Below are 144,179 nucleotides of genomic sequence, written 5' to 3'. Positions count from 1 at the left end.
TCAGTGGGCTGTAAAGTGTTAGGGACTATATTGAGCTAACTTTTTCAAAGCACTTAAGCAAAGTGTTAAGTGCACTCAAAAATATGTGGTAGATACAAATATGATTCCCTCATCAGGATTCAGAGAGGCTTTTAGATTAGCTACAGTATACCTAATGTCCCTGGAGCCATATATTGCACAAATATGCCACTGACAGCACCCCACTTGAGAGCAGAGTTGTATGCTTCAAGATATAGACTGTAAGCTTTCATGAGTAGAGTCCTCCATCCTCTTGGTTCCCATCCAGTACTATACTCCAGTGCACTCCCAGTCATGGTCAGCTAATCTGATCTTTTCTGTCTGGCCTTCCTAGAGAATTGGGTCAGTGAGTGCTACTGGTAATAACTTTCACTCTTTTAACTGTTATTATCTTAGTTGCTTTTATATATGCATCGCAGCGTGCATGTGCGAACTAGCCCATTGCAATCAATACTGCGATCGCAGTGGCTAAGCAGACCTTTGCATAGTGATTGACAGGAAGTGACATTTGTGGTTGGTAACAGGGGGTGGTTGGCCAAACGCAGGCGTGCCAGTGTACTTGAACGCCATTGCAGGGGCGTGCATAACTTATCCACTGCGATGCCCTATAGAGCCTGAGACCCTGATAGCGTGCATGGAAGTTAGCAATTTCTGAGTAAAGTCAGGGCTTGCGCAAGTGTGTGTAAGGCTGCGATGGTACTCGATTGTACCAATGTTTTCACAGTCTTGCAAAACATTACTAATGTGTATAAGGTAAGGTGGGCATCCTTATGTAGTGCAGCGCCTGCATTGTGATCGCAATGAATTAGCATACTATCACAGTTGAACTGCGTGCTTAATCGCTATTGCATTTGTAGTTGCGTTCCATAGTGAATCAAGCCCATTGTCCATGTATAAGTATAGTTTGCTTTCAATATTACCCATAAGGACCCCATGAATATCCAGGGAGGTTCTGAGAGTAGTGGCTAGAGGCACTGGCATCACAAGGAGGATGCGGGTGACACCCGGGTGTCACCAGCCGAGGAGTGACACCAAAGTGCTGTCTCCCCCTCAGTGACAGGAGCCAGGTGCTGAACAATATGCAGTACTCAGCTTCTAGCACAGTGAGGGAGCCGGCACTTCACACAGGCTGGTCCCCGGGGGCAGCCTGCACCTCCGGCACCCCCGGTGTGACAAAAAACAGGGGTTCAGGCCGCAATGTCATGCTCCCCACCTGTGAGGCCATGCCCCTTATTGCCAGCTTGTGACACAGCAGCGCGCAGTACAAGCTCCCTACCGCTGCCCGCACCAGGTGCAAAGAGAGGTGGGGATGCCACTGGCTAGATGATCAATTACAAGTGCAAAAATGAGAGGTGACAGGTTCCATTTGTAATTTGTATAGGATCAGAGAGACAGCCATTCACCATGATTGTTGCAGAGGGGTATGATTAGAAAGCAGAGATACTGGTGAGAAAGCATCCTGACAGACAGTAGTGGACTAGAGTTTGAGACATAATTTGACAGGAAATCCTGTCAAACACCTTCTCAGCGTCCAGTAAGAGGCTTACAAGAGGGGTCTTACTAGCATTCAAGGTATGGATATGATCAATGGAAGGGCAGAACCAAATTGAGCCAAATAGCAAGAATCTTGACATACAGTTTAAAATCATTATTGAGTAAGGAAATAGGAACATAGCTAGCACAGCTGTAAGCATCTTCCCTTCCTTATTAATAGTAGCTATTCTGGCTACCAATGATTATTTGAACCATGGGCTTCCCTGCCGGATGGAACTGAACAGAGGGCCTGATTCAGAGCCGGATGCTCTGACCAGAGCGCTCGCTCTGAATCAGGGCCCTCCTACCTAAAAATGGAGCGGCCTCCTGGTCGCTCGCATAGCTGTGGGTGACCACACACAGCTTATGCGAGTGGCCAAAAAAATGGTCGCGATGGTCAAGACCATCGCGACCATCGGGCTTGCGACGAGACCCTGCGGTAGGGTCTCGCTGCTGCAAGCCCAGGAGTGCTTTTGGCTCTACCAGAGCCAAAAGCACTCCCACTGACATCACTAGTGATGTCAGTGGGGCCGGCCCCAGACGGTAGGCATTCCCATGGGAACGCCTCCGTCTGGGCAGCAACGCCCCGGCACGCCCACCAAAGGGGGCGTGCTGTCACTCACCATCGACAGCATGCCCCCTTTGGTGCGAGACCCATAGCGACAGCTTGGCTGTCGCTATGTGGATCTCGCACATGCGCACGACGGAGCTCCCTCCATTGTGCACATGCGGATTAGGGCACCATTGACCCGCTTGCGAGCGCTCAGCGAGCGGGTCTGCATTAGGCCCAGAGTGCAAAGATGTGGCATCAATATGGTGGAAAGACACTTGTAGTATGTAACTGAGAAGGCGTCAGGTTCTGGAGCTTTGCCAGCCTTTAAGTGCTTTACCATCAGTTCAATTTTATCTGAGGTTAGGTCAGCACTAAGATGGTCAGCCGCTTGTACTAATAGTTTGGGCAATTAAGCCTCATGGAGAAATGTATGAATCATGTGTTCATTCTGTTGACAAGCAGGGATGCCCTAAGGTTGTGGAACAAATTTTCTGTGGATTGTATGTCAGGACACCAGAGAAGTCTCTAATGGCATTCAGTTTGCATGCCAACGTCCTACTAAGAAGCCTGAAGAAAGCAGCCTGTCAGCCTAATGCCCCTTTTCATAATACTTCTGGTTAAGCCACTTTAGTTTGTTAGCCTATTGATGGAACTCTATAATGTTAAGTTCTTAAATTATTGGTGGATGGCAGGATAGAGAGGGAGACTTATGTTGTAGTACAAGCTGGTGGAGGCTATTCAATCTCATATACAGTAACCTGAAATGCGAGTGCAATAACATGCCAATAATAATAGCCTTATGGGTGTCTCACAGGGTCATTGGGGAGATATTACTGGTATTGATCATTTCTAAATATTCATAGAGTGAGACATGAGGTGGGTGGTAGTGGTGTTATCATGTAGCTGGGACTTATTGAGTTGCAAAGTAGCTTTAGGAAGAGGAAGAGCAAACAAGGAGAGATTGGTGATGACAGGGACATGGTCAGATCATAATAGAAAACGGATTTTGGAGTCAAGTTTTAATGTAAGATCATAGTTGAGCAGGGTCTGGTCTATTCTGAAATAAGAATTGTGGAAAGGGTAAAAAGAAAGAATAGTCCCTAGATAGGGAGTCAGAGGCTCTCCAGAGATGGTGTAGCTAAGAAATTATGCAGGGCCTTAGAATTCAGGGAGTCCTACCTGTTGTGTGGAATACCTGAAGGGGTAGATCTATCCATGATAGAGGAAGCATTGAAGTTTCCATCAACAATCAATTTACACTATCGAACTTGTGAAAGAGAGAGCCCAGGTTCCAAAAAAATGTTGATTTGATTTTGTAGCATGGACATTTACAATAAAAGATTATTGAGTTTACCAATAAGAATTAAGAATATGCTTTTCTTATCCTTACGGATCTTTGACAGCTCAAATGTCAGGAGAATAATATTTTAACCAACATTTTTTCTATTTATGGTCTCAAGCATGAAAGGTAAGGGGAAACAACCTGGACCTAAGAAATATTAAATCACTCTGTAGAGCAGAAAGAGAGGTGAAAAGTCTATAGTATTTTTGAGCAGAAAGCCCCTTGACATTGTACATTAGTAGTTGCAGGGCCATAGGGAATTCAGTGTGAATATATCAGTATGGAGTCTGCAGAGTTAAGAAAGGTTAACCCAAAGATCACCCCAAATCTCCAGAAACATAATTGGGAAAAACTTGACAAGTAACAAGTCTTTTGTTAAACCCATCCACCCTCATTCCTCAGACCATGGTACTGCACACCAGGATCCACTGAGGTAGCAACTGAACCCCATAGGCCCTGTCACATCCTAGAAGAGCTGTAACTGGAAATTATTGGCGACTGGGGTATCCACATCTGAACATCATTAAAATCCTTGAGAAATGAAACCCAAATAGACAGATCTCATTTAATCTTGGATGACAAACAAATTAAGTGGTGAGGCTTAGACACCCCAGCCACTGACTTTTTCACTTCCAGCAAAAAATCCTGCCCATGGGTATCACCCTACAGTAAAAATTTAACAGTCCTAAAAAAAATTTAACAGTCCTAAAAGTGAGGCAATTGCACACTTTGCAATTGCCTCACGAAGCTTAGTGAGTTTCCCGTGAGAAAGATGGCAAGACTCAGCACAGGTATCGATTTTGATACTTAGAAGTGACAAACAAGGTCGCGGGCCCTCAGTTTTGTTATGTGCAATGGATCTCTGAAATGAGAAATACAGTGCCCTAATAGAAAACAAAATAATGGCACAGCTGTCTGAATTGGCAGGACTCAAACATAGGAAGTCATCAAGATAGTGAGCATGACCACCACAAGACTCAATGCACCAATGAAAATAGGTTCCCAAACTTTCAAAAAAGGCACAAGACACTGAACATCCCATAGCCAAGCACTTGTCTATGTAATATCCATTTTACAGGGGTATTCAATATGGGAGCGATAAGTCCGTTTCTGCGAGGTTAACGCAGAAATGACGTCATTTTCGGCGATGTGTCTTTTTCACCATATTCAATTTCGAGTTTACGTTAAAAAAAAATGTGTAAACTTTTCGGCGCTATGGCTTTTCGGTGGCCGATACGTCTCCTATTGAAATTAATTGCTTAACGCTCTTTCCGTATTCAATTTGAAAAATGCGTAAAAGTATCGCAGTTTTGAAGTGACTTATCGATGGTTTTTTTACGTCAATCGGAGGGTGGTGAAAAAATTGAAAAAAATGTTTGGGGTGATTTTCACCTGTGGTATTTAGGTGGTAGAGGGATTTCAGTAATGGGTGTATTTTTTTTTTACAAAATGAGTTTTTGGGACTCTTAAATCTGCGTTTTTAATATTACCTCACCACACTTCCTGGTTTTACCTCAGGAGTATTTCCTGTCACTGACAGGAAGTCAATCACTCCTGGGTAGGGACATTCAGGGAGAAGCAGTATCTGTGCAGTCAGCTGTATCAACTTTGTGTTTTCCAACACTTCTAAGGTATTTTACTTACGAAAAGTAAATTTTTTTACACCAACTACAAAGATGGAGCAGTATACTGACACCATCTGGATGTTCATGGTCCGTGCATCAGTGGGGTCTCGTCTGGCCATGGACGAAGGTGGTGATCAGGAGGCAGCTCCATCGGCTGAGTTGGTCCGTGAGTCAATTCCACGACCACATCAGTTTCGCACTAGATGTGAGCTGGACGGTCTCCCCGAGGTAGAAGTGATAAGGATTTATCGCTTATCTAGCTTGTTAATCTTTGCACTGTACGATCAAATGGAGCCGGACCTGCAACCACGGAAGCGCTCAAACAAGGCAGTCAGTGGCATGTTAAAGCTACTGGCTGCCTTGCATTTTTTTGCGTCAGGCACTTTCCAGCCGACCCTGTCCCAAGTCACCGGTTTTTCCCAACCAACATATTCGCGTATTTTAACGCAGGTCCTCAAGGCATTCCTCAAATTGACGACCCAGTACATTAAATTTCCTGATCATGATAGTGAATGGAGCGAGACCAAATTTGTTTTTTTTCCAATTGCTCAGTTCCCCAACATTCTGGGCGCGATAGACTGCACCCATGTGGCTGTCCACGCAGACATTCGGAGGAATGTTTTCGAAACCGAAAACATTTCCATTCCCTCAATGTCCAAATGGTATGCGATGCCAAATTAAGAATAACCGATCTTTTGGTGGGCTTTCCTGGGTCGGCCCACGACTCCTTCGTCTTAAGCCAGTCGACATTAGCTCGGGACTTTGAGAGCGGCAAATTCCAGAACGGCTGGCTGTTGGGTGAGTAGCATTTTTTTTTTAATTTATGAAAAAAGTGTTAAATATTGTCTGGGAATTATTTAAAAACTTACATTATTGATTTGAATTTGGATCCAAATAATTGATGTTGGTTAAAGATTTATATTTATTTTGTGATATTTTTCAAATCATGTTTTGCCATTAATTACTCTTTATTGTATTTTTTTTTTTGTCTTTTAGGTGATGCGGGTTACCCCAATAAAAGCTGGTTGTTGACCCCATTATCCAATCCCCAAAGTGATGCTGAGAAAAGGTATCAGGCAGCACACATAGCATCGAGGGGTGTAATAGAAAGGACCTTCGGTGTACTTAAAAGCCGCTTTCGGTGCTTAGACCGTAGTGGTGGTGTGTTGCTTTATTCACCGGAAAAGGTTTGCAGCATTGTTAATGCATGTTGCATATTACATAATATTTGTGTTGCAAACCGTTTTCCGGTGCATATTGATCCTGAGGTTTGCCAGGATGCTGACCTTTCCTCAGCACCGCTGGAAGGTATGGACAACGGAGTCTTTTCGCGCCAAGGCCTCATCGAGGATTATTTTAATTGTAAGTATGAATTTATTTTTAAATTAAGTCTATTTTCCAAAATGGGTTAATTTCAAAAACTAATATTGTTGTTTAAATTTTGTTTTGCTTGCTGTTTAGCTTGATGGTCCTTTGGGATATTTTTGTTTTGATTTGTTGCAGCTCTTTTTTTTGTTCATGTGGAAGGGTTGTTTTTTTTCCGCCAGTTGTGGAAGTTCTGTTTTTTTAAGGTACGTTTTGATGTTGAAAAACTAACAAAATATGAAATGTCATGTACAATGTGTCGTATTTTAAAATTTAACAAATGTTTTCTTTTTTCTAGTTCTGTTCCTTTATCAAGTTATTATTTTGGGATGGTTGGTTGATGTCTTTGTGCGTTTGGAGAAAGTATCCAGAGGCCTCTACAGTCCCCCAAGCAACCTTATCCACTCGGCTTCCATGACTACTTGTGAATGCCTCCAAAATGTGGGTGTTTATGCTGCACGTTTGTTTCCATGGCTCGTTGCTAAGAAGAACAAAGACGCTGCACTTTGAACATGGTGAGTTGCAGTGGTTTTTTTTCAATTTTTTTTTTACTTGGTGCAAATGTAAATTTGTTGGCTAATAAAGTTTTCTTGCCTTTTTATTTTGCAGGTTTTTTTCCCTGCTACTCCTATGTTCATCTATTTCAGTTAATCGTGCTGTCATTCGAGGACCTACCCATGGAGAGTGCATGGCACCTGAGTCCACCAATGCCCTGGCTGGCTTGAGTGCGTTTGGAGAAAGTATCCTGAGGCCTCTGCAGTCCCCCAAGCTAACCTTATCCACTCGGCTTCCGTGACATCCTCTTGTCTGACCATCCCAAATGAAGGACTTCAGCCTGCACGGTTGTTTACAAGGCTCGGTGCTAAGTAGAACAAAGACGCATCACTTTCAACATGGTGAGTTGCAGTGTTTTTCATTTGGTATATTTTTTCATTTTGTGCAAATTTATTTATTTTATTTTTTCTGTTAAATGTATCAGCCTTTGTTATGTTGCGTTTTGCTTTTCCCTGCTACTCCTATGTTCATCTATTTCAGTTAATCGTGCTGTCGTTCGAGGACCTACCCATGGAGAGTGCATGGCACCTGAGTCCAACAATGCCCTGGCTGCCTTGAGTGCGTTTGGAGAAAGTATCCTGAGGCCTCTGCAGTCCCCCAAGCTAACCTTATCCACTCGGCTTCTGTGACATCCTCTTGTCTGACCATCCCAAATGAAGGACTTCAACCTGCACGGTTGTTTCCAAGGCTCGGTGCTAAGTAGAACAAAGACGCAGCACTTTCAACATGGTGAGTTGCAGTGTTTTTCATTTGGTATATTTTTTCAGTTTGCGCAAATGTATATATATATATTTTCTGTTAAATGTATCAGGCTTTGTTATGTTGCTTTTGTTTTTCCCTGCTACTCCTATGTTCATCTATTTCAGTTAATTGTGCTGTTGTTCGAGGACCTACCCATGGAGAGTGCATGGCACCTGAGTCCAACAATGCCCTGGCTGCCTTGAGTGCGTTCGGAGAAAGTATCCTGAGGCCTCTGCAGTCCCCCAAGCTAACCTTATCCACTCGGCTTCCATGACATCCTCTTGTCTGACCATCCCAAATGAAGGACTTCAGCCTGCACGGTTGTTTCCAAGGCTCGGTGCTAAGTAGAACAAAGATGCAGCAGTCTTATGCAGGTATGCTATAGTGTCAAATAGGTTAGATGGCTGATGTTGTAAAGCAATTTGTGATATATTTAATCGTAATTTTGTTTAATCTTTGTCCTTTATTTTTTACCTATACATATGTGTTTCTGAATACACCACCTCCTTTGAAAACCCAACCTTTGAAAGTCACACTCAGGACTTTTGAAGAATCTCATGGCAGGCAGTGGTGCGTTTGGTGAAAGTTTGTTTAAGCCTATGCAGTTGGAAAATCCACTTTACTAACTCTGGTACCGTAAGTATTTCTTGCTACACCAATCAAATAAGAGCTTGCACCCTGCTTCTATGTTTCCAGGCTCGACGCTAATCGGACGTAAGTCGCTGCAGACTAATGTTAGGAAGCTGAAGTCAAATAGAGGCATGGAGCTGTTGGTTTTTAGTAAATGTCCAATTTTAAACTCTTATTTGATGTATGTTTTTTTTTGTTTCTTATGGTGGAGTTTTGCCTGATGTCCTATGGGATTTTTTTCCTATTTGCTTGCTGTTTTCCTGGCCATTGCCCTTTGGACAAAGAAAGTAATTGGATTACTTGAATTATAAATTTGCCTTTTCAATTATTGCCAGTAAGTATCCTCATTCTTGTGTAGTACCATAAAAATATCTATGCCACATCGTTTCTATGATGAATTCTCCTCTCAGTATGTAAATGAGGACCTTCAATATTTGTTTGCTCTTTTTGTTTTTGGGTTAAATTGAAGGTATTGTCAATTAATCTTATTTTGGTAATTTACACTATTATTACAGTGTTAATAATTTTTTGGTTTTAATTTTTTTTTTTTTAACTCAGAATGGAACAAATACCTTGTGAACATATTGACCATCAATTTACTACTTTCAAGAACAAATCCATGTCATGTGTCATCCTCAAGGAAGAGACACTGCCTGGTTGTGACCTTTGGAAAATAGGATTTCTTAGATGCAACTATAGGTATTTTTGTAACTTTTTTTTTGCAAATCTTATGTGTTTACATGTTATGAAATGTTAAACTAATTTTTTTTTAAAACACAAATATAATAATTTTTATGTGAAGTATATAGTCGTGACCGTTGGTAGTAGTGACGATTTTATTTTCCAAATATTAATAGATTCTCAAGGCACAACATGTACGGCTGATATTAGCAGCAAACATGGAAAATTGTGTCTCTACATTTTACTAAATGAGTAAGTAGTATGTACATATGATCTAAGTAATGACCATTTTGGCCACTGTAGTTTGCAGCTTATGAACGTAATTTTACCCACTGTAGACATTGGATATTTCCATTTTTATCACAGCAACGTAGGTTTATCCAGAAATTTGTGTTCTAAGGTATTTTTCCATCTTAAGTTCCTGCCCGTCTACATGTACAGAAAGCTGTAATTTTTGACATCCAACACAGTATGTCAGGTTGTATTTTATAATAAAGTTTAGCAGCATAAAGAGGTTATTAATTTAAATGTGGGGGGTTTTTTTGGAACATTTTTAAACCTACGCAGTAAATGGCATCGATATTGTATTTTTATCAACATAAACAATGTGGTCTATGTTTTCATCTACTTAAGATATGTAAAATAATTGATTTTGCTTACAAATTATATTGTTTACTACATTTATAGTAATTTCAATATACATAGGTGACATTGAATTAATGCTTTTAAAATTGTTTCCCATTCACCATGCCAACAATGTTGAATTTAAAAAAAAATTTTGTTTTTGTTTTTTCCTAGACCACCTTAAACAACTGTATTAGAAGAATTGGATAAAGACACAACTGTACTGGTGTTATTTTAAAAAGTATTAAAAACTTTTTCTCTTCAAAAAAATGAACATTTTTTTTTAAATTTACTTACGAAACTACAAGTTGAGCTTAATTTCCACTGTGCGTAACTTTGTGAAAATAAACCTTCAAGATTGTTTTGGAAAAATTTGTTTGTCTTTTATTATATGAAAAAACATCTGTAGGGTTGATATTTATCAGTTATTGTATGTATCTATTACTTAAATGTCGAATAACTGCTATAATGGAATTTTTTAGCAGTTATCTACGTGTTTTTCACCATTATGTTTAGCAGTGGAATACACCAACAATGTTTAAAGGCAGCAGTAGCGGGTGCCACTTCAATGAACACAAACATGAACACACCGTGAGTCTAGACTAGACTCACGGTGTGTCCATGTGGTTTTTCATTAACCATTTGAGTCAGTGGTCAAAGTGGGAATTCTGAAGTGGGGGTATGGAGGTAGTCTGCATGTGCGCCGGGAAGGTATACGCCAAAAATGCGCTTGGCTGTTTTGTGGAGGGTGGCTACTCAAAATGGGGGTGTCAGCATCCTTCTCTTACCCTTTGCACCCATAGGAAATAAAACGACCACAAATAAAACACAAACGGGGTGAATTCAATTGTTCAGGGTGGCGTCTATGCTAATGGTTGTCCGATGGAGCAATTCAATTGCTGCTCTGTCAGGCTCCCATTAGCTCTCGAAGACACATTTGTCAACGCAGTAGCCTGACGTAGCGCGAAGGAAAGTTTGAGGTTTTTTTGGCACAATGGTAGTTTGGGTGTTGAAACAATTACTTTAAAGAAGTTTAGTCGTGCATATTTTGCTTCTGTGTGCTTCAAAAATAATGGGTCACAAAAATTTAGAATTGCTCTCTTGGTCGCCTGGTACTTTACACACTCAGAAGAAGTGAATTTCCCCCTACAGACTTTCCCTAAAATAAATGTACACATTTGCACTGATAGGAAAATATACAAATACATAGGCCACCACTGATGGATAGGAAAATGTAGTGGGGTAGACAGGTAATAAGGCACACAGGAGTCATGGGATACACAGGGGTGGTGAGGGACTCAGAGGAGGCCTGGGACATGGGTGGCAGGGTACACAAGGGATGGTAGGGTACACTCTACACAAGTGTGGATTGTGGTATTAGCCAGCAGTTAATTTGGTACAGACCTATGGAGGAGACTGTCTGACTTTGATTGAGGCCTGTAATGGTGTGGAGTGGAGAGGTATCCATCCAGAAGATTGTGCAGGACTTGCAGGGCAGCAGGGAGCAGTGCAGGGGACAGTGGGTGGCAGCAAATACTATACTTAGAGGCTGCTGCATCAGGAATAACTCCAGGGCTCATCCATCCGCACCAACAGTCTAAACGGCGGACCTGTATTGACCAGCTCTCCTGTCAGCAGCGGTGGAAAGGCAACACAGGCGGCACTCTGGAGGGATTTGCAGTGTGGTTCAGTGAGGCACACCCGTCCGGCAGGGGAAGATGTGCAAACAGGTGGACCACGGAACACTGCAGGATACACACACACAAAGGCCAGCAGCAGTATGCTACAGGCCCCGCAACATGGTAAGAGTTTTTGAATAACGGCAAAGGTAGCCGTATCCAGACTGTGCCGCAGCGGCCACTAACATATGCTGTCAGGGTGGCGGGGGACGGCTGGCACTGCAGGGCTCCGGAGCATGCCTGAGTGAAACTGAGTCTGTCACTCTGCACTCAAGGCACGCCTCGGCACTCAGCTATGCAATACTGACATGTAAAAAAAAAAAAACTAGTGCTGGAAGTGGCGGTATGTTAATCCGTTGCATACCGGCACACTTCAGGCACTGATTTGAGTGCCACCCGCTCTTGCTGCTTGTCTGTTTATTGTATAATGGGAAGGCAGCTCCAATTACTGATATATAGGTGTTAGTGGCATGTATTTACAGTAATATATATATAAATATATATATATATATATACACACAGACACTACCTAACAGCTCTGTAAGAAAAGTAATATTTGAGGTCTATTAGGAAACGATAGATTTTTTTAAGGTAAAAAAATTTGGCAAAAAACCTTAGCGTATTTGCTTTTAACATGTGATTTATATAAATATATATATATATATATATATATATATATAGATATATACACACACACATACACAGATATATATGTATATTTTTATCTAGCTCTATCTATCACAGGTTAATAGCAAGTATGCTCAGGATATTGTTAACATTATTTTTAACTCAAAATGTACACTTTACCAAAATTATTCTAAAAAATTTTGGGTTTATTACAAAACTGTTAGTGGGTGTGTGTATATATGAATATGTATATATATATATATATATATAAATATCTATCTATCTATATATATAGCAAATGAACGAGGCGGCACTAGAGGACTTTATCCATGTTTAATCGTGTACGATTACGATTAAACATGGATAAAGTCCTCTAGTGCCGCCTCGTTCATTTGCTATTAGTTGTTTACTAAGGAGGGCACAGAGGCAAGCTGTTGAAGGGAATGAGGAGTGCTGAGCCGATGCCAATATATATATATATATATATATATATATATAAAAATACTCACACTTTAAAAGCAAGTACGGTCAGGTTTTTTTCAAATTTATTTTCTATCAAATCTTTTATCCTAATAGGCCTTAAAGAAGATTACGTTTCTTACAAAGCTGTGTGTGAGTGTGTGTGTGTATATTATACACACACACACACACATTAGCACCATGTACACTCTGGTTATTACCAAATTACACGTAATTTAATATAGTTACTGGACTGAAAAACCAACATTTAATAATGATTTCATTTTGCAATGGGATCAGGGCATCTAGTACCACCCTTGTTCACATTGCCAAATGTGAACATACAGGCTGCATGTACTATCCGGCACATTCAGGGATACCAGCTCCGAAAGGAGCCCGTCCCTGCGATGTGTCCAGAGTACATGCGGGACTGCAGCGCATGCGCAGTCCTGCGGGCTGCACATGAGCGGCCCCCAAATGCCGACAAAAGGATCTAGGAGATCCCTCCGCCGGCTGAAATGCGGTAGGTACCCATAGACTACAGCAGCTAATGCTATCTTGAGATGGCGTTATATGCTGGGGACAATATCGGGAATGCTTTGCATTCCCAATATTGATAAATTTTCCAGCATCGCATCCCACATAGAAACCTATGGAGGATGCGGCTGCGGGCAGCAAAGGAGGGATCACAGTAGGTTTTGGAGATACCTGCTGCAGTCCCTCATTCATACATGCGGAGGGATACTTAAAATTTGAAGCACACACTGCAAAACAGGTGCTTTCAGGGACATTACATTAAAGAAACGTTAATAAGTGGCCCCCTATGTCTTGTCTACCACAAGTAAAGGACCTTAATACAACACTGTAGTTTGTGGATGATTTTGCATACATCCCTTTAACGTTTCTAAACACTTTCTTGAAGATGTTTTCTTTCTTGGGGGTCTGTTTTTTTTCTGAACAGCTAGTAATCTCTAAAAAAAAAAAAAGAAAACACACATATTAGATCAGAAGATTAACTTTTAAAACATCATTTTACAAATAAACATCTGGATGAAAGACTGACATATAATGAATATGTACATTAATACTCACCAATGTATAAATATTCTAAATGGGTGTTTTTTTGAAGTTCTCCCCAAATAACGTACTTGAAAGACGGTTCACATAATATGGCTCCCGGGGAAAAAAAGACACAATAAAGAGAAAAAACTTAAATGATTTGTTTACAAAAATACACAAACAATTTTAACATACAATCATAAGATAAAAAAATAAATTTAAAAAAATAAAAAAAGTGGGCTCAGAAAGCAAGTTTATGACCATTTTGAAAATAAGTCAATATTTTGGGAGCTGTCATCATTTACCCACTTCACATACAATCCCATGTATGTATTCGAAATGCCCAAAACTCCCATTACTTAACCTGTTTTGAGGGGGGGTATGGAAGGAAATTATATGTTAATTAAAATAACACATTCAATAAAAAAAAGAGTGATACAACCTGATATTTTTTAGGAAATTAATATCTTCATGAGGGTCCTTCATCCTCCTGTTCTGCTCTTCTGACAATAGCTCCTGGTGGGTCGGGTGTTGTTGGATGACGTGGTCTTGATCGCCGTGCCGGTGCTACCCGTTGGTAGAAATATGCTGGTGGATGAAACTGCTGGGCCTCCTGACCATGCCATGGCTGTTGCGTTGAATGGGCATAGGCACGAGGAGATCATGAAACGTTGTTGTCCTGTGTGTTCCAAGGTACATCATCATGTTCTGTGTGATTTGTTGAAGAGATGTGGCGATGAGGCTGTTGCTCGTGGCGATGACTCTCTGTGATGTGACTTGGCATTCTGCGTTTTCAGCAATCCTATTGAGTGCGGTGGTCATGACAGACAGCTGATGTTCAATTCCGTAAAATTGCTCCAGGCTTTCTAGATGTTCTTGTCTTCACTGTCTTTGATCCTCTTGATATGCTTCCAAAAGTCTTTGAATGCTTGCATCCAACTGTTCCAGTCTTCGGTCCACGACGTCCCTGAAGCAGTTCTGGCGATCTTCCATGTCTTAAGCCAGTTCCACAATCTTGTCCACTTGTGCGGGTGGAAGGGTCTGTTGAACCTCAGCCACTACTTGAAATTGTTTAACTAGGAATAAAAAATAAAATAGAATAATTGATAGAAAAATGCACAAAATATACATTACAACAACAATAAAAATACAACAAAAAAATTATCACCTGTTTTTATTAAAAAAAACAATATGCAAACGGTCACTGTAAGTGAAGGTGGATCAATTTTATATGCCTATGGCCATGAGCCCTTATACGGTAACATGTCAGTTACATCCCAGAACATTAGCGCCCTGCTTGTCCATAGTCACGTTTATCACTATCAAAATGTTTTTGCAAAAAAAAAAACCTTGTGGTAGGGAAATGTCGCCCGCAACCCCCAGTGAACTTCCCGTTGTAATAGAGCTGGGACTTCACTACTGACATCTCTGGTGATGTCAGTAGGGACACCCAAAAAACAGGACTTTCTTATGAAAAGTCTAAATTACACCAGCCACCCCCCTAGATGACCTAAAAGCAGGTGGTGAACACTGAAAGGCAAACCTGCCCCCCATCTTGCAGTTAGTCCCACTGAAAGTTTTAAAACCATTAGCTAAACTGCTTCCACACATAATCAGAAGGCTAGACATGCTCAGTGACCATCTTTGGAACCGCTTGAGAGTGCTATGCGGTTGCAAGCGGCTGACAATAAGGTCCATCCTGTGCAATTTTTTAAGGCAAATTTCACATAAAAAATAAAATTAAAAGATAAATTATTGACCCTGACATAGGTATATTGTGTGCTTGTTTTGTAACCCCACAAAAACGATAGCCTTGAATTTTTAAGACCCATATTGAAAAAATAAAAACAAAAATAAAAAACTCTTTTACATTTCAAGATATGTTTGGAACTTACCAACTGTTGTAGGTCTCAAAGGCATAATTTGTTCAACATCCACATCCTCTTCATCCTGTGATTCCAGTAGATCCGGTCTGAAGTATGGTCCAATATTTGATGCTAGTCCTCCACTTGTTGATGGTCCAACGTTTTCTATAGAAAAGAGTTTGCACTTACATTTTTTTTAAAGACAATTATTTAGAAGATTGATTAAAAAATAAAAATATGCATAATGATTTTTAAAAAAAACATGTCCTAAAAATATAAAGAAAACCAAATAGTTATAAAATTAACAAAACTTTACAAGAACCTAACGGTTCCAAGGAGTCTTGCACACCTATGCCCAAATCTTCTTGTTGTTGTTCACGATCTTCCGGGGTATCTTCCAATCCAGGTCCTCTTGTATTTTCTTCAAAAGTCGACTCTTCTAATTTTAAGTAGGGTTACAATTAAACATAACTAGGGGTTGTAATGGTATATAATAAAATACAGATAAACATTCAACACAAATCAGTATTAAAAATATGATTTATGATTAACTTTGCAGGATCCTCCAGGGAGACTTTAAACCTTGAGCAGATCACACATTTTATTTATTAATTATACATTTGCTCATGCATACAAAAAATAAAGACTAAAAAAATAAAAAATTAATTTCTAAAGCTAAACAAACTACTCACTATTAGTAAGCAATCAACTTTTTTTGTAATAATGTTAAAATGTTACCCTCAATCCTTGTGACACTTTGGGGTCTTTGCTCCACCGATTGTGTGATGCTGACGTCTGTTCTTTCTTCTTCTGGTCCTCTGATCCTGGCGGTCTTGTCTGCTGAGGTGTGAGGAATCTTCTTTGGTGTTTTTTGAGCTGTAGCTTAGTGTAAAAATTTACATTATAACCCAAAACATTTTCATTTGCGAAGAAAACATAAAAAAACCCATTAAACATTATTTATTTCAACTGTGGTCCCTCTGGGCACATCTGGAGCAATCATACTTGTCCTCCGAACTGTGGTTCCTGCTCCTGTGTCTTCTGTTCTATCTTCAGCGTTCTCTTGTCTTCTTTGAGGTCTTGTTTCTATTTTTGTTGGAGTATAAATAATCTTCAAAATACTATAAATGTATACTGTAATTCATTAAAAATATTAACAGGAAAATTACCGTCCACACGAGGAGTAGCGCAGTCACGGCTATCTATTAAGCCTCCAACTCCAGAAACCATTATCGGATTCATCTGTTTCCGGATCTCTTCCTCCCATGGCAGCCAATGCATGGTGAGTTCTGGTCCACCGCCCGTTCCTCTCTGGTGCTGTCTCTCCTTCTTCATCTTCTCCTTTGTTTGACATTTGCAGTCTCCATATCTATAAAATTAAAAAAAAATTGTTGTAAAACATTTTTGACCAAAAAATGTAACCTCAAAAAAAATTCCCATGCATCATCCAAAAATTAATACTGTTAAAAAAAACATTTTACAATGTTAACAAATTTATTAGACATAATTCATTAGAATCAGAGAAAGACCAGGGTTGTGTGTACATCACATTTTTTCAAATGCTACAATCGGAGAATAAATTCCAAATATAAAAAAACATTTAAGTTTACTTCTTCTTGCACACGGCTCCATCACATGTACGGCCAGATGTTGCTGTTACCCTGGAGGAAATCTCATCCCAGATTGCCTTCTTCGCCCTTCCAGTGGTTTGCGGGGCTCGGTCGCCGAAGATCTTTGCGTAGTTACGGTGCACGCCTTCAACAAGGGTGTTATTTTCCGCCTCACTGATCGGACTTTTCTTCTTTTCACGTTTTTTTCTCCAGTCTTCCTTATCTCTTCTGTCTGGCGCTAAAAATAAAAATATAAGATTTAAATTGTGGTGATGTACATGTTCTCTTAAGAAAATTACACAAGTAATTTTTTGTTAATAAAAAAAACGTGCATTTAGTTTGTGACACCAGAAAAATTACGTTATCTGAAAACTGAGATGTCAGAAAGTATCCTTACAAAGTAACATTTCCCTACTTTTAATAAAGTAGTTTGCAATTAAACAAACAAACAAACAAACAAACAAAGAAACTGTCACTTGCACCAGCCAAACAGCCGGCGCACTACACTCTTTGGGGCCGCTAATTACCTAATGGGACATGCACACTCCATGCACTATTGTAAGTGGCCATTGGGGAGATGTTGGCACATACTAATAGATGGTATGTGAATTTCCACATACCACTAGCCAGTTGTGCTCGGGAAAGGGGCTACTCTTTTTTGGGGAGTCTCCTATTCCCCCAAGATCACCGGCTTGCTGTGACCAACTTGGGGTGTCATGCTTTGAACCTAGACCCCTGCTGATTGGGTCTCCAGGCCTGTATCAGTACACGGCGGTACGTTTGGGTCGGGTGCTAGTCTTTAATATAGGGGGAACCCAAGCTCTTCTTTGCCCCCTATATTTAAAAGCAGCACTAGTCCCAGCAGCCTTGTGGTGCTTTTGTAAAAAATGGTTGAACACTACACATTGTTTTGGACATTTTTTAAGAAACCACCACCGTGTGCCAAGCCTGGGTTTTTTTCTATTTTTGGTTGGGGGGGGATTTTTTTTAAATTAGAAATTATTTTTCTACTAAAATTTATAAAAACAAAAATACCCCCCACAAAAAAAGGAACCCCCTAAAGATGTGTAGACATGCGGGGATTACTATGTGTACCCCCATTTTTAAATACTGAAGGAAGTGGGAGTCTCTAAAATCCGCGCCAGGTGACTATTTGTGGGTTAGAAAGAAAGCGCAGCACAAGAGCATTTAGTAGATTTTATTGGGGAAACTAACTGTGCCCATCAGGTTTGGGTTTTGTGAAAATGGGGGTCAGCAATTTTTCAAATCACTAAATTTAGTTGATAAAAAAACCATGTCAAAAACTGATGGCGTAAACCCCGGAAAAAAAAAAATTGCCTCAAATTTCGGAACCCCCCCAGAGTCATGTATGCAGTTTACTTTGTCCCCCCACTTTTCAATTATAAACCCCCTTTTTCATAACCTTTTTTTGGCCGGCCCTTACATTTTTAACATTATTTATGAACACAGATTACCATTGGGGGACTGTCTGAAGGCTGCACAAGGGGGTCCATAAATGTTGCACCCAAAATCTTCCATTTATAAACGCCAAGCATTCATAGGTATGTACTTTAGGGCCTATTACATTGCATTGGCTTAACGCCTAGGCTGAAAGTCTTTCAATTTGAATACAGTGGGAAACTAAATCAGGCAATAAGAACATCATTGCCAGGGAAGTAGGCCAAATCCAAACTTAACGCTTCAAATTGAATAGGGACCTTAGCCTGCAAATGCAAGTCGGGGATTTAAATAGCCGCAGAAGGTGTTTGTTTCCCAACATTGAAGATGTGTTGCAGAAGAGCTTTTAGGTTTTAATTTACCTTTTTGTACGTGCTCCCATCAAATTTGGGGTACATGAAAAAGGGTACTAACATATTTTTTTGTACCTAAAGTATGTTTATAAACATTGTGCCAGTGTATTTTTTGTCCCTGACATTGATGAAGTGTTGCAGAAGACCACTTTGTATTTTTTTTCCCTTTTTGTAACTGCTCCCATCAAATTTTGGGGTACATGAAAATGGGTACTAGCATATTTTTATGTCCCTAAAGTACTTTATTAATAATTTTGCATCTATGGCCCTCATTCAGAGCCGTACGCTCTGAGCAGAGTGCACGCTCTGAATGAGGGCCGCCCTCCATAAAAATGGAGCGTCCTCCTGGACGCTCGTATAGCTGTGGGTCACCACCCACAGCCTATACGAGCATGCAGTTTGATGGCCGCAATGGTCGTGACCATCGCGACCATCGAAACTGCGAGCCGGAGCCTGCGGTTGAGGTTTTCAACCGCAAGCCCCGGAGTGATTTTGGCTCTATCAGAGCCAAAATCACTCCCACTGACATCACTAGTGATGTCAGTCGGCCGGCTTCTGACGGGAGGCGTTCCCGTGGGCGCTCCCGTTTTTGTAGGTTTCATATTGAATACGGGGATAAGCGGTGGCGCAGCAGGTTTTTTTTAATCCTAGGTCAAAGCTCCAATATGAAACGTAAACTTCAAAGCAAAGTTTACGTTTCAGATTGATTACCGTAGGGTTATTCATTATGAAAAGGAAACTTCGCTATTGAAGTTTACGTTTCATAATGAATAACCCTACGGTATTCAATCTCAAACGTAAACTTTGCTATTGAAGTTTACGTTTCATGTTGGAGCTTTGACCTAGGATAACAAAAACCGCTGCGCCACCGCTTATCCCCGTATTCAATATGAAACCTACAAAAACAGGAGCCTGCGAAGTTGATTTTGCATTACAGTATGATATTTTAATTTAAAACATTGTACCATCAACCCTAAAGCTATAGAAACATGGGGGATCTCTATGGATTTCCCCGTTTTTTAGCCTGCAAATGAAATTCGGGAATTGAAAAAGCTGTGGCAGGTGTTTTGATTCCCAACATTGAAAAATTGATACAAAACAGCATTTAGGTTATATATTTTTTTGGTTTGGAGTGCTCCCATCACATTTGGGGTACCAGAAAATGGTTACTAGCATATTTTTATGTCTCAAAGGTACTTTTTTTAAAAATCCTGCAACTGTACACCTGCCGCTATTAATCTATTCTAGAATACACCTGCCGCACATTTGTTGAATAGCCCTGAACCAATTTTCCAATTTTGAAATAGTTTTTTCCTTGTTATTTTTTTTTAACTCGAAGGGGAAAACAATTTTTGGAGTGTCCTTATTTTGCAATATTTGATTTTTATTTGACACAGTTCTGTTTAAAATTTTATTTCCCAGGGGTGCAGGCTATTTGTTTTTAACGCCTGCACCCCTAAACGGCACTTTTTTTCACAAAATAGTCAGTGAAAAGTTATCCCCGTTTGTTTACAAAGACTTTTTGAACCTGTGAAAAGTGAAATAGAAAACAGTGTAAAAGTCAAATCTGCGATAATGACGCCATAGGTGCAATATTACCGGAAAAAAAGGAGTTATGGTTCCATATTGAATTAACCATTGAGCAAAAACTAAATTTTTGCTTTAACGCACCAATGACGTCATTTTTCCTGGTTTTAGTTTTATATTGTATTCAAATTAAACGACTTTTTGCAGATTCATTAAAAGTCTATCAAAAAAAAGGAGAAAACTTCTCACCACTGAATATTTGGGGAAAATAGTGCCGAATTGGGGATTAGGGGTGCAGGCTAAAAAAAATTGCCTGCACCCCTGGGATTGACATTGTAAAAAGAATTGTGTCCAAAAAAAAAATATCACCATTGAGGTAAAACAAAAAAAACTGTTTAAAAATAGGGCAATAGGTTCAGGGCTATTCTGCAAGTATACAGCAGGTGTATTGTAGAATAGGTTATTTGTGCAAGGTGCATAGGCCCTGATTCAGACCCACTCACAAGCGGCTGTCCGCTCGCAAGTGGGTCGATGGTCTGCACTGAGCATGCGCACGACGGAGGGAGCTCCGTCGTGCGCATGCGCCAGACGCGACGAGCGAAGGAAAGTCGATGTTGATTGACAGCACGCCCCCTTTGGTGGGCGTGCCGGGGGCGTGCCTCCCTGATGGGGGCGTTCCCACGGGAACGCCTCCCGTCAGAAGCCGGCCGACTGACATCACTAGTGATGTCAGTGGGAGTGATTTTGGCTCTGATAGAGCCAAAATCACTCCGGGGCTTGCGGTTGAAAACCTCAACCGCAGGCTCCGGCTCGCAGTTTCGATGGTCGCGATGGTCACGACCATTGCGGCCATCAAACTGCATGCTCGTATAGGCTGTGGGTGGTGACCCACAGCTATACGAGCGTCCAGGAGGACGCTCCATTTTTATGGAGGGCGGCCCTCATTCAGAGCGTGCACTCTGCTCAGAGCGTACGGCTCTGAATGAGGGCCATAGATGCAAAATTATTAATAAAGTACTTTAGGGACATAAAAATATGCTAGTACCCATTTTCATGTACCCCAAAATTTGATGGGAGCAGTTACAAAAAGGGAAAAAAAATACAAAGTGGTCTTCTGCAACACTTCATCAATGTCAGGGACAAAAAATAACCTGCTGTGGTTAATTAAATCCCCACCTTTCAATTGCAGGCTAAAACGGGGGTAACCATAGTGATCCCCCATGTTGTTACAACTTTAGGGGGGACCTACCATTTTGACAAGGAAAAAATTTTAATTTATCAAACAAATCCCAAAACGCACCTTCCCCTTTCCCTAGATTTGAAATCTGAATACTGGGATACAGCGGGTGCGCGCCCGATACTTTATCCCAGAAAAAAACCCAAAATGGAACATAAACTTCGACACCCAAGTTTACATTTCATATTGAATACCCATGTGTGAAAAAACAAAAATTACCTCCGAAGGCTGATCTCCACGGTCCTGTGATGTCGTTGTCCCCACCATACCACTCTCCCTCTGTCTTGACCCATCTTCCTGTGAAGCCTGCCACTCGTCACCGGTGTCCAGAGTCTGTTCAGAGGATGAGGACGAGAGGGGTACTCGGCCTCTCCTCCCTTGACATTTCTTCTTTTCGGTACCTGAAATGCCAAACAATTATTAATTTATTTTTAGTGGTCAAGGATATTATATGCAAATATAACGCATAAAATTTTTTTTTTAAAAACTATAAGGGTGTACACCGAAATTTGTCAAATAATAAGTCAGTGAGCTATGGACACAAATGTTAGAATTTAAAAAATAGAGGCTAAAAATAAAAATACACCCCTCCAATTTTTTCAGTGGTATCAAATGTTATCATGTACAGTTAAGTTAGGCAAATTTTTTTTTGTGGTTGTAAATGCCATTCATGTACTTACTGCGGTTTGTTACCGTCAGGGCTGTAGCTAGGGTAGTGCGGCCGATGCCATGGGACAGGGCACCACAGGTAAGGGGGTGCTGTTTGTGCCTGTCAAATTTCTGATTATTATCATTCTCTGTTATAGCTTCCACTTGTTTAATCTTCTGCATCTCCTGGCCTCCCATATCTCTTCCTTGACCCTTCCCCATGAGGCCATTTTCCTTTGTACTTTGTGCATTATGGCCCTTTAAAAATTAAAAAAACCCTAGCTACAGCCCTGACGGTAACAAACCGCAGTAAGTACATGAATGGCAGGCCACATTTACAACCACAAAAAAAAAAATTTAGCCTAACTAAACTATACAGTATAACATTAATACCATTTAAAAAAAAAAACATAATTTACAAAGCATTATAAACATTTTAAATAATGAAAGTGTACATATGTTTGGAGGGAAAAGGCCATTATAGATGTACATCACTGCATGAGTGCATGGGCCAGGTGACAGTTTGGTATTGCAGTGCATGTGCTTACAGGGGACAAGGCACTATAGGCTTAATAATATGGCTTGAGTACATGGATCAAAGTTGATGTAAGTGTACATGTGCTTAAAAGTGAATAGGGCACTGCTGTTAAATATAAAATATTACAGTTAATGGGTCTGGATGGACTTACAGGCAACATGTTAGTATTTATTAACGTTTATTATAACAGTGCCAGGGTCAGGGTGCTGTTAGTGTGCATGGCTTTACAATACAAAACACTTATGGCCCTCCAGCTACTGTAAAACTACACATCACAGCATGCCCTGCAAACATTTTTAACATAACACCATGCTAACATTATTTCAGGACATTCCGGGATCAGGAGTCCTACAAAAACTGGAGGGCCATAGATTAAAGATCCCTGCCATCTAGCGCGTGGGGGGGAAGGGGGGGGTGCTGGCTGGAGGGGGGGGGAGGAGAGGGGGCGATTGTCTAAAAGTGAAAACATTTTTACAAAAGGGGCAAGGTGTGGCTAAGGAAAGCAGTATAGGGTATAGGGACAGATTGCACTTAAAACAAACAGAAATAGGACAGATCTCTTCCTCCACGGGCTGGCTCCTCTACTCCCAGTCGCTGTCTTCTCTCCTCTGGGTCCTGGATTGCTGGTCACTGCGGCTGCTGTCTCTCTTGCCAACTTTGTTCACCAACAGGTGCCCTTGTCAGCAAGCCAAATTGATCAAGGACACTGCACTCTCCACACTGCAGGCTGATCAAAATGGTGGCTGACCAACAGCCAATCAGAGCCTTATATAGTCCCTGGGGAAAAGGGCACCAGGCCAGCCCCCAGTTACCCACCCCCTTGCAATTCCCGCCTGACGTACAAGTCCCCGTCGAAAAGTCTCCACCTCCCGATTCGCGGCATTGGCTACTTTCCGCATTTTTGGGCATTTCGAGTTTTTCAAATTGAATATGGGGATAAGCGTCGGCGCGCGTGTTACTTTATCACAATTTAAAACTCTGATGTGCGGCGTTAACTTCACCCGTCAAAATGGTGAAGTTTACATTTTTATATTGAATACCCCTGTTAGAGTTAAAACCCATGAACCAATAAGAATAAGTATGCAAGGAAAGCAAACAAAAAGCTGACTCAACATCAAGCTTGGCCCATATGCACACACAATGTTAAAAGCATTATCAAAAGATTGATATAAAGTAACACTGAACAAAACTCATCATTAAACATCATTAACAGAGGACCCTGCCGTGTAAGTTAGATGCTGAATGAGTCTAAATTTGCCAGGAGTCTTTTTGTGAACAATGCAAACTGGGTAAAGGATCTATCCTTCCAAAGATAATTTCGCAAAAAGTCCAAAGACTATTCTGCAAAAGGTCCAACCACATGCCCCAACTTTACCACCCACAAAACTCTCTCAGGCATGATCCATAGAAGCTCCCTCACTGAGGACAACTGCATCCACAATGGCCAAATGAAAACCAAACTAAAAACTGGAAAATAAAACAGAGCATCCAATCTGTTTGGGTACTAGTCAAACCATTTAGTCTAGAACCCAAACAAACCTGGAAGGTACTTTACTTAGCACTTGCTGACTTGGCCAATTGTTGTTTACCAGCAAACCGGAAACAGTTAGAGACAGGGTGGGCTCCACCACAGTGCAAACAGAGGTGTTGAAAATGACACTGCTGACCATGCGAACACAACCCATATTAAAGGTAGGGATGTGCAGGCTCGGATAGGTTCGAGTTTGCACGTGGTGTTCGGATTTTTCCCTCCAAAAAAACGGAACTCAGAAAGAGGCAAAACGTCATCTTGCATGGACGAACATCATCATTCCTGGACAAAAGTCCAGGAATGATGATGTTCGTCCGTGCAAGATGATGTTTTGCTTCTTTCTGAGTTCCGTTTTTTTTTAGGGAAAAATCCGAACTCCACGTGCAAAATCGAACCTATCCGAGCCTGCACATCCCTAATTAAAGGCAAACATTTGCAATTATTAGAGACCTGTGAATAAATACAGCCTGGGCCCTTAGCATGGCGTGCAGGAATCAGACACTATACCTGGAGTTTGGGTGACCTCAAGAACACTTCCACATCTTTGCAGCCAAAATTCATCCAGGTGCAGATTCCTGATCACATTGGGATGCTTCTCTGGTTGGGTTTTCAAGAAGCAGACAGAAAACATGTAAGAACCCGCCAACCAGTTACTATAGGAGCAATAAGCATCCAATCCCCCTCTGCCTTAGCAGCTTTCTCATCTTTTGTAGCGCTCTCCGTCAATGCAAAAAACATCCACATAAGTACCCTTATGAATTTTTTGCCAGAAACATGGGCGGAGGTCATGCAAAACAGCAGTTTTGTCACAATGAACAACACCAAATGGCACCACAACAGCACTGTCTGCAGCTGCCGGGAGCAAGGTACCTGGCGCCACGGTATCAGTACCTAGAATAGCAAATGCAGACTAGAATAGGAACCACTGCCAGACAGTTAGTGGGAGAGGGAGAAGCAGCCTGAGCAGAGAAAAGAGATGGGGAGTCAAGGTGATGGGCAGGGGTGTGCTTTAGGTTGCAAGGGTGATACATACCACTGTGTAGTAAAATAGGAGGAAAGGAACTCAAAAATAATATTATGAAGAGGGAAAGGAGAATAGGATATAATAGGATAAAGGCAAGAAAAGTTGGGAAGGAAAGACAGAAGAAAAACAGTAACTAAAAGAGAGTAAAAATGTTCAATAAAAGTCACAACAAGAGGAACTGAAAACTGCACACTACACTCATCTGCTCCTGAAGTCAGCAACAAAAGAGGGTTTGGCCCAGCAAACCAAAGCCTTAAATACAATCAGTTGCTAAACATAACAATTAAAGTGATTGGACCGCATGCCACTTGTGATGCATACACAAACTGGCACTTGTCTAGAGGATTAAACCACCATTCATTGCAATCATTCTGTTCCCCACCTCTTCCTATATGAGCCAGGCCCTGTCACTTCCTCCTTACCAGATTATTGCACTCCTACTAAGCAAACTACTTGATGTTGGTTCAGTTGTTTTCAACCTTTACTTATTTTCTACAGTGTACCATTAGCGGCATGTATTTGATTTCAGCCTCTATAATTTCTAGTGATTTACCTTACTGTATACCGAAGCCAGCTGCCTCTGACTAATCTTTTATTCTAGTGCATCTATCATTGTCTGCTTTCCTTTCCAGCTATTTAACACTGATTCTGATTAAACACCCCTGTACACTCTTTGTTGAGATTTGCTCACTCTATGGACCTGAATCAGAGATGTACAGTACGTTCATCCATCGATGAACGTACATCTGCGATTGTTAGGGGTCTGCGTCGGTGCAGGACCTGTTCTGCGCATGTGTAGAATGGGTCCTTCGATCTTGCTCGCAGACCCGCCAAGTCGTAGCATGATTGACACACTGCACCATTTGAGGGGTGGAGTGGGGTTGTGACTGGTCACCGTTCCTGGAAACGGGAGCATGTCCTCCCTGTTTTCTGGGATGGACAAGGTCAGGGTCTGTGTCAACTGATTCCTGTCTTGGCAGGGGACCTGGCCTGGGGCTCGGAGTGTGCTATTGGTGAGTTCCCCATGTGGTGGTGGTCCCAGAGATCTGGCAGCATTCCCCCATCTCCAGACACTGGGTGTGGCCATGACAGCTCATGCTAAGCTAGAATTGCTTGTGGGATCTTGGTGTGGTCATGGTCTTAGAGGGCTCTGGGCTCTAGCATCATTCCCGCTGGCATCGGCCACTGGGAGCCACCATATTGGTCCCAGTCAGCTGACCACTAAGTCTCCAATGCTAGCCGGGCAGTGTCCACCTCACCGTATCAGCCAATCCCTGTGCAACACAGGGTTTAAATTCCTGGTCCTGACAGCATTCATTTGCCTGAGCTTAGTTGCTGATACATTACTTTTCCTTGACTTCATCTTCCATACTAGTTGTCTTAGACGTTCTGACAAATCCTATTCTGGCTCCAGTCTATACTTCAAGTTCAACTCCATTCCAGCATCATTGTGAACTCTCAGCCGAATGCCATTACAGCTCAGTCTATATTTCATGTTCAGTTCCAACCCAGCTCCATCATGAACTCTCAGTTCAATTCCACTCTAGTTCCAGCAGATGTTTCAAGTACGGTTCCATTCCTGCATTATTGCACTCCAAGTCTGGTTCCTTTCTGGCCCCATTGCTACTCCAAGTCCGGTTCCATTCCAGCCCTCCACTATGGATCCATTGTGTGTTCTAAACTGATAGTGCTAACTGTATTAGTATTTCTATACTGTCCTGCTGCCTACCATATTATCTTTTACATCTATTAGAAAGAGTTTCATATGACCAGCTTTACTCAAGACCTCCCAAACCTCCCTTGAGTTAATATCTAGCTCTCCTCCAGGCAAACCAGAGTCCCCAGCCTTGACACTTGACCCCTTACCTAACCAGCACCCAGGCAGGCTGTGGGAAGCTTCAACTATCATAGCCTAATGAAAGGAGCAACCATAGTGGCCATTGGTTGCGATGGTTTTGACAGTGATCCCAGCCTGCAATGTCTGACACCTCCTTCTGCAATTGCATTAGAGATGGATGGATTTGCACAGATGCTTGTGTGCGGCTCTGTAAATCATCCATCTCTGAATCAGGTCCTATGATATGAAATGGTACAGGCACTTGCATGAAATTCTTTTCTACAAATTCTTCTTTTTAGACCTGAGCTTTTTCACACCATATTTGTTATCCATTTTATTGTATGTTAAAATACATTGGAGTAATTATTATTTCATTGCATACAGTACATCACTTCCTTTTTAATTTTTGTTAACTATCAATTGAAGATCCTTCAGCCAATCAGCCAATGCCATGTGAGCCTTTTAAATCCTTGTAATTTGCTTGACACTGTGTATTTTAATAAGGTCAATAACAAATAGCTTTAGGGTTGGATTCTGAGTTGCATGCACTGCCAATGTCAGACGCTGTGGAGCGATTTTTTTCTTCTGCGCATGTGTCTATGTGGCATTGCAAATGCGCACAGAGTTGAAGTTACTATTGAGATGCATGGGAGACACATGGTATCAGAAATGTATTCAATATATGTAGCAGGCATTTCTGGGCGGTGACAAGAAGGTGTCTTAGAGCATAAACGTCTTATGGGCGTCTTATGGGAGTGTCATAGGTGTATCTGTGAAAGTGTTTGCAAACAGAGACACTCAACTGCTCACATAGGCATTTGCATAAATTCGCAGACGGGGCAACTTCCACAAGATGCAGCCACGGACGCTGCTGCATCCAACTCAGAATTAGCCCCTTTGGAGTATATTTACTAAAGTTCAATTTTCATTGATGAAAATTGATGAAAATTGGTCAAAATTGATCAACAACGCAGTTGTGTTTTTGGGGCTAAATCACAAATTTACTAATACTTAAAAAACCAAATCAAAAATTGTCTGTTAGTAAATGTGTGATTTAGCCCCAGAAACACAATATCAATGTTGATTGATTTTTATTGTTTTTGATCAAATTTAAATCGATTAAAATTGACCTCTAGTAAATATACCCCTTAGGGTTTTGGAAATCTATAGCATACATTGTAAATTTTAACACAATATTCAAAAACAGAAAATGTTACTTTCTAATTACTGTAGCTCTCAGCTTGTGTTCTGGGTGTCAGTTCATAGATTTTCCTGAAACATATATTCTATGTTAACAAAAGGCAGTCCATCTGGGATAATTGCCTCATAGTAACACAGAGTAAAGGACCATACAGTGGGCGTTAGTAGCAACAAATATTAATGATGATACAAGGGACCTAAAGAAGATACAAGGGACTTAAACTATACCGTCTCAGTCAAATCAAAAACAGAGTGGTACAAAGAAAAGGGATACAATCTACAAAAGCAACATTTTATTTGAAGTAGAATCACTGGTTTTGTGGAACATTTAGCTTTGAAAGTAAATAATACTGAGTACTAAACAAACTAAGGGCTCCATTTTTTAACACTAAAAGGCAGAACAGGCAAACCACACGCTGATGCACTGTAAAAAATATAAAAATAATTAGTAAAAAAAAAAAACTTACCTGGCTCCAGGGACCGGAGATCAAGACTCCGATGATGTCTCTCCTCCGGTCAGCTGGTCTCCCAGCCTGCACTGGTGATTGGTCATCACCTGACCGGGTCCCAGTGCAGGATAGGATGTCAGCAGACCAGAGCCACGGAGGACATCACCAGAGCACCGATCAGTGCAGGTAAGTGTAATTAAGGGAGGTGGGGTCGCGGGGGGGGGTCTGCAATCATGGGGGGGTGGGGCTTAGCATCAGGGGTGGGACTTAGCGACGGTCAGTCGGCGCATGCATCGGCACTTGTCATGGTATTTTTTGCAAAAAATACAGTGATAAGTGTACGGAGGGGATTCGCAGGGTCAGAGCTTTATTGCAAGCTCTGTCCCTGCAAGGGATTTTTAGTAAATCCTTGGGATATTGCCTGAATTCGCAATGCGAATTCAGTCCGTAATATCACACTACAATCTGCATTCAATATGCGGATTATAGTAAATAGAGCCCTTGATGAGCTGTTCCTCTTTCTATGATCCCTTATCTGAATTACAAAAATGAGAATAGTCCTGGTTTAGGGCTAGATGATGCTGGATCTACATTGCACAACAATTTAACTGTATTATGACCTATACTTAGTGCTCCTTAGTAGCAATTGTAAATGTTTAATACAGCTTAGTAATAGCAATGCAGCATAAGTCAGGATTCAGACAACAATTTATTTTAAAAATATGCCAAATGCTAATCCTTGTTCTCAATAGGGAATTAAGCAAGATGGCTTAAACAAAATTATGTTTGTAGTTATACTACATGAATGATTATATCTTCACTAAAGTCGCAGGAAGTGATGAGCTAAACTTCATGTGAGTGGTATTGAATTGCAGAACTTAGCCATTTCCCAGAAGTGAGCAGTTCAAGCGATGTCTGTTATGCTAATATGCACCATATTTATACATACAGCTGGAACAGTCCATTCAGGGGCATATCGCAGAAATACATGATGCTTGTATGCTAAAATATACTATGCCAGGGCTCCTTTTGGAGTTCAAACAACTTGCACATAAGTAGTCAGACATGTCAGACATGAGCATAAAGGATATCCAGATAGAGTTAACTTGCAGCATAAATCAATGATTTCTCTGCAGTTAGTATTAGAGATGTGCATACGGTATACGTTTAGGAAGCCGGCGGCCGCAATCCCAACCGCCGGCTTCCCAACTCCTCAATCCCGGCTAGGGTTACATGACAGGCGTCTAAAATCTAGACGCCTGTCATTACCCCTATGCCGGGAGACTGGCACCCGGCATTCCGATCGAAGGGATGCCGGGCGCCGCGAGCGGACAGCTGCGGGGTGGGAGGGTTAGGTTTAGGGCTCCGGGGGGGGACTTAGGGTTCGGCACCCCCCTGGGAGGGTTAGGGTTAGGTTAGGGGAAGGGGGGGTTAGGGTTAGGCACCACCTGGGGGGAGGTTAGGGTTAGGCACCCCCCCGTGGGACTTAGGTTTAGGCAGCGTGGAAGGGGGGGTTAGGTTTAGGCACTTCAGGGAGAGGTTAGGGTTAGGCACCCCTAAGGGAGTGTTAGGGGGGTAGGTTAGGTGTGTTAGTACTTGCCTGGGGATGATTGGGATTTCCAGCGCTGTCGGGCTGCTGCTGCCAGGATCTCTTCATCTGTCGGCCTGACGCTGCCGGGACTCGAACTGCTGGACATGCGGCCGGTGGTATTACATATCGATTCCGTGCATACCTCCCAAATTTTAAGTTTCATTAAGAGGGACACTTTGTGTGCCGTAGGTGCGCGCGCCAAAATAGGGATAGGGCTTCTTGTAAAAGGGACAGAGCATGGGAAAAACAGGGCAGAACCTCATGACACCCAAGTTTATGTCACTGTGGGGGTGTGCCCAGCACTCTCTGAGATGCTGGGCAGCCCCCAGGCTCTCCCTACACTGAATAGATGCTGTGTGCATACACATGGCATCTATTCTACCTCTGCTTACCTTGTGCTCCTCCCATCTTCTCTTCTACCACGTGACACTGTGGCCCATGGGTGGGACAGCTGGACAGTCCCAGAAAACTTAGACTGTCCCACTGAATGAGAGATAGTTAAGAGGTATTGTTGTGCAGTTTGGTTTTCCTGAAAACTGAACATATCCGAACTTTGGGGTTCTCAGTCAAATGATTCCTGGCTTAGATTACGTTTGGGGTTTCGAGTAGAATTGAGACCCAGCTCGGGGGTATGCTGTAAGTTCGAACTCAGATTTAAAAATCGAATCTTGGGTTTTGTAAACAGGTCCAAATTACATGATTTTAGCTGTTTTTATTTATTTTAAAGAAATTCAAAACCAAAACTGAATCAGAACCAAAACAGTTAAGGTTGATTTTGCCAAAACAATAACATTTGAGGGTAGTCATGCCAAAACCAAAATACGGGGGTCTGCTCAATCTCTAGTCAGTATCCCTCTTCTTACACAGGATGAAGTGATGCTTGAGAAAATGGGATATCACTGCTTCATAAATAAAACTGCTGTGGTGTAATTGGGTAGGACTGAGAAATCAGAAGTAAGGAAATGCAGGTGCACACTCTAACCACTAAGAATACTGGTTTTTTTTTCAAAACAATTATAATAAACTACAATTTTACTGCAGTATAAATAAGGTGTTTTAGCACATTTGGATAAAAATTTATGCCCACCTACCATGTCACGGTGAACCTCATCAGGTGAGTCCCTAACATCCCCAATACTGACACATTATATACATTTATCTAGGACCTACCTATAATAGAGCCCATTTCAATGTGTAGTTTAAAATGCAAGGACCTATGCTAATTAAAAACACCTATGGGCAGAATATTAGTCAAGCTAAAGGTGTCTCTACCTTCAAGTATACTTAATACACAAATACAGAAGAAATAGGAGTGGCCTAGACTGCAAACCCTAATTTTAAACATAATAAGAGGAGCTAAGTATTCTTAGTGCATAGGGTGTGCAAATGCATTTCCTTTCTTCTGCATTGTACTATAAGTCTCAGCATGGTAGCACCTAATATTAATTTTAAAATTTGGGTGTGCCATCTAGACCCTGTCCCCCCTGTTTCCAGGGACTGAGAAAGCTTAAGACCAATTTCCACCTGTCAACTGTGTAAAATTTCAGTCAAATACAGAATTAGTTGAGAATTCCTGTCACAGCGCACCAGACACTGGCATGCACATACCGGGTCCAGTGGTGCTGGTCTGTGGCAGGGCAGTGAGCGGGGAGTCCCCAGCGCCCACTGCTGGCTGATCCTCCTTCCTTCCGGCAGCATGTTGTGGGCAGCCGCAACTCCCTGCGGGCACACGCGTCGACCTGCAGGTACTTAACGGGCCATGTACACCAATTAGGTGTAATCACAGAAGGCACCAAATTCAAGCCCTGCCTATTTAAGGAAGTCTATGGGAGCACTCCTGTGCCAGAGTATAGGCTCCATTACTTTACTCCAGCGTTTCTATGTTTTCTTGCTATCTGTTCCTGATCTTGGCTTTGTTCTTGACTCCGATTTCGTGTGACCCCTGGTACTGCATTTGAAAATTGGTTCTGACCTTGGCTATCCTCTGTGACCTGCATACGTCTACTCCCTAGTACCGTCTTGTCCGTTTGGTTCTGACCCGGCCTGTCGACTATGCTGAAAGTCATCAACACTCTATACAGAGTTCATCAGCACCTGTATAGCGGAACCTATTCTGAGGGCTACGATCTGTGTGCTGGATGCAGCCAAGTCCGTACCTTCTTGCCAGGGTCTTTGGTAAACACCGCTGGCATATTAGACTCCACACCTCAGAATTAGGTCATGCCAATCCCTAATACGGGTCACATCTAGGAAAGGGAATTTGGATTTAGTTTGCCATAACCTAAATCTTACTAAAACCTATAAGATTTCACTGAATCCCAAGACTTTATTAATACTATGCTGCTGGACATATGATTTCTATTGGAAAGACATGAGCAACATTGTATACAGTACATAATAGCAGATGGCACTGACAAGATTAAGATGAATAACTGGCTAACAAATACAGTTCGTCACTGTTCATAGATTAAAGCATTTGGAAACTTGCAGATGTACTTAACAATTTTTGACTTATTCAATTCTATTTAACCAATCAAAAAATATTTTTATAAATGCCTATATGTTTGCTATTTATATTTTCTACCTTGCCTATGTAAAATACCTGTTCAAATATCCTCTGAAATTGCAATAACACCAGCTTTTACAAATTGCATTAAGTAACTGAATCCTGTTTGGCACATGGAAGGTCAGATTTGGCAAAATTTAATCTGTATGTCCCATAGAAGTCTTTTAAACAGTTCCATGAAAGTAAAACGGTATATTCCAGTCTGATGTCATTAAACAAATAATGTAGTTATGTACTTATGTTGTCACATTCTAGCTGAATAATTTCTAAGTTAAGTCATGTTATGCAGGGTAATAATTATGCTGTAATAACATAGTTGAGAAAGGTTGGAACCATGACCATAAATGGGCAGTTTTTTTAGGGTCATGACTAACTGGAAAACACTATGTATATATATATATATATATATATATATATATACATATATATATATATATATATATATATAAACAAAGTCAGAAATCCACTGCTCTCGCCACTCCTAGATCTGGGGTGCAAACCTGCACTCGCCATTCCCAGGACTGGGGTACATACATTTAGTTATATAGTATCACCATAATACGCTTCACTTTACAATTCAGAACAGAATCAGACAAAGAGGTAAGATGGCCCTGCCCTCATGGTTACAATCTACTATAGGGAAATAAGCAATACACAAGGGTAAGTACTTCATATTGCATAATGGTCTAGCCAGATTGCAAAGATTCTTGGTGGGTTGTATGACCCAGTCACTTAGAAATATTTGGACTGGGGTAAGCAGGATGTGTGAGTGAAGAGAGAGAATATATGTAAGTGTGGACTGTATAGAGGGTTTGTAATTGGGTAGAATGATTCTGGAATAGCCTGTTTGTCCCTAACATGTACAGTCATAGTAGCTCATAAATACTCACTGCATCAATGTGTGCTGAAAAATACCAGCATTCAATTGTACCCTTTCTAGCCCATCTTGTTCAGGGCACTTTTCCACCTTCCCAACTTGCCACCACTTTTCCTCAACACTGCTTTCACACAGGAAAGCCAATATGGGCAACCTAACTGGAAGAATAACACTGGAAACACTGGAAAAGAAACATAGAGAGATACTCTAATGACACTAAAGTAAAAGCACAATTAATATTAGACAGGCCAAAAAAACACTAAAGGAGACACAGAATAAACAGATAGTATGGGTAAAGGGCATGGAACATTGAACCTTGGAAGTTAAACACAACAAAGCCTAAACAGAAAAAAAATACACTCTAAAAAAACACAGTTAGAAACTCAAATATACAATATCCAAAGAGACATAGATACTAAAGATAAAAGCACACAAGATACAAAAAAACTTTAAACAAGAGAGTGAGAAACAGCTCATAAAATGGGGCAGGGAAAGATGTTGAAAGAGATGGAAGGAGAAAAAGTTAGCAAAACTAGAAGCAAGCATTGTGCCCGTATATCAAAACGCATTGGTAGGAAAGGAGGATACAGGAGAAAGGAAGTTTGGGACCCAATCCAGTGGTGGAACAAGTTTTATTGCTTGGGGACACCTGGTGCTTAGTAAAACTTGCATTTTTTTGTCTACTTTTCCATCAGGTAGACAACAGCATCTGGTAATAGTCCAACTTCTATCTACCTTTTGTTCATTTTAAATTGGTTTGATGTGAATAAATACAGTATTACGCTTTTGGACACTTTATATTTATTTTCATGTTTACTGGAGGTATGACGATTTGGGTGGATGAGAAAGAGCTACACAACGTAACAGAAAACGGTGTAAGCTGCCCCGCCCCCCCCCACACACATGCTTATGTGTCTACCTTCAAGTGTAGACCACAAATTCTAGTAGGAGATCCATGATTCAAGTCTCATTTGCACTTCTAATTTAGAAATCACTACACTATTGTGTTTTCTGTTCACTTTTTTTTAGTGTTCTGGGTAAAGAAGAAGGTGTAGAGCATTTGGATAAGAAGAATACCCAGTTATTTATTTTAGTGTAGCGCCGCAGGAATTCTTTGGTGATATTTTTTATGTATTTACATGTTGGGGAGTGGGGCTTCTTAACACACATGTTTGTATTCACAGTTTGTTTCTATTGTGCCCATGGCTGTCTCCAACCAATGAAGAAAGACAACAGTGACAAACAAAAATTAATTATCTGTCAAAATAAGCATAATTGATAGTCAGGCACATATTTAATAGAAAATTATCTTGAAGAGACAAATTTCCCCAAACTCCCCTCACAGGTAGAAAACAAACTTTGCAATGAAGTTCTTTTCAAAGACATTGCTCAGACCAACAAATCAAATCAGGTAAGACCATAAGTTTTGATGGGTTTCAATGGTCTATTACAAGAAACACCCTTCTTCCTCTATTCCACATCCTCTTTAACTCTGGTCTTGACTAGTGCTCACTGGTCAAAAAGATGCCTTAGAAGTTAGAATCTCAGTTATGCATAAGAAGGGTAAAGATCAATACAGATGTGTCCTGATACACCAAACCTCAATATGATGCACAAGTGAGCCTTGCCAAGTGGTGTAGTGTAGCAACTTTTTCTTTGAATTTGCATGTTATTAGCAAGATGCAGCAAACCACCACTCAATCTGTACCTGAGATGCAAGGGTGCGACTTTAACTGCACAGGCATTCATTTTAAATACAGTATGTACAAAGTTGAAAATGAAGCACAATGGAAATTGGCATGAAAAAAATCTGTGGGGTTGTATTATATCCCTTAGTATACAGACTAAGAGATATAATTAATTTGCATACAGATGTACAAGTGTTGCACATCAAATTAATAGTGCAGTCTTGTTAAGTGTTTTCTTCCACATCTGATTGTTTAATTTGTGCGACTAAGAAGCACATTCAAGTAAAAAAGTTGCTCAGCACAAGCCGAGTCACACAGGTTCTGGCGTGCTGGGAAGGGATTTCTGGTGCAATTGCTGTAATAGTGTATGCGGACACATCTGTATGACTGCACCAATTATCATGTCATCTCTAATAAATAAGAACATTAAACTCTACAGTAAGTTGCTGGCTAGTAGATTTACCAGCCTTAAAGCACTATGATCAGGTGAGCTTAATCTTGGGCAAACAAGCAAGTGATAGCACCTGATGGGCCACAGACTTAATTCAAATACTGAACTCTTGCCAGGGGTGTGGTATGATTTGTCAACAGCTATTATGTTGACAAGCATAAAGCCGACATGAGAATGTCAACATGGCTGAACTGTCAACATGTTTATAATGTTGACTGTGACCATGTCGACATTCATCATCTCTACATGGAAGATATGTTGTTGACATGATAGACTGTTGAATACCATAACTGGTGGTCTAGCTTTGTCTTACCTTCTCCAACGGCAGATCCAGCATCTTCATCCAGGTTCTAGTAGTCACATGCAGAGCAGTTTCGGTGGTGACATCTCAGTAGTGGTGTTCCAGTGAGTATTGTACCCCTATCTCTAATCCTAATCACTCCCCCTAATGCCTAACAATGTTGACATTGTGAACATGTTGACATTCTGAGGATGATGACATGATGCCTGTCGACATTTGAACCATGTCAACATTCTAATGAATTATTATGGTTACCCTCACCAGTCCCCAGCAATTATCTTCTCCCTTTATAACAAAAAAGCTTTCAACAGAATATTTTGCCAGTTCATGACACAAACTTTGTAACATTTGTGCCTGTCTGGAAGCTATATTACTGGCATTAATTCTCTTTCACCTGCCCCACTGGAAGAGTTCTTCTACTGGCTAAGAGCCCTACACCTCCTTACCTAACCTTTTTAAAGTCATGAGCACATATAGAAAGACTTCCAGCTTCAAAATTAGCTATTTAAAGTAAGACTTTAAAGACTCAGCCCCCCTCCCCCACCCCCCCTAGGGTTTGTGCAAAATTATGCCCAGCTATGTCTGGAAGCAGGCATATGTTTTGCTTAATACTTCTCCGACAGAGAGGCCTAACTCTCCTTTAATGCTTTTCAATCCAAATACCCTGACCTACCTCACAAACTTCTCAACTTCCTAAAGCACTGAGATTTTCTTGGCTCCTACAAATGAATTTAAAAAGCTACATTTGTCAGTCATTATTTGTATAATTTTCATGTATTACGGCACTCAATCTAGATTTGTAGAACAACACGATGAACTATGGGCCTGATTCAGAGACGGACGCTGTGAAAGAGCGCGCGCTATGAATCAGGGGTTTTTTTTTGTGCGGTCTCCTGGCTGCTCGCATAGCTGTGGGTGACCACCCACAGCTAGTGGGAGTGGCCAGGATGATGGGCGCGATGGTCAAGACCATCGCGACCATCGAGCTAGCGACGAGAGCCTTGAGGTAGGTAGGGTCTCATGGCCGCAAGCCCCAGAGACCTTCTGGCTCTAATAGAGCCGGAAGCTCTCCCACTGACATCACTGGTGATGTTAGTGGGGCCACCCACAAACGGCAGGCGTTCGCTTGGGAACGCCTCCATTTGTGAAGCCACCCCCCACCACGCCTCCAAAACGGTGCAAGCTGTTGATCAAAATCGACAGCCGCCCCCTTTTGGTGCGAGACCCGGAGCAACAGAGTTGCACGTTGGAGCCAAACATCGACCCGCTCACGAGCGTATAGCGCTTGCGAGAGGGTCTGAATCAGACCCTATGTTTCAGCCATGCCATTGGTACATCCTACAAACAAAAGTGATTTAATCTACAGTTACCAGAAACTGAATGAAGAACCAGAAGATCGAGTCGAGCGCTGTGTAGTTTGATTGACATGTTTTGTACCTGTTGCTTATTCTGTTATAAAGGTATGATATGTACTGCTGCCCCTAATCTATGCCATCTATTGTATATAATGTCGCTCTATTTTATATGCACAATAAATTAGGGGCACTTACATATAATAAGTTGAGGCTGTTGGAGTTACCTTTGCAGGAGATCTTTTGGGGATCATGTACTTATGGGGAGCCCGTTTAATTGAGCAAAAATACGAGGTAGTGGAATCTACTGAACCTCAGAATGCTGGACGCATACAGCCTTCCCCATTTGTTTGCTAATTTATTTACGCTAGAGCTGTTTTCTTGACCGTGCTTTCATTTGCCACCATTATTATGATTACAATTAAAGCTGTGACCTTTTTTGCCACAGCTTAGTTGCCTGCGTGATTACTTATAGTATAAGATGGTGTTTTATATTAAAGGGCTACATGTTACACATGAAACTTAAAAAACATCAAACACTCTTGTCCTTCTGTCTGTTCCCCCTTTGTGCCATGCCGTGTGGGTCCACTCTTTGTCTTTTCATGTCCAGTTCTACTTTTTCTTTCATTGTAGCTGAATAAGCATCCACATTGCCTGTTTAGTAAACTATATACTTTCTAAGGAGTACTATTCAGTTATATTATTACAAAGTTATGCAGCTCCTGTGGTTGCAAGAAAGGAAAAAAAAACAGCCAACCTAAGACAACGCAGCTTATAGTGATAACAACTGAGTCTGTAGGTACAGTTGTTACTATTGTAACTATACCAATTATTATATCTCTGTCTCATTATGTTACTGACAGTGATTGGGAAATACATGAATTAAATGAAGCAGATGTATTCTAGCGTAAGAGAGGTTTAAAAGAAGATTTTACAGAATGTACAATGTGAGATGAAAGCAATAATACTGTATAGAGATATTCCTAAGTCCTTTTGAATGAGGTCTAAAGAACAGTGCGATGTGAGAAGAATTTCTTTTTCAGCATTATTCAGTATGCAAATGATTTGTTTAGCACCTTTGTGTGTGGTTGAATATGCTTTAGCTTCCTCTAAACCTTGTCAGTTTTAAAATGTTTAACATTATAAAAGCGGTTTGTGTCATAGTGTATCATTCTGGTCATGTACTAAAGCACAGTATGTTGAGTTTCTTTGAGTTTTATTGAATATCACAGATAGCTTTTTAAAATTATTATGGAACATTAGTTTTCATACTATAAATAAGAGTGTCTGCAATTCCAGGCCTCTTATACAATAAATGTAATTTAAATAAATGTTACACCAATATAAACAAAAAAAAAAAGAAAAAAAAAAAGAAAATGAAAATAGATAATCATATACAATGGGCAGAAAAGTATATTGAACATCTGCATACAAATATATAATACTTGCCTACTGGAATGTCCAGGATAGTCACAAATTTTGTTGAGCTATCCCAGTAGAGTAGACCCATAGTGATGAGGGCAGTCCGGGGGCCTGATGACACACAATTCATGGAGAATTGCATAAATAAGCCACAGCCCTTGCTGTGCAATGCTACAGTTTGTATCATTATTCAGTGAGGGCCTGTCCACAATGATATGAAGTACATCATCACTCTCCATATGTCCCATGTGGACTAACCCTGGCAACACATAATGTTGATAAATATGACATATAACTTTAAAAATTGTGTTTATTTCACTTTATTTTTATATAAACATCTCAGTGAAGCATTTATTATCTATTGTCTCTTATTAGCACAACCACCATATATATGTACTTGAAAGTGTTTTTTCATTATGGTTTCCTAATTTTAAAAAATAATTTCTGGGAGATTGTGCAAGTAACATCTAGGTACTGTGCTCAGTGGTGTATTTAGCTTCACCCATGGGCATACCTAGTGCTGCCCAACGGTGTGTCCAGCATCCTCATGTGGGGCCTCTAGTAGAATCTGCAGCATTCTGCCAGAGGGTGTTTGTGTATGTATAGCACACCACCAGTGGTTTTGTAGTGTACTAGGCTAAAGGGAAGATTTTGGTAACTTTATTATGAAAGTCAAACAAGCAATGCAGCAGTGAAATTACTGCCACCATGATTGTTAACTTATAAGGTATACCATACAAGGCCGCCAGCAGAGTGGTACAGGGCATACACATGTAAGAGGCCTGTGCTATCAAGTGGGCACAGAACTGATGGTCCCATCTGACCTTTATTGAGGGTTTTCTCCTTAATTTACCACTTGGTGATTAATTGTACCATAACTTTCTTCCCAAATCCTGATGCCATAAAGGAGTTATTTCAATGCATTTTGGTCTCCAGAAAAATGACCACTAAGTAATTGAAACATTCTGTAAAGTGGAAATGAATTTACCTGGCACTGATGACTTTATTTAACAACTGCTTTAGTATTCGGCAGACTTAACAATCCTGGAGTTCAATTTATATGCTACATTAAGGCCCTCATTCAGAGCCGCTCGCTAGCGGCCGTACGCTCGTTCCGAGCGATGTTCGCACATCTGCGCATGCGTACGGTTTTTAGTACGCATGCGCGAACCAGTCAGTGCGGACGAAAATCGTTTTTGTACGCTATATAGCGAGTGCCTGCTATTTTGAGTTACAGAATGAGGCGTATGTGGGTGGTAACAGGGGAAGGTGTTTGAAAACGGAGGAGTGGAATTCGAATGCAGGAGTGCTTAAAGGTCAAAACGGGCGTTTTAAGGGAGTGCATAATTAATACAGCAGCGTCATTGACCACGTCACTTGGTTTTTTTTAACTCAGAACTGCTCGCAAAATAGCGGTTGAAAAAACCAACCACAAGAATAGCGAGCAGTTCATACGCTGTACGATGTACTCGATTGATCTAATAAATAGCGGACATGACGTATGGTGCGAGCGGCCAGGGGGCGTTTTTATCAAATAAACGAGCGTATGTTTTGCTCGCTCATTCAGACTTAGAGGTGTGAACAGACTGCAATTTGCGAACGGATCATTTGAATAGCCACCCCTTGTTTTTGAACGAACGACCGCAAATAGCGAACGGCTCTGAATCAGGCCCTAAGTACATTAAGAGCATTATTCCAGCACAATTGGTGCTATTAACAGTCTCTTCTCTAGGTATGTATGTCTGTATCTGATGTCGACATTCAAAATGTTGACACTAACAAAGCATCAACAGTAAAAAAAATATAGACATTCACAATATGGACAGGGATATAATGTCGACATAATGTTGACAGGCACAATGACAGTCCTTGTTAGTGTTAGGTTTAGCATTAGGTTTAGGGCTTAACTAAACTAAAAACACTATGTTGACATGCTGACTGTCGACATACACAATGTCAACATAACACCCATGTCGACATAATGTCCATGTCAACATTCAGACCATGTCAACATTTTGATGTCGACATTCTGAATGTCAATATTTTGGACTACACCCGTCTACTGTATGTCAGTGTGTATGCCTGTTTTCCATGATTGTTTGTTTGTGACATGGGAAAAGTAGGGGACGCAGTTGGTTAGGGTTGTTTCATTTGTACTGAGCGCGGCAATTTCTGATGGTAGCCCTGATGCCATGCAGAAGTATGAGTCATAAATAGAGCAAAAGAAAAAATAAAAGTCCTTTTTGCTGGAAAAGAACACTATTGTATTTATAGCTTGATGAATAGTCCCAACATTTACATATCAAAATTATCTTTGTCAAACATTACCAAATTAATTTTACACTTTTAATAATTTACTAAAAATAAATAAGTAAAAGAATAATGAAACTTAACTAGTAATACAAGCCTTGTGCTGACTCACTTGAGTCACGATGACCTTCATTCTTCTTGTTGTTCCCTACTATTCATATACATACCAGCTAGTCCATGTGCTAGCCATGTTCAGTTTAAAACATATTTAATTTCTGAAAACACTGAGACATAGATAAAAGGCATGAATAGATCCGGGCTAGTACTGGGGAAAGAGGTCAGGGGAGAAGAGTTCATTTGAGTATTATTAGCATAAAGGTGTTATTGGAGACTGAAGGCACTGGTGAGTTTACCAGGTTGATTATGGGAGGTTATTACTCACTATGTCTATAGTAAGTATGTCAACCTCAGAATGCCAGTGCAGGGTGTTAAAACTTTAAACATGCCACCTACTGGCATGTTTAAAGTGAGAATGGCATTTACCAGAGTGGCGAGTAAAAAGGACTAGAATAGGGAGCAGGAAGGGGATAGAGGATAGTGAAAGTGGTGTTGGAGGGGAAGATAAGAGTGAGGACGGGGCAGCATGGTGAGAAAATGCAGAGTAAACTGTCAGCACAATATGCAGTACAAAATGGTGAAACAAAACAAGCAATGCAAAAATAGTAATGTAAATAAAATGCAAATACACAGTTTGCAACAAATGACAAAGGAGAAGGGGAAGGAATATGAGATACTGATATTAATAACAAGGGACTGATAATAAAAAAGATAGTATTGGGCTTTGGAATATAAATTAATGGCGACCACAGACAGCGTTAAACAATGGAGTGTCAGAAGATGAGAAATAAACAATGATAGTGGTACTAGATTAAGTTTAACAAAACCAGACACACCAAGCAGGCTAACTAAAGAATACAGAATTCATAAGGTGTGAATATTAAAATATAAATATAAAAATAAAATAAATCAGTAAAAATAAATTTAAATCAGGAGCAAAAACAAAATTCAGTAGCAGAAACAGGCAATTTTAAATAGAGTGATACAGTCAATATGAGAATAGAGGCATGGAAATTGCCGCAGGTTGTACCAATGAACAACTGAGAAGAAATAAGCAGCAATGGGGAAATCTTGCAGGGCAAACCAAGGGGCAAGGAACAGGAACTCGGAGAGACAAGGATCAAATCTTGTGTCCTGTAGCAGGGGCTAGGGGAACCAGGGGAATTGAGAGAGTAGATAGTGTGTGGGGATGCCCGAGGCAGGCTTAAAAAAAAGTCAGTGCCCAGAGGCTGTAGACAGGACACAGAAGTGGGGTCCAGGCACACACAGGATGGATCTGGGAACCTATGTACCAAACTAGAATACAGGGGCCGATGTAGGGAGTAATTCCAAAGGTCAGAGAATGAGTGATGTTAATTGTAGGAGTAAAGGCCGATGGAATGGCCTGTAGTAGTAGGTGTAGACAGGTTGATACCACTTTGCAGAATGGAAGCAGCGTGCCAGGGCAGTAAGAGAAAGACAATGCGTCAAATGTCAGTAGTGGAGTAGTGAAGAAAAAAAAGCAGACTAGGTGATGGGATTCTTCTGTAGATAACTGTTCCCATAGGGTGTTCAATTCTGGAACTCAGTGGAGAGCTCACCTTGGCACATCTAGTGTGACTGGCAGCTGGGTGAGTTGTATTCCTTATTTAACCTCTTTGGAATATTCTATCTGTATGACAATCTACAAAGTATTCACTTATGGGATCTCCAAAGAAGTGTCTGCAAATTCTCCTCCATTCATAACTTCATAGTAAAGTACCTGTTTAATTTTTAATGAATATGCATTAAATAGGTGAAAGTGGTCAGAAAAAAATTCAGCTATAAGGATATTAAAATAACAAATGATGATTAGAAAGAAATATTGCAAGATATACAGTACAGATAATGTGAGACAAATGGTTATACACAATTGGCTCTTTATTTCACACAAATATTTTGGATATGAGGATAATGATACCATAAGATGAGAGGAAAAATTGATCTGGCTAGTTTTACACAGTAGGTTTTATTAAATCCATATGCTGTAGGTTATGTGGATAATGGAATTACATAGAGTGATAGACAAAAGGTACTCAGGTTAGTTATAATGCATTTTTAGGGGTAAATTTACTAAAGTGGGAGTTTTTAGAAGTGGAGATGTTGCCCGTAGCACCCAATCAGATTCTACATAACATTTAAAAAGCACCTTCTCTAGAAGATAATAGCTAGAATCTGATTGGTTGCTATGGGCATCATTTCCACTTTTAAAAACTCTCACTTTAGTAAATTTACTCCTTAGCATCAATTTCTTTACTCCTTTCACCTCCACAGGAACTCAATTCCTGAATGTGCCATGGTACAGCCAATAACCAAACTGCAAGAGGGGGCGGAACTCCATAAACCACTGTAAGGCCACAGTACATCCAAATCCCCTACATACCATTCACACAGGTTTACAAAACATGTCCTTGTAAAGATTGGATCTGTGAACTTCCATTGCATATTTGCATATAACATAATATATTTGTGTCCACCCATTACCACAAACCTCACCAGTTATGCTGAATTTACATTTATTTATGCAAATGTGAAGGACCCAAATATATATTTAACTCAGCAGGTAACATTTATGAATACAATTTAATTAAAAAAAAATACACACACATAAATTGTTTCTTCAGCAAATGGTCTTTTGTAAACATGTCATTATAAAAGAAAATGGTTTGCCTTCAGTTTGAAGATTGCAACTATAAAATGTTATGGCTTAAAATTATTTTATTCTTTAGCAAATGTTGTACTTTGTGCATTTATAATATCTATGAATACAGCCCATTAATTTTTGTTAAAAAGATGGCAGATTATACTGTACTTATCCCCACATTACTCCTTCCCTATTAGCATTGTCTGTATAAACAGGGAAGATTTCTCTAACTAGTGATTTATTGACCATTGTGCACATTATTTAAATACTGAAACACCCAATTATATGCCAAATCATTTCATATTGTTTCCAAGTTTTTGTCAGCATCCATCAATGGTGAATTCTGGTGCTTAAAAAGGATGCAGGTTTGAATGTAGAGTGAAATATAAATCATAGGATAATGCCCTGGCCCATACTACACAACTAGACGATAATTATGCTGTGCAATTAGAGTTTAATAACTGCATTATCAGCCTACACACTTTAATAATGTCTTCACAGATCAATAAAAATGTATAAAAAATGCATTTAAAGATCTCAAGCTATTACACAATTTGATGTATGTATGTTGTACTGTAATTATTCATGACAAAGTCAACATGGTTTACATGAATAGACTTAAATGCAGACTTTCTTTCCTTCCCTCATGCTGTCTTATATAAAATTAATATTTACAGCATTCAAACTACATGTAGATGTGATTTTTTTTTTAAAAGTTATTGTTAGTACCTTTTAATATTGGGAATCTTAAATTGCATTGTTATATAAGAATTAGGGGTGAGCGGGTTCGGATTTCTGAAATCCGAACCCCCCCGAGCCTCCCCGATCCGAGGCCGATCCGAGTCAGGCTCGACTTTTCCCGCCTGACTCGGATCTGAAATCGAGGCAAAACGTCATCATCCCGCCATCCGGGTCTTGCGGGTTTTGGATCCTATATAAGGTACCCGCGTCGGCACCATTTTCTCACTCGCCTGTGGACAGTGAAGAGGGAGGGTGGGAGCTAGGGCTGGCTGGGCTGTGTAGTGTAGTGTAGTGCAGAGTAGTGTTGTGCTGTGCTGTGCTGTGCTGTGCTGCGCTGTGCTGCTGTTGTCCATAGGAGCTGTGTCCACTGCTTCAAAGTCCATAGGGGCTGGCTGGACTGTGTTGTGCAGTCAGTTGTCCATAGGGGCTGTGTCCACTCCAAAGTCCTGTGCAGTGTCCTAGTCCTAAAGGGGTGCTGTAGTGTTGTCCAGGGGGTGCTCTGTCCGTCAGGGGTGCTCCCCCCAAGTGCTAAAAAAAAAAATATTTTCTCTGTGTTTGTGAATTGTGTGCACTGTGGCTGCACGTGCATCAACAAAGGAGCAGCGCCAAGTGTGCGCCTGTGTCTCATTAGTAAAGGGCCGGCTGGCTTGTCCGTTAAAGGGTGCTGTAACCCCCAAAGTACACTCCAAACAAAAAAAAAATAGATTTTCTGTGTTTGTAAATTGTGTGCGCAGTAGCCGCATGTGAATCAACAAAGTAGTGCCAAGCGTGCGCCTGTGTCATAAGTAAATGGCCGGCTGGCTTGACCGATAAAGGGTGCTGTAACCCCCAAAGTACACTCCAAACCAAATAAAAAAATATTTTCTGTGTTTGTGAATTGTGTGCGCAGTAGCCGTACGTGCATCAACAAAGTAGTGCCAAGCGTGCGCCTGTGTCATAAGTAAAGGGCCGGCTGGCTTGACTGTTAAAGGGTGCTGTAATCCCCATAGTACACTCCAAACCAAATAAAAAAATATTTTCTGTGTTTGTGAATTGTGTGCGCAGTAGCCGCACGTGCATCAACAAAGTAGTGCCAAGCGTGCGCCTGTGTCATAAGTAAAGGGCCGGCTGGCTTGACCGTTAAAGGGTGCTGTAACCCCCAAAGTACACTACAAACCAAATAAAAAAATATTTTCTGTGTTTGTGAATTGTGTGCGCAGTAGCCGCACGTGCATCAACAAAGTAGTGCCAAGCGTGCGCCTGTGTCATAAGTAAAGGGCCGGCTGGCTTGACCGTTAAAGGGTGCTGTAACCCCCAAAGTACACTCCAAACCAAATAAAAAAATATTTTCTGTGTTTGTGAATTGTGTGCGCAGTAGCCGCACGTGCATCAACAAAGTAGTGCCAAGCGTGCGCCTGTGTCATAAGTAAAGGGCCGGCTGGCTTGACCGTTAAAGGGTGCTGTAACCCCTACGTACACTCCAAACCAAATAAAAAAATATTTTCTGTGTTTGTGAATTGTGTGCGCAGTAGCCGCACGTGCATCAACAAAGTAGTGCCAAGCGTGCGCCTGTGTCATAAGTAAAGGGCCGGCTGGCTTGACCATTAAAGGGTGCTGTAACCCCCAAAGTACACTCCAAACCAAATAAAAAAATATTTTCTGTGTTTGTGAATTGTGTGCGCAGTAGCCGCACGTGCATCAACAAAGTAGTGCCAAGCGTGCGCCTGTGTCATAAGTAAAGGGCCGGCTGGCTTGACCGTTAAAGGGTGCTGTAATTACCAAAGTACACTCCAAACCAAATAAAAAAATATTTTCTGTGTTTGTGAATTGTGTGCGCAGTAGCCGCACGTGTATCAACAAAGTAGTGCCAAGCGTGCGCCTGTGTCATAAGTAAAGGGCCGGCTGGCTTGACCGTTAAAGGGTGCTGTAACCCCCAAAGTACACTCCAAACCAAATAAAAAAATATTTTCTGTGTTTGTGAATTGTGTGCGCAGTAGCCGCACGTGCATCAGCAAAGTAGTGCCAAGCGTGCGCCTGTGTCATAAGTAAAGGGCTGGCTGGCTTGACTGTTAAAGGGTGCTGTAACCCCCAAAGTACACTCCAAACAAAATAAAAAAATATATTTTTTGTGTTTGTGAATTGTGTGCGCAGTAGCCGCACGTGCATCAACAAAGTAGTGCCAAGCGTGCACCTGTGTCCCATAAATAAAGGGCTGGCTGGATTGACCGCTAAAGGGTGCTGTAACCCCCAAAGGGCACTCCAAACAAAATAAAAAATGTTTTTCTGTGTTTGTGAATTGTGTGCACTGTGGCTGCACGTGCATCAACAAAGGAGCAGCACCAAGCGTGCGCCTATGTCCCATAAGTAAAGGGCCGGCTGGCTCATTTCTTAAAGGGTGGTGTAACTCACAAAGTGCACTACTCTCCAGCAAAAATAAAAAAAATATTTTCTGCATTTGTGTGCGCCTTAGCCGCACGTATTTATCAATATAACATAAATGGAGGACCAAACTTTCTCCGATAAAAATAAAATAAGGAAAGATCAAGAACCACTTCCTCCTAGTGCTGTTGCTGCTGCTCAGAGTTGTTCATCATCCCAGAGAGGAAGTAGGAACACCACTACTTTTACTAAACAATTGACCCTCCAACAGTTCCTAGCGAGGAGGATGAAGTACGACAGCAGTCATCCTGAAGCAAAACGTATAACTGAGGCCTTGACTGCTATGTTGGTGTTAGACGTGCGTCCGGTATCCGCATTAGTGCAGTGGGATTTAGACAATTGATGGAGGTAGTGTGTCCCCGGTTCCAAATCCCGTCTAGATTCCACCTGCATCCTCAAAGCAGCAGCGACAAGCGTGCGTCTGTCTGTTAAAGGGTGGTGTAACCCTCAAAGTGTGCTCCACAAACAATAAAAAAATTCTTCTTTTTTTACTGTCTTTGTAAAATGTGTGGGCTGTAGCCGCACCTGCATCCTCAAAGCAGCAGTGACAAGCGTGCGTCTGTCTGTTAAAGGGTGGTGTAACCCTCAAAGTGTGCTCCACAAACAATAAAAAAATTCTTCTTTTTTTTCTGTCTTTGAGAAATGTGTGGGCTGTAGCCGCACCTGCATCCTTAAAACAGCAGCAACAAGCATGCGTCTGTCTGTTAAAGGGTGGTGTAACCCTCAAAGTGCGCTCCACAAACAATAAAAAAATTCTTCTTTTTTTTCTGTCTTTGTGAAATGTGTGGGCTGTAGCCGCACCTGCATCCTTAAAGCAGCAGCGACAAGCGTGCGTCTGTCTGTTAAAGGGTGGTGTAGCCCTCAAAGTGCGCTCCACAAAAAATAAAAAATTCTTCTTTTTTTTCTGTCTTTGTGAAATGTGTGGGCTGTAGCAGCACCTGCATCCTCAAAGCAGCAGCGACAAGCATGCGTCTGTCTGTTAAAGGATTACATCGGTGACAGCATCCAAGTAGGCATGTCAGACAGTCCGTACCTGTACTGGCAGGAAAAAGAGGCAATTTGGAGGTCCCTGTACAAACTGGCTCTATTTAACCTGAGTTGCCCCCCCTCCAGTGTGTACTCCGAAAGAGTGTTTAGTGCAGCCGGGAATCTTGTTAGCGAAAGGCGTAGGAGGTTGCTTCCACAAAATGTGGAGAAGATGATGTTCATAAAATGAATTATCAACTCTTCCAGAGAGACCAGCCTCCAGAACGTACAGAGGGACCTGTGGTTGTGGATTCCAGCGGGGAAGAATTAATACTCTGTGAGGATGAGGATGTACACAACACTGAAGAGGGTGAGGAATCGGTGGATGAGGAGGATGAGGATGACATCTTGCCTCCGTAGAGCCAGTTTGTGCAGCAACAGATTAATTGCCAGCTTGTTTTGTGGAGGCCCAAACGAACCAATCATTTCAGCCACAGTCGTGTGGCAGACCCTGGTGCTGAAATGTTTGGTTTGTTAAAGTGTGCATGTCCTGTTTATACAACATAAGGGTGGGTGGGAGGGCCCAAGGACAATTCCATCTTGCACCTCTTTTTTTTATTTGAATTATGTACTGTTTGGGGCCTAGTTTTTCAAACTGCCATCCTGTCTGCCACTGCAGTGTCACTCCTAGCTGGTTCACGTGTTTGTGCCGCCCACTCGGATCTCTTAGCATAGTCATCCAGCTACCTCGGTGCAACCTTTTGGACATAAAAACACTATTGTGAGGTGTGAGGTGTTCAGAATAGACTGTAAATGAGTGGACATTAAGGTTATTGAGGTTAATAATAGCATAGGAGCAGAAAAACACACAAATTCTGTGATTTTAGCTGTTTTTATGCTTTTTTTAAAAAAAATACAGATCCAAAACACAAAACCCAGAACCCAAAACACGGAAGGGTGGTTTTGGCAAAACCAATCCAGATCCAAAACACGAAGAAAGATCGAGATCCAAAACCAAAACACGAAAAGTGGCCGGTGCACACCACTAATAAGATAACATTGTATACTAACAATAATTTCCTTTAGTAACTTAACTGTTTATGACTAGTTGTACACAATACTTAGTGATAGATTTACTAAAGTGTGGGGTTTTAGAAGTGGAGATGTTACCAATAGTAACCAATCATATACTTATCATTTATATAGCACCTTCTAAAAGACAGTAGCTAGAATCTGATTGGTTGCTATGGCAACAACTCCACTTTTAAAAACCTGCACTTTTGTAAATATACCCCCAAAATCCTCAAGTCAAGTTGGACGTAATCACATTTTGCATCTTTAGCACTGTGTATGCATACCAATCACTGCATGCCTTCTCCGAAACATATTTAGCACTTACGACTCCTTGTGTGAATTGTGGGTGAAAAGCAGTTGTATACTGTAAATGCGGCCAAAGTACAGTAAGTTCACATAACATGTGCCGCATGCCAAGCACCGAACAGCAGTGGTGTAACTAGGGGGGGAGGGGGTCGAGCAGGGCAGGGCACATGACCTGGGCGCTGTCAACCATGGTCCAGGACAGTGATTTCAAGTCAGTGTAGTGTACTACACAGCCACTAACACACTGCCGCCGGCATCGAATAGTACACTCGTACTACCCAGTGGCGGAGTGTTTATTTTAGCAGCCAATGAGAGTCAGACAGACTCTCATTGGCTGCTGCACCGATGGCCGGAGCTAGACTAGAGCTCACTCATGAGTTCAGCCTTCCAGCTCCCACAGTGCGTGATGGGAGAGACGTCATGACGTATAAGGGGCACTGCTACTGGGAACATTGCATAAGGGGCACTACTACAGTGGGCATTGCAAGAGGGGCACTACTACTGGGGGTATTAAGGTGCATATGGAATCAAAAGGAATGTTCCCAGAGTGAAGAGAAATGGTGGTGTGTCATGTTGACATGCCCCCACTTTTCAGTGGCTACGCCCCTTGTGGCATGTGGCCACACCCACTTTTTGGTACGCACCTTTGTCGAGCACACATACTAGGGGGGGCACCATTTTTGAACTTGCTCTGGCTCCAAATACCCTAGTTACGCCACTGATGAACAGACGTGTATACATGTGTTTGGAAGTGGATCACATGCGGATGCTCGATCCCTGGTGGAAGTTGATAGCTGATTATGATGATGAATGATGGCCACATACTGTATATTTGGCTGATTGTGTGTAATTCCTTCCCACGTATGCCAATATTGTCATGAAAATGCTGATATGTGATATATTTACAGGATAAGGGTGACTGAGAGATCGATTTGCATTAATGAAAATGCTGATATGTGATATATTTACAGGATAATATTTACAGGATAAGGGTGAATGAGAGATCAGTTTGCATTAATTAAAACATTTTTTCTACTCAGGCTACTATGAGTTTATTATTGTGGGCTGGAAAAATGTATTTGTTCTTGCTCGATTTTCATTGTACCTGCTGCTTGTAACTTTTTACCTATGAATTACACTGTCTAGCTATGCGCTGTAACATAATATGTATGCTTTGCGTATCAAAATTTGAGAGTTTTTCACTGACTGTGAAGCCACACCTCCTGTATTATTGTACGGTATATCCACGTTCGGCGGTCCAGTCTTCTCTTTTTTCTCTCTGCCTTCGTTTTATCCCCTCTATGGTTCTGCGCATGCGCCGGGTCATTGCTGCAGCAGCATCGGCGTCGAGAGCGGGGTCAGAGGGCAGTCTGGATGGAGGTGACTTGCCATATGCATATGCCAGGTCGCCTTAGAATAGCGACAGCAGGGGAAAGAACGGGGGGGGGGGGCGGGGGCAGCAGGCAGTCTGGATGGAGGTGACCTGGCATATACATATACACTTAGTTCTAACACAGGAACATAGTTTACCAATGGGCTGTGTAGTAGATTGTATTAGACAGCTGCTGTATGTTTTATGTTCAACTCAGATGGACGGATCTCAGTGTACACAAATGGTGAGTTTTAGCACACAGCGCATATGCAAATTTACAAATTTTTTCCTATGTCCGTCCTTTTCTGAGTTGTGCCAACTGGGATGGATCTGTGTTTTTGTGAAATATGGCATTTCAGGATGGCAACTGGACTGTAAACAAAGTGAGTGCTCAGAACCACCCTGTCTTGTGGGAATGCCATGGGCATGTATGTAAAGCTTTGTGCGATTCTGAGTTATACGTGCGGGAAAGGGATACCTGTTTCTGACAGGCCTCTTGCACTTAATATGGGGCTAGTGCAAGTGCCAATACTGATAATGAGGCTTGTGGTAGCGGACGTAAAATGAATGGGTGCCACAGGTTTCCACTTGCATTAGCATATACTAGTAAATCAGGCTTTCGTGGCTGCCCAAACCTACAGCCACTTTGTGTGCAACCCAGAATCCGCCCCCATGGCTCTAGATCCCACTATACATTAATAGTATGTTCATTTAGTGAAACGTTAAACTTAAGTAAAAGTGTTTGAATAAAGTAAATTACTGAATTTTAACCACATCTACAGTTGCTTTAAATTCCAAGAAGAATTTCTACCACCAAGTTGTGCTAGATTATTTACACTGGGTACTCTGCTAAAAGCTACGGGAAACAGCAAATTATATTATAATTATTTTATTGATTATATTGAGCTATATGGTATTCCAAGAGTCAGTGTTCTCAGACCTGTGAAAGACACTAATCATGCAACTGACATAGTGCAGGAATTTGATGCCACTAACACTCTAACACTACTTATGTTTGTACTTTTAATATCCAATTATTGACTAAAGGGCTTCCGTGTAATCATGAACAAGAGCCACTTATCCCAGTAGTGTCCCTTAGGAATCACTAAAAACTTTTGCTAATCCTCTTCATTGAGGCTATTTAATGTAATAATATAACTGGGTGTAACATGGAAGCATCACATTTCTAACATAATGATTATCACAAAATTAAAGACTTTTAAATTAAGACTATAAATAGTCCCAAAATTGAAGTAATCATACAAATATTGTTGTACATGCTTACAGCAGCTTTATATGAATGAAAAAGTTCATATATTATTTCTCATGTTAACTATTGTTGACATAACTGTTACCTGAACATCTGTCTTAACTAAATTGCACAACACTTTGTATCTAATGCTTTTAGCTGAATTATTGATAACAACGTTAGTAGGAAGTAGCTTCCAAACTCAGTCATTCAGTGTACTTGGAATTAAAGCCTGCTTTGGAACTGACTTTGTATACATTAGTCTTTTCAAAGAAACACTGCCCTATACCCTTATAGCTAAATTGACCCAACAACCAATCAATGCTTTTATTTCCTGAGTGCCTCTCGCCCTGAAAGGTCCTATTGCTCAATCCAAACAGTAATCAAAGCTCTGGCAGTAGACGGCACCAGTGACATAAATGGCCAAACTTTCAACATGGTTGGACTGATTCCAGTGACACCATTTTGATGCTACAAAGAGGCTGTGTTGTGCTGTGGAATTCATTTTCTTGTTTACTTCCTACAGAAACAAGAGCATAATCAGCACTCAGTGCATCGGATCAGACTGCTGAGTTGTTGACAGAAGCTTGGAGAGGCTTGCCAGCTTTCCACATGAAACGCTGGCTTTCTTCTAATACATCCCCTACCGTCTGTGTCTTTGCCAATTGTGGCACATCAGAGCAGCCATTGAGATAATGACCGTGAAGTCTCATGATACACTTTGATGAAGTGTAACATTTTTAAAGGATTTTTGTCTGTGCCAAACTGATAGAGACAGCTGACTAAAAATCATCCCATCAAAATCAAGGCTGATAAACAGCAGGCAAGGGCATGCGTCCTACAGAGAGGAGCAAACAAATCCTGAATCATTTTTTCAGGAGAAAACACTGACAGAACAGAATACATTATTATTGCTGGAGCTTCATTGCAGTATGTTAATAGATATATTTATTGCAATTTTATAGTAAGTGTTGACAAAACAAACGACATGTTCATAGTACACCATCGTTATGCCAATGAGTTTGTTACAGGATTAAAATCTTTAGCTACACTATTGCTTTACACTGAATGTAATAATTATTTATTTGACCTCAAATGAAAAAAATAACATGTAATCTGTAAATGCAGAAGCAAAAATATACAAGCAACAAAACGTAAATGTGTAGGAAATGGTTACAAGAATAAATAGGACTCGGATTTACTGAGAGTATTTTCAAAGAGAGCAGGCATCAAAGTGAAGAGAGGTAGCTAGTGCGTGATTTGGCACTATGCGGCTGACAAAATGTTGAATGCAAGTCCGATTTGCATGTTTACAAGCAGACCCAAGTGCAGGCAATGCTGAGTACAGTAGTACGCAACTCAGTTGCATCTCTATATGTTGGCTATGAAGCCAAGCATACAGATAGAGGGTGAATATATGCATTTTGTTCCATACACGCAATGTGGGAGGAGTTATGGTCAACTTGCATTCAATTTTGCATTGGCCCCTGTGTTTATCTTTTTTGCAACATACAGTGGCTGCTTTATTAGGTACACCTTTCCAGTATTAGGTAGAACCCCTGTTGTCCCTAGAACAGTTGAAGTCCTAGATTCTTGGCCTGGATTCAATAAGGTGTTGTAATCAGTAAGGTGCTGTAACATTCCTTACAGATTGAGGTCCATGCTGACATGACAGCATCCCGCAGTTGCTGCAGATTTGTTGGCTGGACATTTATGCTGTAATAGGTATAATTTATATTTATTTTTACATATGCAAATATCTTTTCATATTTCATCATGAAAAGGACAAGTTAGCCATCTATCTTCAAACCTATTTAAGCAGCACATACAAAATACAAATATTTTAAGTGAAAAAAAAATCACATTTATAGGTTTCATTCATATAACATTGCAAAAAAGTTTATGAAAACAGGATATGATATTATGAATATACACAAATATAATACATTAGTAAGCACCATTATCTGTAGTCTGGCAGAAGGTCTAGTCCTGGGGCACCATTATAATATTAGAAAAGTAAATGTATCTATACTATAAAATATGCCTCTCAAAATACTCTAGTATGGGTAATTAGTTAGTAGCCTTACACTAGATTCTGTATTCTGTAGCACAAATAAAATGCCACAGTCTACTTCTTGTCTAAATAAACAGATGAGGGAAGAAGAACAGTTGAATCCCTTAGCATAAACTATATTTCATATATTAATCAGGTGCCTCACAACCCAATAGCATGATTACCTCCACATGGTGGTAAATCAATGGGCCCAATCACAATTCCTCTTAGGCAATGAAATGTAAGCAAATTTGCACAAATCAAAGAGTACAGTTTCCCATACATTAAATTTGTATTTATTTATTAAAACACAAGGGTTAATTATGTCAGAAGCAAATTAATATATCACTATGTCTTTGGCTCCAGATCATGAGGGGAAACTGCAACAAATACACAAGCAAGGGGAAAACGTTAACTCCACACGATATGGCCCTGGTCAGAACTAAACCTATGACTAAAGATGTGTGAAACAGCAATCCTAGCAACGAGCCACCATGTTACCCTAAGATCCCAGGCAATTAATGTCCCCCATACATCTGCAATGGATTGGGGCAATGCCCTGATCCCCAGACACAGGGGTATGGGCATCGATAAAATCCAACATGTTCAATATTCCTGATTTGCCGATCCCAGCCAAAATATGATTGTGATCAGCAAATCAGGGATTTTTAACATGAACATTTTACCATTTTCCCAATGGATCGCGATCATCGTTGGCTTCTGGTTAGTGTTTCGCTAACGGCAGATCAGTTGTTCCGGTCACATCAGGGAATCAGAGAAATGGCCACCTGATGTATGGATTCATACATCTATGTATGGATTCAGTTGGTTAAAATCTAAGACATTTTACAAGACAGGGGATTAGAATGTGTTTAGACATGCATCAAGAGATTAGATGACTGCTGGAGATTCCACACAACATAATTTCAGAAGTGTGAAATTTACAATCTACAGGATATCACAGTTTAATGTTACGAGCACAAGGCCTCTTTAATGCTGGATTCAAGGATCAGGAAGTGCAAGTAAATGAAACTGTTTTCATTAATTTATCCCACAAATCTACATAAGAATGTTATCACATAAGCCTATACTTTGTTTTTGGGTGAATATATATTTTAATTGATAATATTCATCTGTTTTTGCATAAAAGTGCAAGTCCAATTATGTATTTTACTTTATATTGAATACCCAAAAATTATTTTGTTTATAAGGTCAAATATATTGCGTATTGGTTTAAAGAGTCAAACTTACAAACAATACACTAGCATTAGAAAAGGGTTGCTTATATGCATGAATGGAAATTAAATTAATTTTCATCACAACTCAAATATAGAAAAAAGTGTCACAGTGGATATCCATTCCACATCAACAAAATAAATAATAGAATATGTACTATCAATACACAGTAGTTGCAGAAATATATTTATATATGTTAATCAACAGGCATAGCATAATCCTAACAGTAATGCAATGTAATTAGACAGTGGCCTTTGGTGATGTGTGACCATCTAAATGATTTCCTGCATAGACACTGTTAGACTCACTGGCATGCAGACACAGACATAAGTGGACAAGTGATGCAATTACCAGCTCAGAAAAACATCAAAGGCATGTCAATCAATCCTTATTTATCCAGGTGAACGCCATTAAGCAAGCTCATTTACAAGCACGAGTATGTGTTAAACAAGTCAAATTACAATGTAGATATATACAGACTTAACAATACAACTAGACCTGCACAGAGACCTATAAGCATTGGACACAGCAAGTGGAATTAATTTGAACATTACAGAGCCTACATGTAATTTAAGAAATCAGCCAAGGTGTTACATGGCGTCACAGAATACCTTACAACAATAAAGAAGGACGTGGTTCTATCTGCATTCAATGGAGCCAGTTAGGTCTGAAAGGATAAGATCCCAATAGCAAATTAAAATATGAATGGAGCTGCACTGGATGAAGAGTAAAAATTAACTGAAATCAATGAAGCTCCAACTGATAAATTAAACATGTATCTAAAAGCATGTAACAATACACACATATGCACCAATATAAACAGCTAATATTACATACAGTATAATAAAACAAACTGGTAATAACAGCAGATAGCATAAATTTTAATTGAAATTATTAATTCATAGTCCGCGACTCATACTGAATCCTACATACAAAATCTCTTTAAATATTACTACAAAAGTCCATCATGAAACAATGAATACAGAACTCTCTTTTTTAGCCATCAATGTTAATGAGTCCCACATGAAGTTCAATTGGTCAAATATATGACTATATAAAGTATTGGTTGAGATAGTATCATACGTATAGGTTAGGAATATTATAATCCCAATTTATGCTGTCCCAAATCCACTGGTTTGATGGGGTAGTAATCCCATTGGTATTGCCAGAGCTTGATGCTCAAGAGTGTTTGTTGCATATTCAACTGCCTAGCCTCAATCGCATAGTGAAACTTGGCTCCTAGACAGGTTTGTTGCTATTGAGCCTTGGATGTTATCTTCTGAAGCCTTTCATACAAACATGTTGGACTTTTTCAATATCCAATTTTAAAAAAGAGAATTATTAAAAATAAATGTAATTGCAATCCAATTCAAAATTGACTCTTGTTTGATTATTTTGGTCATAAGCTTAGTGATCCTATTCATTTTTAGCTGCATAAACATGTATTTAAGTGTGTGCTATGGATATGCTTATTGTAGACATTTATAGATTCTCATTCTAGCTACCTTATGGTTGGCCTCACCGGAAATTATGTTTTTTTTTGTGTATCTATAGTAGTGCAGCAATGTCAATATTTGATACTAGAACATCCCAATGAAATGTTAATTCCAATCTTCTTTGTCGCTGGGTATGAACCCTGCATATATACAGACACAAACTGCTTGCATTATACCTGTGTTGCTCTTCTGCACTCTAAAGAAAGCAAAGGTGGGATGTATCTATGATTGTCTAGCAGACACTTCTAGTGTACTAAAGTACTATTTTCTAGAGATAAATAGTAGCAAGTTGTGCTAGAGCAGCAATCTACCAGTGGATTGACATTTGGGCCATCCCTGATTTAGACCCTGATTTACTAATAGCTGGTATGGTCTGTTCCATGTATTATCCTTAGCTATTGCATGTCAGTTATCACATGTAGCAATCCCCATTGTACCTCCATCTCTGGACACACTGATAAATGGATTATTGAATGAGAGCTGAGATACTCTTCTGGTGATCATGTTGACCTGGTAGATAACCATAGGGTTAAGTGGAAGAATGTTGCAAGAAGTCTAATGAATGTATCAACAAGTCCAAAATGGTGACACATACACTGGTACCCATGAGGCACAACTGTTTTCCATGTGATATCAAGTACAAGAAGGACCCAGGTGCAGATAGAGCTCTTGACATTGGTGGTGGTTACCTGCTGACCTGAACCTTGTGTGCATAGAGCACATAAGTGAAAGAAAAACAAATAGGTTAAGATAAATGGAGAAGTGCAGTCATGGTTGCCAGAGTGTGAATGTGACAAAGACAAAGAATACCTTTTCTTTGATGCATTGGACTACAACAACATAATTAAAATGTAATAATCTCTATTGATATGTATATAAAAATATTTTGCATTCTCAGTATTAATCTATTTGAGACAATTTATAATTAGTCTCAATAATATATTTAAATTGTATTTTGTGTTGTTGAAGTCCAGAGCACCCAATAAGAGAGAGACACTTTTTTCTTTCTCTTTCATAATGTTCCAGTATTTCATAGAATGCTACTAGGGGAGCACCTCCTGACCTTTGTTGTCAGGAGTGGAAACCCAAACCAAAATTATAATCATATACTGGTACGGATACTGTTTCCTTACTCCTTCACAGCATGTGACTGTTTTAAGATTTTTACTATATCACTCTGGGAATGGGATTGAAATGCGATCGGCAGTTTAGCCACTAGTTCGAATCTCGACAGCGGCTGCCCGACAGGTTGAAAATCCCGATAGAGGCAGGTAAGTATGCTAACCTCCCCTGTCCCCCCCCAACTCTCCCTTAGTGGTGTCTAACCCTAACCTCTCTCTCTAGTGCCTAACCCTAACCTCCCCCCTAGGGAGCCTAACCCCCCTTACTGCTCCTTAAACCTAACCCTCCCGAGGGTGCCCATCCCTTACCTCTCCCTGGGGGTGCCTAACCCTAACCCTCCACCCCCAAAACATAACGCTAACTGCCCTTAACCTAACCCCCTCCCCTGCGTCTAACAGGAAGGGCCCCCGGACTTAGCTCATTCGTACACGCGTCATCCTGGATTTCGGTGTAGGGATTATGATAGTCATCAGTATTGCGACAGAATAGCTGGCATTCTGCTTTCGGGATAACACAACTACATCCAAAGCAGAGACCTTTTTGCTACACTAGACCTTCTCCAAACCCAAAGAAACCAAGAGCGGCATCATACCCAGTGGAGCCTGTGCCCCTGGTGGGTAAACCCTGCCAAAGTTAGTCCTGACTGCTAATTAACAACTTAACCTGAGCAAACTATTTGGAAAAAAACAGAAGGGGAGGGAGGAACTAACATTTCTAGCACTCAGCTTGTAAATGTTTGTATATGTGGTAATGATGGTGGCGCTGCAGAAACTTTTTGAGCTTGTAATATTGTAATTCATAATCGAAACAAAAAAGCCTCAAAATTCAAAACAAAAAGATGAAAGAAAAGAGGAAGACAGATACAAAGAAAGTTAAAACAAAGTGATGAATGCAAGTAGCAACCAATCATTGTTACCCCAATTATACTTTCACAAAATTACTATATTTGGAGCATAAAACATATATTTATAATCATTTTCTGACATTGGAGTTACTTGCAGAACTAGCGCTGCTTATCATACCTATCATTATAATTATAACATGGCTTATGTGACATTTATTTTTTGGCCTAATAAAAAGTTACCCTCTTTGTCTGGAAAAAGTTCAAAAAAGTTTCAATTTAGTTTTGTTACAGGCTTATGAATTTGAAGATTTATGAATAGAGGTCACAGAGTTTACAAGTCCTCATGGCGCATTGTGGTTTGCTGACCATTTACTTAGGTGGACTTAAAGTATGTGTATTTTGCAAGTGGACCTGGGGTATTGTACTGCTCACATATAAAAGAGATGCAAACCACATAAAAGACAACACAGCAGACAGTGAATTTGAGCTCTTCCTGTGGGGTCTAGGAAATTACTCTGAAATAACCAATTACCATTGTTTATTATTTAATGCGAGCAAATGACCAGTTACAAAGGGTAATTGTATCTGACAGATAAATATTGGTGAGGTGATCTTTTTTTAAAAGATGTTTTAGTAGAAATCTTTTCTGATTTTGAGATACAGCAATATTCAAATTTAGAAAATTCACATTAAAAAAAAACATATACTGTAGTTGAGTAAAAAGGACCAAAAACACTACAATGTTTAAAAGTAACATCTTTATTAGACCACAAAAGTGCTTGACCTCAATCTAGGAATAGTGAAACAAATCCACACCTCCAGTCTTCATTAGGTGAAGAAAAAAATCAAACGAATAAGCATCAACAAAAAAAATAAATTGAACAGCGCCATTACCTATCTATTTGTAGAAACACATTCATTATGAAATCAAGTGGTATGTTATTAATGCTGCAAGAAGAAAATGGTCATATTTTTAGTCTAGCTGAAAACGCTTTAATACTTTTCAAGAAACTCTTCAGTTATACAGTGAGAAAATGGAATATATCACAGAAGAGTGTCAGTGTGTTCATAACAACCTCATAACTGTGTTAATGGACATAATAATGAAGTTCAACAAACTGCACAACAGCTGCTTTTGTACAAGCTGAACATGCACTCTAGTGAGGTCAATACAATCATGCAAACTTCAGAAGTGTCCTCATATACCTAGTGGTATATTTACTAACGTGAAGGTTTTTAGAAATGGATGTGTTGCCCATAGCAACCTCTCAGTTTCGGCTTAACATTTAACTAGCACCTTCTAGAGGATACTAGCTAGAATCTGATTGGTTGCTATGGGCAACATCTCCACTTCTAAAAAATTCTCACTTTAGTAAATATACCCCCTAGAGCAGGGATTCCCAACCACGGTCCTCAAGGCACACTAACAGTCCAGATTTTACGGATAGCCATACTTAAGCACAGGTGACTTAATTAGTACCTCAGTTATTTTGATTTAACCATCTGTGCTTAAGCATAGATATCACTAAAACCAGGACTGTTAGTGTGCCTTGAGGACTGAGGTTGGGAATCACTGCTCTAGAGTCTATACTCTATACGACTGAGGTGTAGCTTACCATATTTTTCTTTCAGTTTTGCATCATTCGCATCAGAGATGTAGCAAAACACCACTCAAGAGGGTATATTTACTAAAGTGACAGTTTTTAGAAATGGAGTTGTTGCCCATAGCAACCAATCAGATTCTACTTATCATTTATCTAGCACCTTCTTGAAGATAATAACTAGAATCTGATTTGTTGCTATAGGCAACAGCTCCACTTCTAAAAACTCTCACTTTTTAGTAATTATACCCCAAGGTGTTCTAGAGAGTTAAAGATGTACAAAATCGCAGATGAAGCACAATGGAACTTGGTGTGATAAAAAAGATGCGGCCACTGCATCGCGATTCAGACTCATTCGCACACAGATATATAAATGTTGCACATCAAATTGATCAGTGCAATCAAGCAAAGTAGTTTTATTTATGTAAATAAGATGCACATTTTGAGGGAGAAAGATGATCCATGTTTCTGAGTCGCCTGGGACCTGGCACACCAAGAGGGGCTATTTGGCATGACTGTAGCCATAGTGTATGAGGACACATCTGTAGGTTGCATGTTTTTGAAGAGGTTGCACAGTGTGTGGGATGGGAGGAAGGGTGGTCATAAAAAGCAAGTTCACTGGGGTAAGAGAATCTACTTGGCAGTCACAGATGAGAATTATAGACCGACCACTGATCCATATTAATAAAATAGTCAAAAAGGAAAAAGAAATCTAAAAATGTAAATTTTGTTGAAAAGGACCTGCTACTTTTAGTGGCTATTTGTATTAAATTTATATAATGATAATTGCTCGCTCTCAGACAGTTTTCTCTTTATGGGGTCTATTAACAATAAAATGCAGCAATGCCCTGAAAATTAGTATTTCTTATTGCAACATAATTTATCATGGTGATTTAAATGCTTTTCTGGGACTATTTACTATGGGATAGATGTTGGGGTTACCCAGGCTTGGACTGGCCTACAGGGATACAGGCAAAATCCCCAGTGGGCCCCACCAATTCCAATTCTAGGTGACAGGTTCCAGACCTCAAATTATAGATTGATACTCTATTAGACAGTTACCTGGTGGTGCAGAACCAGTGGCCAACATGGGGGCATTCTATAGAATCTATAGAAACTACAACAAGATTTGCCTAATGGTTAGCCAAGCTTCTGTAGTGGCTGCCCACACCCCCTCTGGTGGATGACCATACCCCTTCAGCATGGTTTCCTACCACTGCATTCCCCCAGTGGGCCCTTCATGCCATACTCCAACACTGGGGCTAGCTCCTATAAGAGACTGTGAAGGTTAAAAACTAAAATGTTAACTTAAACTATCATTTTAATTGCAGGTTAAGAAACGGCTGTGTTACTGTGCATGTACTGCCATCAAGCTGCATGTGCAAGAGGTAATTACCAGAGAGGTACATGAAGAACAGCAAACCAGAAAACACAAAAGAAACCAAAGCTAATGTTGCCAGAACTTTTGCAAAATGGTCTATTTCACTTTTAAATTAAATTAATTTAAAATTCAGGTGCAGCTTTGCTTATCTCTGCTACATTATGTGTCTTCTGTCATTGAATACGATGGGGCAGCATTACATTAAGTCATGCTGATCCATTTAACCTCGATTAGGATGTGGTATGGGAAGTTTTGAGGCAAGTGGTGGATAAATTCATGAACAGGATGTCAAAAGTAATAAAGAAGATAACAAATAAGTACAAAAATAATAACGAATAAAGATAAGAAAATAGTGGCTAAAATTTACAAATAAAGTTAAAATGTTTAAAAATTAAATATTGTTTTGCACGAACACTACAAAGAAGCCATTAATTGTTTCCTGTGCTTTAAATGTTATACAAAACCTTAACTGTTCTTAGCTTAAAAAATGCTGGAATTACTGTTATTTAATGGCTAATGTAACCAAAAAGCAAAACCATGACATTTCAACTTTATGGTGTATTCAGCTATATTTTATATTATATTTTATATTTTATATATATATTTTATATATTTTGTAGGGCAATCCAATTTTGGGTCCCCACTTGTATAGCCCGCTTGCTACATTATGATAATGCGAGTATCTGCCCATATATGCTGATTATACATGCATCTGCATACAGAAAGCTGGCCTGCAGAGCCGCAAGGTGTCTCGGCACCCTAGGCAACATTTTATCCACTGTCCCTGCTCCCTTCAATTCATACTATGCCACACAGTGTCACCAATTTGTAATATACCACACAGCAGTGTCCCAACTTCTTATTATATGCCCAGCTAATATGCCACACAGCAGAGCCTCAAAATCATACTGTGCCTCACAGCACTCAATCACACACTCACTATCAACACACACACTATCCCTCTCAGCACTCAATAAAACTACTACCACCCCCACACACACTAAGCCTGTCTGCACTCATTAATACACACACAAGTCCCCCACTACCTACACACACCTGCATCAGCCTTAGTCATCAACAGCCCTGGCCGGACTGAAAGAGACATCATTCATTTTTTTTTTTGGTGGACTCAGCAGTGCTCTCCAGTGGCTGGCACCCCTAGGCATCTGTCTAATGGTAGCACCGGCCATGCCTACTATTTTTCCATCTGTAGTCACTGCCATCATCATTAGTATCTGGACTTGCACCCACTCCATGATTTCTAAAAAAGATCCCATCTCTGTCCGCATGCTATGAATGAGCAAGGAAGTCAGCCTACATGTCCATGACGCTTCTATGACACTCAAATGGGATGATTCAATTCCATACAATCACATGGTCGCAACCTAGTTATCGCCTAGAAACTCCCATTTCACAGAGAGAGTAGTTCATCAATGTATCAATCCATCCATACTATTCATTTCCATCCATGTGCATATGTATGATTCAGTGCATGCACAGTCAGTTTGCAGATATCCAATAGATTATTTGCATTTAGACTTGCACCTGACTTAGAATCATGCCCCACTGTATATTCTTATGCATATAGGGACCTAATGTCCAATGGAACTCTTCCCCTTCCCACAACCATGGCTACTCCTTCAACTATGTCTTCTCTCACCTATGTGCTTTTTCTGTCCACCACCTCATCTCCTTCAATATTTCTCGCCCCCTGCCCTCTACATTCACATAAAGCCACTCTTACTAAGCATAATATTGATCCTCTTGATTACTCCACTTTCTTCTCCTGCTTGGATTCTCTTCTATCTTCACCCACACACTCTCCTTCCCTGACTAGGCTGTCTTGCTCTATAACCAAACCCTCACCTCTATCCTAGATTCCACCACCCCAGCTGTCACCATTATCCTGAGATGATTCTTCCCTCAACCTTGGCTGCTTTGCTCAACTGTGTACATCACTAGGAAATTGTGCTCTTTTGCTATCTTCCTGCACTTTAAATTCATTATGTCCTCCTTCTGCTCTTCACTTTCTTTTGCTCAGTAGTCCACCTTTAAATCTATAATTTTCCTCCAATACTTCATCCCATGCTGCCTAGTTGCAACCTTCAAATCCTTTTTCTCCCCTCTCTATCCCTCCCCTCATACATCTCTGCACTTGACTGCCATCAACTATACCTCCAAAATCAGTTCCATCCTGTGACATCTCCTTCTGGCAAACTCCTCTGCCCCTTCTTCTTTCAGGGGTCTGCCAACATTTTATTCCTTTACCCGTGTCTCATTGACAGAAGTTTTAACACTTCTTTGTTCTTCTCTTCCCTCTTCAATTCAATCCTCACTCACCTCCTCCGCTCGCTTTCTCCAGATACTCATCACCCACCTTCTCTACCTATCCTTTTCTTCAAGTACCTTCCACTCCTATTTCAAACATGTCCTTTATTCCCTCTTTCTCAAGACACCATCCCTTGACTCCTCCTCTCTATCATCCCATTTCACTTCTCTTTTATACCTCCAAACAAATTGGGCATGTTGTCCACACCTTGACCCTCTCCAATCTATTTTAAAGCCTACTCAACTGAAACTACCCTCGCTAAATTCACCAACAATTTGCTCTCTGCAAACTCTAATGGTCACTTCTCTCTACTGTTTCATGTCAACCTCACAGCAGCATTCAACACTATCAACCACCTCTCCTCTATCAAATGCTCCTCTGTTGGCCTTTATCACACTGCACTCTCAAATGTATACAACTGCTCTTTCTCTGTCTTCACTCCTGTTTCGGTATCACCTCTGCCTTCCTATTGGTGTTCCCCAAGGCTCTGTCCTTGGTCTCCTCCTCTTCTCCCTCTATACCACCTTTAGGAGCTCATAGCCACCTTTGGCCTTCATTATTATTTGTATGCTGATGGCACCCAACTGTATTTCTCTTCCAGTGACATCTCCCCTCCTGTCCTCGTTTGAATTACTTGCTACCTGCTGGCCTCCTCCTTTTGGACTTCCTAAAGCTTTCTTAAATTCAACCTCTCTAAAGCTGAAATCATTGTTTTATCTCCCTCAAAATCATCTCTTTCCTCACCCCTCAGCCTGGACAACTTCTCAATTTACTCTGTTCACCAAGTTCAATGTCTAAATGTCAACTTCAGCTTTTCCCTTTCTCTCCCCAAATCCAGTTCCTCTACTAATATTTTAATTTACATCTCTAAAATATTTACCTTCTCACCTTGGAAGCCACTAAAACTCTTATCCATATAGTTATAATATCTCTCCTTGATTACTGTAATCTACCCCTCACTTACATATGGCTCACTTGCATACATATTGCCCCACTTCAGTCTATTCTTAATTCTACTACACACCTCACTTTCTTCTTGCAATATTTCAGCTCTGCTGTCCCCATTCTACCAATCAATGCACTGGCTCAATTTCCTATTCAGAAATACATTGAAACTCCTCTCACTCACCTTCAACAGCTGTCCCCCTTTGTACAGTACATCTCCAGCCTCATTCCCACTCAGATTACCTCCCACCCATTTTTCAATACCATCTCACATCCTGCTTGATCCATCAGACCCCTCACATCCCTCACACAGTCAATTGAAAGGACAAATCTCATTGAACGCAGCAGTCAATCACAGTACTTGGAATACTTTTAACAACAGTGGACCCATATACAACACAATGTTAATAGTGAAGGGTAATACAGGTTAATAAAGAAGGCATAGGAGTGTGCAGGTGGGCCACAGGGGGTCCACTTTTGGCACTTCCCCCTCTGCTGGGTCATAGACTACCCCATCTCCCCTCCCTCCAGGACATACACTTCTCACCTGGACTCACCTGGCCATCCAGGTCAATAGTCTATGTCCCATTGGGAGGTGTGGACGGGGTTGTCCATAACCCGGTGGAGGGTGAAGTATCAAAGCGGCACCTCCTGTGCCAGCATCTGTGCACGCCTATGAAAGAAGGACACAGACTGATCAGCCACTGCACTACTGAGACCAAGCTCCCACTGTCTGCACAAGTCTACCCAGGAATATCTGATGCAGGGCACTTCTGTGACAAGCATTGGCACTTGGAGCCTCTGTTAGACTCCAGCTACTGCAGTTTACAAAGGAAATTTATCTTGAGCACAGTTTACTAGTCTCCCACTACTGAAAGCCATTATTACAGCCTGCAAGTGTCCATGGCCACTTTACCTGTATGGCACTACTGGTCCCAGTAGGTCATTGAAACAGCAGCATCACTGAGACACCACGGACATATACCATTCATATTGTAGTGAGATCATACTCATATTCCTAATTTTCTGTTGAATCACCACAGCCACTAGCAGCTGATGTCTTTACTTGAGGATCCACTGATGTGGACACTGTTTCATTGCTGGATTCCCTGGCTGTGTAGAGACTGACAGCAACATCTGAGAGTTTCCACAGCCTCTAGCAGAATCAAAAATCATTTATATTAAGGAACTCTGTAACAAGCTGACAGCTACTGTGACACATTAATATAATTGTGCAGACTGGGTCTATATGCTGGAATTTTATGCATTATAAAGTTGGTTCTTATGAATCACATTTTTTAAGTGCATGTTGATTGCTGAATTGTTTTATACTCCACTCACGGGAGATTTATTATTTGTTTGTATGTAATAAATGTATAATACTATATTTTTATAGAATGAATGTGTTATTTTTGTGCAATCACCACCTGTTATCTTTTGGTTATCTTTAGAGGATTGGCAGTCCTCTTTCAGGTTAGGCTGTTCCATTGCAATCTTATGCTGGCCATACACGGTGTGATTTCATAATGTTCAGATGTCTTGTACGATTTCCTTTGAGATTCTTCCCATGAAATTCTCTATACTATTTGTCAAATGGTGTATATACGAGGATACGATAACGATGCGTTGTATCCGATTGCTAATCATTACGGATGGATGGATGTGATGCTGGCTCTTCTCCGTTGTGCCATCAATTCCAAAATGGAGGAGGGCAGTGGCCAGGGATTTTGCAAGACCTTCTACATAACACAACGGATCTTATACCAGCAAAACAGCATACGATGTGTATCGCATAGTACACGATAGGTCGAAAACTTACCGCTTTCCCATAAGATCTGCGATGCAGAATTACGATGGCAGGGATGCGCATTTTCATCATAATCATACAAATACCGCACACGATGGTCGATACAATTGATCTAAATCGGCCATATCGTGCAAAAACTTGCACCGTGTATGGGCCACATTAGTGTCATAGTATCTGATGCCAGGAATTTCTTTTTGTCTTTTACAATGTTAATAATACCTTTTCTTCACCAATTTGTACAGTTAGTAGTTTTCTCTAGATAAAAACCTATGATGCCAACTTTATTTTTCCCATTTACTAAATTTGTATGTTGGTGCAAAGTCTAGTTGGTTATCAGATACAAGAACCACAATTAGCTTGTAAGTGCAGTAAGAAAATGTAAGCAAGTGTTAGTTTATATGAGTTAGTGCAAATTATGCCCCTAGATGCAATGTACAGTAAGTACATAAGACCTGCGAGGTTTACATTTTGACCTGGACTCCAAAAGGGCCTGACAGACAAGACAACATAAGAGTGGTGGAAGCTTCATCTCCATGGCTGAGAACTTTTCTTTCAAATTCTGAAATACTGTATACTAAATCTTGTAGACTGAGTTTTAAATAGATCTAATTTTTTTACACAACACGTGTTTCTGTGACAGTGTTCACTGCTTCCAGAAGAGGCTTACTTAGCCAAAGCAAAAGTCGATAGGCTCAAGAATGTAAAGTCATGAGAGAGAGAGCTGAGGTTGATAAATAGGCAGATAAAACAAGGCTCTTTCAAACACCAACAAAAAAATAAAATTCTGTCTTTTGCTTGTGCAAATATTGATAGGAAGGAAGGCCTTATAAATAATGAATATAAGTGAAGTCTTAGGGGCATATTAATTAAAGTTAAAATAATTCAAGAAAATCCAGCTGTTTGGGGGAATCACGGCAAAATCGAAGCATACACATTTAGGAATTGTAGTACATATTTACCATGGTCCATTATTTTCTGACTGCAAAATCAGCCTGCATAGGTTTCTATGTGGGTTGCTAAATTGTTGAATTTACCAAGCTCCACATGGAGATATTTTTGCTGGAGTCAATATTATTATTATTTATTTATTAACAGTTTCTTATATAGCACAGTATATTCCATTGCGCTTTACAATTTGAAACAACATTAATAGAAAAAAATGGGTTGTAAGAGACAGAGATAAAGGTAAGAGGACCCTGCTCACAAGCTTACAATCTATAGGGAAATAGGTGTTGATACACAAGGATAGGTGCTACATATTGCAAATTGGTCCAGCCCGATTGCAGATATTCTTGGTGAGCTGTATGATCCAGTCACACTGGAAAGTTGGCCTAGGGTTAGGAGTATGTGAAATTGAAGAAAGAGAAAATGTGATATGTGTATACTATAAGAAGGGAGTTAGATAGGGAAGCTATGAAGGTTACGTGGCCGGTTCTGGAATCTGATGAGCTTGTCTGAAGAGGTGAGTTTTTAGAGATCGCTTGAATGTTTGGAGACTAGCAGAAAGTCTTATTGCGCATGGGTGGGCATTCCACAGGGTGGGTGCAGCCAAAAAAAGTCCTGTAACTATGCATGGGAACAAGTAATGCATAAGGAAGAGAGATGCAGATCTGGTGTACAGCAGAGATGTCAGGTTGAAAGATATTTTGAGATAAGTGAAGAGATGTATGTTGGTGTGGTTTGGTTAATAGCTTTATGTGTGAGTGGAGGTATTTTATATTGAATACGGTAGAAGACCGGTAGCCAATGGAGGGACTGACAGAGTGGATCAGCAGACAATGAACATTTGGCGAGAAAGATCAGCCTCGCAGCTGCATTCAAAATGGATTGTAGCTGCAAAAGTCTGTTTTTGGGAAGACCAGTAAGGAGACTATTGCAATAATCAATGCGGGAAGTAATGAGTGCAATTGACAATATTGGAAACTAAAAGCACCACAGCAGAAACACCTGAACAAAGTAGGTTTGCATTTTTTTTTGTGGGTGGTGTAAATTATTAGGACTATGGATTTGCTGAACTCTGGCCTAAGTCCAAGTAAGACAGCATAACATTCACTCCTAAAATGCATTAGCTTTGTTTTGTCTAAATCTAAGTATAGCTTGCTTCAAGAATAACATGTTTTGACTGCTGGACCAAGTTTGGGGTGCCTCACACTTTTTCTTAAAAGAGGCAGTGCTCGAAGTGGAGCGATATACGGCAGCACGACATAATGCCCCTTCCCACTGCCACTTTATTCTTGCCGCAGTAGACAATGTATGAGAAACCAGCACTGGAACAGCGCCTGCATTGTGTGGATATGTGCTCCACTGGAGACACAACTCAATATATGGTGGCACTGGGACGGAGCCAGGAGGATCGGTTCCTGGCTACACTGCAGTTTAAAATTAGGACTGGCCTGAAAGCCAATCATGGATTGTGGACCGCCAGCCAATGAGAAATTGGGGGGATTATAATTTCCATACCCTCACCTCTAAATTCCCACTTCAACACTGGAGGAGTAATGATACTACAATAGTACTGGAGCTCTTTGCTATCTATGGTAAAGGTTTAAGTTGTAACAGATACTGTCAGACAGCACTATTTTATAATAATAATAATAATAATAATAACAATTAGAATAACAAAATTAGCAGAATTATTGTTATTATTCACCTTTGTTTATACAGTGCTGACTGTAGTGTAAACCATCCCAGACATATTTTTTTATTTATTATAAAGGGTACTGTTGACATTTAAAGGTATGATGTACATAGAAGATGTGACAAGGACTTGACAACATGTTTGACAGAAAGATACATTGCACACAGACCTATAATAAAAATATTATAATAAACATATTAGTTTTACATCCAACTTACAATCAGAAAACACCGCTATGTTTTATTCTGCATGCGCAGTAAAGCAAAAGTTCAAGGCAAGTTGTCCTTGTGGCCCATTCTGCCTGGAGAGTACATTAAGTGTGTCCCCACATAAGTGTGGCATGGAATCGGTATGATTTACTGCTGGACGCAAGTCCAGCGGTTGGAATCCCGACAGCGGCTGCCCGACATGGGTGAAAATCCTGATCGTCGTAAAGGTAAGTATAGACTAACCTAATACCCTCCCCTAACCCATTACCACATTAGGGGTGCCTAACCCTAACCTTCCCTCCAGTGCCTAACCCTAATCCCCCCTCTAAGTGCCTAAACCTAACCCACCCTTCCCCGCCGCCTAAGCCTAAGTCCCCTGGGGGGGTGCCTAACCCTCCCTCCCTCTAGCCTAACCCTAACCTCCCGGGGGGGTGCCTAACCCTAAGTCCCCCCCGGGAGCCCTAAATCTAACCCTCCCCCCCGCAGCTGTCCGTGTCAGGCGCACGGCGTCCCTTCAATCGGGATGCCGGGCGGCAGTCTCCCGGCATCGGTAAAGTGACAGGCATCTAGATGCCTGTCATTTAATAAAGCAGTCGGGAAGCCGGCTGTTGGGATTAGGTCTGCCGGCTTCCCGACTGCATACCATGTGGCATACCCCTGGAGATGAGGCCTATTCTGAATAGGTTCCATCATTAACTAGCCTTACAGCATCTATTGCATATGTTTAGTGGCAGATCTAGTAGGGAGACCATTGCGGTCCAACCCTCTAGCAGGAACAGACTACTGAGAGGGAGGACAAAATGCACTGGGGTCCTCAATCAAAGTCACAACAAGCCTATGGCAGGCTGGGTTGATTCCACTTAAACAAGGAAAAGGATGTGGAATAAAAGGTTGACAGTAAAAAGGTCGACAAATTAAAAAATTCAACACTTGTTTGAGTTGGGCTAGACTTGTCCCGCCAACATTAGCCCAGGATATCAGCCCACTTGCTGGTTTGATTTTAATTTTTAGGAGGGCAGATGTTAAGTTAGGGTTTTATTTATTTTCTATTTTATTAAAGTCACATTTAAAAGGTCTGTAATTACTAACAAGTTGATGATGGTGGTTTACATATCCAGTATGCGGGAGCATGGAGATATGTTAAAAGTGTATATTGATACAGCTGCATTCAAACACACTATTTTGAGTTGAGAATATCTTAAAATAGGCATGACTCAAAATAACCAAGGTCAGTTTTGCAGACAATATTTTACGTTTATGCTTGCATTGTGCTTAACTATAAATTAGGCCATTAATGTATTAATATCCATATTATTAAATCAATCATAATAAAAAAGAATGTATTTTAATTAATTGATTATTTTTCTTGTTCCAGCACTTAATACTAAGCTGAAAGAGTGATATTTGTTCTTGTTTATACAATGCGTACTAATCACTTAATCAAACTATGCAATGTTGATCCAGACTAATTCTAAATCTTAACAGCTTGTCCTCCCTTTATTACTGGATAAATGGGATATAGGACAACAGATCTGTCATTGTGACCCATATATGGACAGATAAGCATAGCAATGGTTTCCTCCTCCACCACCCTGCTGAGAAAAAAAATACTCCAAATAAACAAGCTACATGGCGTTGTAAATTCCCAGCTGATTACAGCTGTCCTGAAAGGCTCAAAGACTTGGGCTTTATGACAGTCTGTGTCTGTGTTGCCTGAGAACAGCTTACTTGTCTTCTTTATTCAGGAAGCCTGAGGCGGAACACCTTTCTGAATTCAGAATGCAAATCTACTGGCACCTTCTGTTCTGAGCCAATGCATGCACAATGGGTGCGACATTTAAAATAAAGTGATTGGGGTTTGAAATAGGTAGTGCAAACTCTCATGAAAGCTATCACCATCTAATGAGCAAAAACCACTATGGGACAGGAAGGAAAGCTATTGAATTACGGCCGTGGAAAATAGCTGTCCCTTTCTGTTACCCTGATGGTGTCTTTGACAGCAACTAGAAAGCTGGATTTACTTGTGCAAATATTTCTAAGCTTGCATCACTCACCAGTGGGTTATCACCTACAGGTTACCACTACTGCACATTGTGAGCTAATTAGAGTTATACTTCCTACCTGCTATTCAAACAGTTCATTCTTTGCTGAGAGGATGTAATTTACGAGGCATGTCTGTATTATAACCTTTTACCTAACAATGTCAGCTCTTTTACCCATTCTAACTTTCATCACAATATCCTTATTGTAGTTTTGTCACCTTTTTAACAGGTACCTGATTGTTTCATTCTCCAAAGGTGTCAGAGGGATATTTAGTGAGGACTCTAGTTAAGCACAAGAAAGGTATATTATAATAATATTCCACCTGCCTGTGACAGTACAGATGTTTCACATGCAGTTTTATTAATGATTAGAATTTACATAGATGTATTCTTATTTTCCTTAGCGCATCACAGCCCTGTCTTACTGCAAATGTATATATGCTATAACTTAACCAATTCTTCCACCCCACACTATTTCATCAATTGTCTTTAGCATTAGCCAAATAATAATTTTAGTATGTAAACACTGATTGAAGACCTCCTTGCCATTGACATTCAATTCTTTTATTAAGCAAATAAAACTCAGTTTTTGCATATTTATACTTCCGTGTGCTATTACAGTACTGCCAGTGATTTATGCAGGAGTTATATAAAGCCAGCACTAGGCGACAGAATTTAAATGTGAACTGCTCCATCTAGAGTCTCCTTCCTACACATATAACACATAATTTGAATCAACATGGGACCTTTATTTATCACATTACTTTATTTCTGCTATCGCTGGAAGTAAAATAATCACTCATCGCTTAAGTGATGTGCAGAGCTGATACCTATACACTACTTACAGGAGGATTATGATAAGCGGATGAAAATAATGACAAGGTTTGTATGCTCATTCATGCAAAAATCAAACTAATCACTCACTTTATGCAGCGAGTTCTGTAAAATTATGTTGTTTACATTAATGGGAAATTGCAAAGCAATTTCTGAAAGAACATTCCTTACAATGACTCTATTCAGCTAGAATATTATTATCTAAACATAATTGATAAATGTACTTTGATATGTTGTTTTTAATAACAAAATCTTAAAAACATTTACCCCACAGTGCAAATGCCTTTTGTTTCTGATTTACCAACGTGCCTTATTTTTTATATGTGAAAATGGTGTTGCTTCTGATGGTGCAAAATTCTAGCGGCAATTCAATGGAACTGAGCTCCCAGCATTCTGACCATTTTCCCGGCACCTCTGAACACCATCAAAGATATTTCCTTGCAGCCCATAGAAGTTCAAATGAAAATCTGCTATGTTGGGCTACTGTCACAGTGATGTGCACAGCCACACATCATGGCCACACAACTGTGCTAATTCATTGAATTGCTCTCTCTGGGCTTTATTTATGAAAGGACTGCTTTTGTAAGCTGCCAGTACCAGACAGATTGGAGGTTAAAATTTAAAATGACACTGGCAGCCAGTGTAAAGCATGCCACACTGACTGCAGGTGCTGTTTTAAATTTTCACCTCCATCCCATCAGGACGTGGCAGTTTTCAATAGCCACCACTTCGTAAATAAAGCCCTTTGTATCTTTTGGAGTTGGACAAAATGGGGTGTTCTCTGCTAAGAGCAGGCTAGGTGAATGAATGTGATTGGATATGCACCCATATGCACAAGTTTTGATGGAAATGGAATGAGTTATATGAGATTCAAGGGGTGGAGAGGGTGCACTTAGGGTTTCCCAGGAGGTGGGCACACCTTTTTTCCAACAGGATAAAAAGCATTTTTTTGAAAGAATGACTGAGATGAGGCCTCAACCTATATTTTCAATGGAACACTCTCTGTATTTTGCAGGTGCATTTTTAGTTGCACTTTAAACAAGATAATGAAAATATTCAATGTAGGATACTAAAACATCCAATAAACATAACTGTCATTTCCCATCACTCTCATGATTCATTTAAGGCAAAAATAAGTAATCAGCTAACAGTATTTCTGGAGAAAAACATCAAAGTAGTAATAATAAAAGGTGTCATAATGTTGCAGACAATTTTAAGAGACATCTTTTTCTTTTTTCCACCATGGCCATTTTAAGGTGGTCTTACAAACCTATTTAAGTAGGGCCATTACCCTTTTACAGGAGGAGAAGGTGGCATGTACTTTGAAAGACGAAACAGACAAATACAAGAATTTGTTCAAATAAAAATGTTATACCCACATTTTTTTTGCTGTTCATAAATGATCCTTTGTATCTTTATTTATATATTTTTCTGTTTGAGTTAAATATATAAGATTTGTAATTCAGTTTCATGAAATAGAACATTGGACCATATTTGATGAGTTGACCTTAGGAAACTTTTTCAGCTCTTTGCATTTTGACACATTATATTGTGTTTAACATTATGGAAACTATGTAATTATGTGTTTTTAGATACTTTAAGGAAATAATAAAAGGAATTTCCTGAATTTAAGAAATAAAAAAGTAAGACATTAACTGCACACAGTATACATTAAGTTTAATTTTTTTTTAAGAAAATTAATTCCTAAACTGGAAATACAGTACAGTTTTGAGTAGAATCATCATTTAAAGATAAGGTATTATTATTATTATTATTATTATTATTATTATTATTATATATTAACACTCATATTAAAACTCATTCAAATGAGTATTGGATGGTTCATCTATATATTTCAATATCTGCTACAAAATTAAATAAAGAAAATTAAAAAATACCATAGTATTTGCTCTGTCCATTTCAATATTCATGATAGAGGAATGTATGAAATATGATGACTTCCTTTGGTACATAACTGTAGGGCCACAGACTAATCATAATACTACAACATTAAAGTACTAAATTCAACATCAATTAACACAGATTATTAAAAATTATTAAAGGAAATATTATGTGGTGAAAAACAACAAATATATAATTTATAAAATGTAGGTTATAACACCAGGTCCACCACACTTGACAATACATTTCAATACTTTTCATCTGCATTACCTGCTATAAACTCACGTATCATCGAAATACTGTTTATTTACAGTACTCTATATACTTTTTTTCTCATTTAAAATCAAAATTTACTTAATAGACAATACTGAACTGAGAAAGTGATTTCTAAAAAAAAAAAAGTAACTCTTGGATCTTCAGATGTGGCCCCTAAACAAAGGCTCTCCAAAAAGTACTCTGCCCTTCAGGGTCTAAGATGCATAAACAATTTAGTAATTTTGACGTTAAAATAATAAAATAAAGGCCAATGTTTTTCTTTTTGCTTTACTATCTTGCTTTAAATAGTTTTTGCAATATTTATTTTTACAAACCAATTTGCACTTTAAGCAATGTTGTCTCTTTATCTCTTATATTCTCTTGTAGAAGCCTCATCTTTTTAAATTGGTTATCCATTCTTACCATGATTATAGAAATTGAGTCTTCTGAAGAGGAGAAGAGTGGATTACCAGATAATGGTGCCCATGGGGGAGGTAAAAAGTGCAGTGGCAAAGTGTACAGTTGAGGCCTCCAGCCCTGACTGCAACTCAAAGCTGAGGACTAATGCCGGGACATTTATTGAAGTTAGGAAAGATGAGCAGGAGGGCCTGCCAAGCAACTGGATAGCAGGGTGCCTTTAACGCCAAATGGGACAGAGGGAAACAGCCCCATCTGACACCCAACACTATCATGAGGGGGAGGGTAGTAAAGGCCATTTTATAGGCCTTAAAAATAAAAAATAAAATAAAATTTGTAACAACAGAAAAGGAGAAAGGATTAAAAAAGGGGGACACAAAAATGAGAATGTTGAGAGAAGAAGAAATTGTAAGGACAACACAAGGAAAGAAAAAGGTAAACTGTTTTTTTTTTTTAAACACAGCATCCAGCACTTGTACTACCTGAAATTCATTGAAGCCAAAAGGCCAAATCCATGAAAACCATGCAACATGCTGTAGAACTTTGTAATGTGCTCATTCCGTATTGTTCCATACCACACTAACAAATTTACACGCCAACCATCTAGTCATCCCCTACAAGTTCAGATTGACTTGAACACAAATTTAAGCATGTAACAGCCTTTGGGCTTACACTGCCCTCAGTTATGTTATTTTGGTTATTTTTTAATCCCTTTATTGTAAAAAACAAACAAACATAAAAACACACTGGAGCAATGTTTACTATTATTACATTTAATTTATAAGGCACCACAAAGTGTCTGCAGTGATGTACAGGGGCAAGGATGGGGCAACTTGCTTGTCACACTGGGTCCCCTCTGGCACTTTCACATTATGGCCCTCAATGTGCCTGCAGCACCACCAAAGTGTTTAGCCAGTTATCTGTTAATGTGGCTGTCGTTCTCCTCCTGGTGGTTCCCACCATTCTGAACCATGGACCGCGCCATCTCGGATTGGATAACATGACCCACTATAGCCACATATTCTAATCCAGCATATCAGTGCATTCAGTGCATTTAGTGTCCTATTTAAAACAGGAACTTCTGACAACACATTACCAGTACAACTATCTCTCTCAATCTACCTCAGTGTGTTCCAGAAAACATGCTTTAGTATTTGCTTAACAGCATTCTGCCTCAGTGTTTTGGAAATCAGGCAGGCTGTTCCAAGATATCCTACATACTGCTACAACCACTGCTATCCCGCTAGCCTGCACCTGTTCTCAATATGTCCTACCCATTTTGAAGCATCAGTCATCTTCTACTACTAGTGGCCTGCATGAGGAATAGCATTATTAAGGCTTCCAGCTTCACTAACACTCCAACACATACAGCTAGCCCAAGGGACCCTGACCTGAATCAATAAACCCCTGGTGCTGTGACATTGCCAAAGCATGCAAAGGCATGCAGTGGGAATGAAATTAGTCCTCAGTGATCCTGTACCCAACTTATGGGCAAGCAAACAAAGTTGGTGACGGGGAGAAGGAGAAAATGAATCATTGGTGACATTGCATATGCTATGGAAGAACAAGATAGAGGAGGGCCCTACCTTTAAGAGTTTATATATTAAGGTTCATGCATTAAAACTACCATTTGAGGTCCAAATTTCATCAGTGTTTTTTTTACACATTATTAAAAAAATTCCATCAAATGATTATCATAAAAATTGTTGCTACTGTTCTGGGCAGTCATGCACAGATACTTTCTATACTTTTGACATTTGCACAAGCTTAGGTATTTGGACCCACCCCCATGCACTCTATCACGCTGAAGGTATAACAATATACTGTATGTGCTTTACGCCAATGTAATTACATTTGTTTCTGCCCACCTATATATTTTCCTCTTAGTACACAAACCTCTTTTTACTGTATGTAACATTTGTATTTGTTGTTAGGACTTTTTACCAATGTGGTGTAACTCAGAGCAACCAATAAGCCATTGGTTTATACTAGATTGCAGCCATAGAGTTTCTGTAGCTGATTGTCCCTAAATAATTGTGCAGAAATAAAGCATCAAAAATTGTGTCTAATAATAAATTATAATAAAAAAATAAATGGGTTCTAGTGTAGTATATAAAACAAAATTAACTATAAATATACAGTAACTTAAAGTTTAAATTATGGATCAGTAAGTTAAAATACTATAAAAATTAACAGGTTCTAATTCTTAAAATGTACTGGTAGATACACTCACGTTTACATAGAGGTGAAGTATTTTTTGCAATGACAGATTTTGAAATGTAACTATATGAAATATAAATCCAAAATCAATCTGACCTTAGTGATATATAGTATAGATTTCCATTTGCTGAATTAATAAGCAACACTGATAACATTGCATACTGACTGCTCAGAAAACCCTGAAAGCAGATATGCCAATCACAGATGTCATATAATAAATTAGGTATCTGATGCTGTCTCAAAAATCAATATATCATCGCACACTAAGTGGAAGGTGGTAGAAAAATTCCCAACCATGTCACATGAAAGCAGAGAGTGTCACTGGCCGGAATCAAAGATTAGTGATGAAAAGCTGCATAAATCAATAGCCCTGCAATCTGCTATGAATGCCTCATGGTGTGAGTGTGCAGGTCATATTTAATCTTTGCAGTAGTATAGTGCCACCAAAAGAGGTTTGATCTTTTTTTGATTATTGCAATAAGCCATTAGATCTTGTTTTCTAACCAGCTCTAGAAAGAATATGGTATCTTTTCTGTTTTCCATAAATGGGAGAAATTATAATAATTTATTTTTGAAGCACAAGGTGTGTGACTATTATCATTCACAAAGCGCATGGGGACCAGTTCTTTGGGCCTTTCCAAAAATGGATAGATCCCTGTTTTCCTTAACATCCGTCAGAGCTGTAAGGTCCCTTATGTGCACACATTTCGTCAGACTACCCTTTGCAAAAGCTTGTGGGACAATATCCCCTAAGGTACATATTTGTCCTTATACACCTAGCCTCAATATGCCATATGGTGCAAGACGATCTACGTGACTGAGACGCTCCGAGAGGTGTAGTGTACCATCTTTTTCTTTAAGTTTTGCATCTTATTCGCATCGCAGATGCAGTGAAAACACCACTCATTGTGCACTACAGGCACTGAGCTGCTACCTTAACTGCACAGTACAGTCACAGATAAAGCACAATGGAACTTGGCGTGAGAAAAAGCTGTGGCTGCTGCATCATAGCAAAACAATACAGATTCTCACACAGATGTACAAATGATGCACATCAAATTGATCAGTGCAATATAGCAAAGTATTTTTATCTATTCCAGTTGTTTTATTTGTGCGAATAAGATGCACATTTTAAGTGAAAAAGACGTTTTGTTCTGCCGAGTCGACGGGGACCTGATGCACCAAGAGGAGCTGTTTGGTTGACTGAACGCACAGTGGACCTGATTCAGACCCGATCGCAAGCGCATAGTGCTCGCAAGCGGGTCGATGGTGGCCCAGTGCGCATGCGCGAGCCCCGGAGCGAGCGCAAAAAGCACTCGCTCCATGGCTCACTACAATAGGGGCGGCTGTCGATGTTGATCGACAGCTCACCCCGTTTTGTAGGCACAGCCGGGGGGTGGCTTCACAAACGGAGGCGTTCCCAAGCGAACACCTGCCATTTGTGGGAGGCCCCACTGACATCACTATTAGAGCCAGAAGCTCTCTGGGGCTTGCAGCCACGAAACCCTACCACAAGGGTCTCGTCCCAAGCCCGATGGTCGTGATGGTCTTGACAAGGGGCAAGGAGGCCGCAACTAATAAAAACAGTGCCCGCCCTGATTCAGAGCGAGCGCTCGCTTTTTGTGAGCACCTCTGAATCAGGCCCAGTGTACAAAGACACATCTATAATCTGTGGCTTCCTTCAGAAGCTGAAGTTTTCATTCTCTTCATAGAGAGGGTGTCCAATGGACTTGGGGACAAATGTGAAAAGAATATACGGTACTTTTAAAAAAGTGACAAAGCGCTAGTGCAAGCGACTAGTACCTAGACATTAATAATTGGTGCCATAAGACCCCAGCCTTTTAATCTAATACTTTATGAGTCATTCTTTAAAACACAAGTCTAAATTATGTCACATTTAGCAATTTATTTTGCATACTGCACATGCATCACAGGCAGCATACACATCTTTGCAAATGTTCATGTGATACAAAGCCATACTTATCTCGTCCATTTCTCTGTGACCACGAAATAGATGTTTCTTGGTGGCAGCAATGCAAATGCAGACAAGAGAACTGTTTTGTGTGTGTGTAGCCAAGCATATTTACTATTTTAAGTCGTACATATGTATTGCGGGTGCCAAATTCTGTCCCATCACCTGGACCTGGCGTGGGATAGGTGTAAGTGCCAATGATAATGATGATGGCTGCCTCATGGAGGGAAGAGTTAGGCAGTGCAATCAAGCAACATCCATGGGGGAATAAGTTAACACTAATCAAACATATTGGAGGATATCAATCAACAATCACCCATAAGAAAACAGAGTTCCTTTCAAGTGAGATCAAGGCAGCAGTCATTAGGCCAGCTCAGATTTTCCGTGCAGGGGAGATGCTTTGCAAACCAACATGCCTGCAGCTTGACGAAACCCTCTCCCAGTCAAGATGCAATGAGCCTGCAAAATTCTTTGCAGATAAAGTATCCTCCATTCGGGCTGGAATCCACACAGTGCCATCAAAGGAGTGCCAAGCTTCCAAGCCAGCCAAGGTTAGCCACCAGTCTTCATGGAACATCTTTGACATAATGGGTATAAAAGACATTGCTAAAATTATCAGAATGTTGCGACTCACCACCTGTTATCTACCAAGTTTCTCTTAGGGTGTATGGACATTATTGGCCCTGTAATTGCAAAAATAGTTCAATGCTCTTTGCAGACAGGCATTTTTCCAGTACCACTAAAGGAAGAAAATGTTAGACCACTTCTTAAAAAACCTAATATAGACCCTGACTGCATGGCCAAACCTTCCTTTCCTAGGAAAGGTCATTAAGAAAGTGGTGGCAATGCAACTGGAAACCTGCCTGTCTACCCATGCTATTTATGGGCCTGATTCAGACCCACTCGCAAGCGGCTGTCCGCTCGCAAGTGGGTCGATGTTGTGCACTGAGCATGCGCACGATGGCGGGAGCTCCGTCGTGCGCATGCGTCAGACGCGACGAGCGAAGGACTTTCCTTCGCTCGTTGTGTCTGATCAAAGGGGGCGTGCTGTCGATGTTGATTGACAGCACGCCCCCTTTGGTGGGCGTGCCTCCTTGACAGGGGCGTTCCCAAGGGAATGCCTACCGTCAGAAGCCGGCCCACTGACATCACTAGTGATGTCAGTGGGAGTGATTTTGACTCTGATAGAGCCAAAATCACTCCGGGCCTTGCGGTTGAAAAACTCAACCGCAGGCTCCGGCTCGCAGTGGCGATGGTCGCGATTGTCAAGACCATCGCGGCCATCAAACTGCACGCTCGTATAGGCTGTGAGTGGTGACCCACAGCTATACAAGTGTCCAGGAGGATGCTACATAATTATGGAGGACGGCCCTCATTCAGAGCGTGCGCTCTGCTCAGAGCGTACGGCTCTGAATGAGGGCCAATGATCCATTCCAGCCAGGATTGAGGAGAAGAACATACTGTAGCACCGAAATAGCTCTCGTTTGTGCATAATGATCGTCTGATGGCAAGAGACAGAGGTGATTGTATAATCTTAATCCTTCTGTATCTCTGCTGCATTTGACACCGTGGACCACAGGGATTCTAATTGGGTGCCTGAAAAATTCTGTGGACAGGTTGGCACAGTCCTTAGCTGGTTCAAATCATTTCTCACCAGCAGGTCATAGAAAGTTTCTTCTGGAGTAAACTCTTCATCACCAGTGCCAACTCCATGCAATGTCCCACAGGCCTGGTCTACCACTGCTATGCAGATGATACACAACTGTACCTGTCCTTTGCTACCAGTACTAAGAACCCCATAACAACCTTGAATAGCTGCCTAGCTGAGCTCCAGGAGTGGATAAGTACAAGTTGGCTGTGACTGAACCCTTATAAAACAGAGATCCTGATGAGAGGTCATAGGACTAGGTTACAGCATAGCCAACCAATAGGACTTATCCTTGGGGGTTCAGAACTATGAAACACTGAACATGTGTGGAATCTTGGTATTGTCTTGGATAGTGGTTTGACACTTAAACATCAGGTATCAGCCACAATCAAATCCTAATTATTTCATCTGAGGAACATAGGGCCTGATTCAGACCCACTCGCGAGCGGCTGTCCGCTCGCAAGTGGGTCGATGGTTTGCACTGCGCATGCGCGAGACGCGACAAGCGAAGGACTTTCCTTCGCTCGTTGTGTCTGATCAAAGGGGGCGTGCTGTCCATGTTGATTGACAGCACGCCCCCTTTGGTGGGTGTGCCGGGGGCGTGTCTGCCAGATGGAGGCGTTCCGAAGGGAACGCCTACCGTCAGAAGCCGGCCCCACTGACATCACTAGTGATGTCAGTGGGAGTGATTTTGGCTCTGATAGAGCCAAAATCACTCCCGGCCTTGCGGTTGAGAAGGCCTTGCGGTTGAGAAACTCAACTGCAGGCTTCTGCTCGCACTGGCGATGGTCGCGATGGTCAAGACCATCGCGACCATCATCCTGCACGCTCGTATAGGCTGTGGGTGGTGACCCACAGTTATACGAGCGTCCAGGAGGACGCTCCATATTTATGGAGGTGGGCCCTGATTCAGAGCGAGCGCTCTGGTCAGAGCGTCCGGCTCTGAATCAGGGCCATAGTTAGAATCAAGCACTTAATTCCATCAGAAGATCTGCCTAAAGTCATACATGCATTTATATCATCATGTCTAGGCTACTGCAACACCCTCTATCTTGGTCCCCCAGCAAAAGAAATGCACCGCTTGCTGATGGTACAAAATGCAGCTGCCAGGCTATTAACCAACCAACCCCGTTCCAGCCACATAACACTCATTCTCTACTCCCTTCACTGGCTGCCTGTCAGATGGTGAATTGTTTTCAAGATTGGCTTGCTGACTTTCACAGCCCTACATGACCAGGGCCCAAGGTACCTGAAGCAGCTTCTGATTCCTTACTGTCCCACTGGATTTCTGTGATCTATTGACAAAGGACAATTAACAGTACCTAGAATCTACCGGAATTGGGGGTCGAGCTTTGTGGCTCCGACTCTATGGAACTCACTTCCCCGCATAGTTCGAGAGGCCTCCACTCTAGAATCCTTCAAAAATACACTCAAGACTCACCTATTCACCCAAGCATTTCACTAATGTCCCTTGTTAAGCTTATTTAGTATTTTGTGCTGTAAAGGCAAATGTAAAGGACTTTGAGTCCTTTAGGAGAAAAGCTCTATAAAAATAAAAAATATTTCAGCAGATGCTTGGGGTTACGTCCATATTACATCTGACTCAGAATCAGACCAAGTTTCTCCCTCTTTACCTAGTCTGTCTGCAACACCATTTATATCAAAATGTCCATCACTTTTCTTACCTCTCTAATAGTTCAGTGACATATATTAATTTATTTTATAGATCTTACATGTCATATGCATACAGTTTAAGAGAGGAGGGGGCCCGTCTGCAACCTCCGTGCAGTCCCCCTCCTCTTCGGCAGCCTAGTGTGATTCTGGTTTTGTGCAAGAATCTACTGCACATGCGCAGTTCTCCGGGAACATGGCGTGTGACGCTGGACTCCGGAGAGGTAAATATAACTATATATGGATGCAAGTTGTGCGGTGTGGGCCCCCCTGGGCCCAGGGGCCCATGTGCACAGCATACCCTGCTCCCATTACAGATACACCAGTGCATAGGATATAACAGCTTATGATTAAGTTAATTATTTTAATTTCCTTTACCTACCCTACCAAGTTGAAGTTATTTTCCACTTTTGTATCTTTTATTGTGAATTTTTGGACAGTGAAAACATATACAGTATTTGCTAACGTGTAAGGCATATTTTTGCAGGTGAATGATTTAGTTGATGTGAATTATAGTTGAGCTCCCATTTCCATGCACATTAATAGATGTGTTGCAAATTTCCATCTTTTAGTAGTATATGGCAGTCTTTAATCAATGTAGATTTGACTGAATAAAGAACACAATTAGCATACATTAATTAGTTAAGTCTTTCATTATATTTTCAGCAGTTTTATTTTTAGTTGTACATCCATTATGTATGACTTTTTTTGACTTGTCATTTAGTAGGCTTTGCTCTCCAGTAAATTAAAACTATTAGTAATCATGGTAGTTAAGCTCAAACCTTACTGATTTTATTTCATCCTAGTGTCATCTGTAATCATTATAATTCGTGAGTTACTTCAATACCTTACAGAATGTAATTTCTGTAAATCTCACATGAAAACTCACCATGGATGCACTGTAATTATCTAAATGTCACAACAAATCTGTTACTAATGGTGGATTTGTCAGATGGCTTGGCTTGAATTCCTTTACATGTTTGGATACCTAATCAAACCATTTAGTTAATGATGCAGAGTAAAGCATTATTATTTTCTAATAGACTTTGTTTGTTACTCATAGAACTATATTATCATTTAGTACACTTAGATATTTGCCTTGATTTCTAAACTGTAAATAATATCTAAATAAAAGATGGCTTCTTGGATCCTATATTCCTTGTATTCTGACATCCAGCTCACAGTCATCATTACCAGGGCAAGCACTTTGTGCTCAATTATATAAAACTAGTTATACTATTAGGTTTGATTATTTTATGTTTAAAGTTTTTAAATATACTATTTATGTAATTATTCTACAATTTTAAACAATAATTTAAAAATGATTGAATAAAAATGGTGATAAAAGAGGAAGGGAAAAAAATATTAATAGAACATTTATGGTATGGGGCATAATACTGCAAATGATCCGCTATTATTGAAATATTGAAAAGAAGCATGCATTACATAGTAGAACCATTAATTCATAACAAATAAAAAACAAAATCACACGAACAGAGCAGATGCAATTTGCTTATATCTATTTGAAGCAATGTGGTATGATATATTGACAGCCATAATGTTGACGACATTGGGCCTGATTCAGCAAGGAACGCAAGTGAGAGAACGCACGCACTTGGCCGATGTTTTTGCACTGCGCATGCATCGCACTGCTGAGCGAGTAGCCAGTGCGTGCGAGTAAGGGTACGCAGACTACACGCTTTGGGACGCCATTATAGGGGCGTGCATAATTAAGACATTGCGGCGGCATATACGCAGCCAGACGACTCAATGCACGCAGGAAGTGCCCAAAATCCTGCACAACATCAGGTCAACCTCGATTGTGCGTATGGTTCCGATGGTTCTCAATGTTACCGATGTTTCCACTGTCTTGCGGACTACTCAGGCTTTGAGTAAAGGTAAGTGGGCGGCATTGTGTAGTGCTGGGCACCTGTATCTCATGCTGCGGTTGCCGTGCGTATGCACTGATTAGCATATATTCCTTGCTGAATCAGGCCCATAGTCATAATGTTGACATTGACCAGGTCGACATTCTTAATGTAGACCCTGATGAAATGTCGACATGTTAAAATGTTGAAGTATCGTGCCTGGTGGCCCAGTGGTGACTTATCAGCTCCTGATGGCTGCGGCGGCACCATTCAGATCCTGATGGTTAAGTGAGTGTCACTTCCGGCACAGTCATTTGATCATGCAGCATTCTGGTAAGTACAGTCTCCCTATTCCTATTAATATTAATAATAATAACAAAAAGACCTTAAATCACAGAAACATGACCTTATCTCTCTTAAGATTTGGCTTTTACCATAAACAGCCATAATATCTCAGGAAGCAGAGCAACTGCCTCTAGAGGCAATATCCCTAGATAAGAATCCTGAATGAGCTTAGGGCCTGATTCAGAGCCGAACGTGCCTGATTCCTAGCCGCTCGCATAGCTGAAGCTACCCACAGCCTGAACGGGTTCTGGTCACGTAAGAGGCCAGGAATCTTCATCCGCCTATGCAGACCCTGGCCTCATCCCTCCCGGAAAACAGGGTCGACCAGCCATGCCTATGCTCCACCCCCCAAACATTGCAGCGGGTCATTTAGTTCATCAACCCCAGGCATTGGATAGGCATCGAACTTTGACACACTGCTCAATTTTCAGAAATCATTGCAGAAACACACACTCCCGACAGGATTTGGAATAAGCACAATGGGACTTGACCACTCACTAGGCGATTGTTCAATTACACCCAATTCCAACATTTTTTTACATTTCTTTATACACTGATTCTCTTTGGGCTTCTGGTAATCTATAGGGCTTTAGGTTAATCTTACCCTCTGGGTCAGTGATTATGTAATGTTTAATGACTGTGGTTTTACCTGGTATGTCTGAAAACAAAACCCTATTTCTGATAAGAAATTCCTTAACTTCCTGCTATTGTATGGCCAACAGGGTTTCTATTGTCACTATGGGAGCCAAGGGCCCTGGGTTTACTGGAAGGGCCAGGATGGCTGACAGAGCTGCTCTATACTTCCAAGGTTTTATAAGATTTACATGGTATATCTGTCCTGGCTTTCTTTTCCCAGGCTGGCAAACTTTATAATTAACCTCCCCCACTTTTTCTAGAATTTCAAAGGGTCCTTGCCACTTAGCCAAAAGTTTATTTTCTACTGTGAGAACCAACACCAAGACTGTCCCCAGGAGCAAAGGTGCAGAACTGAGCATTGCAGTTGCACACCTGTTGGGCCTGTGCCAAGTTCTCTCTCACTATTGGCACCACAGCAGCAATTCTTTCCTGCATTTGGGACACATGCTCAATAACAGTTTTATATGGACTGGACTGCCCCTCCCATGTCTGGCAATGTCAAGTAATCCCCTTGGATGTCTCCTGTACAATAAATCAAAAGGGAAAAACCCTGTGGAGGATTGGGGAACCACTCTTATGGCCAACAACAAATAAGGTAACAAGTAATCCCAATCTCTACCATCTTTGTCCACTACTTTCCTTAGCATGTGCTTTAAAGTTTTGTTAAACCTTTCCATTAATCCATCAGTCTGGGGGTGATACACAGAAGTTCTTAACTGATAAATTTTAAACAGGCAGCATAACTCTTTCATGATTTTTGACATAAATGGAGTACCTTGGTCAGTCAGGATTTCCTTAGGTATTCCCAACCTGCTAAAGACATGGACTAACTCTCTAGCAATGGTCTTTGTTGACATATTGCGCAATGGTATTGCCTCCGGGCACCTGGTAGCTTAATCCATTAACACCACAATATATTGATGGCCCCGGGCAGATTTCATTAACGGTCCAACCAAATCCATAGCTATTCTTTCAAACGGAACCTCAATAATGGGTAATGGGACAAGTGGACTTTTAAAATGTGGCCTTGGAGCATGATACTGACATTCAGGACAGGATGCACAATAGTCAGATACCTCATTATGGACCCCGGGCCAGAAAAACCTCTGTAAAATTTGCTCAGTGTTTTTTTCTACCCCTAGGTGACCTGCAGTTATGTGACCAATGGCCAGATCTAACACTGTTCTTCTATATGCCTTGAGAACTATTAATTGTTCCACAATATCTTCCCCTTTCTTAGTCATCTGATACAAAAAAATCCTGACATACTGCCATGTGAGGATATGACAATGGACTATCAGGGTCTATGGGGTTTACCATCAATCACTTTTACATTCTCCCTGGCTTTTACCAGAGTAGGGTCATTTAACTGCTCCACAGCAAAGATCTCTTTTTGGACTTTAAGATCAGGCATATGATCAACTGGCTCAATAACACTTCCCTTCTCAGTGCGAGGCACATCACTTGGTTAGCCACCATCATTCTTAGCATTATCTGGTTCACCAATCATGCTAGAAAAAAGGAACATCTCAGACTCTGAAGAAACTCCCCCCGCTACTGCATCAGTATCCTTCTCAAATGGGTCAGGGTTATTTACTTCTGTAACAAATCAGCTTTCCTGCAACTTCCAGAAGTGAGCAAAGTCTCTCCCCAATATTGCATCATACATCAAGCCATGCACCAAACCCACAGAGACTTTAGTGAAACCACACTGTTTCTATGTTCATGTCTGCAGTAACATAATACTGAGTATCCCCATGTATGCAGGTCACACCAACAGTTTTTCCTTTACGCTTTAAGGGGTTCACCAGTTCAGCTTTCATAAGTGTAACTAGGCTACCAGAATCTAACAGAGCCTCTACTCTGTTGCCTTCTATAGTGACTATACACATTTGCTTATCTGTCTCAGCCTGTCGGTCAGCAGTACAGGCTGGCTGTTGAAAGAAAGACACTCTGCGATTGACATAAGCAGTATCACATTGCATAGGTTCAGAGGTCAGTAAACAATTAGCAGAAATATGGCCCAAGCCAACAATTAGGGGGCCACAGCCAAAGACCATTTGAGAGGTCATCTTGCTGCGTGGTTTGGTAAGGTATAGTTGGAGTGGATAAGCATTTTGCATGGGGAGATCACGAGATGCAGGCAGCATTGGAGATCCAGGTGCAGGGGTAAGAACCTTCCTGGCCTGGCTGGCCTATCTCCAGGTTCCAAACCCACAGTCTTAAGTTCAATCCACTGCCCAGCACCCTTCTCCCCTGGAACAGTCTTACCAGTGATCATGGGAGTTCGCCGTTGCGGAATTGGGGCTCGGTGGGGCACACTCAACAGTTCAACCAATTGGTCTGCTGTTTTGGGGTCTGCATGGCTCACCCACTTGCGCAGAGTTGCAGGTAGAGATTGCAGATATCAATCCATAATGACCATTTCCATGATCTGTGGTCCTGGTAGAGTCTCTGGCTGCAGCCATTTTGTGGTAAGATGGACAAGGTCATGCATTTGAGAGTGTGGAGGCTTTTCTGTTTGGAACTCCCAGTGGTGGACTCGTTGGGCACAAACAAATAATGTGACTCCCAATCGAGGTAAGACTTCCTGTTTCAGTTTATCATAGTCTTTTGCATCAGTCAGACACAAGTCATAGTATGCTCCAGACAGGAAGGGTGCCACAATATTTGCCCACTGCTCTTTAACCCAATTCTTTCATTCGGCGGTTCTTTCAAAGACCATAACATACGCTTCAACATCATCATTCTGGGTCGTCTTTTGCAGAAAGTGACTGACCCATATGGAGCGAGTGTTAGTTGAAAGATCAGTGGAAGCATCTCCAGACCGAACTACTAGCTGTTGTGCCACCTCTCTTAAGGCCTGGCAGGTTTCCTCTATGGCAACTTGTTGTTGCCTCTGGGCAGTCTCCAAGGCCAATAGTTGCACATTGTTGGATTCCTGCTGAGCTCTGGTAGCTTCCTGCTGAGCCCTGGTAGCTTCTTGCTGAGCAGCCGTAGCCTGGAGCAAGGCTTTAACAATGTCGTCCTCCATGTTGTCTTTCAGTGTAGGTTGGAAGCAGAATCTCGCTTCTCTAAGCATCTGCCTACGACACCTTAATGGATTCTATACAATATGAGTTGACATCCAAAACAACAAATTAGTGTCTGTCCCTATAAATTTCCAATGTAAAACTTTTCCTCTTGCTGCAATTTTCGGTGTGTGTTGCCCGCATTCTTGTGATATGATCGGGGTAGGGGGTCCCTCTCCTGGGGTAGATGGACACCTCCTTACACACAGTAGCCAGGAAACATCACACCAGTCCAGGGTTTTCATGCAAGCTGGTCGGAACCAGTTTTTATTGTGCCATATACTGTAGATAAAATAAACAAAACATAAAAATAAATCCTAGCCCGACTGGGCACTAACTAAACATGTTACTTCCTCTCACAAAGTGGCAGGGCCTACTGCCTCACCACCAACACAGCACTTCCAAGTATATCACAGCATCTCTGAACAAACCTCACTGTCTGTTCTCCCCAAGTGTATAAGACAATGAACCAAATCTTGTCACAGCTTATATGAGCCACTTTCAGGTGCAATTACCAATCAGCCTGCTCTCAGGCTGAAAAGCCCAACACCTGGAACGGCCTGTGGATGGAGCCTTCCCTTCTCTTCTCACATCCACACCCCCAGGACCCATTATCTGGCTTTTACCAAGCCGACACTCTAATCTGTTTGGCAGAACAGACTTTTCCTGGGGTTTAAAACACAAATGATAAGAATCTGGGACACACATATATGCCATTCACAACTTCTCCAGTGCTTCTGTCACAACATATATATAAAAAAAATGTATATATGATGTATTCAGGTGCTTAGAAACCTATAAAACATAAAAATACTCAAGAATATACACTTTATTCCATTTATGTGTAAATTCAATTTATGTGTTTTTTAATATGGATTCAATTGAAGTAAAATTTCATATTTTAAATTAGCAGTTGAGTCCAAGCGCTCCCATTTTTTTCTTTTCATAGCTTGCTTAATTTTTGTGGAGTATCCTGACCCACATTGTGAGGGCAGCTGGACCTGTTGGTGTTATTATTTATTCACTGGAGGAAAATCTAAACATTCCTGTATATTTTTTAGTGCCCACTATTATTATTATTATTATTATTATTATTACTTTTAAAAGAGTAATATGTCTGCAATTATTTTGTTTCAGTAGAATTCAATAATTATAAATTATTAAATTGTTGTTTGTGTGCAATTATTTTGCATTCGCTAAAAATATCAACATCTCTGAAGCTGAACTCAGTCAAGTGTACTAGAAAGAGCAAGGTCAAATGCTGGGAAACTGTATGACTTGTCCACTTGTTCAGTAATTGCAGTTAGGATGTAATTTTAGACAATCAGATAAAGTATTTTAGCTGAGTACCTAGGACTGCAGCATCCCCACTGCTCACTCATCCAAGTGGACTAATTGAGCTTCTCTGTGGTATAAACTGCTAAGAAAAGCAAAGGGTAATTTGAAGCTTTGCAATTCATTACTAGGGTTGACTGAATCTGATAAGCTTGATGGTGGGTTTAATGTTATCAATTAGAATTAGTTCATGTCTCAATAAAGAATTTTAGATTGAAATCTTAACACGTGACTTTCATTATGTCAAGAAACTGTTCAGATTATGAAGTTGCTACTTAGAAATCACAAGACATGGTATACATACATGAGAAATAAAGATATCTGAATAGCAGTTAACAAACCTAAACTTTATACACTGGTGATAAATATGTCTATAGTATTTACAGTTATATTTATTCTGTATAAGAAATTTGAAATATAATTTGCATCCACTAAAGGCAGGCTTACCATACTATACCATCCAGGACACTCCTGAATTACACAGGTTCTGTGACTGATTAAAACTAGGTGAAATCCAGGCTTGCAGTCAGCCAGCCACATAACCTGTGTAATACATTAATGTCCTGGTTTAAATGGATAGTATGGTAAGCCTAACTAAAGTGCAATTATGAAGCACAAAATGTTGCATGTACAATGCAAAACCAGCAATGAACCCTCCATGTGACAATATTTACTTAACTGTGCATAGATCGCTATTAAAGTGTGAGAATTTGCAGAGTATTTGGGGAGGGGATGAATTGTTCAGACGGAGTAATTGCATAGTGTGAAGATATTTCTTGCAAAGTAATCAATTTACTGAAAAGCTTCACACAAACAAACAAAAACAGTCCCCATATCTCTTTTCTGTATTGATTACTTTAATCCTTGAATTAGGTTAGCCAAAAAGATATTTTAGGGTGTAAAATTTGAGAGTTAAATTAATTGACTAGCTCACTATTGAAGCCTGTTATGTGTTTGCTATGACATCACCAGGGGCGGAACTATGGCGGTGCAGCTGGTGCATTGCACCGGGGCCCACTGTGGTGCAGGGGCCCATAGCCACTCTTGCACCGCCGCCAGTCCCATGGGCCCCACAAGTGTAGGGCAGACTGCAGTGAGAGCGGTCTGCCCTACACAGTGTACAAACACACAGCTGCAAGCGGCGGCTGTGTGTTTGTAATAGCAGCCGATGAGAGTCAAACAGACTCTCATTGGCTGCTGCGTCGTCCACGGAGGGAGCCGGCTGGAGCTCACTCATGAGCTCCGTCTTCCAGCTCCCTCTGCAGTGGGTGACGTCTCTCTCATGCCATGGTGCAGTGCGAGAGCGGGCTGGAAGGAGTGTCCGGACAGCGGCGGTCGTCGGCAGGAGCGGGGACAGGTAAGTTGTGTGGTTTTTTTTGTTTGTTTGTGTAAGGGGGCACTTGCAAATCATAAGGGGAGGGGGTGCTACTATGGGGGCATTGTCACAGCATATGAGCTACTGGGGGCACTTTATAGGGTGGGGGGCGCTACTATGGCCACTGTATAGGGGGGCCACTACTGGGGTCACTGCATAGGGGGCTACTACTGGGTGCACTGCATAGGGGGCCTACTACTGGGGGCACTACATAGGGGGTCTACTACTGGGGGCACTGCATAGGGGGGACTACTACTGGGGGCACTGCATAGGGGGGATTACTATTGGGGGAACTGCATAGGGGGATTACTACTGGGGACACTGCATAGGGGGGATTACTACTGGGGGAACTGCATAGGGGGATTACTACTGGGGGCACTGCATAGGAGGATGACTACTGAGGGCACTGCATAGGGGGGACTACAACTGGGGGAACTCCATAGGGGGGATTACTACTGAGGGAACTGCATAGGGGGATTACTACTGGGGGCACTGCATAGGGGGGTTACAACTGGGGGGGACTACTATTGGGGTCACTGCATAGGGGGGACCACTACTGAGGGCACTGCATAGAGGGGACTACTACTGGGGGCAATGCATAGTGGGGACTACTACTGGGGGCACTGCATAGGGGGGACTACTACTGGGGGCACTGCATAAGGGGGAACACTTCTGGGACCACTGCATGGGGGGCCACTACTGGGGGCACTGCATAGGGGGCCCAAAGCAAACTCTTGCACCTGGGCCCACTACTCTCTAAGACCACCACTGGACATCACCATCATCCCAATATCAGTTGTATGTGGCATGTTCAAGATTGGGGGCTACTTTTCATTCTGTAAAACAACATTGTTTATACCTCAGTGTTGAGGTAACTGTCTAACTCTTCTATTAAATGGAAAGATAGGTCCTTTTCAGGGGTAAAACCATGTTAGCAAATAGTGAGGTATTTTTCACTATGAATGGAATGGGGTTATAGACGAGGCTGCAGATGTACTTCAAGGTGCATTCTTCAACCTGGGTAACGCTGGGTATCAAAGCTAGTGTCTAATATTTACATTTGGTTAAACAGACTTATTAATCTGAGGCTTTCTAAGATCACATGTCCTATATTATGTGACTGGGAATAAATGTTTATGTTATTGTAATTAGAAAGATACTGTTTATTGATTTGATATTAGATGTTCCAGTTAGACTTTTTAGTTAAAAAGAAGAGATTGCCTTTTTTTAATCTTGCAATTTTTTTACGATGATTTCTGTGGACTGAGTGTTATATGAATACCTAATAATCTATACACCCTAAATGTCGCTATTTAGCATTGTAAGTCGCACAAGAAATAATTGCTTTCTAGACTTTGAGTGTGGTTCCAAAGCACAAAAAGCTATTATTCACATAAAAAGCATTTAGTTACACACTGTGATCTAAATACAATTAGTGCAAAATATTATACATAAACAAGGTACAGTCGATACATACGCAGGCACACCTGTCCCAGTTACAGTAATCAATCCTGAAGTCTGTGGTCATCCAAGAGAATGGCTACTAACTGGGACTGGGACACAGTCTATATACCCTAACAGATCATGATAACAACAATGTAGACAGACAAACATAATTCCATTGGTTCTTGCTCTTGGTCTTTGTAGTACGCTGTAGTTCATAGGACAGTTCACTAGGAGTATTTCCCAATTCTCCAGATTACATTGTCTTTCTTTAATTGATTTAAACTAGATAGAGACACTACATTACAGTGTATACATTGTAACCAATAATTTCCTATATTCCATAACCATCGAACACCAGATGTGATTCCCTCGCTGATAGGTTTAGATATCTGGAATAAAACAGTGTGTCAGTTTAGTACCAGACATGCCATGTCTATCATGTTGTATACCATTAATATCAAATACATGCATTTTACATCATAATTAATAACTTTAATATAAACCATAATGTGCAAGAAACTTTTATGAGTGCGTGTATAGTTATGATTATATGTAAGTATGCATTGTGTGTCTCTACATGCAGCATAAAAGGTGCGCTGTATGTGTTTCTATTTACAAATGCAACTGTATATATATGTGTGCACACATTGTGGATACCCATGTGATCATTTGAGTGTATATATACACACACACATACTGTATATTATATATATATATATTCATATATATAGCTTCAAACTGGTTATTATTAATATTACTTCTGTCTGAACTAAAAGAATGACAGAGAATGGAGTTTGTCCATAGATGGAGCAAACTTTGGCAAACAGTCTGATAATTTTAACAAAAGGCTCTCCTATGGTTATCCAAAATACAACTGTTAGTTCTACTTAACCACGTCAGCATTGGATACAAGGCCTAAAATTGTTAAACGATAGCTAAACGTCTGACCATTGTTTCCAAATCCACATTCAGCATATCAGTGTCTGTGTTATACTTCAATTGTCACAGACACACTGTATCTAGTTGCAGAGCAAACACTCACAGTATCCTTGTGTATTCTTAATTATTTGTCACAAACATGTCCACAAGACATGTCTGTCATCACTGAATATATGAAGTCTTTAAATATATATATTTATATGTGTATTCTTGCGTATTTATTTATTTATTAACAGTTTCTTACATAGTGCAGCATATTCCGTTGTGCTTTACAATTGGAAACATTTATAGAACAAAACAGGGTAATAACAGACAGACATAGAGGTAAGAGGGCTCTGCTTGCAAGCTTACAATCTATAAGGAAATAGGCATTGATTCACAGGGATAGGTGCTATATATATTGCAATTTGGTCCGGCCACAATGCATAATTTCTAGGTGGGCTGCATGATCCAGTCACACAGGAATGTCAGCCAAATGTCAGGAGTATGTGAAGGAAAGACAATATTTGAGGTTATGTGTGGACTGTGAGAGGGGATGTAATAAGACATGGAAGCTATGAAGGTTATGTGGTCAGTTCTGGAATCTGATAAGCTTGTCTGAAGAGGTGAGTTTTCAGGGAATGCTTGAAGGATTGAAGACTAGAGGCAAGTCTTATTGTGCATGGTAAGGCATTTCATAGAGTGGGTGCAGCCCGAAGAAAGTCATGTAACCGTAAATGGGAGCAAGTAATGCGCGGGGATGAGAAACGCAGATCTTGTGCTGAGCAGAAAGGTCGGGTTGGGATATATTTTGAGATAAGTGAAGAGATGTATGTTGGTGTAATTCGGTTAATGGCCTTATGTATAAGTAACAGTATTTTGTATTGAATACGGTAGAGAACCGGCAACCAATGGAGGGACTGACAAAGCGGGGCAGCAGATGATGAACATTTGGCAAGGAAGATAAGCCTCGCAGCTGCATTCATAATGGATTGTAATGGCGATAGTCTGTTTTTGGGAAGACCAGTAAGGAGACTATTGCAATAGTCAATGCGGGAAATAATGAGTGCATGGATTAGAGTTTTTGCAGTGTCTTGTGTGAGATATGGTCAAATTTTGTATATGTTTTTTAGATGTATGTAACATGATTTTGAGACAGATTGAATGTGGGGAACAAAGGACAGTTCAGAATCAAGGATGACACCAAGGCAGCGAGCTTGTGGGGTGGGGTGGATTGTTGAGTTATCAACAGTGATAAAGAGATCAGATGGGTAACTGTTATTGGCTGGTGGAAATATAATTAAGTCTGTTTTAGAAATATTAAGTTTCAGGTAGTGAGATGACATCCAAGATGAAATGGCAAAAATACGTTCAGTGACACGGACCAATACAGATGGTGATAAATCTGGAGAGGATAGGTAGATTTGAGTATCATCCACATACAGATGGTACTGAAATCCAAAAGAGCGGATTAGTTTGCCAAGAGAGGTGGTATAGATTGAGAATAGCAAAGGACCTAAGACAGAGCCTTGCTGTACTCCAACTGATAGAGGTAGCGAAGAGGAGGCAGCATCAGAAAAATGAACAAAAAAAGAGTGATCAGATAGGTAGGAAGAGAATCAAGAAATATCTGTGTCCTTAAGACCTAGGGATTGTAGTGTTTGTACAAGAAGAGAGTGGTCAACAGTGTCAAAAGCAGCAGAGAGATCTAGAAGAATTAGGAGTGAGTAATGGCCTTTAGCCTTGGCAGTGACCAAATCATTTACTACCTTAGTCAGTGCTGTCTCTGTGGAGTGCTGGGAACGAAAGCCAGACTGAAGTGGGTCCAATAAGTTGTGGGTGTTAAGAAAGTGTGTGAGGCGGGTGTAGACAAGTCTCTCCAGAAGCTTGGAGGGGCATGGGAGCTGGGAGATAGGACGGTAATTGAGAGAGTGTTAGGGTCAGAATTTTGTTTTTTCAGAATGGGAGTAATCACTGCATGCTTGAACAGTGATGTAAAGATGCCAGTAGAAAGAGAGAGATTACAGATTTTAGTTAGGGTTGGGATAAGCACAGGAGACAGAGCTTTACTGATTTGTGAGGGTATAGGATCTAGAGGAGAGGTAATAGAGTAGGAGGATGAGAAGAGTGTAGATACTTCATCTTCATTTGTGGGGTCAAATGAAGAGAATGTGCCAGAGGGTTCAGGTAGGGAATTGAGTAGGTCACTAGCTGAGGAAGAGAATAACATTTCATTTCGGATATTATCAATCTTGTCCTTGAAATAGGAGGCAAGATCTTCTGCACAGATAGTAGCAGGTGGCTTGGGTGAGGGAGGGGTAAGAAGCAGTTTAAATGTGTTAAAAAGTCGCTTGGGGTTAGAGGCTTGAGCAGAGATAAGAGATTGGAAATATGTTTGCTTGGCAGTGTCCAGAGCAGTACGATAAGAGTTATAGATAGACTTATATGTGAGGAAGTCACGTGGAGTGCGAGACTTTCGCCACTGACGTTCTACTTTACGTGAGAGTTTTTGTAGATGCCTTGTTAAGTTAGAATACCACGGTTGACGTCTAAGTCTAGGTGGTGTGTGATGGGTAGCTGGAGCTACTTCATCGAGGGCTTTTACTAGAATCTGGTTTAGGTGTGATGCAGCAGTCTCAGGAGAAGTGAGTGCAGAAATTGGTGAGAGTCATTGTTGTAGAGAGGTAGATAGTTGTTGAAAGTTAATTGCATTAATATTTCTGCGGGTTTTAGGAGGTTTGGTTGATTTCACTGACATTGAGGTTGATGTAATGGAGGAAAGTGTACAGATGATAAGATTGTGATCTGAGAGAGGGAAAGGAGCATTAGTGAAATCATAAACTGAGCATAGTCTGGTAAATACAAGATCAAGGCAGTGGCCCTCCTTATGAGTAGAGGAGTCAGTCCATTGGGAGAGGACAAGAGAGGAGGTTAGAGAGAGTAGTTTGGAGGCATGAGGAGATTGTGAACTGTCAATAGGGATATTGAAATCACTCATAATGATGGTGGAGATGTCTGAGGATAGGAAGTGAGGGAGCCAGGCTGAAAAATGTTCCAGAAATTGTTGCGGTGGCCCAGGCGGGCGATAGATAGCAGCAACTCGCAGAGAGAAAGGGGTGAAAGTCCTGATAGAAGGTACTTCAAATGATATAAATGTAAGTGAAGGCACTTGTGGGAGAACTGTGAATGTGAAAGTTTGGGAGAGTAATATTCCTACCCCACCTCCTTTACAATTGCTAGGCCTGGAGGTGTGTGAGAAGTGTAGGTTACCATGTGAAAGTGCAGCAGGGGAGACAGTGTCTGATTGTGTCAGCCATGTTTCTGTTATTGCCAGAAGGTTGAGGTTAGTTGAAATAAAGAGGTCATGGATGGATGTTAGTTTGTTGCAGACAGACTGTGCATTCCATAAGGCACATTTTAGTGACTTGGAGGGTGAAGGGAGGCACGCAATGTTTATGAGGTTAGCTGGATTTATAGTTCATTGTGGGTGTGGCATGTGGGTTGGGCCTGGATTTGGAGATATGTCACCAGCTAATAGAAGCAACAGGAGCGAGATATAAATATATTTGTGGGATCTGTCTGAATATTTTTTATGGCAAGAGGTTGTGAATGTTATTGTCAATGTGTATAGATAAGTTAAAAGCTCATGTGTGTTTGTAAGAGGAGAGGAAAGTAATGAGGCAGCAATATGTACAGAAGGATGAGCTTCAGGGAGAGTAAAGGATGTAGTAGTCTTAGAGATGATTCCATGGAGTGAGATCATTAATAGAAGTTTCTGATACATTTTTTCAAAACACTCAAAAATGTATAACACACAAACTACTGGTAAGGAATGATATTGTAATTACCTTGTCGTAGATGTTGTTCAATGTTTGTTCAACTGTTTTTTAACTGTTATATAAATTACACTTTGTGTTATAACACACTTAGTGCTTATAATACACGGCTACCATCGTCATCCACGGCTGCCTCTATACTGATTATAAACTTAAAGAAAGTCTGATTGAGACATGCTATAGCTGAGCACAAATGCTAACTAATCAATGAAGAAATTTGGCACTGGGTTTGTGTAAACACAAGCAGTATCCTACCATAAACTAGGCATCACTGAACAAGATCCCCCACCCAGGTAATACAAAATACAATCAAGTCATTACATCTAAATCTTTGCTTACAGAAATAAATTCCATTATACAGAAATGTAAGAACAATATGTTGCTTGCTAGATGGAAATGGGTAACATACTTGTTAAAATCCAAACAAACAGCTGATCTGAGTGATTGCAAAGCACTAGTTAGAATATGGTTTATGATAGGATTTTAAACAGTATGCAGTGACAATGCGATCGCAAAAATGCTAATAATAATATATTAGCATCACACACAATGGTTTCATGCTGACGATGCAAGATGGTGTCGTCAGGGGCAACTTAAAATGGCATCGCTCAATATTAATTTTAAGATCTGGTCTCAGCCAATCATCCAGCTTCGACAGTTAATTATGCTCAGATGTTCTTCATTAACTAATTACTACACAGGGATTTAAGCAACACCCTGTGCCACAAACACCATACCTCTGACGAAGCTGCAGGTTTTGCTTCAATGAAATGCGATAGTTCACCTGAGGTGACACCTGCTCAGACATTTGGTCATTATTACAGATTTTTTTACCACCTCCAGCTAATTGGGACTTTTATCTAGATTTCACAGCCCAGGAATATAGGAGCCCATTATCATTATACAACAAAGAAATGCTTTTAAATATTTCATTCTAAAAAAATAGTCCTTTTGGAGCTCCCGTCCCTGCATGAGTATATTAATACATTCTGGTGGTATATAATGTCTTACTGCTGCAAATAGCAGCAATAGTAAATTTTAATTTTCATGTCTAAAACCCGATCATTGATAAATATGCCCTTAGAGTACAATGGAGTAGATGTATTATAGCGGCACTTAACGTGCCGCTGTAATGCTTCCCGCTTCGCCTCTTTACCGAGGCGAAGCAGGAAGCACTACCGATGAGATGTATAAACATCTCATCGGCCGAAGAGGGGGAGCGTTAACTCCCCCCAGTGTTAACTCCCCCCTCCGGCGCTACCCGCTAGAGACAGCAGCGCATCAGCCTAGTGCTGATGTGCTGAGTCTCTCTCCCGGCCGGCTCCACTGAGCATGCGCGGGATCTCGCAAGTATCGCAAGATCCCCGCGTGGAGCCCTGGAGCAGGCAGCCGCCACAGCAGGGACAGCGCTGTCCCTGCTGTGGGGATAGGCTAACGCTAGGCTGTAGCTGTCGATAACGACAGCTACAGTCGGCCGAACGGTCATGCGTTATGACCGTTCGTACATGGCCCTGCCGTCGGCACTGCTATCTTATAGATAGCAGTGCCGATAATGACAGGGGCGCACAGCGCCCCTGTCATTTACCGCCCTGACCCCCGATCATACATCGGGGAGAAGCTATATCCGTGATACTGTTTCTGGGCTTCGTACATCTCCCCCAATATGATCAAAACACCATATCTGGTGAATTTAGCAATAAAAAAATACAAATCACTGGATACATTAAGCTACAGTTATACAAACCACAGGTTTACAGTACCTGCCGAAAAAATATAAATCGAGCTACAGCCTGTTACAATTTCATTTCTCACATGTATGGGCATTGCTTTTGTTTCAGATTTTGTTTCTGGCTGTTGATCGTGAACTATACTCTAAATGTAAGTATAGTTTGACTACTGCTTTTCAATAATTCAAACTAGATGTTATCTGAAGTATGGTGATTTATTGAAGTCATAAGATATGTAAAACACTATAACTAGAACACCTGCAATAGAATACAATTACAATGGGAACACATAATGGGCCAGATGTATGAAGCTCTGGGAAGTGATAAAGTGCAGAGTGATAAGCGACCAGCCAATCAGCTCCCAACTGTCATTTTTTTAAACACAGCCTGTAACATGACAGTTGGGAGCGGATTGGTTGGTCGTTTATCACTCTGCACTCTATCACTTCCCAGAGCTTCATACATCTGCCCCAATATACTTAATATATTATAATAATAATATAGAATACTTTATATGTTTAATACACATAATATACTTAGTATGTTTGAGAGGTATATAAATATATGCAAACAATATGAAAACATATTGAGATATTACAATACAATTATGAGACTCATGAGCACACAAATAAACATGGGTGAGTACATGCAGAGAATCTGCTCCAGTATAGAATAATGAAATTAGCTTCTAATATACAAGTACAGAAATACAGTAACTAAGTCCTGTAACTCTTAGCAGATGTAATCATGACAAATGTAAGGGTGTGACAACAATGGTACCAAAGAGGAGTATATATATGTAGCTCCTTCATACAGTTCTCTACGTGTAAAATGGAATATTGCTCCTTTGTGCTCCACTTAGTTGCTTTAGTGGAAGCCTAGAGGAGACAAACTATTGGGAAAGTCTGAAATATGATTCTGACTATTAGATGGAGATTACTTAAGAAGTAAAATGATGCTGAAGGCATGACACCATACTTGCCCACTCTCCATAAATGTCAGTGAGAAAAGCAATCTCCCTGACTCTCTGAAGAGTCTAACAATCTCCCTGCTTGCATCTCACCCCAATTATGAAGCTTTTATATACATGTAAAAACATAAATCCGAGCTATATACATTCAAATGGGATTATCAGTGCCATTTCCCTGCATTGGTTATAAGGCACAATGATCCTTATGGCTGCATGCATTTTCAAATAAGGTTTTTCATGGCATCTTTTATGAAACCACTTGTAAAACACAATACATGAAGAAGCCTTGAAAGGTATCAGTGGGTTTTCATTAATTAGCAAATAGATCTTACAAGCCCTGCTCATACTGTAGGTGTTGCTTTCACAATCTCCCTGAAATGCTTTTTTAAAAGTAGACAAGTGTGCATGACACTTCCCATCTGGTATCAATTGATACCACTATTTAAATCCTCAGAGGGTAACAGCAAGACCAACTCAGATACCGGTCTGAGAAACAACTTGGTCTTAATCATGCATGTATATGTGCTACCTTTAAAGAAAAGTGCTAGGTGGGTTAGGCAAATAACAGCTCCATCGAGATACTTCCAAATCAAGAATCTCTTGAATATGGGAGGCTCACGTTAACAATCAGAGATCATAATCTACATAGGATATGGTACAGTGGTCATATAATCACTAACTATTTGACATGAGAGATTGACCAATCAAGACACATACAGTATAAAAGTATAAATATTTAATACCTCACTCATCAATACAGCCATGGCTAAAACTTTTGAGAGTTACACTAGTATTGGTTTTCATAAAGTTTGCTGCTTCAGTGTTTTTAGACCTTTTTGTCAGATGTTACTATGGTATACTGAAGTTAAATTACAAGCATTTCATAAGTGTCAAAGGCTTTTTATTTACAATTACATTAAGTGTATGCACAGTAAAGCATCCTGAGACCATGTGTGGGGTTGCTTCTCAACCAAGGGAGTGGGCTCACTCACAATTTTGCCTAAGAACACAGCCATGAATAAAGAATAGTACCAAAACATCCTCCATGAGCAACTTCTCCCAACCATCCAAGAATAGTTTGGTGATGAACAATGCCTTTTCTAGCATGATGGAGCACTTTGCCATAAGGCAAAAGTGATAACTAAGTGGCTCGGGGAACAAAACATCGACATTTTGGGTCCATGGCCAGGAATCTCCCCAGTCCTTAATCCCATTGAGAACTTGTGGTCAACCTCAAGAGGCAGGTGGACAAACAAAAACCCACAAATTCTGACAAACTCCAAGCATTGATTAGGCAAGAACGGATGGCCATCAGTCAGTATGTGGCCCAGAAGTTGATTGACAGCATGCCAGAGCAAATTGCAAAGGTCTTGTAAAAGAAGGGTTAACACTGCAAATATTGACTTTTTGCATAAACTTAATGTTATTGTCAATTTATGAAATCCTTGTAATTTGACTTCAGTATACCATAGTAACATCTGACAAAAAGGTCTAAAAACACTGAAGCAGCAAACTTTGTGAAAACCATTACTTGTGTCATTTTCAAAACTTTTGGCTATGGCTGTACATAAAAAATTGTATTTACTAATGCATTTGGATCATTTTAAATTAGTATTAATAATACCATTTACAATATCAATTATTCTTATAGCTAATTAGAACTTAATAAGTAAAAAACATAAAAATACATATACAAACAAATCCGGAGTGCTGGATAAAGTCCAAAATATATAGTAGCTGCATATAATATTAAATCAAATGTGTCCAAACCAATGAGCAGTATATTACTAGTGGTATTCCAGCGTTGAACAACAACTCCTAAGGTGAGGATCAATAGATGTTGAAAGTTATAGTCCTCAGCCACTTTCACAGACAGTTTGCTGGTGTGAGCACACAATGCTAATGTGCCAACACAGTTATAATTAAACAAGCGGCTGTATCCTAGATTCTGTGCAGCGAAGCAGGACATGTAGATAGGCTTCAATGCTCAATCCAAATAAGGCAGCACTTTACCAGAGATGCCCACAGCAGGTATTCATTAGACTGCTGTGGAAGGATTTCAACATCTGATTCTGTGCCTATTAGCTCAAATGCTTCAACTTCACTCCAATGTGTTTTGTATAAGGAGGCAAGCCCTGTGAACCAAGTAGTGTCATTAAGAAGACTGGCTGATCCCTGCAGGATTATAGTCATTGGATATAAAGTGAATGAAAAAATGTAAATAAATATTTATATTATTATGTAAGTATACATATTAAAACTTAGCATTTATTAGTAATCATTATAAAATAATTAGCAGTACAGTGTATATGAGACGTAAAGAGAAATGAATCACAAAAACTGTTAGAATGAGAAGTACTGTATATATAAAATTAGAATGCAAAATGTGTCATATGAGAGACACTCTACAGACTTCCAGCGACAATTTAAAGAAGCAAAATACTCACCAAACTTCAAACATTACCAGACATAAAATTGTAACACGCATAGCTGAAAATACTAGCAATATAGATGTAGAAAATCTTTGTTACAACTCATATGCTGTAATACATACAGATGAACATAAATAAAAATATATCACATATTGGTATATACATAAGTACTTAGAAGTACTGTATGTGCAACTCCATTTCCTCGTAAAGGTCAGCAATTGCCGCCAAACATTTTCAGTAACAGATTATGGGCTGACCTGAGTAATACACAATCCGCACAAAATAATGATGTTCACTTAGTTTAACAATTTTTGGTAACTGCGCATGCACAAAAAAATTCTGAAAAACCCTGAGGTGCATACGTTACACGCAGCGTATTCCTAGAGTTGAGGCTGAAAGTTGAATCTAAGTGGAGAAAAGCATTAAGAACTTGATATATTTTGTTAAGGAAGTGAGATCTGTGGGTTCTAAAGAGAAGAGATACAAGTCAGCTGTTTGCATCATCCTTAACTTTTCTATTCCGCATTGTTTCCAACAGTAATTTGTCATCAATGGGTTGCCAGCTGATCATACTACTTTGCTCTTTGGAAGACTGTGCTCCACAGATGATTCTTTGTCACAGGTGTGGCTTTCACTATAAAAGCCTATGGCAGGACATGGTGCAGTTCCTTTATAGGGAAGTTATTGTCCTGGTGAAAAAGAGAAGGGCATCTTCTATGGTACAAGTAAGCATGTTGTCAACAGAAGCTGGTTTGTGTACATTTCCTTGACAAACATCTTCTATTATTACCCATTCTAGGTGTTGTCATTAAGCATAAAGTGCTTTGTGTTGGCCATTAATCTGACTTTTGGTTTGGTGGACTCATAAAAAGCCAGACCTGTTATCTGGGATCTGGTTGCATTCAATGATAGTTGCTAAGGGAGGGCATGTATATCCATCTATGGACTTAACTTGATAGTAGTCCTCCTCCCCTTTGCCTGAAATGACCCTGCACTAGTCTTTAATGAGTAAAGAATGCTGGAGCCTTAGATACTAAAGATATCAAAAACGGTTGGTTGGACTAGAGACATTAGTCTGTGCAGTTAACACTAACCTTATAGTTTTTCATGAAGTAGGATGTCGAAGAAAAGCACCTGTTGCTGATGTCATATCCATTTAGGAAGGCTTTATGGTTTTCCAGGGACTTCTTTCTGAAAGCTCTGCATTTTAGTAGATGATGAGGTTTACGATGCAGAGGACATTTCTTGCCAGGGTCATTGTCTATGGTCTTTTGGCAGAAAGTGTAGACTTATGGAAGGAATCTGTATACATATTAGTCTTGTGAACCGTAACTGACAATTTGTGGGGGTTAGGTAGTGCAGGTGTAGCACCTGACTAGGTAAAGGCAAAACTAGGATCATTCCTGGATTTAATTTGCTTATGTACAAAATCCACAAAAACAGTATGTAGGAAATGGCACTTAGTATTTTTGTTTGTATTTGGAGCCATGGGTGGCTCACTGTTCCTCTCCTTCAGATCTGGCTACTTGAAGTTCCATTAATAAGTAATTTAGTTTTTAAGGGTCTTTATACTAAGGAGAGACAAGGGGTAAAAAAAAATAAAGGCAGAAAAAATGCCTGTACATACTGCTTATCAGTATGTAGTAAAGGGATTTTCTCTGCCTGCCAGCGCTAAGTGCAGGCTATAATATCATGCTGCACCTGGGTCACTTAGCGCTGCCATAGTCACCTATGGAAGTGCTAAGTATCCTCGGTGTTACTAAAAGGAGAGGTCACTGACTGTCGGGTGTCTTCTCCAGTGTCTGCATCACCTCCTCTTGCTGGTGTTATCTGCTTCTCTTCATTGAAGAAGAAGGAAGTGCTTTTTGTTATTTTTGCCCAATTGTTAATAAAGTTTTTACAAAAAATAAGTCATTGCTGCAGCTGCCAGCCGGGAGACAGGGTGAGTCACACACAGGGATGTCAGGGTCAAGGGGTCATAGCTGTTACCACTGAGGGAGTGACTTAGCGGTCACTCTCTGCTGCAGGTCTACTTTTAGTAACAGTTATGGTAACCGGCTCCTGCTTTGCAGGTGTAGCAGTCAAAGCAGGAGCGGCTTTATCTCCAGGCTAAGTGTAGTTTTAGCACATAGGACCTGATTCAGCAGTGTACGCAATAGCGATGTCGAATGCAGTTGAGCGATTGTTTGCCATTGCACATGCATACAAGCCGCACTGCAAGTGCACAGCGTTCGCATTGCGATTACGGATGCACAAAGGGATCCATTGAAGAGTGAGTGACAGGCTGTCAGCATTTAGGGGTGGTGATGGAGGAGTGGTTAGCAATACACAGACGTGCCCATCCGTTTGAATGCCGTTACATTGGCGTGCATAACTTAGTCACTGCAATTGCTTACGCAGCATGAATGCTCTCTTCGTGCGACGAGGCTTGCAGTTTCTGCGGCTGGTGAGACCTACTGTAAATGCTGCATGACGTTGATAGTACTTACCGATGTTTACACAGAAAAGCAAGGTTGGACATATACAGTATGAGAAAGCAGCAGAGGGCGTCCCTATGTCGGCTGTGCTTTAGCAAGCATTAGCATATTCCGTACAAAATCGCAGCTTCAGTCTCAATTGCAATCCGTACTGAATGAGGCCCATAGACCCCTTAGTCTTTATGACAGCATTTGTTAGGTAATCTAGGGAATCTAGGCTGGGCTGCACATCCTAATTAAAACATAATAAGAGGTGCTAGGGAATTCATTAATAATCCTGAATAGTGGATTCGCTATGATCTCTGGTGAGCCATACCCCACTCTGGTCATATATACTGGTGACAATTACTGTAATTCTGTTTTTAATTCTGCATTTAAACATGAGGAAACAGATATTTTCACATGTTTTAAGGTCAGAATTAGCTTGATAAATATGCTCCACTTATGAACATCACTATATTTTTAATTGGGAATTTTGTTGGTACTTGTCAGTCACTTAGGCCCGTATTCATTGCGTGTTTTTGGAGCAAACAGTTTCCGTGTTCGACCGATTTTCGCCCTATTTAATTCCAAAGGATGCGAAAACGGCACCCGGTGAAACTTGAACAGGCGGAAAGTCCTCTCAAAAATGGGGAAATAAGCCTGACACCCCCTAAAAGATGAACTGACATGGGGGATCACTATGAATACCCCCGAATTGCCCTGCTGAAGGTATTTGGGGTACTTAAATGGTCTCAATAGGTGCTGTTTAGCGTATTTGCATAAGGGGTGAAGAATAGCATTTAGAAGGTTTTTTTGAGAAAATAACTAGTCCCAGCAAAATTGGGGTACCTGAAAATGGGGGGTAGCATATTTTAAAGTTGTTAAAGTAAAGAATTACTAATTGTGAAATATCCACCTGCCGCAAGCATCTGCAAAGTAAAAAACACCTGGGCATATTGGGGATCCCCCTGGAGTCTAGTTTTTAAGTTTGTCCCCCAACTTTGACCTTTTTTGCCCGCAAAACGAAACTACTTTTTTGAGGTGCTCTTAAATATTTTTTTTATTTTTTTGACACAGTTTATCTTTGGGGGACTATCTTAAGCCTGCACGGGGGTTCCCACAACGTTGCACCCCAAAACCCCAATTCTGCAATTTCACCTATCCAAATGTATTGACTTTCCACGTACACGAAAAGTCTTTGCAATTGAATACGGTGGAAAGTTTCCGACAGGCGAAATAAGTCATCTGCGAAAACTTTTCGCCGACAACGTCTTTTCTCCTGTAATTGAAAACGGGCCTAAGACTCTGACATATTACACTAACAGTATAATGTATTTTATCGGGGACAGGATGGCAAAGTTGTATCTCTAAAATGTATGAGGTAAATAATTTTTTTATGCTGCTCACGTACCTGCTGAATGTCAGCAGCATCTAGTTGTATGATTGTTTTCTCTTAATCACAACAGAGTCATACTGTGCATATTTGCCAGCAATTCCTGAAAATCTGATATCACAGATTGCTTTTCACACAACTAATGCTGCCCATACACTGACAGATAAAAATATCTGTCTGACCAACAGACCAATTTAAAAGCAACAGATATCTTGCCCATACACTGACAGATAAAAATATCTGTCTGACCAACAGACCAATTTAAAAGCAACAGATATCTTGCCCATACACTGACAGATAAAAATATCTGTCTGACCAACAGACCAATTTAAAAGCAACAGATATCTTGCCCATACACTGACAGATATTTTAACACAACCAACAGATTTTTTCAAACAAAAATCTGCCAGGCTCTGTCATATTTTTGTTCCCTCACAGGGGAGGGACAAAAGAATTTGCACTTTAGCAACTATAAAATATGCTGACACCCATTTTCAAGTACCCCAAATTTGCTGGGCATAGTTATTTTCGCCCCCCAAAAATTCTAAATGCTCTTCTGCATCACTTTCTTCAAAGTCGCATTTATGCACTTGCCGCAGCAATTATAAACCACGACTTAGTTCAGTAGTTATAAATGGGGGACCCATAGTGATCCCCCATGTCTACACATCTTTAGGGAGGTCCCTAGAATATTTCCCGAAAATTCCCGTTTTTGTTGAACCTGTAAAAAAAAGTAGCAAAAATTTACAAAAAAAATGACATAAGGTCCCCCCCCAAAAGGCAAACCAGCCCCAGGCTTGCCAGCCAGTGGTGGTTTCTAAAAATACAGTGAACAAAATATGTAGGGTTCCACCGTATTTTAGAAACCAACACCAGGCTGCAGGGACTAGTGCTGGTTTTAAATATAGGGGGCAAAAACGACGTGGGGTACCCCCTATATTTAAGACCAGCACCAGACCCAACCGACCGCGGTGTAATGCCACAGCCCGGAGACCCAATCACCGGGGCTCCAGGTCCAAAGCATTACACCCCAAGTCGGTCAGCGCAAGCCGGTGATCTCGGGGGAGTTGGGGACCCCCAAAAAAGGGTCCCCCCTCTCCCGAGCACCACAGGCTTACGCTGAAGCCTGGCGCTCATCCCCATACCCCTGGAGCGGTGGGTATGGGGGTAATAGGGGGGCCAAATAATGTAGCACTATTGTACTTTACACCGGAACTACAAGTGCCAGCATGCCTGCCATTTTGCACTTGTGGAACTACAAGTGCTAGCAAACATGCGGCACGTGTAATTTCACTGTAAAATAAATAGGCAGAAAAAATCCAAAACACACACACCATGACAGTATAACTTTATTACATACACCTACCCATTCACACATACTTACCTATACAAGATGTTCTGTCCCCTTCTCCATGTAGAATATCAAAAAAAAATGGGCCTACAAAGAAAGATTTCATACTCACCTACATCCAGCGCTGGTCTCCGCAGTAATCCATGGGTGTTTAAAAACAAAAAATCGTCCTTACCCGATCCATGGAACACAGCTATGTGTATGTGTGTTGTCACACATACACATAGCTCCCGAATGGCAGCTCTCGGCTCTTCACGGGGCATTGCAGTCCCGTAAGCCAATCAGCGGCAGCACTCACTGAGAGCGCCCGCTGATTTGCTCCGGCAACTGACAGTTCCCACGTGGGCTGAGTCACACCACGTGGGAACTGTCAGTAGCCGGAGCCAATCAGCAGGCGCTCTACAGTCAGCGCGACCGCTGATTGGCTCACGGGACTGCAATGTCAGAACAGCGCTGTCTTACCAAACTACTCACTGCCTAGACTTCAACTAATCTATGACGCCGGAAGTGAACAGCGGCTACCCGGAAGTTCATCGGCTCAGCTCTGCAGTCGCTGGGGATAGAAAGGTGAGTGCATGCACATGCAGAGAACTGGGGGAAAAGTTGGTCGCTCGGGCAGTGACCGCATACAGTCCGACATGCTGGTCGATTCGGCATGCCAGACCGATCGATATTTTGATCTTGGTCGCTCCCACACACAGTACAATTATCGGGGCGATCCGCGGATATCGGCAGGATCGCCCCGATAATTGTATAGTGTATGGCCAGCATAACAAATGTTTGTCACCAATTACATATTTTTTTAATCCTAAATATTTGTAAAGCATAAAAGAATATACTATCACTATACAATAATAGTAGTAAAAATAATAATAATAATAATAATAATAATAATAACTTGAGAATGTACAGTATCAGCACTATTTCTCTTTTCTTTATTACCACTACTACTTTTTTGTACAATGTTCTTAAGCAGGCCATTCATCAGGACAATACCATTCCAAACAGCCAACTAGTTGGCTGGTACTTTGAAATACAGCATCATCACCTACACATTGCAGTGAAGGGGGAACCAGTATTTGCTCTTTAGTCACAGGAGAGGAACAAACAAATTTGCTCCATTGTTTCAGCACTTGGTCTCTTTATACTATAGTTTTGATTTACCTTTTTATGCATTTGGGAGATTATTATAGACAGTTCACATCTGCAAAAATGCATTTGCTTTACTGACCAAGCAAATTAAAACAACAATTGCAGCCCCCAATGTCTGGAGAGTCAAATTTGGCAAGTACAGGTTAGTAACAGTAATGGTGTGCACACATAACTCTGGTATGCCTCCTCAATAAATAACATGCTTAGAATTGGCCAAATCCACATATGTCTCTTATGCTGGGTATACACTATACAATTATCTGTCAGATATCTGTCCAATCTGGCTGGTTGGAATGAAAACCTGGTAATGTATGGGATCAAATGACAGTCGATCATATGGTCTTAAACACTGGAAAACAAACAAAAAACAATTGTTCAAATTGGTTAAATTCATGTGTTTTAACCAATTTGTCTGAATGACCATTTTTGTTTGTTTTCCTGTGTTTGTGAGCAAATCGTGGATTGTCATTTGCTCCCATACATTACCATGTTTTCATTCCAACCAGCCAGATTGGACAGATATCTGACAGATAATTGTATAGTGTATGCCCAGTATTAGTAGGCATGTAACTCGCAGATAATGAAATGTATTGTAGATACACTATGATGAGCCTCAGCACATATCTTTACTACTGATTAATAAAAAATAAAATAAATTAAAAAAGTAATCACCCTTAAAAGATTAAACAGCACTGCTGCTTATAGTATAAACATTTAACCTAATCATTAAACAGGGAGCAAATGCAGTAAATAGCTCTTGGCTTTGCTAGGCTAATTTAGTCATACTATAACAGGAAGACATACAACATGGGATCCCTCTATTATACTGTGCATCAGCTGCAACTTGGTCAGCAAGGGGCAGAATTCCCGAACCTGCGTCCACCACCTCCATGGAAAAAATACCCTATAATGGAGCAGGGGTAATGAGTAAAAGAGTGATAAACATTAATTAAGCTTGTGGATCTACAAGTCCTAGCAAGAACTTGGCTGTCAGTAGCTCTCAGAGCATGGCAACACATGTAAAACTAGGTAGGTACATAGGTACAGGTATTACTACCATGGCAACATGGTGTGCTTTGGGACGTTATAAGCATCCTGGTCCCACAGTGAATGACCTGTCAGTGTTGCATTGGCCTTCTGCTCCCACCACTATTGATGTCACTTGCCGGCTCCCTATTTATGGCAGTTAGCCTTAGACTTCAGTGCATGATTATTCCTACTGGTGCTCCAGTGCTTTGTCCCTACGTCTCATTCCAGTTGCTGTGTACTAACCTTTGCCTTCATTGTCTGCTCAAGATAAACAGAAGTGATGAGAGAACAACTTGTGCCATTATTATGAAGATACCACTCATTTCCTGGCAGGGCATGTTGGGATATGTAGTTCACAACAGCTTGGATGGCCACAAGTTTGACACCCCTGCTCCAGAGTCTAGAATCAGTAAAGAGGTCAAGTCGAGGTGTGCATAAAGCAAATCCTCTTGTTGTAAACCAGTGTCAATCCACAGTATGAAATGCCACCATGTTATATTTGTATTATTATGTACCTAGAAAATAGTAGTGATCCTGTGACTGTATAAGCCCTTATTGAATGAGAATCTATGGGGAATTTTAATAATCAGAGGTAAGTTGACCACCTCTTGTTGCCTATGATCAAAAAAACAAATTGGTGCCATTAGAAACAATTGACAGGTCTCCAATCATATCAGGACCAGTTGCACAGGAAACCACAGTGTAATGGTGCATACACACGATCAGATTTTTTCTTCAGATATGGACGATAACGATTTAAAAATCGTTCAGTCGTTCATATCTGAAGGAAAATCGTTCATATCTGACATGCCTGAACGATGGACGATCAACGATGCGCGTTCCCGTTTGTCAGATAACGATATCTGACATCTGATGGGTTTGCAGTCAGACTTGGACGATTCCATTCATTTTAATGCAGTCAAAAATCGTTCAATCATTCAAATCGTTCAAATCGTTCAAAACTTTGGTAAAATCGTTCAAATCGTTCAAATCGTTTAGTCGTTCAGTCGTTCATCTGACAAATCTGACAAGTCTGACAAATCTGACCGTGTGTACGCTCCATTACACTTACAACTATTCAAAGACATTGCAAGACACTTTCACTGGACATTATTAACTCTTCTAATTTTCTGATAGTGTTGGTGATTCCCTGGCTGAAAAAGCATAAACCCAATGCTAATTAGCAGAGTCAAGAAATAATATTTCAGTCCACATTTTGCTCTCAACAATTTCTTCCATCTACAATTGTGACAACAGTAATAGAGAAAGAAAGTAAAATTCCTTTAATGTATTTGAAATATGCTTATGTATTTGATAAGAAGCAAGCTGAAACACTTCCTCTTCTAAGGCAATATGATTGGTCAATTGTTTTAATTCCTGGGAAATACCAGATGGATCTATGCTCTATTTGAATCTGAGTTTTAGGAATTGAAATAATACATAGAAGATGATCTGGCTAGAGGTTTTATCAGCCCCTCAACATCTCCAACAGGGGCTCCAATATTCTTTGTAGAAAAGAAAGTTGGATACTTGTGCTCCTCTATTCATAGAGCTCTTGATGCAATAACCATAATCTATCTTGATATAGTAACTTACTTTCAGTATCATCAAAGGCACATCAAAATCACCCAAGAATGACTATGACAGCACAACTCAATTTGTCTACTCCTCATGATAAAACACACACAAGTAACAAGGTGCTAATTAAAAAAAAATAAAGAATAATTAATTAAAAACTTATCATAATGGACTAAAAAAAGTGTTCCAATTCATAAATTATAACAATTGTAAATGATTGTGCATTCACCAACCCAGTACAGATAACTACTACAAACAAACCAGGGCCGAAACTAGGATTTTTGTCACACGGGGAAAGGCCATAATTTGGCGCCCCCTCCTAAAAAATACAACAGAGAAGAAGAAAATGGTGTGTGCATTTGTAACACAGTAATGCCCCTTATAACACATTATGCCACACATGAATGACCCTTATAACACATTATGCCACAGTAATGCTCCTTACAACACATTATGCCACACAGTAATGTCCCTTATAACACATTATGCGACACAGTAATGTCCCTTATAACACATAGTGCCACAGTAATGTCCCTTATAACACTTTATGCAACAGAGTAATGCCCCTTACAACACATTCTGCCACAGTAATGCCCCTTACAACACATTAAGCCACAGTAATGCCCCTTATTCATTAAGCCACAGTAATGCACCTTATACATTTATGCCACAGTAATGCCCATATACATTATGCCACAGTAATGCCGCATATATATTATGCCACAGTAAGGTCACTTACACATTATGCCACAATAAGGCCTCTTTTACATTAAACCACAGTAAGGCCCCATCTCCCTTCCCTTAAATGCCAGGGTCGTATGGTGGGTGTGATCGGGGTGGTGTGGGACAGGGCTACGACATGCTGGGGAACTGTCAGTACTGCCATCATTGGAATGTGGCACCACTCGTGAACCAATTGGAGCTCATGGACCGGCAGCCTCTGCTGATTGGCTGCTGGTCCGCGAGCACTGATTGGCTTGCAACCAGCACCACATTAGACTGACGAAGTCTCTTTGCCTCTCAAGGCCGGGATGCAGCTCCAAACCTGCAAGAGCAGCAACCTAGCCTCCTAGCAGCCTCTCCCCGGCACCCCACCCGGGTCACGTTCCCCCTTAGCCCCACTCCTAGTTGCGGCCCTGATCAAACAAATCCCAGCAATATATACAGTGTGGTCCCATATTTATACAAGGGGCTCCTATATACTAGTTCAGATTGACCAGTGGTGATGTATTGAGGTCCTGTGAGAGTTTGGCTAACAGGTGGCCACATTACTGCAGATATGCACAGCTGCCAGCAGTGGAAACCATCGGGGTCTCACTTTGTCCATAATTCTGGTTTACAAAATTTACTGATTGACCTTGTACTTTAATGTCCCATCTGTTTGTGTCTCAGTTCTCAAGCAGGAAATTAAAAAATATATCATGATTCCCTTTCTGACATCCTGAAATTCAGAAATCTATAGCACTGGTGTCTTATTATTTTTGGTGCCCACAAATGTCCAGACATTTTAAAAGCTATTGTTTTAACCTGCTCCATCTGTTTATGACAAAGGACCTCACATACTCTTCCTCCAAGACTCCTACAGCCCCTGCCAATGCCATCAGGTCCATGGGAGTACTTGTCTATGGATTCTATTTTCTAACTACTACCTTTACAAAGTTTTACAACAATACTGGTGAATAGTGATTGATTTACTAAGATGGCCTAATTTATGCCTTTGAAAAAGTTACCCAGTGCTTCTCAAGTGGCAAGGATGCTCATCCATTATATCTAGACTACATGGGGTGCCACAAAAAAATTGTCTCTGACAGGAGTCCCCAGTTTACTTTAAGATTTTGGAAGGCCTTCTGTAATCCTTTATGAATTTGGTTAGTCCTACAGATGTGTTCTATTATACTGTGACTCAAGTTGCACCAAATAGCCCCTCTCGTCATGCATAATTAAAACAAATAGAAGCAATACTAAATTGCTAGCATACACTGACCACTAAGGCTTGCGCAACTAAGTCTGAATCTGTGTAAAAAGGGCTACTAATAGGGGTGTATTTAGAGGAGGGGACCAGGATGGGGAATGCACACGGGTCCCCTCCTCTCTTTCTGGCGTATATTTACTAAGGTGTGGGTTTTTAGAAGTGGAGATGTTGCCCAACACCTCAGCAGCAACACCAAGAAGACCCGTTTCAAACCACCGGATGCCAGGAGGTAAGATGAAAAGAGTTTTAGGGAAAGTTAGAACCTCAAGTATTTGCGCTCTGGAGTTTTTTACATCAGCGGTCACACGCACAGTATTGGGACTCTCCATCTCACCCTGCAAAAGGTCTATAAACATATATATATATATATATATATATATATATAGTGTATGGTTTTGAAAATGTTATTTCTATTTTTATGCTTTTGAGCTTTGTTTTAACCTTCATTTTACTGTTTTTTTTTCTATTGCATGCATTGTGGAAGACATAACATCATTCTACATATTTATATATATCCAAAAACGCTCGTTTATTTAAACATAATAAAAATAGGGCTGATCGAGCTTCATTCATAAAATATTAAAACAAGAATAATGCTCTTGACGTAAACAGGATTTTAACCCAATTTCCTTCAATAATCCAAAAAGCATATGTTACTGTGACCAATGTCTTAATTCAGACTGTGGTTTCATTGTATACAAGATAACTGACAATGTACCAAAATTGTATCAAAAGGACAGTTTTGGGGCATTCTCTTTACCCTGTGCAAAAGATTTTACGTAGCAATAAGTCAGCTCTCAATGTGCTGTGCAATGTAGCCCATTTTTAATAAGCTTTTAAAGCCACTGTTAGGTCAAATGGAATGTAACAGACTTACTTCCCGACATGGGACAGCAGGTACATAACCTTAACTTAATCACTCTGGTATTCCCGTAATCATGCACCGGTAGTTGGAGTGGTGTTTGCCACTGATATTCTGTGCTTATTGTTAGTAACAGCTGGCGGCTCGGTCACAATGTAAAGCCGCGGCTTAACACAGTGTAACGTCGTGGTCATCCCCAGTCTCTGTAGCTGTGACTGATTTATAGCATCAGGCTTGTAGCAGATACCGGGTAGCAGTGAACGGTGATGTATAGCTTGCAGTGGGTAGTTGAACATAAAAGAGAGTCCCCGATGTCCAGTGTAAAGAGCAGCAACGCGTTTCGGCTACCACCATAGCCTTCTTCAAGCTGGAATGCTCTCCTTCATCCACTAAGCAATTAAAATAGTATAGAAACAAAAGTTATTGGTCAGTTAGTTGATTAGATTTCACTATTGAGTATTCATATCCCCATATTAGGCAGAAGTGGTTTTGATTAGTAACATGTCCTGTAGGTAAATGCTTTATCCGGACATGTAGAGAGTATAGGGTAACTTTCTTACTAACACCACAATAAATATATCTGTTATAAAAGAAACTCATATACACACACTACTTGTTAAACAAATGAAACATAGATATAAAAAAAAATCAGACCTGACTAAGGGTCATAGTATATCGCTTATTCCACTAATATAAATGTAAAATGTCCCAGCAAAAATATGACATAGTATATCAGGATTTATATATTTAAATATTGAAATACAAAATCTTTTCACATAATTTTTATAATCATAATTATTATGAAGATTTTCATGAATAGTTATAATGACAGAGAGCCCACTAATCTAAGGAGTAGATCTTGATAATACAGACAAAGCAAATTAAACAAATATTCCATAACCAGGAAAAGACTTCATACCCTATGATCATAGAACAAGGGAAAAGGGAAAATGGGGGAGAAAAAAGTTTCTCTACTAGAATACCCTAAGTGGTAGAGTAACATAAAATGCAAATTCTCCTAAATAATATTACTAATAATAATGATACCAATTATAACAACATTATAAAGACAATAAAATTAATAATACCAATAGTTCTAATACTAATAATAATACAATAATATAATAATAAGTTTCTGTCCAGTTGCTGTGTACCCTCCTTTGCCTCCATATTTGACCTGATTCCGATTTACCCTTGAACTGTGCCTTCTCACTGTGTTCCAACCATTGCCTTCATATCTATTGCTTGGATCATCCTGGTACTGTGTTATAGTGCTGTGTGGCTCCACTGCATCCTGGCTTGTCTGTGCTTGGAACAACCTGCTGCTGTGCCAAGCTGCTGTGCAATTCCACTGCATTCCAGCTTGTTTTCAGTTGACTAGCTCCAGAGTTTCTTGTGATCTTCTCTACAGACGGCAGCTTTATTTGTGCCTGTTTGAATTTTGCTTCACCCCACATGGCTGCTCTATAGTCTTCAACAATGTCACCTGCTGCCGGTCTTAGGAATCAACTTCCATATCACAAGGGTAAAGGTACTGTACTTTACTTACTTGTGACTGAATTTTAACACCATGTATACTTTCATTTCAGCCTCACTCTTCCACATTTGAATGTAAGTTTTTCCAAACAAGGTCCTCTCTTCTCTGTCCTATTTTTTGTTTGCAGTAACCTTGCCTACAGTACCTGTTCATAATTACTCTATTTTCCTTGCATTCTCTGTACTACACTTTATGCTTGTTCTATAACTTTCCTATTACAGATTAGGTATTATGCTTATTTTTGTATTACTGCTTTTCAGGGGCGGATTGGGATGGAACACCAGCCCGGGATTTTTTGGAAGCAGCCCTAAAGGGACAGACTCAGTTGAGAGGATGGGGTCTGCTGAGGGGACAGGATACTCCCCCCTTATAGGGCCTGATTCTAAATTGGATGCAGTCACGGCTATTACTAACCCTTTGCATGATGCACAGCGGAAAATACAGCAAAACACCAATACAGATGCAGTCAGGGGTGCCACAACATTTTTAGGTTTAGGGGGGGGTTAGGCACTAGGGGGAGGGATAGGGATAGGTACTGAGGGGAAAGGGTTAGGTTTAGGGAGCAGGGAGGTTAGCTTTAGGAACCAGGAGCGGAGTCAGGATTTTGACTGCCGGGATCCCGAGTGGTGGCATTCCATATATACACACACACGTATACATATACATTATATATATATATATATATATATATATAGACAGCAAGCAGATGAGTGGCACTCTAGACGTGTTTGTGTGTGTATATATATTAGGGGTGTGCACCGGCCACTTTTCGTGTTTTGTGTTTTGGTTATGGATCTGGATCTTTCTTCGTGTTTTGGATCTGGATTGGTTTTACCAAAACCACCCTTCCGTGTTTTGGGTTCTGGGTTTTGTGTTTTGGATCTGTATTTTTTTGAAAAAAAAGCATAAAAACAGCTAAAATCACAGAGTTTGTGGGTTTTTATGCTCCTATTCAATTATTAACCTCAATAACCATCATTTCCACTCATTTCCAGTCTATTCTGAACACCTCACACCTCACAATATTGTTTTAATGGCCATAAGGTTGCTGGATGACTATGCTAAGCGACACGAGTGGGCGGCAGAAACACGTGGCCCATCTAGGAGTGACACTGCAGTGGCAGACAGGATGGCAGTTTGAAAAACTAGGCCCCAAACAGTACATAATGCAAAGACAAAAAAGAGGTGCAAGATGGAATTGTCCTTGGGCTCTCCCACCCACCCTTATGGTTGTATAAATAGGACATGCACACTTTAACAAACCAATCATTTCAGCGCCAGGGTCTGCCACACGACTGTGGCTGAAATGATTGGTTCGTTTGGGCCCCCACAAAACAAGCTGGCAATTAATGTGTCCCTGCACAAACTGGCTCTACGGAGGCAAGATGTCATCCTCGTTCTCCTCATCCACCGATTCCTTGGATAAAACAGGAAAAAGGGATTTAGGTGTCCCTGGACTGCTTACGGTCTTAGCCAAAGTTTATGAACTTGACAGTAACTTTTTATGAACGCGCTGCAGGTGTCGTATAAGGGAGAATGTTCCTAGGTGGTTAACATCCCTACCCCTACTTATTTCACCTTTACATATGGTACATATGGCAAGACAGTTGTTGTCCGGATTTGGATAGAAATATTGCCAGACCAAAGAGGTGGAATGTTTGGTCTTCTGCCAAGGCATGACCGTGATGGGCTTTTCATCCCACGGACAACAACTGTCTCCCCTGGAGCCTGATTTAAACAAACCACATCACCATCAGATTCCTCCTCGCCAACTTCCTCCTCAGCGCCAGCTACACCAGTATCCTCATCCTGTTGTACTTCAACAGTGACATCTTCAATTTGCATATCAGCAAGTGGACTGTGGGTGCTCCTTTCAGCAATTGCAGGGGGCGTGCAAATGGTGGAAAGAGCCACCTCTTCTCGTCCAGTGCTGGGAAGGTCAGGCATCGCAACCGCCACCACACTTGGATTCTCCTTGGGGATTTGTGATATCTTCTTAGAATGCACAGTTCTTTGCTGTGCTTTTGCCAGCTTAACTCGTTTGATGTTTTTAGCGGGAGGAGGGCTTCCATCATCATGTGAAGCTGAACAACTAGTCATGAACATAGGGAAAGACCTTAGCCGTTCCTTGCCACTCCGTGTCATAAATGGCATATTGGCAAGTTTACGTTTCCCTTCAGATGATTTAAATGTTTTTTTTAAGGTCATTTTCCTGAACTTTGTCATTTGGGATTGTATGTGCCCTCTACTATGACATTGGGCATCGGCCTTGGCAGACGACGTTGATGGCATGTTATCGTCTATGTCATGACTAGTGGCAGCAGCTTCAGCACTAGGAGGAAGTGGTTCTTGATCTTTCCCTATTTTATTTTTATCGGAGAAAGTTTGGCCCTCCATTTATGTTATATTGATTTGATATATACGTGTGGCTAAGGCGCACACAAACACAGAAAATATTTTTTTATTTTTGCTGGAGAGTAGTATACTTTGTGGGTTACACCACCCTTTAAGAAATGAGCCAGCCGGCTCTTTACTTATGGGACACAGGCGCACACTTGGCGCTGCTCCTTTGTTGATGCACGTGCAGCCACAGTGCACACAATTCACAAACACAGAAAATATTTTTTATTTTGTTTGGAGTGTACTTTGGGGGTTACAGCACCCTTTAACGGACATGCCAGCTGGCCCTTTACTTATGGGATACAGGCGCACGCTTGGCGCTGATCCTTTGTTGATGCACGTGCGGCTACAGTGCACACAATTCACAAACACAGAAAATATTTATTTTTGTTTGGAGTGTACTTTGGGGGTTACAGCACCCTTTAACGGTCAAGCCAGCCGACCCTTTACTTATGACACAGGCGCACGCTTGGCACTACTTTGTTGATGCACGTGCGGCTACTGCGCACACAATTCACAAACACAGAAAATATTTTTTAATTTTGTTTGGAGTGTACTTTGGGGGTTACAGCACCCTTTAACAGACAAGCCAGCAGGCCCTTTACTTATGGGACACAGGCGCACGCTTGGCGCTGCTCCTTTGTTGATGCACGTGCAGCCACAGTGCATACAATTCACAACAGCAGCACAGCGCAGCACAGCACAGCACAACACTACACTGCACTACACTACACTACACAGCCCAGCCAGCCCTAACTCCCACCCTCCCTCTTCACTGTCCAAAGCCGAGTGAGAAAATGGCGCCGACGAGGGTACCTTATATAAGATCCGAAACCCGCGAGACCCGGAAGGTGGGATGATGACGTTTTGCGTCGATTTCAGATCCGAGGCAGGCGGGAAAAGTCGAGCCTGACTCGGATCGGCCTCGGATCGGGGGAGCACGGGGGGGGTTCGGATTTCAGAAATCCGAACCCGCTCACCCCTAATATATATATATATATATATATACACACGTCTAGAGTGCCACTCGTCCATTTGCTATATATATATATATATATATATATATATATATTGAGATAGATCAATATATAGATCTATCTCAATATATATATATATATATATAGATATATAGCAAGTGGACGAGTGGCACTCTAGACATGTGTGTGTATATATATATATATATATATATATATATAGTAAGTGGATGAGTGGCACTCTAGACGTGTATATATATATATGTGTATACAGATATATATATATATATATATATATATATATATATAGCAAGTGGAACGGCAGGCAGACATATTTTAGGTATAATAAAACAGGTTACTTACTTTCAGTTGTCACACCGTGTGACACAGTCAGAATTTACAGACTGCTGCTGTGCCCAGCATTCTGTGTGTGCACAGGCTGCTTGTTTTAGCAGCCAGCGTGCACGTAAATAGTTACACTAATCCTGGACAGAGGTCGGCCGGTGGCCACAGAAAGCCTGGAGGCAATGCAAAGGATTATGGGAGGAGCTGCTGCGTCTGGGCATGCGTAGCAGCTCCCCCGGCAGTCATTTTACTTACCATACAGTGTGAGTGTAGCAGCCTGGAACGCTGCGCGATCAGAGCTGAGCTCCGATTGCAGCAGCCGGGCCACCAAATGAGAGGGGTGGGTGAGGGAAGTACAGCCGCCGGCCACTACAGGCAGCTAAGGGACCGGCCCAACGGGAACCAACCCGGCTTCCCGGCGGCCCAATCCGCCCCTGCTGCTTTTATACTTATTGAATGTTCTGCATTTTACTTTTGCTGGTTCTGTATTTTACTTATTTTACTTATAATTGTATTTTTTAATTGCCTGAATATATATTTATATATAAAAATAAAAATAAATTGAATACATTTGCTATTCACATATCAGATTTCATATATATTAGCAAAATAAGATTTATATTCAGATTTTACACATTTCTGCTTGCCACCTTAGGAAGGTGCAATCAGAAATGTCGGCACTGACGGCTTCCATGGCCGAACGGAGCAACAATTGAATTGCACCATTGGGTGCCCATTAGTTAGAAAGCCCCAAAATGTTGAATTCCCCCCCTTAGAGAGTGTTTTAATAGCTATAGACACATTCTATCAAGGTACAGATAACTACACTTCAATAACGTGATCATGGCACCAGGCTAAAGAAGGGAAATTGGTTATTGAATAGATGATTAAGGGTTGAACAATATGCAAGAGTTTTAAGGCTAATAAGCAACATGTATTGATTTATGAAAGTAGATTAGGGAATGTCAACAAATATTTTCTCCCATACTTTTGAAACAATAATATATGCCAAATATGAGGATCATTTACATGGGCTGTTTCATAGGAGACTGTTCAGATAGCTTTAATTCTAGCTGTGACTTTTCTAGTACTGTTTTGAAAATGGAAGCAAGCATCTGATAAGATGACCCTGCTAGATGTCATGGGGCCCATCCTACAACCATGCACCCTGACTACTGTAATATACAGACACATGATGTAATGTAAAGTTACAAATGATGCTACAGCTATAATGGAGAAACAGTAGTAAATAAAATAACAACATTTTTAAATTCACATTGATTGTAAAAAGAACAATTTATATTATCAAGTGATGTCCAATGTGTGCATTTCTTTGAAATTATTACATTCTAATGAACTTGCTGAATTATTTTGTTTACCTCTATTTATTGTTGTTGTTTGTACTATGTGATTAAAAGAGCCAGAAAGTTTGTTGACTTTCCTCTTATGCAGAGTAATAACATTTTAGTCTCCAGCCTCTCATCTCACTATTAGGTTGGCATCACAAAATTAATCTAGATGTCTGTTTTAAATCAAGGCACACTGCATTCAGTCTTATCAAGTTTTCTTTTGACAAGTTATAAATAATAATACTTAAAACGGATTGCGTTCTATAATTCAAAGACACTCAAACTTCACAACCTTCTTTATATGATCTTTGATATTTCACATTTCAAAGGAAAGATAAGATTTATATAAATCATTTAAATGTAGCCTGAAAAGCTGTGTTCTTATGTATTCCTCTCATCATATTAATACTTAAACTATGACACGTTTTATGGGTGAATCTTCATTCAACATGAACTTCATTCCCCCAAGTCATTATTTTCTTTCGTTTTTCTTTTTTGAAAATGCATATATAAATCCAAGTTGCGTTTTCATCTTTCATCAAAAACATGAAGGAAAAAAATCAGTTGTAAAGTATGTTTGCATTGAGAGAGAGGGAAAGGTGTAATTTTTTGCAGGCTTCTATTATTTTGGCCTGGTTGAAAAGAAAAGAATTTTCCAATAGGGATTTTGTGGCTTTTGGCACTGCTAATATTTTATATGGAAAAATAATGTTTTCTTGTGTGTTTAATCATACGCCAAGGCAGCTGCTGCTGCAGTAGCGATCTGCCTCAAATTAGTGAACAGTTAAAGCAAGATTTTCCACAATCAAGAACAAAGCAGGGCCAGTTAGCATGAGGACAGCTTGTTCTTGTTGCTAATGTGCTTAAAAACTTGCTGCACGTAATTTGAAACAGCTTTTGTGTAAGGATGTTGGTTCTGGTTTCTGTGGTCTTGTGCTAAATCAAAACCACATGGTATAATAAAATGACAAATTATATATTGACGTCTAGTTTGACTAAGTAAAGTTGATTTTTCTTGATATTGATTTCAAAATAGGCATGGGTGATGTAAACTGAAGTGCTGCAAGCCAATCAAATGAGCAATTACCTTCAGTTATTAGCTAAAGCTCACGGCTCTGAGATCTCTGAAAAATTATGTGCTAAACAATGCATGGTACATGCTCTAAATTTATGGCAACTAAGTAAATACAACTTACTTTCTACAAATTGCTTAATAAGTTAGCTAGTAACTTTAATAAAATCAAATAAACATACTATACTATTAAATAAATAAAAAATTGGAGAAGGCATTGTGATCTAATCTGGGGTAGGCATTGGTTCTTTTAAATATTATGGACATGATTTGAAATATAAAAAAGTGTTTTTTTATTAATTTGATATGATGTAAGATATGAAGGATCTCTTGATTCCCTCCCATATGTCAGACCACTGTTCTGAATCAAATGCCTCAGAGATCACTAATAGCTCTCTTTTGGCTTCATATGGATCTTTCTCACCATCTGAAATAGGGAGAAAAAAAATGTACAGCATTGAGATAAGGGCCCTCATTCAGAGCCGCTCGCTATTTGCGGTCATTCGTTTTCTAAAAAGGGGTGGCTATTCAAATGAACCGTTCGCACTTTGCGGTCTGTTCACGCCTCTAAGTCTGAACGAGCGAGCAAAACATGCGAACGTAAATTTGAAAAATACGCCCCCTGGCCGCTCGCACCATACGTCATGTCCGCTATTTATTAGATTAATCGAGTACATCGACCAGCGTAACTACTGCTCGCTATTCTTGTGGTTGGTTTTTTCAACCACTATTTTGCGAGCAGTTCTGAGTTAAAAAAAACCAAGTGACGTGGTCAATGACGCTGCTGGATTAATTATGCACTTCCTTAAAACGCCCGTTTTGACCTTTAAGCACGCCTGCGATCGGATTTCCACTCCCCGTTTTCAAGCACCTTCCCCTGTTACCACCCACATACGCCTCATTATGTCACTCAAATTAGCAGGCATTCGCTATTTTGCGAACACATGAATTTCGACCGCACTGACTGGTTCGCGCATGCGTATAACGATCCGTACGCATGCGCAGTTGGGCAAACATCGCTCGGAGCGAACGAGCTGCCGCTTACGAGTGGCTCTGAATCAGGCCCAAGGTCCTTAGAGGAGTGTACATATGTGAAGACAGAGATTCTTTGATATGAAAAGTGGTGAATTGGAAAGAGAGTTTTTGAACTCATTGATCCACAAATACTGATGAAACTGTCTCTTCAAAACCTCTGGCAGATCCCCATACACCAGAAAACTGAGGGAAACTTCTATGTGAACTTGGAAGATTATACAGAAAAGGTATACATGCTTTGTATCACATTGTAGCCATCATATGGTATTATGATACCAGCATAGAAGGTGTAGGGGATAGCATTACTGCCTCACGGCACTGAGGTCATGGGTTAGATTCCCACTACAGCTCTAACTGTGTGGAGTTTGTATATTCACCCTGTGCTTGCGTGGGTTTCCTACGGGTACTCTGGTTTCCTCCCACACTCCAAGAAATATACTGGTAGGTTAATTGGCTCCCAACAAAATTAACCCTAGTGTGTGTGAGCATGTGGTAGGGACTAGAGATTTTAAGCTCCACTGGGGCAGGAACTGATGTGAATTGACAAATATTCTCTGTAAAGCGCTGTGGCATATGTGTGCGCTATATATATATATATATATATATATATATATATATAACTGGTAATAAATAAATAATACAACATTTTTCCAAACATATCTGGCGTATGCTGGAGAAATTGTAGTCAGCCAGGGTATTTCCTTCACATCTGGTGGAACTTTTACCTGTCGTGTCCCCATATTTATACTTCACTCCCCCCCTGTTCACTATATTATATTAAATTAAAAAGTTGGCATTGTTCCCTTATTTATGGTTAAACAGATTGTTTACATGACTATACTGTACATGTTTCAGTTATTTGTTGTCTCTCAATACTTTTAATAAATAGTTAAAATATGAGTTATCATTAAATAGCTAAATCTGACATTTCTGGTTTTATAATATAATAAAAGTTTACTCTTCAGGTAGTAGTTGATTCAAATCACTTGTATGCGGTGATACTTTTATTTTGGTGTGTACTGCCTTCATTCCACTATAAAACACTTGTACAGTATCACATGTGACATACACTGAAGTATCAAAAGTCATGGCATGGCCGTATGTACATGGTAGGAGGCGTCACCGTACTGTAACGTCTTGGAAATGCCCAGACCTGCATCAGTTGTAATCTGCATCTCTTGAGTCTGTTTGAACACGGGCTAGGCTGTTCTTGGCAAGGCAATGTGAATTATCAGAGTTCTAACAGGGCAGGGTAGTGCGTGCCCAATAGTTGGGACATTCTATTTCTGAAGATGTGCGGACATTTAACATTCCCCAATGTACGGTGTCACTTGTGTACTTGGATTACCTCATGGAAGGCATTACCACCCATCGTGGCCAGCGCAGTAGCCAACCACAGTTGCTTAATGGTCATGACCAGCATTATCTAGTGAACAGACAATCTACACTGGCTCAAATAATATCCACATTCAATGCAGGAGGTACCAGATGCATATCCAGCAGGTCTTTGTATCATTCTTTAGCTTCTATGGGATATTGGAGCAGAAGAACCACCAGAGTGCCCCTGGTAACACTATGACACTGAACAGAGCACCTCACCTGGGCTTGTGATATCAACAATTGGACCTTGGAGGACTGGCAGCATGTGACATTGTCTGATGAGTCACAGTTTAAGTTGTGTTGGGCTGATGGTAGGGTTCAGCTGTGGCGCAGACTCCATAGGTCACTTGTCAACAAGGCACTGTGCTGGTTGGTGGTGGCTCCAAAATGGTGTGAGGTGTGTTTACGTGGCATGGGTTTGGTCCCGTTGTCTCCCTGAACATGTCATTGACTGGTCACTGCTACATTGCAATGCTTTATGACCATTTGCAGCCCTTCATGGACTTAATGTACACCCACAACCATGGAATATTCCTGCACTATAATGCATTGGTCTCAAATTGTTCAAAATTGGTTCAAGAAGCATTCTGGAGAGTTCTGCCAAATGGTGTGGCCACCATGTTCATCTGACATGAATCGAATCTAGCACTAATGGGACATAGAGGAGAGGTCCATTCGCACCAAAGATCCTGCACCTACAAATATTAGGGAGCTGTGGGAAGCTATCCAGATGGCATGGGTCAACATCTCTCCAGAGGTCTACCATCCACTTGTGGAATCGATGCCATGTCGAGTTGTTACACTTTTCCAGACTAGAGGGGGTACTACATGATACTAGGCATCTATCCGATGACTTTTGCGATTTAAGTGTATACAAGTCTGGTAGGTTGTGTATACACAAAATATGTTTTTATTTTGCTTACTACAAAACAATAGAAAATATTGTATTATCTCTTAACCTATTCACAATTATTTTCAATAAAATATTGTTTGGTTATGTAGCCACGACTATCTTTAATAAAAGAAAATTCAGAGTATACCTTCCTAACAGCTAGATAAGGAGTCTAATGCTTAGCTAAGTCTAAAAACAAGCAAATGAAAGCATAAAGAAATAAAGAAATGTTGTCTTGTACAACTGTATGAAAAATTGATAAGGACCCAGTTGTAATTTGCCTATTGTCTTTTACAAAGGAAAGGAAATTGGATGCCACTAATGGGACTTAGTGGGCAGTCAGTCTTTTATTAACTTAAATAGACATTCTTTCTCTATTTTGCAAATAAATGGCTTTGAAAAGAAATATGTTCACAGAGCTTGCTAAAAACAAATATCCATAATTTCTATATAATCAAAATAGCTTGAATGCATAAGCCAAAACTGTTGGAAGATGATCAGTGATATTGCTTGATAGAGTGTTCACTCCTGAATATATTTGCAAGTGGAAAAAGCTGTGAGTCAAGTTTATTTGTTGACTCTCCTGGACATACCCACAAAGACAGATAAGGACATTGATGGATATTGGCAGAAAATAACTACAATGTTTACATTTTTGAAGTAAAAGGGTGTTACCAATGTGCTAATAAGAGATTAACTAAAGAAAGAAATGGTCATGCAGACCAATTGTCTTTATGCATGTGTACCTAGATCAATATGTTTTATGACAACCATGGTAGTGGACAACACATTTTAGAACTAAATGACAGTATTAAGGGTACAATCAGCTTACTGAGCAAGTTGTCTGTTCTGCATGGCAGTCATAGCAAAACATTTTTTCAAAAATTAAAAATTACAGCTACAAAAATCCATTACAGCACACCCTTTAATGCAGCTTAAAAAAAGAAAATTGAATACTAATGACTGTAATACACTCTGCTGGTTTTCTATATACAACTGTATGAATTGCTTTCCATTGTTAGACTTCACAATTCCTATCCCCATCTAGCAGCAGAGGTTATAGATAGGCCCCACAGTACCCGGCTAGATGAGGGAGCTCTGCCCAGCAAAATGCAGATACAGTAGTGTAATAGGTTTTAAACAAGGGTGATATCACACAAAGTAACCAATGACAAATCCCCTGGAAACTCACTGTGCAAATAAAAAGAGAGTAGTAAGAGGGTAGTAATGAACACATAAAGGTTTCTTTCTCAGGTTCTGTTTTCACCACACCCCATATGTATTCACACTCAGTAGCTGGACAGTCAATAATGGGTGTACCCTACTCACAGTAAGGGATATTGCTACATACAGTGGGTAAAATAAGTATTGAACACATCAACATTTTTATCAGTGAATATATTTGTAATGGGGCTATTTTAATGAAATATTGAACACGCTTACTGAATTTTTTTTAATACTTTGTACAAAAGCCTTTGTTGGCAATGACAGCTTTAAGACGCCTCCTGTATGGAGAAACTAGTCTCATGCATTGCTCAGGTGTGATTTCGGCCCATTCTTCCACACAAAGATTCTTCAAATCATGAAGGTTCCATGGGCCTCTTCTATGAACTCTGATCTTTAGTTCTTTCCATAGATTTTCATTTGGATTCAAGTCAGGTGACTGGCTGGGCCATTCTAGCTGCTTTATTTTCTTTCTCTGAAACCAATTGAGAGTGTCATTGGGTATGTGTGTGGGATCATTGTCTTGCTGAATTGTCCACCCTCATTTCATCTTCAGCATTCTGTTAGATGGCAGCATATTTTTATATGTCTTGGTACATTTTTCCATTCATCCTTGCGTCAACTATATGGAGTATGCCAGTACCATATGCTGAAAAACAGCCCCATACCATGATGTTCCCACTTCCAAAGTTCACGGTTGGTATGGTGTTTTTGGAGTGATGTGCAGTGCCATTTCTCCTCCAAACATGGTGTGTATTATGGCATCCAAAGAGTTCAATTTTGGTCTCATCTGACAAGACTATATACTGCCAGTATTTCACAGGCTTGTCCAAATGTTGTGCAGCAAGCTTTAAATGAGCTTCAACATGCTTTTTCTTCAGCAATGGAGTCTTGCGTGGTGGGCATGCATACAGGCCATGGTGGTAGAGTGCATTACTTATTGTTTTCTTTGAAACAATTGTACCTGCTGATTCCAGGTCTTTCTAAAGCTCTCCACAAGTGGTCCTTGGCTCTTGGACAACTGTTCTGATATTTCTTTTCACTCCCCTGTCAGAAATCTTGTGCGGAGCACCTGATCATGGCCGGTTTATGGTGACATTATGTTCTTTCCACTTTGAGATTATAGCCCCAACAGTGCTCACTGGAAAATTCAGAAGTTTAGAAATCCTTCTGTAACCAATGCCATCAGCATGTTTTGCAACAATAAGGTTGCGAAGGTCTTGAGAGAGCTATTTGCTTTTACCCATCATGATATGTTTCTTGACACCTTGGTAATGAGACACCTTTTTATAGGCCATCAGTTGGGACTGAACCAGCAGAGGTTGTAGATAGGCCCAACAGTACCAGGCTAGAGGAGAGAGCTCTGCCCAGCAAAATGCACTGACAAGGGGCAGGATTGCTTTCTAATTACTGATAGATTTTAGCTGGTGTCTTGGCTTTCCATGCCTTTTTGCACCTCCCTTTCTTCATGTGTTAAATACTTCTTCCCTATGCCATTTCACATTATTACAGATAACTTAATTTATGAACATCTATGGTTTGATTTCTTTGCATGTGTGGATTACATTGGTTTTGCTGACATTTGGTGAAATTTTCATTACAGTAGCCCCATTACAAATATATTTACTGAGAAAAATGTACTTATTTTACCAGCTGTATATACACATCAAGGTTTCTTTTTATAAATATGCACTGGTTTTGATGGAATCACTGCATCTAAAACAGGATCCCTTTGTAAAATGGACCAATGTTTTTCAAAATTTGTTCCACCTCTTTGTATTGAAAATTATAATCCAACATAAATGCCCATTCAAATGTATTATTTTTTGTGGACTTAAATTTGGGGATAAGTAATTAATTCCTATCTATTTCCATGGCTTTCCTAAAAACTACTTTAACTTTAAACTCTTTATACCAACATGCCAGAAATTATTTTTAATTTCTGTGGCCTGTTTCTCAAATACCTTAATATCTGTGCAGTTTCTCCACAACCTCTTAAATTGACCCGCTGGGATGCAGTTGAGCAAATTCACATGATGACAACTATCTGCATGTATGTATGTCATAGAGTCTGTAGGTTTTTGATAAGTTCCAGTCTGCAGTATGCCATTCTCAACATAAATAGTAATATCAAGGAAATGCATAATTTCATAATCAATGTTAAAAGTTAATTGGATACCTCTGTTATGGGTATTTAGAAAACTACAAAATTCTTTTAAATAAAATCACACTTCCAGAAAAAAAATATATATATAATCAATATATGTTTTAGGACAATTACTGCACTAATGTGCATTTGATAAGCTTGCTTTATCAATAATTATGAGAAATGAAAGTATCAATTGGAGCATACTGTATGTTTAAATTTCATACATTTTATACCTCAGAAACACATATATAAAATATATAATACACATACCAATCTGTACAAATTCTCTATAGTTTACCTAATACAATTATTAATAATGTTATTGTACCAGATAAAAGTTGATACTTTTAACTGATATCATAATACACCTATATAGGCTATAACAAAGGGATAAACTCCATTATCAGAAAGGATTCCCAGATGGTCCTTGAAAGTCACTTAGGCGAAATATTGTTGGTTTATGACCATGATGGGCCCCTTATTTACCCCCAGCTATGCTAATATTTTTATGGGATTTTGGGAAGAAGAAACAGTTGATACGTTTCACCTCTAACCACTGGAGACTTTCTCAAAAAGGCTTTCTCTTTTTGAGAAAGCCTCCAGTGGTTAGAGGCAAAACATGTCACAGAACTCTGAAAAACTGAGCCCCGTTGATGGTCACATGATGTTGGATACATTGCAGGAGAAAATTAACAGTGATCTGTTACACTGTTGCCGCACGGACAATTCATGTTTATTCCCGAGCAGGCTGATTAAGGAGCCCACAGCGCTCAGCAACATCAATTTCCTGCTGACGAGCAGGAAACCAAATACAAGTGCGTATGCAGCCCGCTCATCTTTTTCCTTCAGCCCACAGACAGATAGATGGGATATCTCTGTGCCCATGCACAATACAGGTGCACATGGAGCCGGCTTGTCTCTTCCCTTCAGCCTGCATAGAGAAGGACGGGATATCATCTGTGGCCGTAGATGGTATACACATTGTGAGTATAAGGACCATTCATTTAGCCTAAACGGACCACTGGCATTGGAGTGATTGGTCGAACCAGGACTTGGTAACTACTATATTTCAACAACAAATTATTACAAACATAAACCAGCAATACTTCTCCTAAGTGATTATCAAGGACCATCTGGGAATCCTTTTCTGATAATAGCGGTTTATCCCTTTGTTATAGCCTATATAGGTGTAATATGATTTTTTTAACTGATATCAACTTTTATCTGGTACAATAACATTACTAGGTAAACTATAGAGATTTTGTACAGCAGATTGGTATGTGTATTATATCGTTTATATATGTGTTTATGAGGTTTTAAATGTATGACATTTAAACATATGTTCTGATTGATACTGTTCATTTCTGCCATCTCTCATAATTATTGATAAATCAAGCTTATCAAATGCACATTAGCACAGTAATTGTCCTAAAATGTTTTTGGATGGCTCTTTCTCTCTAGCAACCACAGCTTGCTACTATTGCTGCAGCTCTGTAGGTAATATACAATGTTTTATATATTTATAACAAATTATTTAAATCCACGTATTATTGATTATCGCCAGTAGATTATATTCATATCATCAATATAGCATGACCAGGACACCAGGTTTACCCCAAAAGGATTGTTATGCCATACTGTTTCTTCTTCCCAAAAACCCATAAAAATATTAGCATAGCTTGGGGCAAATAAGGTATTAACGTAGTATGAATGCTTTCCTTGACATACATTGCTACTCCTCCTCCTATTCTTCCCATTATATCCCAGTATAGCTATGTCCAAGTCAAGATTTTCATTGCACTATGACTCCATAATAGCCAGAATATCCAGATCATTTGCACACATTGCTCTTAGAGTTTTATTTGTTTGCTTATTTCTCCTGTTTCTAGGTATGTTCATCTCTCTGCCTATGTTTATTTGGTTTTGTTCTGAATTATCTTCTGTTGCTGTGGATATGCTTCCTGTTCCATTTGCCAGAAGAAATAATGCCTCTTGGTTGGGGGAGCAGATTTCTTTTTTCTTGTTTGGTTCACTGTCCCCCTCTTCTAGTTTAAATAGTTCTTGGTGAAACTTTCAAACTGTTCACTCAGTATTCTTGTTCCTTTTGAAGATCGGTGCAGGCCATCATATTTGCATAAGCTTCTATCTTACCAGATGGCATGGCTATAGACTGTCAATCCAAATCCCTCCTCCTTACAACACTTCTGTAACCAAACATTAAAGTTTCTGATGCAATGATTTCTATCTCCCCCCTGTGTACTGGCAATACTTCTGAAAAAGTTACAGTGGTTGCCACCTGCTTTAGAGCAGTCCCTAACTTCCTGAAATCATCTTTTACTGCCATGACTTCAGCATTGGCCAGGTCATTTGTCCCTAGGTGGACAATGACATCCACCTCTCCATCTTTTCTTGCTGCCTTCACAATTCTCAGCATGCACTCTTTATCCCTTGAAGCTGTGTCTCCAGGTAAACACCTTACTTATCTCTCTACTTCAGCAGTGTTTCCCTGATGTCCTCCTCTAATAATGGAATTTCCCAAGAGAAATGTAGTCCTTTTTGAAGATGTCATTTTCCTGTTCCTATTCCTTTTTCTATAGTCAGTGGAAGACCCCATATCTTCCTGTTCTGTATTGCCTATATTAGCTGTACCTTCCAGCCCTGCAAGAGCAGCATATGAGTTTTGCAGTGTCATAGCTTGTGGGAGGTGTCTGTGTCCCTCGGGAAATCTCTGCCTTTCAGAGTCCACAGTAGTCCAGGCAGTATGTCTTCTGGGGGATCTCTGAGGCAGTGGTGGCCTCAAAGTCATCCTACATATCTCAGCATGCAGTTTTGCTATCTCCTCCTGCAGCAGAGAAAATTGCTTACAGATTGGGCAGGAGCTGAGTCTCCTGAATTCTTCCTGCAAAACAAATGCATTACATCCCCTGCACTGCACTAGGCCAAACATTATCTCAGATGTAAGTGGTATCAGAAATATGTGTTACTGTTTGTGTATAATAACTCACCTTTTTCTGTATTCTAACTCTCCTGCTTCAGATTCAAACTCACAATTCACTTAAGTATTCAAGCTTCACTTTAGTCTGCAAGCTTCTCTCAATGAGCAAGTAAATGATGCTATATACTTACCGGTTTCCATTTGAAGTGTCATTTTACTTATTTTGTTTATGTGGTACTTGATGATTATTAATATAGATATCTGGTGTACACATTTGCAGCATTTGGAGATTACACTAGAGATATCATCAGTAAAATTCAGATAACAGAGAAATCCCTCCTGCCACCTCCTCGCACTTGATGATCCCTGATGTGTTGTGAGAGAACAGTGAAATAGTTTTCTATTAAAATGTATACCCAGCCAAGATTTATACATTGCAATAGCCAAGAAACTATCTCTTTAGTGTGGTGGAAAGAATATTAATTTGGGTCTGCTTGTGGATGTGGACCCATCCTCCTCAGGACCAAAACCATCTTCTTCATCTTTACTGATGAAAAACTTTTTCACATTATTTTACGTATATATTTCTGTAAATCTACATAAAACTAAAATTCATTCAATTTAGATGAGGGAGCATATTTTAAACACTTACCCAAAAGGGATTCATCTTGATTATTAAGGGAATAAGAGCTAAGATTGCAAATAGTAACCCTCCCCTTCATCTTTGCCAACTTCATTTTCTAAAATATTACTGTCAACTGACTTTTTGACTTTCTTCCTAGACCTATTATTACCTGGTTTCCTCTTACTCCCTCTTTTTCCCTTTTAAATACCTTCAGTCTGGATATCTGTACTTCCCCATCCTAAAAATGTTCTGTAGTTGATCATCTCTGATTACATCTCTAAACTGCTCAAACCTATTTCATAAGGGAGACTAAAAGAACTTTGAGATCTATTATTGTCCTGCCAGTTTCCAGAAAAATCTTTCCTTTCCCTCTTATGTTTCAATTTTTTAACAGGTAAAAAAATCTTGCTGTTCACTATTATTGTGGGATTCAAATTTCCTCTTACTCCTTCTAAGTTGCTGTATCGGCTCCCTATGATGCCTACTGGTTTTGTTGAAACTAAAATCCCACACTGCAGGTTTAATCCAACCCTCCTGGTTGATATCATCCACTCCTGCAACATTCTGTGGAATAGCCTTATTTTTATCCCTACTACATTTCTTCAACTGTCTTTAAGTACATTTTCTGGGCCTGATTCAAACCCCCTCACGAGCGCTGAGCGCTCGCAAACAGGTTGTTGGCCCAGTGTGCATGCGCACGACAGAGCCGACTCCGTTGTGCTCATGCGCGAGACTCTGTTTGAGCCGAAAGCACTCTAGAGCTTGCGGCAATGAGACCCTACCACAAGGGTCTCGTTGCAAGCCCGATGGTCGCGATGGTCACCCACAGCTATTCGAGCAGCCAGGTGGCCGCTCTATAAATCAAGAAGGATGGCCCTGATTCAGAGTGAGCGCTCTGTCAGAGCATCCGGCTCTGAATCAGGGCCTCTGTTCTAATCACTTTATGTTCTATCCTTTCATCCATCTCCTTTTTAAACTGTTCAGTGGCTGTAGTGGATGAGGCTCTTTTCCAGAGTCACTATTTCCCACCAGATCCGACTCTCTTTTAGATAAACTTTCTCAATTTTCATCATAATATTGTCTAAACTATTGTCCAATAAATCAAACTCTTCTACCTCATTATCAAAAAGGGCTTCAAATATATCAATTATATTCTCCCTAAAATGAAACATCCTGCAACGATCTACTAGATATCCTAGATGTAAACAAAATGAATAGTGTGAAAAAGTGGATATCTGTATGGTGCACTAATCAGCAGTCTCTTCCCAACAGCATCATTGGAACCCTACCCAGGTTCATACAATAAAAAAGTTCAAAAAGAACCTATGTATGGGATGGCGCTGGAAAAACAACACAAAGAAATAGGATATATAGATACATAAACACACAATAGTCTGAAATGTACATGCAATGAATCCCCATAATTACAGGTAATAATCCTCCCACTACCAATGCATTTCAATAAGAGTCTACCTTTATCAAAGTGTAGAGAGAACAGCACTAACAGGTTATTTATACCCCACTACCTGTAATAGGAATTAAACCCTAAAACTAGACATGAAATATCTATTTCATCCAAAACCGGCAGTTATGTAATAGACATTTTTCAACTTTGATGGGCTCTTGTGCTGAGAAAGGTCCCACTTGATGACAGAAATGTTGACTATGACCATCCTTGTTATATCTCTGTTGCAATAAAACTATCTTCTAAGAAGAAGTCCCTGGACCATAAATGTGAAATTCCTTTGTGAGCTCTCTGGGCATGCACCCCAGGCATATACTGTATGTATATGTATATATATATATATATATAAATATATTAGGGATGAGCGGGTTCGGATTTCTGAAATCCGAGCCCCCCCGATCCGAGTCGTATCCGAGTCAGGCTCAACCTTTCCCGCCTGAATCGGATCTGAAATCTAGGCAAACCGTCATCATCCCGCCTTCCTGATCTCACGGGTTTTGCATCCTATAAAAGGTCCCTGCGTCAGCGCCATTTCTCACTCTGGCTGTGGACAGTGAAGAGGGAGGGTGGGAGCTAGGGTTGGCTGGGCTGTGTTGTGCTGCTGTTGTCCATAGGGGATGTGATCACTCAGTCCATAGGGGCTGACTGGGCTGTGTTGTGCTGCTGTTGTCCATAGGGGCTGGCTGGGCTGTGTTGTGCTGCTGTCATAGGGGCTGGCTGGGCTGTGCTGTGCAGTCAGTTGTCCATAGGTGTCCACTCCAAAGTCTATAGGGGCAGTCTGGACTGTGTTGTGCAGTGACCCATAAAGGCTGTAGTCCTAGAGGGGTGCTGTAGTGTTGTCCAGGGGGTGATCTGTGCATCAGGGATGTTCCCCCAAAGTGCACTCCAAAATAAAAAACTATTTCTGTGTTTGTGAATTGTGTGCGCAGTAGCCGCATGTGCATCAACAAAGTAGCGCCAAGCTTGCGCCTGTGTCATAAATCAAGGACTCGCTGGCTTGTCTGTTAAAGGGTGCTGTAACCCCCATAGTGCACTCCAAAAAAAAAAAATATTTTTTTTTGTTTTTGTGAATTGTGTGCGCAGTAGCCGCATGTGCATCAACAAAGTAACGCCAAGCGTGCGCCTGTGTCCCATAAGTAAAGGGACAGCTGGCTTGTCTGTTAAAGGGTGCTGTAACCCCCAAAGTGCACTCCAAACAAAATAAAAAATTATTTTCTGTGTTTGTGAATTGTGTGCACTGTTGCCGCACGTGCATCAACAAAGTAGCGCCAAGCGCGCCCCTGTGTCATAAGTAAAGGGCCGGCTAGCTCATCTGTTAAAGGGTGGTGTAACCCCCAAAGTGCACTCCAAACAAAATAAGAAATAATTTTCTGTGTTTGTGAATTGTGTGCACAGTAGCCGCACGTGCATCAACAAAGTAGCATCAAGCTTGGGCCTGTGTCATAAGTAAAGGGCCGGCTGGCTTGACCATTAAAGGGTGCTGTAACCCCCAAAGTGCACTCCAAACAAAATAAGAAATATTTTCTGTGTTTGTGAATTGTGTGCACTGTGGCTGCACGTGCATCAACAAAGCAGCAGTGCCAAGCGTGCGCCTGTGTCTCATAAGTAAAGGGCCAGCTGGCTCATCTCTTAAAGGGTGGTGTTGGCCCCCAAAGTGCACTCCAACAAAAATAAAAAATTATTTTCTGTGTTTGTGAATTGTGTGTGCTGTAGCTGCATGTCCATCAACAAAGGAGCAGTGCCAAGCATGCACCTGTGTCATAAGTAAAGGGCCAGTTGGCTCGTCCATTAAAGGGTGCTGTAACCCCCAAAGTACACTCCCAAAAAAAAATTTTTTTCTGTGTTTGTGAATTATGTGCACTGTACGTGCATCCTCAAAGCAGCAGCGCCAAGCGTGCGTCTCTGTTAAAGGGTGGTGTAACCCCCAAAGTGCACTCCAACAAAAATAAACATTTCTTCTGTGTTTGTGAATTGTCTGCGCTGTACATGCATCCTCAAATCAGCAGCACCAAGCATGCGTCTGTCTGTTAAAGGGTGGTGTAATCCTCAAAGTGCGCTCCACAAAAAAAAAAAACTTATTTTTTTCCTGTCTTTGTGAATTGTGTGCAGTGTAGCTGCACGTGCATCAACAAAGGAGCAGTGCCAAGCATGTGCCTGTGTCCCATAAGTAAAGAGCCTGCTGGCTCATTTCTTAAAGGGTGGTGTAACCCACAAAGTGCACTAGTCTCCAACAAAAATAAAAACATATCTTCTGTGTTTGTGTGCACCTTAGGCGCACGTATATATCAAAATAATATAAATGGAGGACCAAACTTTCTCCGATAAAAATAAAATAGGGAAAGATCAAGAACCACTTCCACCTAGTGCTGAAGCTGCTGCCACTAGTCATGACATAGACGATAACATTCCATCAACGTCGTCTGCAAAGGCCAATGCCCAATGTCATAGTAGAGGGCATATACAATCCCAAATGACAAAGTTCAGGAAAATGACCTTAAAAAAAACATTTAAATCATCTGAGGAGAAACGTAAAATTGCCAATATGCCATTTACGACACAGAGTGGCAAGGAATGGTTAAGGGTCTTTCCCTATGTTCATGACTAGTGGTTCAGCTTCACATGACGATGGAAGCCCTCATCCCACTACAAAAATCAAATGACTTAAGCTGGCAAAAGCACAGCAAAGAACTGTGCATTCTAAGAAGATATCACAAATCCCCAAGGAGAGTCCAAGTGTGGTGGCGGTTGCCATGCCTGACCTTCCCAGCACTGGACGAGAAGAGGTGGCTCTTTCCACCATTTGCATGCCCTCTGCAAGTGCTGAAAGGAGCACCCACAGTCCACTTGCTGATATGCAAATTGAAGATGTCACTGTTGAAGTACAACAGGATGAGGATACTGGAGTAGCTGGCGCTGAGGAGGAAGTTGGCAAGGAGGATTCTGATGGTGATGTGGTTTGTTTAAATCAGGCTCCAGGGGAGACAGTTGTTGTCCATGGGATGAAAAAGCCCATCACGGTCATGCCTGGGCAGAAGACCAAACATTCCACCTCTTTGGTCTGGCAATATTTCTATCCAAATCCGGACAACAACTGTCTTGCCATATGTACCATATGTAAAGGTGAAATAAGTAGGGGTAGGGACGTTAACCACCTAGAAACATCCTCCCTTATATGTCACCTGCAGCACATTCATAAAAAGTTACTGTCAAGTTCAGAAACTTTGGCTAAGACCATAAGCAGTCCAGGGACACCTAAATCCCTTTGTCCTGTTGTATCCAAGCGCCTGCAAACCACACCGTCAACTCCCTCCTCATCAATTTCCTCCTTAGTCAGGATCGCAAGTAGTCCTGCAGGCCATGTCACTGGCATGACTGACTCTCCTATCCGGGATTCCTCCGGAGGATCCTGCATTGCTACGCCTACTGCTGCCGCTGCTGCTGTTGTTGCTGGTAGTCATTCATCATCCCAGACAGGAATTAGGAGCACCACTACTTTTACTAAACAATTGACCCTTCAACAGTCCTTAGCGAGGAGGATGAAATACGACAGCAGTCATCCTGAAGCAAAACTTATAACTGAGGCCTTGACTGCTATGTTGGTGTTAGATGTGCATCCGGTATCCGCCATTAGTGCAGTGGGATTTAGACAATTGATGGAGGTAGTGTGTCCCCGGTTCCAAATCCCGTCTAGATTCCACTTCACTAGGCAGGCGATACTGAGACTGTACAGAAACGTCAGAAAAAGTGTCCTCAGTGTCCTGAAAAATGCGGTTGTACCCAATGTCCACTTAACCACGGACATGTGGACAAGTGGAACAGGGCAGACTAAGGACTATATGACTGTGACAGCCCACTGGGTAGATGCATCTCCTTATGCAGCAACAGCAGCAGCATCACCAGTAACAGCATCTCAGAAATGCCAGCTCATTCCAAGACAGGCTACGCTGTGTATCACTGGTTTCAGTAAGAGGCACAGTGCTGACAACTTCTTAGAGAAACTGAGGGAAATCATCGCCCAGTGGCTTACCCCACTTAGACTCTCCTGGGGATTTGTGATATCTGACAATGCCACCAATATTGTGCTGGCATTACATCTGGGCAAATTCCAGCACGTCCCATGTTTTGCTCACACAATAAATTTGGTGGTGCAGAATTTTCTGAAAAGTGACAGGGGTATGCAGGAGATGCTTTGGGTGGCCCAAAAAATTTCTGCCCACTTTCGCCATTCAGCGACTGCGTGCCGAAGACTGGAGCACCAGCAAACACTCTTGAACCTGCCCCGCCATCACCTGAAGCAAGAGGTTGTGATGCGGTGGAACTCAACCCTCTATATGCTTTAGAGGATGGAGGAGCAGCAAAAGGCCATTCAAGCCTATACATCCACCTATGACATAGGCAAAGGAGGGGGTATGCACCTGACTCAAGCACAGTGGAGATTGATTTCCGTGTGTGCAAGGTTCTCCAGCCCTTCGAACTTGCCACATGTGAAGTCAGTTCAGACACTGACAGCTTGAGTCAGGTCATTCCCCTCATCAGGCTTTTGCAGAAGCAGCTGGAGAAAGTGAAGGAGGAGCTAAGACAGAGCGATTCTGCTCGGCATGTGGGACTTGTGGATGAAGCCCTTCATTTGCTTTGCCTGGATTCCAGGGTGGTCAATCTGCTGAAATCAGACCACTACATTTTGGCCACTGTGCTCAATCCTAGGTTTAAAGCCTATGTGGTGTCTCTCTTTCTGGCTGACACAAGTCTGCAGAGGTGCAAAGACCTGCTGGTGAAAACACTGTCAGCTGAAGCGTAACGTGACATGTCAACAGCAGCAACTGGGGCTGCCAGGAAAAAACTTAGGTATCCTAAGCAAGCTGCTGGCAGTGATGAAGGGCAGGCAGGTCCAAGTTTGGACATCTGGTCCGGACTGAAGGACCTGGCAACAATTTCTGACATGTCTACTGTCACTGCATATGATACTGTCACCATTGACAGAATGGTGGAGGATTACATCGGTGACAGCATACAAGTAGCCATGTCAGACAGTCCGTACCTGTACTGGCAGGAAAAAGAGGCAATTTGGAGGCCCCTGTACAAACTGGCTCTATTTTACCTGAGTTGCCCCCCTTCCAGTGTATACTCCGAAAGAGTGTTTAGTGCAGCCGGGAACCTTGTCAGCAAAAGGCGTAGGAGGTTGCTTCCACAAAATGTGGAGAAGATGATGTTCATAAAAATGAATTATCAACTCTTCCAGGGAGACCAGCCTCCAGAACGTACAGAGGGACCTGTGGTGGTGGATTCCAGCGGGGACTAAATAATACTCTGAGAGGATGAGGATGTACACAACACTGAAGACAGTGAGGAATCGGTGGATGAGGATGACATCTTGCCTCCGTAGAGCCAGTTTATGCAGGGACAGATTAATTGCCAGCTTGTTTTGTGGGGGCCCAAACGAACCAATCATTTCAGCCACAGTCATTTGGCAGACCCTGACACTGAAGTGATTGGTTTGTTAAAGTGTGCATGTCCTGTTTGTACAACATACGGGTGGGTGGGAGGGCCCAAGGACAATTCCATCTTGCACCTCTTTTTTTCTTTGCATTATGTACTGTTTGGGGCCTAGTTTTTCAAACTACCATCCTGTCTGCCACTGCAGTGTCACTCCTAGATGGGCCACGTGTTTGTGCCGCCCACTCGTGTCGCTTAGCATAGTCATCCAGCTACCTTGGTGCAACCTTTTGGACATAATAACACTATTGTGAGGTGTTCAGAATAGACTGGAAATGAGTGAAAATTAATGTTATTGAGGTTAATAATAGCATAGGAGCAGAAAAACCCACAAATTATGTGATTTTTAGCAGTTTTTATGCTTTTTTTAAAAAAAAATACAGATCCAAAACACAAAACTCAGAACCCAAAACACGGAAGGGTGGTTTTGGCAAAACCAATCCAGATCCAAAACACGAAAAAAGATCCAGATCCAAAACCAAAACACAAAACACGAAAAGTGGCCGGTGTACACCCCTAATATATATATATATAAATATATATATATATATGTATATATATATATCCAAAGTGAGGCCGCATTCACATCTTCAATGAAATAAGCAATCACAGTGGTGTCTCCCTAATCCACTTGCATTGATAAAACCATAGAAACAAAAAAATAGGGCACTCACCAGGTTTCTTCATGCATACAACCAATACAACACAGCATGTAGAGAAACCCGTTGTAGGTGATTTGGGCCTCTGTACATGCTGTGTTGTGTTGGTTGTGCTTCCTGATGAAGGGCTCTGCTGAGTCCAAAAATGTTTGAGCATTATAGTACCTATAAATCAATAAATAACTCAGATACTCAGAGTCCCAATGAATTGAATAAACAATTAGTTCTTAATTGTTTTTTCTAAATGTCTTCTTATTAATGATTCTCTTTCCTCTGGATGTCCTTTACAGACATACCCATGGCTGTTTTCGTGTTTGCCATATGATTGTTATTTTTTGATTGATACAATGTACATATACGTGCCATACATTTCTGCTTCATGAGAGTACCCACTAACCATGTTTTCCGGATTCATCAGGTCGGGTTTCTCTGTACATGTGTTCCAGTTCACATGTTTATCATTGAGGCTATTGTTTTTTCTTATACTGTGCCAGCATATCTCATATCTATCCTAGATGTTTCCCCACTTATGTGTATTTACAGTTTTTTTATGTGCTGGAGTAATGCTTTGTTTACACTTGTTTCTTAGCAACCAGACTCTGGCGGCTTATGTCATGTGGAAGCGTTGGGAAGCCGCGCGCACGGTGACGGAGGCTGTACAGAGACACGGAGCTGCACTTTGGGTGTATTTGGTGATGGGTCTATATAGGTAAGTATTTTTTGTATTATTATTGACCTGATGAAAATTCTGCATTTGAATTGAAACGTTGACTTAGTAGACTGCGGGGTCTCTGTGTCATATTTTTCTACATACTGTCTGAGTGCCGCTTGATTTATATTTTGTTTTACATTGTGTTTAGTGTCGAGTATCTCTCTCTCTCTCTCTCTCTCTCTCTCTATATATATATATTAGAGATGTGTGCCGACCCCCGTGTTTTGGTTCTGGCTCTACCGTGGTTTTGGATCTGGATTGGTTTTTCCAAAACCTCACCTCCGTGTTTGGTTTTCGCGTTTTGGTTTTGGATCTGGATTTTTTCTTGAAAAATCATAAAATCTGCTAAAATCACATAAAATGGGCCTGTTTTTGTTCCTACAGTATAATTAATCTCAATAACATTTATTTCCAGTTATTTCCAATCAATTTTGACCACCTCACAATATTATTTGCTTCATCTAGTTAAGGCCAAAAGGTTGCATCCAGCTAGCTGGCTGACTAAGCTAGGTGACACAGTGGGCTGCACTAACATGTGGCAGTTCAGTTTCTCATTTCCAACATGGATACAGTGGGTTATACAGTGTGGGTTGGATACACCAATAGTGCACTTACTGTGACAGCAGTGTCGGCAGAGCGGGGTTGCTGATGGTGTTCTCCTCAGTACATGGAATGGCAGTGCTGTGGTGCTGCCAGTGTCCTCAGTGAAGGGTACCAGTGATGTCGGCAGCGCGAGGGTGCCAGCGGTGTCTTTAGTGCACAAAAAAAAAACAAAGGAGTGGCGCTTATCAAGAAAGCAGCTGTAAGGAGGAAGGTGTAAGTCTCCTCAATAAAAGGTCAATACAGAAAAATAGAAAAAACAGCGCTAGTGTGGGGTCTTTAGGTATAATGGGTGGGATTTGAGAAATCAACCTTATGTGGTGCTAAGTGTTAATTAATCATAATGGCATCTGGCTCAAATAAAAAATATTTAATAAGACATGTAAAACACAATGTAACAATAAATCACTTCCCTAGGATAGGGACAGTGATATACGTAGGTACTTATATAAAATCGCATATAGAAGCATAGGTGTACACCAATTGGCTGATTATATCTCTTAATTGTATGCTTGATCCTATTACGGAGGAAAATTATTAGTGGTTAAGTCCTGGAATAATGTCCAGCAATAAATAGAGACGTTACCAATCCTACAGTGGTTAGCAAGGTGTCCTCGCAAGAGTGTCCACAAATGTAGGGATATGATTATGATATCATGTTGATGTTAGCCTGTTAAATGTGAATGCACACATATCTAATGTAACCAGTAAGAGGCCAGATGGTTACACTGTTTAAATTGCGGAGTCATGTGATGAATGTTTACATCACGTGACCGCACATCTACTGTGGCCGCTTTGAGCCCTGATACAATGTGCCGTGCATCTTCGCTTGGAAGTCCTTCCAAGGTATGTGCACTTGACTGACCAGCGGCCAATGGGATCTCCCCAACATCACTGAATCACGTGATCAGATCAGAGTCACGTGATCATGACCGGGGAACAGCTAAAATTGGTATTTCAGCATTTTATTGGAATAAAACCTACTCGTTTTAATTAGAAACCAGTTATGTTTCACATTATGATTGCCTCTAGTGACAATTTTAGTTGGGTTGTTTGTTTTGCATACTGGCCTGGCTAATTGATTAATTTCTTACACACATCTGTTTATAATCTACTTATTTAAGGGGTATAAATATGAAACACACTCAGTGTCATTTACATACTTGCCCCTGATGAAGGTGTGGGTACTTCCACACAGAAACGCATTGAGCCTAGTACCACTCATTTGTATCTGGTACCATCTATATGCCTGAGGTTTTGACTTCACTCATTTGTATGCTGAACCAACCTGAGTTGTGGTCATTTGCCACCTGTTCCGGACCGGCCCAACCATTTCTACAGAGACACCACTGAACATCCCTACATTTGTGGACACTCTTGCGAGGACACCTTGCTAACCACTATAGGATTGGTAAAGTCTCTATTTATTGCTGGACATTATTCCGGGATTTAACCACTAATACAATTAAGAGATATAATCAGCCAATTGGTGTACACCTATGCTTCTATATGCGATTTTATATAAGTACCTACGTATATCACTGTTCCCTATCCTAGGGAAGTGATTTATTGTTACATTGTGTTTTACATGTCTTATTAAATGTTTTTTATTTGAGCCAGATGCCATTATGATTAATTAACACTTAGCACCACATAAGGTTGATTTCTCAAATCCCACACATTACACCTAAAGACCCCACACTAGTGCTGTTTTTTCTATTTTTTGGTGGCTTTAGTGCAGGTTTGCTGGCTGTGTTGGCAGTGCGGGGGTGCCAGCGGTGTCTTTATGCAGGTTTGCTGGCTGTGTTGGCAGTGCAGGGGTGCCAGCAGTGTCTTAGTGCAGGTTTTCTGGCTGTAGCGGCAGTGCGGGGGTGCCAGCGGTGTCTTAGTGCAGGTCTGCTGGCTGTGTCGGCAGTGCGGGGGTGCCAGCGGTGTCCTCATTGCAGGTTTGCTGACTGTGTCGGAAGTGCAGAGGTGTTCTCAATGCAGGATGCTGGCGGTGTTGGCAGAGTGGGGGTGCCAGCGGTGTCCGCAGTGCAGGTTTGCTGACTGTATCAGCAGTGCAGGGCTGCTGGTGGTGTCGGCAGTGTGGGGGTCGCTGACGGTGCCCTCAGTACGTTGCGCAGCAGTGCAGGAGTGTCAGCAGTGATGGTGTCGGCAGGGGGGATTCTGCCAGTGGGGGTGCCAGCGGTGTCGGCAGCGGGGGGTGCCGGCGGTGGGGGATGATGGGCGCCATCTTCTTTTTATTCTTTTGTGCTGTTTTCAATGGGCTTAATGTTGATTGGCTGAGAGTCGTGACAGACGGCTCTCTCAGCCAATCAGCGTTAAGCCTGCTGAAAACAAAACCTCATGACTCGACAGAGGGGTCGTGAAGATTTCCCTCGGGTCAGGGATCCAGGGCAGAGAGGGAGATCCGAACTGCACTCAGATCGCCCCGGATACCCCAAAATCTAAGAGATCCGAACCCGCTCATCGCTAATATCTATTTTATATATATATATATATATATATATATACACACATAGTATGAGGAGTACAGTACTCACATCCCTTGGTATTGTCATTCAGCAGGGTGCTCCACTAGGGAGAAAAACCACACAGGTGCTCCAGTAAATATCCAGGAAGGCTAAATAAATAGCCAAATGAGGGCACTCACCGCACTAACAAAATGATGAGGATTTATTCAGATAATAGTATTCCACCATGAATATAGTCGACGTTTCGACCCCTAGGGGTCATTATCAAGACAAATCACCAGTGACAAATGTCCAGCATGCTGACAGAA

The sequence above is a fragment of the Taudactylus pleione genome, unplaced genomic scaffold (genome assembly GCF_031769625.1).
Source record: "Taudactylus pleione unplaced genomic scaffold, aTauple2 ptg000095l, whole genome shotgun sequence".
NCBI lineage: Eukaryota > Metazoa > Chordata > Amphibia > Anura > Myobatrachidae > Taudactylus > Taudactylus pleione.
The sequence above is the reverse complement of the archived record's forward strand: the minus strand, read 5'-3'. Positions refer to the sequence as shown.